Genomic DNA, 144179 nt, shown 5'->3' with positions numbered 1-144179 from the left:
ACCGGGCTCCCTCCTCCCTCTGGCTCCACCTTGGCTCTACATTCCCTTGACTCCACCGTGGTCTGTTTTCCCTCAGACTATACCGGGCTCCCTCCTCCCTCTGGCTCCACCTTGGCTCTACATTCCCTTGACTCCACCGTGGTCTGTTTTCCCTCAGACTATACCGGGCTCCCTCCTCCCTCTGGCTCCACCTTGGCTCTACATTCCCTTGACTCCACCGTGGTCCGTTTTCCCTCAGACTATACCGGGCTCCCTCATCCCTCTGGCTCCACCTTGGCTCTACACTCCCTTTACTCCACCGTGGTCCGTTTTCCCTCAGACTATACCGGGCTCCCTCCTCCCTCTGGCTCCACCTTGGCTCTACACTCCCTTGACTCCACCGTGGTCCGTTTTCCCTCAGACTATACCGAGCTCCCTCCTCCCTCTGGCTCCACTTTGGCTCTACACTCCCTTGACTCCACCGTGGTCCGTTTTCCCTCAGACTATACCGGGCTCCCTCCTCCCTCTGGCTCCACCTTGGCTCTACACTCCCTTGACTCCACCGTGGTCTGTTTTCCCTCAGACTACACCAGACTCCCTCCTCCCTCTGGCTCCACCTTGGCTCTACACTCCCTTGTCTCAACCATGGTCCTCCATCCCTCAGACTACACCGGGCTCCCTCATCCATCTGGCTCCACCTTGGCTCTACACTCCCTTGACTCCACCGTGGTCTGTCTTCCCTCAGACTACACCAGACTCCCTCCTCCCTCTGGCTACACCTTGGCTCTACACTCCCTTTACTCAACTATGGTCCTCCATCCCTCAGACTACACCGGGCTCCCTCATCCCTCTGGCTCCACCTTGGCTCTACACTCCCTTGACTCCACCGTGGTCTGTTTTCCCTCAGACTACACCAGACTCCCTCCTCCCTCTGGCTCCACCTTCGCTCTACATTCCCTTGACTCCACCGTGGTCTGTTTTCCCTCAGACTACACCAGACTCCCTCCTCCCTCTGGCTCCACCTTGGCTCTACATTCCCTTGACTCCACCGTGGTCCGTTTTCCCTCAGACTACACCAGACTCCCTCCTCCCTCTGGCTCCACCTTGGCTCTACATTCCCTTTACTCCAACGTGGTCTGTTTTCCCTCAGACTACACCAGACTCCCTCCTCCCTCTGGCTCCACCTTGGCTCTACATTCCCTTGACTCCACCGTGGTCTGTTTTCCCTCAGACTACACCAGACTCCCTCCTCCCTCTGGCTCCACCTTGGCTCTACATTCCCTTGACTCCACCGTGGTCTGTTTTCCCTCAGACTACACCAGACTATCTCCTCCCTCTGGCTCCACCTTGGCTCTACATTCCCTTGACTCCACCGTGGTCTGTTTTCCCTCAGACTACACCAGACTCCCTCCTCCCTCTGGCTCCACCTTGGCTCTACACTCCCTTGACTCAACTATGGTCCTCCATCCCTCAGACTACACCGGGCTCCCTAATACCTCTGGCTCCACCTTGGCTCTACACTCCCTTGACTCAACCATGGTCCTCCATCCCTCAGACTACACCGGGCTCCCTCATCCCTCTGGCTCCACCTTGGCTCTACACTCCCTTGACTCCACCATGGTCTGTCTTCCCTCAGACTACACCAGACTCCCTCCTCCCTCTGGCTCCACCTTGGCTATACACTCCCTTGACTCAACCATGGTCCTCCATTCCTCAGACTACACCTTCACATTATGTGTGAAACCTCTGAGTGTTTCATACTTTAAGTTGGTGTTTAATAAAACATTCTGCGGTTAGATCCTGGTCTTTTTCTTTGCTGCAATCACGCTGTGACAATAATGATTAGAGAATTTATGAAGATTAAGCACTTGACAGACAAATGTCTCCAATTATGTTTTCTCAACTTCACTTTGAAATAAAGGTCACATATATATGTTGAGTATTAGTGTATACAGTTACTTATTCTCTTTGCCATAAAATACAATTTATTGTGATACTTTTTTTTTTAAATGTTCAAACAGTTTGGCTGCTGTACAGCCAAAACAAACTTTGCTGCTTTATTTTCCTGTTATCACTGTAAAGCTGCTTTGAAACAATCTGCATTGTAAAAGTGCTATACATATAAACATAAAAAAAAACAACTTTAAATTAGTTTGTCAATACAAGCTCCAGTCCACCGTTACATTAGTGCTACTTGCCCTTTAAAGTCTTAAGCATATGCCCTAAATCACACGACTTGCTGGAAGAGACATAATTTCCTTGGGAGTAAAGCAACTCCAAGATAAAAGTATCTGTCATAAACTTTTCTCTTATTTCATAATTTTAAGAAGACTTATTTATCTGTGTAAAACATAAAATGTCCATCCTGTTGTGTAAATTTATACTGGACATGAAAATGTTTTATACATACAGTATAATTATTCCTTCCTTCTTAAAACATACACCCTGTTTCACATTGCATTGTAAAAATGGTGTAATGTAACAGGGTGGACAAATTTCCACATGTGAAATATTTGTTCAGGATTAATAGGTTATACTAGCCTGAGCTTGACCAGTGTGTTTTTTGTGATAAACAGAGTTTTTCTGTACCTGCTCAGTACAAAATCCAGCAAACTGTAGGAATGACCCATATACAGTCAATACAATGATAGAAGTCTGATTAAAATATCTTTGTATAAGAACCTTGTTTACATTATACCACAGGGGTGAATTTTCATATTTTACACTTTATTTCCATAGTCCACTTTAGACATTCTACTAACTACAAGTAACTTTGCAACTACATGTCAAGAAACTCTCATTAAAGAATAATTAGACTATGTTAGAATGAGCAGATATGTAGTTACAAAGTTACTTATCGTCTGATGAATGTCTGTTGAGGAGAATTAGAATAAAGAGTTATATTAAGCAGACAGTCTACTAATACTCTAATGAGAGTGAGCTGACATGTAGTTACTTGTTAGGAGAATGTCTTAAGTGGACCATCGAAATAAAATGTAACCAAACATATTTTTGTTATCTGGGACTCTAGAATGCAGATGTATACGTTAAAAACACAGTCTAGTTCTGTAGTTCAGCTTATCAGAAATGGCAGATAACGCTGAGACATGCAAGATATAGTGGTTCTATTTAACTAAAAACATTCAGAGCTTCACGTAAGTTAACTGAAATGCACAACATCTGTTTGTTCAATCCCTTGTTCAAGCACTTCAACATTTTAAAGATATTACGATGATCTGTAATCCACAGCATAAGTCAATTATTTCAGTAATGCAAGGCAAATGAAGGCTATTATATTGACCATTTATATACGTATAACTCAATGGACAGTTTAGTAATGTGTGCATCACTCAGGAGACGTCTCTGTCACAGTCAGAACAATTAAAGGTGGACAGGCCTGAGAACTTCATGAACTTTAAAACGAATCTGTTTTGCAGCTAAGAAGACTCTCCCTTCTGTCTCCTGTTTTCTCAGACGAACGAGACGCCCACTGCGGTCACTCATTGTTCTCTCTGTGACGAGCAAACACTTGTCGACACACACACACACACACACACACACACACACACACACACACACACACACACCTGGCTCAGACATGTTGGCGGAGAGAAGCTGAATGGAGAGATCCTCGGAAGTGGCGCTCCGGAGCGCAGTCAAAGCAAGAGCAGGCCTGAGGCGAATCTGACTTCAGGACAGGTCAGACCTGCAGAACAGCTGTGTGTCTGTGTGTGTGTGTGTGTGTGTACAGGTTTATATGACATTGACCAAATGTCCCCACAAGGAAAGTAAAGCCTGAGATCTCCTACATTGAGGAGTTCCCCACGAGGGAAATGGGTTAATAAACATACTAAATTATATTTTTTTGAAAATGTAAAAATGCAGAAAGTTGTGTGTGATGGGTAGGGTTAGGGTTAGTGTAGGTGTAACGGATGTGGATAGGGTATGAAGACAGACAACTCTAGCTGACGGGTTTTCCAAGATTTATTTGCTCTGCAGAAGACAATATCACATCGACTGGCTTCTGGTCTACTTTTTCCTTCTATCTGGACCTCTGCTCCTAAACACTGAATAACCGAATTTACACACTTCACATGGACTGCAGAGCCTCCGTTATTTACATTGCACCGAAAATGGCGAGTTGAACAAATCATCATTAAAACCTATATTTAACCTTAAAAATGGCACAAAAAAGCTAGTTAATATCGTATTAACTTTGAGGCAATAAATATTGAAGGGTCACAACAACACCATTTTCAAAGAAAACAATAAAATAGAGATAGATACAATAGGTACAATAGAGGCGCAGTGCAGACATCTCCACAGGAAACAATAGCAATATGATAAATAAATTAAACTCAATAAGATAAAATTCACAAATACCCAACAAATCATTGAATGATAATTAAAATATGTTTAAAAGTAAATTAAACATACATTGGAAATTAGAATTAACAAAGTGCATTTTCAACTCCGTTACATAAGGGAACAGAATATACAGTTCGTACAGTATAAAAACCATTACGTCTATGGAGAGTCCCCACAAAGATAGTGAACCAGACGCGCGCGCGCGCGCGTGTGTGTGTGTGTGTGTGCTGCAGGATATTTCCTCTTCATTAACACCACTCTTCCTCATGGTGCCTGAATCAGCTGGTGTTCTGCTGGTCTTCAGTGCATGTGTTTATCCTCTTTCATTCACACATAATACATACGCTCCTGTAATCAGGTCACATGAAGGGCTTCATCAGCAGAGGTGAATGAACTTGAAAAGTGAGCTGGCTTACAGTAAAGGCCTGATGAATGCGCTTTTAAGACGTGGAAAAGAAAACACTGCAGTCTTTCTCTCCGACCGCACCTAGTTCAGTGAAAGACCTCCCGTAGAGTCTGCGCTCAGCTCAATCCCATAATCCCTGCGTTTGCACTTCAACTAAATTATGAGCTGACTTGCCAAACTGAACACAGCAAACTTCTCGATCTGCTTTATGTGTCGACATCTCGGCTTATATAGTCATGCATGCGCGATTGTGTCAAACGGCCAACTGTTTAGATATGAGATATACACCTGCACCAAAGCAACATGTTTTTATTCCACACAAGTTTGACATGTTCATTTCAATCACCTTTCGAAACGGCAGAATAGCAAGTGTCTTTCACTTGATTGACAGCAATAAAAGAGGGATAAAAACAAGCCAAATGTTATATCAAATTGCATTTGTTATCCGGAGTGGAGCCAAGCCTGACTGTCCCGCAGGGATCTGGGATAAATATACATGAGAGGTGCAGCTCCAGCTTTCCATCTAATTTGCGAGTGAAGGTGTGGAGGCGTGGGTAAGATGAGCCGCGGGTCTGTAATGGGGGCCGTCGTTCTAACAAGCTGTTTCTGAAGCAATCCCACCGGCTCCTCTTTACCTGTTACTCTCATTTGTGTTTTACATGCTTTACTCGCCCTCAAACACGTCAAGTTGCTGTCAGACGTCGTCCAAATCTTTTGACATTCGCACATATTCTCATGCAGAAAGCCTGCGGTGTGTGTTTAGTGTAAATTGGGCGAGCGTGTCACGGTTTGGGGTTTTGTCGGTACTAAAGTAAACTCGTCTGCCGTCCTGTTCTGAGGGTTTCAGCTCTTTGTTTCAGGAGGATCTGAGAGCGTCTCACAGATTAAGATGATCATTAATCTCCACGTGAGATGACTTGAGTTGTTTGATGAGCTCCGATTCAAACGGTTCTCAATACAAAGGTGAGATTATGCTTTGCATAAACCGTTAAATCCAACGATACAAGCCTCTCTGCAGACGTCCATCTCAACACCCCTGCATGCGGGCGAGAGATCTATGGATAGACATCGAGGTGGAAACTGCTGAATAAAATCGCTAGGACACATTTCTCAATATTTAGGTCATTTTTTCAAAACTCTTCACACAGTTCTCCTAACCAACTTTCAGCTTCACATCAGTTCATTTCACATTCAAAATGCACTAAAATACTTAATTCGTGTCTCAAATGAAGCCATTCCTCCAGAACACTAGCAAACATTTCACTCAACAAACACACTTTATCACTCATAACACAATGCCTTACAAAACAGGAGCATAATACAATATTTTCCTAAGTCAAATTTCTTTACACACAAGATTGACACACTATAGTTTATAATTCACAGCAGTTTATGATCCATGATCCATGTTTAGAGCACAAAAAGACTAACACTCGAGTCGGTGTTCAGCTACATCTAATTCGATTTTTTAGATTCAGAATATATTTCAATTTGATATTACTACAGAAATGTTGCAGATTTCTGTCTCTTTCAGTTTTGTGTTATATTTGGTTTTGAACTGAAGTTTAACAGTTCTGAAAAGAGTCTACAAATGTGTAAATTGTCCTGTAAACGTGTCATCGAGTTCTGCTGGTGTTTGTTGTTCGAGTGTGAAAAGAATTGATGTCGTTTTAAAGATGTCGTCATTGAATGTATTCAGTGCCAAAGCACCGGTTTCTCCCACACAGATGATGCTCTGAATTGTGAAACTGGTCCTAGTGATTGTAAAGAACTGTAATCTCTCAGGTATAACATGCAAATGAGAAGCGACCTGCAGAACGTCAGCGCTAACGCAGAATAAGCCTCGGTCGGTTACGCATGAATGTCAAGTAGCAGAAAAGCCGCCAGGCACAAGTTTAGATTTACATGAGGCTAAAAACAAACACATTGTTTCATGGCAACAGTGTTTCCCATGTCTCCAGTCCAGTGCACATGCGTGTGGCTGGTGTTTGTTCGTCTGACTGGACAGGACAAACAGAAAGACACGCATATACAGACGCAATCACATTTATTTACACACAGACATAAAACACACATTTGTCAGCGGGAGGTTTGCTAGCATGAGAAAGTAAATGAAAGGGGAAGGGTTTTTGTTGAATGGGTGGGCATGTTCACACACAACACCAGAGCTCAGAGATCTTCTGTTCCTCGACACGTCTGAACACTGGCAGATCTTCATCTTCACTGACAGTCCAACACTAACACACGACTACAGGACGGAGAACTTCCAGCTCTCCAACTCATTACTGATCAGATTCACAAAATGAGGTTTTATTTAACAAAGTTCGGGAGGAGCAGGTTCAGATAATTAACCAAATTATGCATAGCTGGAGATTAATCAGTAATCAACTCAATGACAGAGTATAAATTCACAGCAGACCTATCTCTGTTCATTGAAAGTTTGTCAGCATCCCTCCTCCACCCCATCTCCTCACTTCCAGTTCCATCTACACTTACCAACTGGGGGGAGTACTCTGGGTTCGGGCCTAACTCCGAGCTCGGAGCCCTCCCCCCGGACAGCACGCCAAATACGCATAAACTTATTGTATTAATTATATGTAGATGTGAACTCGTGAAACTCTCATGGTCCCCAGAATATTAAGTTGTATCAAAAGAAAGAACAAACGAACAAAAACATTTTATTCTAGCTTCATGCATTCTTTTTTATCAACACTTGAATGTGGGAAAACAAACGACATTTCGTATATAACGCTGGGAAAATGGTAACGATGATCAAACACCGATGGAGTAGATCGAGTCCATCAACACCTTAAAGCTTCACAGTCCTGAAGCTCGTCCTGGGTCAACATTTCATTCAGGAACTTTAGGCCGTTTGATTTATATGCTGATTAATGTTGGTGATCGCGTTATTTTACATGCGCGTCAGCAATGCTTCTGTCGCTTGTTCAGGGCTGCGTCTCACTCCACTTTCAGACACACACTCGTGGACTTCCCTAAGCTCGTCCACCCGCCGATATTTTGAAGTGTGTTCAACTTCTGCAAGTAAGCGAGGGAAGATTGTTTGGGAAGACCCTCGCGAGTGAGCGAGTCTACTCAACATGCACACTTCAGGCAGATCCGTAGACCACAATGCAACACGGCTGTGACGTCACTGCAGCAACTCTCAAAGCAGAGGCAAGTGTTTAGTGCGTTTCATTTAAACACACTTCAAGGTTTCCGCCAGTAGAGGCGCTCGTGCAACGCAAGCATAGTACGGGGAAGTTAGCGAGGACTAAACGTGGACTTAAACACATGCTGCGTCTCAGTTCGCATACTTATACTACGCCCCAAAGGTATGTACTCTTTTTGTGAAGAAGAGGTGGATACTTTTGAGTGTGTGGCAAAAAGAAGACAGGCTTTGGGACATACTATCACATCATACAATTGCGTCTTCAACCCTTTGCTCTCTATCACATCCTGTCACAGTAAACTAGCCTGTCAATCATCTTTTCACAGTAGAATGACCTGTCAATCATCTTGGTCGCACATATCCGCCCGTGTTTGTAGTTCCTCCTCCAAAGCGCAGTGGATTGTGGGTAATATTAGCCGTTACAGTGAGAATGGATCCACACCTCCACACCTTCTGGCACACTCTCTTCAACATATACTATGTTTTGTGGCACACTTTAATCTCACGTGGATGGAGAGTGTGGACGTTGAGACGCAGGGCTGGTTTACGCAGATCTTCTCCTGTGTTTTGATCAGGAGATTCAGTAATCTTTCAGTAGATGAGTAACAGCGCCCCCTACCGTATAACAGAGAAAACATGGATAGACAGAAAAACTTGTCAATGGCGGGGAAAGAGTGTTTGTGGAAGTGAATCTCCACTTAATTAACTTAAAGGCGATTGGTGGATATTTAAATACACTGGCCATCTGCAGATGATTTCCCAAAAACCTGCAGACACAGAGTTGCTATCGAAACATTGTGTGTGTGTTTGAGCGTTCTGACAGCAGTGACTCGACCTTCACTTACTGATTTAGTTTTTGATTAATTCGAACAATTCATAGAATCGAATAAAAGCGTGATGCATTGCATGCCGCTCCTCCCGCACTCATTCAGCAGCGGTTGAGATCTCAGCGACGACAATACTGCGTTCACCAGACCGTGAGGTTTCAAAGCCCACACCTTAACCCAACACACAAAAAACAACATCCTACATCTTTGCAAATGTCATCAGCCTGAGACTTCAGCTTCAACAAAGTGTGATGAATGTAGTGTTTTTGTAGTGGTGAAAGGCACATGTTGAGTCAGGCTGTGATGCGCTGTGGATCTGTCCGTCACGTGTTTAGTTTACTACTGAATTAATATGAAGGATATCTGACAGGTAATGAGGCATGGCTGCTTTCAGGACCAGATCTTGTCAACAGCTATTGTAAGTCACAACCATTTAAAACACGAGTCTTCTGCCAGTGATCATTGCTTAATTTCATAAACTGTAAATGGCTACAAATTACAGAGAGAGGAAAAAATGCCAAAACAGCATTTTTGACAAGTTGAGCAAACAACACGGAAGAAACCCGTAGACCTTGAAGATATGCCGCATTTTTGTTCGTCTACAAAAAATAAGCTCCAATTATCTCACAGACATAGCAGTGAAAATAATGCAGTATATCTCCAGTTTACTTCTAATCATCATCATGAAACTTGATAAAACATCTGGGTCGTTCTCAGAAAACTGACATTTATGGTTGAACATCTGAATAAAGGAGTTATTATACTGTGGGTACAGGTGGGAACATGGTTTCTACAGCAGATTTAGGAATTAGACTTTCACATACCGAGCATTGGCTGAAAATCTGATTTAAAAAACAACAGCATTGAATAATAATTATGAATAACGCTATATAAATAAATTGGATTTCATAGATGGATTCATGAAAACTCATGAGTATGCATGCTTCCCTGCTATACAGTAGGCAAAACACATACGCGAAAAAAACAGTATGTCTGAATTGACAGCATTCATAAAACATTAAGTGAACTGAGATTCTGAAGTGCACATACCTGTCACATTCACCGTCTGTCATCGTCTTGTCATCACTACACTTCCCAGAATCCTCCTTGTCTCCACACCTGAACTCACTCCCTCAATTACCCACCTGTTCATCGTCATCATCACCTGCATCACTTGTCTTGTGTTCATCTGTGTGTGTATTTAGTTCCTGGTCTTCACTCGTCTTTTGTCGGTTATTGTTTGTGTACTTGCACACTGTTCCGTGTTCCCGCTATTTGTATCTTTGTAAATAAACTATTTGAGTTAAAATACCTTCGCTTGGGCTTCATCTTCCTCATTCTACCTGAGAGCGTTACAATACTAAGGACACTTTATTTATATTTATTTCATACTACACTATCCCACGAGGCCGCTGGTAGGTCACGTGACTATGACATCACTGATCAGACAGTTTGCCAAGTTTTTTTTGGCTTAAAGGAACACGCCGACTTTTTGGGACTTCAGCTTATTCCCCGTATCCCCCAGAGTTAGATAAGTCCATACATATCATTTTCATCTCCGTGCATGCCGTAACTCTGTCTGACGCACCCACCGCTAGCCTAGCTTAGCACAAAGACTGGAGGTAAACGGCTCCAGCTAGCATACTGCTTAGAGCCCTGCATGGGGCAAAACATCCAGCCCTAACCGAGACCTGGCCCGTGGTGTTCAAGCCCTAATCGGCCCCAGCCCGAAAACGTCTGCAATTTTCAGCTCGAACCCAACCCGAGACCAACATCAATATCACTTTGAGCTCTCTCTGACGCACGCTGTCTCTGCTAGACACACACACATACACACACGCTACTAGGTAAAATTTTATTATAGGCCTCAAACATAACTACCACCACCGACAATTATGCCCACAAACATTAATACAGACTGTCCATTACAGAGAAGCACAAGCATGCAGTAGAGAATATTATATAGCCAAATGTGATCCAGCAGTAAATAAAGATTTACGGCCTACCTTTCTTTGATGTCAAGTAACTTTACTGAAGAAAGGTTTCAAAGAACTCTTCGCCAACTGGCTAACGTTAAATAATAATAAAAATATAATAAAGAAAAAAAAATCTGTTGAACTGAGTAGCCTAGGTTCATTCACTGCTTATTCGTGATCGTTGTGAAGAAAAAGAATAGCATCCACTGTTGAAGGCTCAAATCAAAACTCTTTCAAAATGCATCTTTTCCTGAAGTATTGGGAACTTTTAGTAACTCCCCACGCTCCAACTTCTCCCTGATGCTCTGCATGGTCAACTGTCACCTAATGCATTGCACTCGCATGATCGCATATTGTGTTACATGTTTATAATATTATCAATATAACAATATTTCATACAGTAGCCTGCGCTCTGCACGCATATTATGGGCACGATGAAAGGAGAAAAGCTAAATGAGCCCGAGTCCGACCAAACCCCAATCTGTAAAAAAAAAAAAAAAAAAAATTGACCCGACTGCTCCCAATAAGTGACAAAATAACGCCAACATTTTCCTATTTACATGTTGTGATTTGTACAGTCACAGCGTGTACAAATAACATGGTCATATATTCTCATAAGGCGAAGCACTGCTACTCCTGCGGAGTGATTTGCTCGCAGCGCCTGAGAAGCCCCGCGGTGAGGAGCAGAGAGTTCGCTCAGAGTTGGAGTAAATCACTCCGCAGAAGTAGCAGTGCTTCGCCTTCTGAGAATATAGTTCCCAGTATGTATACGGTTAGAAGATGGTTGTGTCTCATGTGACCATGTTATTTGTACACGCTGTGACTATACAAATCACAACATGTAAATAGGAAAATGTAGGTGTTATTTTGTCACTTATTGGGAGCAGTATGCTAGCTGGAGCCGTTTACCTCCAGTCTTTGTGCTAAGCTAGGCTAGCGGTGGGTGCGTCAGACAGAGTTACAGCATGCACAGAGATGAAAAAGGTATGTATGGACTTATCTAACTCTGGGGGATACGGTGAATAAGCTGAAGTCCCAAAAGGTCGGCGTGTTCCTTTAAGGGTATTTTTAGATACACCACATTTTTTATCCGATTTGACCTGGCTATTTTTAGGAGGCCATTTGTCCTCATGCAAGAACACAAAATTCAGTCTCCATGCTTCAGTCTCCATGCTATAAACCGACACAGAAACAGCGGAGCGAATGAAAAGTCTCTGTCCTCCGGTCTTCAAGCACATCTGCATTTGGAAACCCTTGTTTTCCACTCAGGCTGAAGTGAATGAGACCGATGGTGTTTAAGATAGGTGGGAGGAAGGATCTGTGGCAGCTTTATGGAGATGGTTTGTGTGGAGATAACAGTAGCGCTTCCATGAGGAGCACAGAAGACTGGTACTGGTATGATAAAGTGTGTTTGCATAATGCTTGTGAACCGTACATCAATTTTGCAAATTGCAATTCAGAATGCAGAAAGATTTTATCTTGAACTCATTCATCTTGACACTCCTGCTTCTATTTTTGTCTCTCAAAAATAATTGCAACTGCGACTGGATCCTAGACACGCCCACTGACACACCCACTGACATGCCCACAGACACGCCCACAGACACGGCCACTGACATGCCCACAGACATGCCCACTGACACGCCCACAGACAAGCCCACTGACATGCCCACTGACACGCCCGCAGACAAGCCCACAGACACGGCCACTGACAAGCCCACTTACATGCCCACAGACACACCCACTGACATGCCCACAGACACGCCCACAGACAAGCCCACTGACACACCCGCAGACAAGCCCACAGACACGGCCACTGACAAGCCCACAGGCACACCCACAGACAAGCCCACTGACATGCCCACTGACACACCCACAGACAAGCCCACTGACATGCCCACAGACACACCCACAGACACGCCCACAGACACACCTACTGGTATGCCCACAGACACACCCACTGACATGCCCACAGACACCACCCACATACACACCCTTATACACGCCCACGCCCACAGACACGGCCACTGACATGCCCACAGACATGCCCACTGACACGCCCACAGACATGCCCACTGACATGCCCACAGACACACCCACTGACATGCCCACTGACACGCCCGCAGACAAGCCCACAGACACGGCCACTGACAAGCCCACTTACATGCCCACAGACACACCCACTGACATGCCCACAGACACACCCACAGACACGCCCACAGACAAGCCCACTGACATGCCCACTGACACACCCGCAGACAAGCCCACAGACACGGCCACTGACAAGCCCACAGGCACACCCACAGACAAGCCCACTGACATGCCCACAGACACACCCACAGACACGCCCACAGACACACCTACTGGTATACCCACAGACACACCCACTGACATGCCCACAGACACCACCCACATACACACCCTTATACACGCCCACGCCCACAGACACGGCCACTGACATGCCCACAGACATGCCCACTGACACGCCCACAGACATGCCCACTGACATGCCCACAGACACACCCACAGACACGCCCACATACACGCCCACAGACACACCCACTGATATGCCCACAGACACACCAACTGACATGCCCACAGACACACCCACATACACACCCTTATACACGCCCACGCCCACAGACACGCCCACTGACATGCCCACTGACACACCCGCAGACAAGTCCACAGACAAGCCCACAGACACACCCGCAGACAAGCCCACTGACATGCCCACAAACACGCCCACAGACACACCCACTGACATGCCCACAGACACACCAACAGACACGCCCATAGACACACCCTTATACACACCCACAGACACGCCCACACACACGCCCCATCACATGAGCACATATATCTTAATCCCAGGTGTGAACGGGACACCATTAATAATTAAACCATCGAGACCCTTCACTATTGCATCTTTAGATGTACTGTAATGACATGATATTCTTCTGATCGTACGGCTCGGTCAGCTGTTAGTTCTGATCTCCGTTTGCACTCAAATGTGTCTCTCCTTGCATGTGAAAACCATCTTGCTTTCCTTGACAAACCTGTCATGGCTTGCAGAGCTGAGATGCTCAGAGTAAGTGGAGAAACCTCAAACAGAATCGAAGAACCACAGATATGAGTCACGTTCAGTTTACAGAAACGTTTCTCTCATTCATACACAAACCTGCTGAACCTGCATGAGCTGCTGTGAAGTGGACTCAAGTTCAAGTATACTTAATGTAGCAACTATACTTATATCAATGTACTAGTAGTATATTTGTAGTGTACTATCTAAACTGGCTCACTTTTTAGTGTATAAAAGTATACTTTAAGTCTAAGTAGTAAGTAAGTAGTAAGAGTACACAACTAGTTTAAGTTTTTCATTTGTACTGCCACTATACTACAAGTGAACTCATAGATATACTGATAGTCTAACAGTCAAATACTTATAGCTCATTTATATACTATTTATATATTATTTTTGCACTTTAAGTATACTTCTATGTTCCTATTTAGGTATTAATTGTTATACTTAAAATGTACTTTTAATTGTAGGCTACTTTAACTTTTTGTTAAGTTGCCAGCCAGAGCCAGCACATTTGATCATTTCCAGAAAACTTTCATGGCCCCCAGAAAAAGAAAGAACACAGTCCCTGCTTTTAATCAAAACCAAGAACCCCTAAAATATGTATTCTAGCTTCATGAATTCTGTTTTATCAACGCTTGAATGTGGGTACGCTGCATTAAAAAAAGCAACGTTTTGAACAAAACGCTGTGAAAATTGCATTGTTTTCCAAAGACCACAACATGTGCGTCAGCAATGTGTATCGCTTGTTTCTGCTTCTTCTTCTCCTGTGTTTCGATCCGCATATTCTGTCCTCTTTCAGAAGATGTGTGACAGCCGAGGTTTATTAGGCTGCTGTCACTTTAAGAACAAATATGCAGATTTCATATTCTTACAAGCATTCCATTGCCTTCCCAACTCTTTATGTTCAAATGTAAAGACATAACTGACTGCGTTTGAGTGAAAACTCTCCAAGACGGGCATTTTGACATATTTTTGTGTGTATTTGTCCATTTAAGTGCTCGCCCGAAGCCTAAAGTAGCCTGTTCTTGTCCATGTGTCTCTCCGTCCCGGATCGCGCTGTCTGGGGAACATATCTGCAGACTGATAGACTGATCTTTAGAGGAAAAACAATGTGTTTTCATAATCGTTGGATGCCAAAATCAAAAACGAAAGAAAAATTCTGTTAATCGCACAGCCCTGGGCATTAAATCATCTTTGAGAATAAGACGCAAAATAATACAACAGACCTTCCAGTTAGCGGTTCAGTGTGTGTGTTTGCTTAGATCATGAAAGGGTCCGCAAGGAGACTTTAAAATCCAACAGAACGTGAGATTCTCAAAGCTTTATTCCAGCACAATCTGACACACACACACACACACACACACACACACACACACACACACACACACACACACACACACACACACACACACACACACACACACACACTTGACACTGCAACTGTTTCATTCTGTTAGGGTTAGAGCTGATTTTTACAGACTGGAATATAAGCATCACACACACACTCTTACTCAAACTAACCCGGTTTACCAGGAATCGTGTGCTTCTCAAGAGTGAAAGCTCTTGGCACTGGAGTATGGAGGACCAAACCTGCAGAAATTAAATATAGATATATATCATCATATCACCCAGCCCTAAAACTTGTTAAAGCATGAAGGCATTATAGACACAACATTATAACTTTCTGTAAAGCTGCTGTTTTGTACACTGGACATGATGTGCGAAGCGCTATGATGTGACGCTTGGTGGAACTTCAAGATTGTAGAAAACATCAATGGATATTCTGGTTGTTTGTTTCCATATGTTGTAGAAACTTTTAAAGTTATCTGGATCCCTGTCGGCTGTTACCATCAGAATTTATTGAAGAACTCATTTGTTCTCCTATTTATTCATCTATCTAAACTTGCGTTGTAAGGAAAACTGGTTTGCCTATCATTATCCAGACATCCCTCTGTGTTGAACAAAGGCTACAGTTACACAGAATATAAGATGGTAAAAATATTTGATTGACGAGTTGTTAATATAATATATGACCTAGGGTATGATTTTACCCCAAAATTCAACAAATCTGACACTAAACGGTATAACTGTTTTCTCCACGTTCGCTGCCTGGATTCTAGTTGTTTCTGTGAATCGCAGATCCGTTAGCTTCTCTGTTCTGTAGCTTTCGGCAGTCTGTGAAAATATACCTCAGATTTCTTGTTGAATCTATTTGTAGAGTCGATCGCAAAGCTCTTTCCCGTTTTAGATGTGTCTAAAACTGCCACTCAGTGGGTGTGGCCACAGTGACTCCGCCTCCTGTGACATCACACACACCAGCCAATCAATTCCCCACTGACACAATCAAGCCCCACCCACATTTGTTATTATTCCAGAAGTGTTTCACTCGGATAGAGAAGAAAAGACCAGCGCAACTTCGGTTTCACGATGACTTTAAAATATAACAAGTTAAACTGATCATTGTATTCCACATATAGAATATACTGCACATTTTCAGGCTACAGCTGTTTTCAATAATCGTAGTTTTATATTTTGCTTTGAACACTTCAGATTTGCCTGAAATGATATTTGTCCGTACAGTAATGGTCTGACCGAGTGTTTCAGTGCATTCATAAATATTTCCTATTTAAAACGTGCCATAAAACGCTCCTGATTGAATAATTAGAGGAATCGTCTAATCCCGGGTCTTTCCACAGAGCTTGACCTCTAACTGAACTGAGCCTGTTTTACACCTCCAGATTACACATAATGGATCTGCTACTTTGTCTAATTGACATTCAGGCATTAGTTAAATGACTGTTTGCGAAGGTAGACTGAACACATTTCTCTCTCAGTAGGTGTTAAGCCTTCCCTCCGCTTCAGAGCTGGAGTGAACGCCGGCGCGCAGTTAGCATGCTATTACAGGGAAGAAACAAGCCTGAAGATGGATGAAGGTGTAATCATTTAAGAGTCAACCACTGGAAAACACGTGGATCGATCACTAATCTGACTATTGGAGGAGATTTGCACTTTTTATTGGCCGATAGAGGCTTTAATTAGCGGAAGTTAGAGTAACTTCTTGAACTTGTTCACGAGTGTTCACTGAACATATACATATAAACCCATACACATCCTAAACACACAAGTCTTTACATATATTATTCTATGTCTGAGCCTGATTTATGACACAACCATCCGAAACAAGCTTCTCTCATTCTTAGGACATATCTGATGAAAACAATTATGATCAGATGGCAACAATGTTTTTGTACATTAACTCATCAAAATAACTGAACCCTCATGTTGTGCTCGTGTCATTTAGAGCCGGAGAGGATTTTCCCGAACCCGAGTTCATGTTATCGCATTGGACTAAAACGTACTGCCTTTACTCTCCTTACAACTTCCCTTAATATGTTGATACTCTTTGTAATGTTTGTGTTTTTTCCCATTATTGTAACACTTGTGTTGTGATGTTCCCGGCCTAAAATGACCAGCCTACAAAACTTGCTTATAAATCTCTGATTATGCTACATCATCACACCATCACTAAATATTGGATTATATTTTTTTGTCAGCTTGTTTTCTTTCAATTAGGAACAGTTTTATATTTCTTTCTGGAACTGATCGATCATAAGCCTTATTTATCCGAGCTTACATACCTCATGTTTTTGAGTGAAAAAAGTGAATTATTTGTGGATAATTTGGTCAATTTTACATAAAACATGGAAGAAATGCACTGTTTATTACACTAGGGTGCTTGTTTAACAACGACATTTATTTTGAAATGCTTTTATTTTGTACAAAATAGCACAAAGTCACACTTATGATACTACCACACTACCTACAAAGAAATAGCTTATAAATATCTTGTTATGCTATTTTATAAACAAACATTGGATTCAATCGTTTTGTCAACTTGTTTTCCTTGTTCTCAGATTTTGTATCTAATTTGGAAACTGATTGATCATAGGCCTTATTTTGTACAAAATAAAACCATTTCAAAACTAATTTCCTGGTTAAAAATTAAAGCACACTAGTGGGATAAACACTGCATTTTTTTGTATACATATTTTATGTACAATTGACAAAATTATCCACAAATAATGTTTTTTCACTCAAAAACTGAGATACGTAAACTCATAAGGCCTACGATCGATCAATTCCTAAATTAAACACAAAACCAGCCCTAATTGAAAGATAACAAGTTGACAAAAAGATTGAATCCAATATTTGGTGATGATGCAGCATAACAGATTTATAAGTCAGATTAATATATTTTTGTTGATTTGACTGAGCTTCAGTCTTTCTGAAATAGGGGCATTTTTACAGCGTACTTGTTGCATTTGTTTCTTTATTGTATTGCATGTGTTTATTTTTCCTTCATATAATCATTTATGTACAAAATAATAATTCTCTATGTTAACATTTTTTGTTTGTTTAATTACAGTACATTTGTGTTTGAATGCAACTAATTTTAAGCTATTTTTTATTTAAATGATTAAAGTTATACATGCAGTGCATAAACACACTGCTGTTGTGAAATATTAATGTTAATAGAGCAGTTTACAGACACATTTAAACTCATGAAATGATTCTCTCCTCTACATTTAATACTGAATATTCAAATATACAATAAAGTGTTGCATATATTTGTGTAGATTTTCTGTTTTACATTGGTATCTACTGGAAAGCCAATATAATATGCGATAGACTCTCACTAAACTCTGAGTGGTGTTTTCCTCCGTTTCTGTAGCCCACGCGTCTGGATCTCATTACACGACAAACGTCTGTGCCGGAAGAACAAAACTGGCTTGTTGGACCCTGAAATCTCTGATATTAATTCTAATGACCATGCATGTGTGTGTGTACATGTGCCAGTATTGTGTAAAAACATGACCAACTTCTTCTACTGCGTTTGCAACGACAGCGGTGAGCTGAACCACTGAGTTACTCATGAGTGAACACAAGACCAAACTTGAGTTCTGAAATAAACTTAACCAGTCATGTTCTCTTCATCGCTCCTCATCATCTGATCACCTGACCATTATATCCAGTCATCATCAGCTCTTTCACACTCGAGTCTGAACTCGATGAACTGCACAATCTGCTGATGTGATGACTGATCAATCAAAACTTTAGTGACTATTAATAAGAATCACAACAACAGTTAGTAGTAACAGATAACAGCCACAAGAAGAGCTGTTACAAAGGCCAATGATCACAATGATCATAGTCCATTAGTTAATGTGTTAGTAACACATTTATTATCTTTGCTCATGTTAGTTCAATCAAAATGTTCATTATTATGCATTTACTAATGTTAACAGATACAACTTTTAATAATTCATTTGTAAATGTTGAAATTCTCATTAAATTGAGATGAATAAATGTTCACTAACTGCGTTCACATGTGTGTGACTGAAGCTAACTCGTTCCTCTGGTTCTCCGAGCCTCGGCAGTTTCTCAGGAGCTGATCGCCGCTCTGCGATTATAATAAGACTCATAATCCCCGTGTGGATCTGACCTCTGCTCCTCTGTTTAAGGCTGTGTGGTGGGAGATATAAACGGGCCTGGATTAGCTGTGTTCGGGCCGAGGAAACACGGACACGGAGCTGGAAAACCAATCGCCTCTGTCCCAAACACACTGGGCTTTCCAATGTTCAGAGTCGCTTAGGAAAATAGAGGTGGCATTTTATTTTACAGTCCGGCTCTGCATATACACAGTACTTATTAACCCAACCTTAACATGTAAAAAGTGATCATATGACTTAACTTTAAAAAACTGAGGAAACCCCTTGCCTTAAAATTATTATGTAAAATAAACTTATGAATGCTTAATTGAAAAAATAAAGTTGTGTAAACTTGACAATTCCACATTTTTTTGATTAAGCATGACGTTTATTTACTTAATAATTTTAAGGCATGGGGTTTCCTCAATTTTTTAAGTTAAGTCAACTGATCACTTTTTTACAGTAAGAACGATGTAAGTGCAGATACTGTAAAATAAAGGGCAATCAAACTATCTGTAGTATTTTCTTGCTATTGTGTGGTTGACCTGAACAATGTCCAATGCACACACACTGATTCCATAAGCCCTTCATTCATTTATTCATGATTCAGGCCCTTTATGAATATGAACTGGACAGAGTTTCTGAGGAGAGAAGCAGCTGTCGCCCCCTGTTGGCCATCAGATTCACCGGCATCAAAACTGCAGAAACCAGATGCTAGAGTAAAGCGCTGATGCTGTTAAAGCAGAAAGTTGCCTCCTAACATACATATAAAACAGAATATTTCTAAAACTATAACAGCAGAAGCATGATGCTAAGAGAAGTCTGAGGCCGTCTCTCTCTCTCTGAGGTAAACATGCAGATGTGAGGCTCAGATGTTGATTCACAGATGTTGATTTACAGGCCCGGGGTCGAGGTCGATGCATTAGGGCCCAAACACACCAGCGCTGCAGAGGAGACGCGTCGGCCCTCGTAACACACACACTCCATCTCAGCGCTGACCTCTGGCTCCCGCGACACACACCATTCGTATTCGACATATTCAGGTCAAATATATCCACACTCGTACAGACATTCAGCTGGATATTTTCTAGGGGTGATAATGAGTCTCATTAAAAGGAAAAACACATTAAATATAGCATTGTGACAGGCTTTTATTATACACTCTTAGAGAAACGGTTCAGTGGTTCTCGACTCAACTTTAAAGAACTCTTTATGCCTGAAAGGTTCTTGAAATGGCTGGAATTTACTTTCAAGTTTCGCTTATTTCATTGAGATAAAGTATGAGCTGCTTAATTTATAAAATTTCATTAAAATGAAAAATTAATTAAAACTAAACACTAACACTTAAGGTTCCATCTCGAACCTTTTCTTCTAAGAATGTACTTTAAAATTGTTAACAATGCGGCCTCACTGATTATTAAATCATATTTAATATGTGTGTGTCAAACCGCATTCATGTGCATAAACAGGTAAAGATGTGCCAGAAACATCACGATAGAGTCCAGATCAACTAGTCTCTGAAATTATAGTAACGAGATAAAGCCTATTTACTTCCTCACTGGACTGTAATTAAGTAGCCTACATTTATCAAGTATCTGTAGTTGCTCAAGTATCAAGTAACTTTATCAGAGTATTTTTATTTTGGGAAGTTTTTTCTTTTACTTCACTACATTCCAAAGCATAAAATTGTTCTTTTTACTCCACTATATTTCATAAAACGTGACGTTCCTCGTTATTTTAGAACTGAAGAAATCATCACGTGCTCCGAGAACGAGACGCTCTTTTCGATGAACCGGAAATCGCTTCATTCTTGAATCGGACCGATCCGGTTCTCTGTTCTGATCGCAATGATACGGTCAGATCGAGTCTCCAGTTCACGATTCACTGGATTCACAAGTAAAAGACTCACAACGAGGGAACGGAAGATTCTCGGAGCGACTGATGGAGAAGTAAAGTTATACTAATGCCGAATTTTAGGATTAATTATTGGAAATGAAAATCATATTTAGGTCAGTTGTTTGTGAACTAAATCTGCTTTAAAAGTGCGAGCTGTTTAAACCAATTTATATGTTCGAATTAGGACTTGTCATGTGAACGAGGTCGAAACTAAACAACATTAAAATAACGCAAATTAATGCAGATTCAAATGATGTAAAACTATCAGTCTTATCTTATCTTATCACATTTTACCCCATGTTATAGCTATTTGTCAACACACTTACAAAATATTTTGTTTTCATACAATTTTATACAATATATGGTATATTTTGTTATTGAATTATCAGTATTATCAGTAGTAGTTATTAAGTTATGGTATTAAAATAAACGTTTCTTTGCTTGCAGATCAATACATTTTAAGTGTCTGCATAATCTTCCTTATAGTGCTGGCTATCTGACAATTCATAATAATTCATAATGATGTATTGTAACCTGTTTAAGCTCTGTGTGTCTAGTTATCATTCATAGATCTTTTACTTTTAATACTTAAGTACATTAAAAATCAAGTACTTTTGTACTTTTACTTTGAGTAAAATTAAAAATGAATACTTAATAATTTCACTCAATTCTACTCCTGTAGCCTAGTAGAAAAAAGTAAGGTTTAAAAGTAGCCTAGCGTTGCCATAATGTTTGTAGAACGATACAATGGAATGTTCTCTTAATGTTTGCATAACCAAGAAAAATGTTTTTAAAAACTGGACGTTTTGAACATCCAGAAATAACATTTTCACAACTTAATGGGAACATTACCAAAACATTCTCACAATGTCAGTCAGTTAAAACTTTCCTTATATAAAAGTTTTCAAAACCATGTGTTTTATTCTTTATCGAAAACACTCTTTTTTTTGTCATTGACCCTTTAATCAGCATTTGTTAAATATAAATCAGCATTTGTTTGTTAAAAGCTGAATGTGGAGTTAAGAAGCTTTTAGTGAGCGTAACGACGTGCGGCTCGACGCTGTTTATACGAGCTTCACGACTCTGGACATCGTCTGACGTCCCAGAAACATCTACAGATGAGGTGCACATCAAAGACCCCACACTTCACACACACACACACACACACACACACACACACACACACACACACACACACAGAGAGAGAGAGAGAGACAGAGAGAGAGAGTGAGAGACCACACATGTGTGTGACCCTTCAGCTTTTATACGATAGATCTCTTCTTCTGTATCTGTATAGTGAGGTGGAGGTCATTAGTATTGTTCCACTTGCATTAATACCTTTTAAATTTCTGAAAAAAAAAAACTCCTATAATAAATGTTCAGGAAGTGTCCCACTTTCCACATCTTCACGGGACTGGATCATCAATACGCTCGGATGGAAACAGAGCTGTACTGTTTTGAAGTGATCAGGCACTGAACATCTGTGAAGAAAACCTTTCCGTTTAAACTCTGCTTTTCCTCATTTGCTTCTGTAACCTTTTTTGATTTACACTCACATTTATTTATATTCGTTACATTTGATTAATATTCATTGGAACCTGGAGGCAAACAGGTTGTCATTTTTTCCAGCTCACATTATCTTCCAGAAAGCTTTATGACATTTAAAAGCTCCTTACAGGGTTTATATGGCTTTAATCAGTGATTGGCTTGTAAGAGCTATAAGCGAATAATTGCTTTAGTAATTACTATTCAATTTACATTTGTATTTCCTTTTCCTGTTTGAAGTTTATGTGCATTGTTAATGGAGTTTCTTTATTTCTTTTTTAAAACATTTTGTTTGTAAAATCACAGCAGGAATTCATGCAAATGCCCCTCTTGATTGAGTTTAAGTGCCCAGCGAACAGGGAACGTTGAGTCAAGGTCTTCAGGAACAAACGTTCCAACATTAACTGAACGTTCATTCAAAGTTATCTGGTCTTTAATAATGTTCTCAAAATATCAGCACAAAACATTATTTATACATTGTTTGTGGAACTTTTTTTTTTCTGAAACGTTTTAGTTGGATGTTCGTCTAACGTTTTTTAAAAAATGTTTCAGAATGTTCAGAGAACATTCAATAGTAACGTTCCCATAATGTTTGAAGAATTATAAAATTAAATGTTCCCTTAATGTTCACAAAACCAAGAAAAAACACGATATGCACGATTTATCGGCCACCATATCGGTCTCTGCCGATATTTGATCATTTTCAATGTTATCGATATCGGCCCGAAAAGAAAATTTGGCTGATATATTAAAGCCAATAGATAATGTATTATAATATATCAGCCAAATTTTCTTTTCAGGCCGATAACGATAACATTAAATATGATCAAATATCGGCAGATACCGATATATTTGGCCGATATGGTGATATAGTAAAGCTGATAAAAAATGTATTATTTGCTCCAGCTGAGACTCTTCAGAAGCGCACTGTTCAACGTGATGGTCTTCAATGGCTTGAAATATGATTGAAATCACTTCAAAAAAGGAAAATACAGTTCAGTGCAACACAAGTCAGTCATATAGCCCACATAAAATCATAATGAGGACATAATAAATGAGTTTGGGACATGGCTTTTAATGGTGAGACTTTAGTGTTTGTAATCAGGCTCTCAAAAATGATATACAAATTTGGATTCAGATTTATCAGCCAATATATCGGTTAACGGTCAAAATGTTCATATTGGTGCATCCCTAGAAAAAACATTTTATAACATTTAAAAAACTGGACATTTTGAATGTCAGAGAACATTGAGAAATAACATTTTCATAACTTGCTTAATACTAATAGCAGAACACTCTCAGAACATATTTCTGTTAGCTGGTTATGATCCTAAAAAGCAGATGTGATATAGATTTACTCTCTGTGCGAGTGAGAATATCGTTTATGATATGATTTTAACAGTGTTCCAAAAATAATCAATGCAAAACTGACACTGTATTAACAATCTAATGTTTGATCCTGCTATAGATTATATAATACTCCCCTAAAGGAGAACATTATTCTGTGTGGAAGATATTGCTCTTAAAAAGCTTTATAATTCGATCAGTCAGTATAAGTTAAACTGATGTTTTCCAGCGAGCGAGACGGGCCGGTCATGTCTTCGGTGAGCTAGCATGGCTTCGGCCCGGTCACATGACCTCCAGCACACATTATGAAAAGCTTTAGTTATCGGTGAATATGAAGGCCTCAGACACGTGTTCCTAATAGAAGCTTCCGGACCCAGACTCGTGAACGGTGTTGTGCATCTTGTGATTGCAGAGGTGGAGAATGACACAGATCTTTTACAGACGATCATTGAGAGGAATCAGCGTTAACTAGCGAACTCAAGACGCTACAATTCAGAGCAGCTGGACTCACTAATCCATTAACTACTGCGGATAACTGCAGGACATATCGAGTGAAATCGAGCATTAATCATACACAAGATCATTTTCAGCTAGACTCGCTGGTCCGTGATTGCGGCGTGATTCGATCGACTCGCGACCCTTTGTTTAATGCTCTTGATTAGCGAGCGCACATTTGTGTCTGATCATTGTTATTATAGTTAAGCCAATGAGACTGTGTGCAGTTTTACAGGCTTTACCGCGTCTGCTCTCCATTACCCATTCAATAAAGGTACAGAACTAACAGTAATAGCAGGACCACCTGAAAATGTACAGCTTAAAAAAAAACAGTTTGCTTTAACATTGTAACGATCGCTTCTGGATGAGACTGAAGACAGGCGTGTCTGAGATTATTGTTCACTTGTGTTGCAGAGACAGCAATCCATACTGGCCGTGTCCTAACAAGACTGATGAGATAAGATTCCAGCAACAAGCAGTTTGTCTGTCCACACCAATCAATCACAAACCACAGCCAATCAGAAGAGAGTGTGGGCGGAGTCTCTCTGTAAGTTCACTGCACTCACAACTAAATCAATCACAAACTACAGCCAATCAGAAGAGTGTGAGGGCGGAGTCTCTCTGTAAGTTCACTGCACTCGCAACTAAATCAATCAAAATATCACAGCCAATCAGAAGAGAGTGTGGGCGGAGTCTCTCTGTAAGTTCACTGCACTCACAACTAAATCAATCACAAACTACAGCCAATCAGAAGAGTGTGTGGGCGGAGTCTCTCTGCAAGTTCACTGCACTCGCAACTAAATCAATCAAAATATCACAGCCAATCAGAGGAGAGTGTGAGGGCGGAGTCTCTCTGTAAGTTCACTGCACTCACAACTAAATCAATCACAAACCACAGCCAATCAGAAGAGAGTGTGGGCGGAGTCTCTCTGTAAGTTCACTGCACTCACAACTAGATCAATCATAAACTACAGCCAATCAGAAGAGAGTGTGGGCGGAGTCTCTCTGTAAGTTCACTGCCAAATGGATAAAAACATAATCGATGAAATTGTTTCATTTTCATAACTTGGGAACGTTAGCAAAATGTTTTTAGATCGTATTTTTGTTAGCTGGGTTTACACTGAACAAATGTGAACACATACGTTTTGACATATTTTCTTTGTCTGTAACACTATATTGGATTCTGCTCATAATTCTAATAAACATTGCATTTATTTGTCTACTTAATACAGTTAGATGTGCAACAGTATTTAAACGGACAAACAACATTGCAAACAAATAGGATTTGACTATAAATGAACAAATGCCCTTCTAAATCGGCAGAGATCAGCTTATCTGGTCACGATTCAGCATATTTTTACAAGATCGGTTTGTGATTTCCAGAAAGAACATCCCACTCCAGACTGTCAACTTTGACTGCAATCTTTAGTTGTGTTGATCTGAATCCTGTCTTTATCCTCTAGTCTCCGTACTGAAGCTCGCTGGAGATTTATGCTGGAGAGAAGGGAGGATACGCTGAACTCAAGTATATGTGTTTGACCCCGTTCCCTCCTTGAGTGTTTCTCTCACACGCTGAACCTCCGTTTCTGTCTAATGCTGTTAGTGTGACTGTGGATTATTTACCTTGTGCATTTAGATGGACTGTATTGTAGTTTCAATTCATTATTGACTGAAAAACAAATATTGCCAGCATTTCAGTAGTAGAGTCATAAAGCAGGACATGGGTCAGTTACAGCAAACAGTCAAGGCCATGGCAGAAAGATATTTCATTAGAAAAGAAAGACTATTGCTGAGAGCTTAGGCCAAAAGAAGCCAAACTGCCTTTATTATGGAGTCCTAATGGCAGCGGGTGATGAATTCCATAATAATAAAATAAATAAATAAAGCACTACATGAATTCAACCTTTCATCTCACAATTCTGACTTATTTTTCTCGCAATTGTGAGTTTACATCTCAGAATTCTTAGTCAGTTCCAGTGCATATATGATGTTTTAATATGTTGTCTTATAATAACTACATAACAGTTCTCTTTTAAAAATGCATTGATTGCGAATGTTTTAGAGTTGAATGTTAATGTTAAGGTTGATGTTATGTGTTTTATTCCCTTGATGCTACTACCTAAAACAGGACGTCAGGAAAATCTAATGATTGTTAAAGAGGCAAATGACTGAACAGAACAGAACAGAACAGATTCATTCTGAAAGGCTCGGTTTGCTTAATTGTGTAGCCCAAAACATTTCAATAGTCCAAATCATCATTTCTTTCATAAAACAGCTCCAGTCTGAAATCTGCTCTGAATTACCAAGCAAAAAACAAACAGACAAGCAAAACCAGGAGCCAGAGAGAAACACTGGCTCCCTCCACTGTACTGTAGACCATGTTGATTACTATATTAAACACAATGTAATCCCCCTCTGTCTCAAGCTTTGAAATGGCATTAGCCAGATTAGCTTTGACTGATGAAATGCACAGGACACATCATTACAGACTCGCTCGCTCAATAAGAGAAAACATCTTTTAATAGCCCGGAAAGAAAACATACATGCAAAACCATTATATAGAAGAATCAGACAACTTGTATGCAGCACTGACTTGCACAGAAATACATATATGCACACACTATAAAGCCAGGTTCATTAGACAACTAGATTAGGAAGCAAGATGAGAAATGCAGAGAAGAAATTCATTTCTGATAACAAATAAATACTGTGAAGTTCCTCTAAAAGAGAAAATTATATGCTTTTTTGAAGTTGCATTTTTCCTCCAACAAACCGACAGCTTTAGGAGATTCTCTAATCTGCAAAACCAATGGGACTTGAACTCCACAGCTCGGTCCTAATAATACAAACTTAATCATTAGTCTCAATGAAAATCAACTATCTGTTCTTCTGTGTAACAAGAATGACTCCTACATGAAAAAGCAAAACCATAAACCAGGTATAGTTCAGAGTAAGGAGAAGAAGTGATCTGAAACATGTGATCTTAAACTGGACGGATCTCCACTAGACTCTGGACAAGACACTGTCAGAACATGGAAATGCCCTCCATTGCTGTTTCTTCTACACAAGACGAATGACGTTTAAGTTGGTCACATCTGCATTACGCCATCGCAGTGTTTGGAGAAGCTGCATCAGGGATCAGACGCCATTGTGACAGTAATCCGTGGAAGCCGAAGACAACCTGAGAACTGCAGCGTGGTCTCGGGTTTCAGATTGATTCTGCTGGATATCGCTGGGATTATAGGCGGTAGCCGCTCAGTCTAGACAACGTTTCAGTAGTGTTAGACACAGACAATGATTAGACAGGCTCACTGACTGTGGAAGACGTTTGAAGGCTGGAAAAGTGTGCATTACTGTTGTTTCATTTCTCCTTATGTTCCTGTACAGTGAAAGCGAAGTACTTTTTAAAGGAACTTGTTCATGTTTAGCAGTCAGTGTATATGAGCCATTATAAATAGGCATTAATCACCATAGACTTTCAGACTATATATACATTGCGCAGCTGCTTTTGACTCCATCCCTCAGATGACGATCTACAAGCTCATATTCTCCTAAGCTTTTAATTTCCCTCCATTGTTCCTGTGCGCTCTGAACACCCATGGCTCTGTTTCTGCATACCGTGTTCAAGATGAAGGCAGATTCCCAGTGCTTTAGCAATAGCTGAAGATCAGATAAGATGAACCTGTATATCTTACATTTAAACAACAGAAAAACCTGTTCAGCAATAGCCTCAAAATACATGAAAGAGGACCTGTTATAATTTTCTCCATGTTCATCTGTGTTTAGTGTGTAATGTTGCTGTTTGATCATGAAGAAGCTCCAGTTCTTCTCTATATCAGTGTCAGTGTTTCTGAACGCCTGAAACGCCTCCACTGTAGTCTTGAGTTTCTTCCGGGAACGAACACGTCACAATATTCCTCATTTAAATAACTCATGCGCAGAATAAAGGGGTGGGGCCTGGTTGAGTTAGTTAGTAGTATGTTGACCAATCGCTCGTCCAATCACAACACACTGCTCCAGCCGACCAATCAGAGCACAGTGTGGTTTTCAGAAGGAGGGGCTTCATAGAGACAGGAAGTAAACAGAGCGTTACTGACAGACTGTGAAGAGAGGAGCCGCAACACTGGAGAATATGAGGAGAATAATCAACATTCAAGCAGGAAAACCTGCTCTAGTAGAGCCTGAAAACAACAATAAGACTAGCAGAGCCAAAGGGCATAATATGGCTTCTTTCAGGCCTGGGTATACTTTGTTTTCCACTTTCTGTTCAAAGCCTTGCAAAGTATACTCCATTGGATTAATGTGTTTAGTGGATGCAAACTAGCTTGTGGAATCTTTCTATTTATCTGATCGAGCACAAGTGTGCACCGGCTGCAGACTGTGATGATGACGACAGTTACATCATGTGCACTATAGTTCGCACAGACAAAACAACAAGTCTTTGGTCTTCTTCCACACTTGAAGTTGGGGGACACATTTGCTCATTTCCTACTCACTTGTCTTTCTTTTCTTTGCAGTAACACATCCATTGAATATTATGCCATTACTGTTATTAATTTGGTTAAAATTTCATGCTTTTGTCCTCCAGGTCAACTGGGCAGGACATTCTGTTTTCCTTTTCCCTGGAGGATGGCACTCCGCTGGGAGTCCTTAGACTCGGGTAAACCCACTGTTCAAAAGACCAAGCCTCGATTCTAGTGCAGTTGATAAAACTACAGACTAAACACTTCTTTCAGATGTACAGTAGTTCAGTGGCTCCAGTCTTTCCTCATAGGCAAGTTTCGGATAGATGAGGGCTTAGCTAAACACTGGGGTGCCTCAAGGTTCAGTGCTTGGTCCTCTTCTCTTCTCCTTTTGCACTATCATTAAGGCATCATATGGCTTCTCATACTACACTGCTATGCAGATGACACTCAGCTCTGCGGTTTCAACCTGATGGTCCCACTGTCTCAGCTCGTATCTCTGCCTTTCAGACATCTTGGCCATCTTTAGCTCAATCATTCGTAGACAGACTTTTGTAAACCCAGCCAACTCATCAGTCGAACAGAACATGACTGTAAACTTCAGAACAGAACAGAAACCAGGACCGCGTTGTGTTGGTGGGCATTTGTTTTTCATCAACAGCCGGTTTTCAGGTTGAAAATAGCTCCTCTTCCAAGCTTTTCAAACAGTTTTGTTCTTCTTTTGCCTTGCACACTAAATTAAATGATCAAATAATGTGACTAAATTAAGTGTTCTACTAATAATTTCAGTTCTAATTATGGGTTGAGAATGTCACTATTTCCTGAGACAGACCAATATATATGTTGTTCTTTTGTTTACATCCCACGACGCTTGCTTTAGGTGTTTTTACTTAAACACCAGTCCTGAAAAACTGTTCAGCATAAACGCATGCTGCCACTTGTTATGTTGAATTCATTCTCAGCGTTATAAACAATCTTTCCTCCATGATGTCACTGCGTCATTCTATACACCATAAGATGATCTTCATTATCCTATTCCAGCGGTGTGGCCAATGATGAGCCTGATTTCCGGCACCAGTTCCAGCCCGGAGGAAGCAAAAGAAAGCATTCCTGCGAAACGCATGAGCTCAGAGGAGTCTGCTGCAAACACACACACACACACACACACACGGGTGGAGTCACACTAATGGATGAGCGCCTTGTTAGAGACAGAGCTTTTTATGTAGCAAATCCTGAAAGGTCCCCAGGCAAATGTACATACAGCCCTTTTGTTTGTCTAGCTGTGTGTGTGTGTGTGTGTGTGGGTGTGTCTGCTTGTATGTTTGACAGGACTGACGGGATAATGATAAGGGGGTCTGGTCCCATGAGTGTGTGTGAGGTTGATCTCGAGGTGTTGGGCCTCTTAATGAAGGACACCGACAGTCACACAATTACATTCAACACAATACTGTGGACTCTCCGGATTAGCCGAGGTCATCCTGATCCCGCAAATCCCTCGGCAGACGGGCGGCATCATGTGTGGCAAAGGCAAAGTGTCAAAGCTCAAAACCACAGAGAAGCAGATCTCATTATGACAGCTCATAAGAGTGATGGAATCTACTTTCACAGAATCTAGCTTTCAATCACCTGGTTTCTTTTCATCCTAAAAATAGTCCACATGACTTCAACGCCCTTGGCTCTGTGTGAGGAACAGGCCTAAATGAGATGTTTTCCATGGCAAATCTTCCCTCTGCTGCGGTTCTCAAATGTAAATCTGCGTGTTCAGACTTGCCGTGTGAAGATGCATCGCTTCCCCTGTTCTCTGAACAGTCAGTCGTGCTGTTTAACCATTTGCAGATAACCAGGAAAAGCTGACGGGCCTGGCTTTATCGGTGGATGTGACCTTTTGATCTGGCCTAGAGATTAACCCTGGACTGACAGACAGGCTCACCTCCAGACCCTCACAGCCCAATAAAAGCCCAGGACCAGCCATCGACTGCTCAAGATCCTGCGGCAGGGTAAAGGTCCACCGCATTCTGTCCGGATGAAGCGCCACAGGCGTGAAATATCACCATCACGCCACCATTCTGCAGGCGGAAATCTGTGTAATTGCGAGGCTGTTTTTTATGGCTTGCTTTTGATGCAAAATTCAGTTACAGTTGCATTCAGTGTGGGTGAATTTATACAAGTGTTTTACACACACATGAGCAAAATGCTATGATTTCTGTGATCTCCTGCAGTACAGCACAAAGGTTTGTGGAGATATAAGCCTTACAAACAAAAACCAAAAACATAGCATGAAAATTAATGGGGTCCAAAGACATGGGAAAAGGAAGACCATGACCACAACTGTGAAAATGTAAGAAAATGTCAAGCTCCTGTGAAATCAAAATGGGCAATTCTCATTTTTTATGGAATATTGCAGTGTTTATTGTAAATTATTTATGGGTGCACATCATTACTGCTTTAATAATGTTGAATCAGAATCAGTTCCTCTTGCAGCATCTTTTCTCTTCTCTGATGACGAGGGCGGGGCTATAACCTGTCACTCACATGAGATCAGCCAATAGCAAACCACGACCATCCAATCAATTCCCCACAGACACAATCAAGCTCCGCCCACATTTGTTCTTGTTCCAGAAGCGTTTCACTTGGAAATACGGCACAATAGGGAAGAGAAGACAATTGTTAGCCCTTGTGAAAATTAACCATGGTTTTACTAGGATTAAAACCAAAAAAACATGGTTCTTGTAGTTATTCCATGGTAACCACAAACTAACCATGGTTTTGCTTCAAAAAGCATAGTTTAACCATGTTTTTCTTTTTTTGTGGTTATAGAAATGGCAGTCAAAATGCCAAAAATCATGGTTTTACTACAATAAAACCATGGCTCATTTTCGTAAGGGAGTGGCCGGTAGTATGGAAAATTTAAGACATTTGGTGGTGTGTATCATCAAATTGTCCAAGTTTTGTGATGTTTGGACACTGCACTCACAATATACAGGCCAAAAAGTTATATATGCAGAATATATATATATTGGATCATATCTACCAATTAAACCACAACAAGACAAGCATGCTACACAAACATGGTTTCCAGCACATGCAAAATGGAAGATTAATTATATGCTGTTGAAAAAAGACAAATTGTGTTATGTCTAGATTCAGGCGTATACTCAGAGAAAACAGGTCCGATCGTAGCCTAAATTTAAGCAAAAGCGTCCAATTATTGCAATTTGGACATAGGTCCAACACAGCCCTATATATACTGGAGGAGGGTCAGGATCAGAGCAGAGTGTTTGTATAGAGACCATGTGTGTATGGGATCCCACAGGAGCCGAAAGCCCAAGCTCCCACCGGCTTAGTGAGAGAACCACAGGATCAAATCTGCTGGACACATTTGGACTCGGCGTAGAGAGCGAAGGTGTGAGGAGAGATGTGTGTCTCCTGGGCTTCAGCTGAACAGAACGAGCCCTAATAGGGATCTGCATTATTATTCAACCCCAGGAACCAGACAATCGGGGTCACCAGGATAAGCATATATTGGTTGATCAGTAAGGTTCTGTTCTACAACTGGTATTTTATAAACTGGGAACTTATAAACATGCACACTTTCCCGAGCGGCCAAAGTTTTGCCGAAAGGAGATCGAGAGTTATTAGGCATCCTACCTAACGTTCATGAGTACGGCCTCAGATTTAAAGCTTATACAAGTGAATATAGAAAGAAGAGCGTTCATAACACAAGAGGATTTCTCCTGTTTGTATTCGATTACTCACTAAGTCACATTTGAGCAGCTCTAAGTATATTGCGTCGACATTCTTCACGAGTACGAGTGATCAACGACCAGATTCACTACTGAGGCCGTGTGCATCCACTCCAAATGACAGATATATTACGCTCCTTTCATGTGCACTCGCATGATCTTTCAGGACTGGATATTTTCCCTCCCTGATCCCGCAGTTGTTTGTTTTAATTTCACGTAGCCCTCTTCCCCCGCCGGGCTTACTTTGTACATGCGAGGAATAAAGCATCATCTGCTGGAGCTCTGGGAAAGAGCAGTGCCTACAGATGCTTTGAGTTTACTGAGATTTCCCAGCGAGGAGTAGAGGAGAGAGCTGCCCGTATTTCCTGAGGATTAGTCCTCAGATGGTGCCCTTCGAGGAGGTCTGCGGATCCGCTGGGAAACTGACCCGGCACTGACTGCCAATGACCCCGGGATAAGAGCTCGCCGGAGAGCCAGAGCGCTGCTGGACACCACCCCGCATGAGAACTCACCAGGTATAAGGAAATAAACAAACCTTCATCACTTCCTTTGTCTGTATTATGAATGTAAGATGCTCTGAATACAACACTGGACAAAGGGCTCCCTCTGCTGGCAGCAGCCACACATTACACAATGTTCATATACAGCAGTCAACATTAGTGACCCTGTCACAAAACCAGTCACATGGGTCCATTTTTTTGAAATTGAGATTCATTCATCATCTGAAAGCTGAATAAATAAGCTTTCCATTGATGTATGGTTTGTAAGGATAGGACAATATTTGGCAACTATTTGTAAATCTGGAATCGAAACATTGAGAAAATCTCCTTTAAAGTTGTGCATTTGTGTTCACGATTGTACAGCATTCACTCACAAAAATACACGTTTTATACATTTACGGTAGGAAATTTACAAAATATCTCTATTGAACATGATCTTTACTTAATATCCTAATGAGTTTTGGCATAAAAGAAAAATCGATAATTTTGACCCATACACTGTATTGTTGGCTATTGCCACAGATATACCCGTGCGACTCGTGACTGGGTTTCTGATGCAGGGTCACATCTGAAGTGGATCAAAAAAGTTCATCATAGTTGTCCTAAGACAAGAACGGATATTGTTCAAAATACATGTATAACTTTGATGAAAGGTTTTGATCCACTTCAAATGTTGACTAGTGTAATTCAGTTATTCAGTTTTTATATATTAATTCAGTTCATATATAGATCATTTTTCAATTATTTCATATACACTTTATGCATATTAACATTTGTGATACACATGATACAACGAGAGGCAAAATGAAGCTGCAAGTCAGTGCAACAAACCCTCTGTTAAAAATTAAGAGTAAATCAAAGACTTCCAAACACCTGGAATGCAACAACTGTATGTTTATGATAAAGTACCAAAACATATTTTATCACCACCACCCAAATGAATTATCCCTCTATAGAAATTTTAATCACCAGAAACTTCTACTTCAATTGGCGTCTAGTTTGGCCATTTCCTGCACGTAGATGCCGATGCTCTCGCTGTCGAACAGCACGAAGAACACGGTCTTGATGGAGGAGGACATGGTGGAGACGAAGTAGCTGGAGATGGCCTTCAGGATGAGCTGAGCCGCCGTCTGCTTCGGGAACCCGTTCCTACACACAAACACACCAATGACGGAACGCCATTCAGGAAACGACATGCAGCATTTAGCAATTAGTAATGAATGCCATCTCAAATGGATCAGAAAACCAATCAGTCCCTTAGAGAACTGAAAATGATCTGTATCTTTTCTCTGAACAAATATCTCTCTGTAAAACATTTTGAAATATCTATTATTACTGTTGTTATAAAAGATACAAGATATATTTATATTTATCATATGCAAGTCTCCCTTACACAGAAGTATACTGTATAAATATAAACAGTGAAAAAAGTGTAAATGTGCACTGTGCAACAATCAAGTTATTTCAGGTTTGCATAGTGGGCTCACTTTCTTACACAATTACAGTCTTAAAGACACAATAAGATCTTTTATATTGTGACATACATCCGAGAAAAGGTGATTATGACACACAGGTTTGGTTCAGTAGCGGATCAGGGATGGAGGCGGATCTGAACGTGAGCTTGGATTGGACTGAAGGAAAGGGGCGGAGCTTAAGCACACTGTGTGATTGGAGAACACCAGCATACATAATCAGTGTCATCAGAAGATCCAGTTATGACATTCTGATTAAACAATACCAGATCAAATTAAGAAAAACACGCATGGATTGGATTTCAGGCTGACCCGTTTAATCCCAAATTTTTCCCAGACATGAAAATATCCAAATGAGGTGTCATTAGTTGCCCCTTGAAATAATCAATAATTATTTTTTGAAATTTTTTATGGAAAAGTGTGGTTAAAAATCTTATATATAGCCTATATCCCCCCAGTTATTTAACACATTTGTGGAGCACATAAATGTGTCATTTTAGGGTTACTATTAAACATAAAAAACCTTTATACAACACTTAGGAATAGGAATACTGAGATAAAAGACAAAAAATTATATTTTCCCACCGGTCACTATTGTTGCCATCAACATCTTTACTCAATCTATGACCACACTCAACAAAACTGAATAATTGTGAATTCATATATTAATACTAGACTCCTTAAAGATAATGTGTACCGTCTTTATGTTAACATACTTTACTAACCTTTTGTGTTGCAGCGTCATCTACTGAATTAAACTGCTCTGGTCATGTGACCATGTGAAACAACACAAATTTAATTGAGACCCTTTATTCTCTCCATATTTGCTGGAAATGCACTAAAAGAGCAGTCAATACAATTTTTAGAGCTTAATAAATGAACTCTATTGTGACCGGTGGCATTGAATGTGTTAATTGAAGATTGGTGCAGATTTCAGTGTGTGTTCAGGGCTGAAGCTGTACCTGCCGCTGCCGATAGAAGGGAAGGCCACAGACTTGAGCTTCTTCTCATCAGCGAGAGCCAGGCAGTTCTTCACAGTCTTATCCAGCATCTCCTCACACTTATCCGAGCCCCAGCCGGGACTGTTACAGTGGATGACAAACTTTGCAGGAAGACCGAATCCCGAGGTCACGGCCGCTGAGGAGAGCCAAGATTCACAGATCATACACTGCAATCTATACACAGTTACATCGTTTGAGTGCTCTGAATAAAAGAGGGAATTCATCAAAACGTAGCTCTTCATAGCTATAACAACTCAGATTTACTCAACCAGAAATTCATCAAACGTATCCTTCCTTCCAGATGATTTCTGATGGTGGAAACTGAGCATGAATGTGTTTATAACTTCAGAAAGTTCATGGTTCAGTGTAAGTTATGGTTCATCAGCATCTGTGGCATATATGGATGACCTTGTAATTTATCCATTAACCTATTTATTTGTTTTGTTTTGGGAATATCCTCTACAAGTGAGCCTGTTTGTCAGATTGTTTTCTCTGAATGTGTTGTTCAGTGTAAACTGCAGTACCTCCTGCCACCTCCAGAGGGCCGTTCTTCTTGCGCAGCTCCAGAACCGCCTCTCCAAACTCCTTTCCCCCGATCTTCTCCAGAGCATTCCCTGCGGGAGACACGCCACTGTGAGTCTCTGACCGGCACTCGTTTAAATCGAAGGTGTGAGTCTCTGACCGGCACTCGTTTAAAGCGACGGTGTGGGTCTCTGACCGGCACTCGTTTAAATCGAAGGTGTGAGTCTCTGACCAGCACTCGTTTAAAGCGACGGTGTGAGTCTCTGACCGGCACTCGTTTAAATCGAAGGTGTGAGTCTCTGACCGGCACTCGTTTAAAGCGACGGTGTGGGTCTCTGACCGGCACTCGTTTAAAGAGACGGTGTGGGTCTCTGACCGGCACTCGTTTAAAGAGACGGTGTGGGTCTCTGACCGGCACTCGTTTAAAGAGACGGTGTGGGTCTCTGACCGGCACTCGTTTAAAGAGACGGTGTGGGTCTCTGACCGGCACTCGTTTAAAGAGACGGTGTGAGTCTCTGACCGGCACTCGTTTAAAGCGACAGCGTGGGTCTCCGACCGGCACTCGATTAAAGCGACGGTGTGAGTCTCTGACCGGCACTCGTTTAAAGCGACGGTGTGAGTCTCTGACCGGCACTCGTTTAAAGCGACAGCGTGGGTCTCCGACCGGCACTCGATTAAAGCGACGGTGTGAGTCTCTGACCGGCACTCGTTTAAAGAGACGGTGTGGGTCTCTGACCGGCACTCGTTTAAAGAGACGGTGTGGGTCTCTGACCGGCACTCGTTTAAAGAGACGGTGTGAGTCTCTGACCGGCACTCGTTTAAAGCGACGGCGTGGGTCTCCGACCGGCACTCATTTAAAGAGACGGTGTGAGTCTCTGACCGGCACTCGTTTAAAGCGACGGTGTGAGTCTCTGACCGGCACTCGTTTAAAGCGACGGTGTGAGTCTCTGACCGGCACTCGTTTAAAGAGACGGTGTGGGTCTCTGACCGGCACTCGTTTAAAGAGACGGTGTGAGTCTCTGACCGGCACTCGTTTAAAGCGACGGTGTGAGTCTCTGACCGGCACTCGTTTAAAGCGACGGTGTGGGTCTCTGACCGGCACTCGTTAAAAGAGACGGCGTGAGTCTCTGACCGGCACTCGTTTAAAGAGACGGTGTGGGTCTCTGACCGGCACTCGTTTAAAGAGACGGTGTGGGTCTCTGACCGGCACTCGTTTAAAGCGACGGTGTGAGTCTCTGACCAGCACTCGTTTAAAGAGACGGTGTGAGTCTCTGACCGGCACTCGTTTAAAGCGACGGCGTGGGTCTCCGACCGGCACTCGTTTAAAGAGACGGTGTGAGTCTCTGACCGGCACTCGTTTAAAGAGACGGTGTGAGTCTCCGACCGGCACTCGTTTAAAGAGACGGTGTGGGTCTCTGACCGGCACTCGTTTAAAGAGACGGTGTGGGTCTCTGACCGGCACTCGTTTAAAGCGACGGTGTGAGTCTCTGACCGGCACTCGTTTAAAGAGACGGTGTGGGTCTCTGACCGGCACTAGTTTAAAGCGACGGTGTGAGTCTCTGACCAGCACTCGTTTAAAGAGACGGCACTCGTTTAAAGAGAGGCCGTGAGTCTCTGACCGGCACTCGTTTAAAGCGACGGTGTGAGTCTCCGACCAGCACTCGTTTAAAGAGACGGCGTGGGTCTCCGACCGGCACTCGTATAAAGAGACGTTGTGAGTCTCAGACCGGCACTCTCTGACCGGCACTCGTTTAAAAAGACGGCGTGAGTCTCTGACCGGCACTCGTTTAAAGAGACGGTGTGGGTCTCTGACCGGCACTCGTTTAAAGAGACGGTGTGGGTCTCCGATCGGCACTCGATTAAAGAGACGGCGTGAGTCTCTGACCGGCACTCGTTTAAAACGACGGTGTAAGTCTCCGACCGGCACTCTCTGACCGGCACTCGTTTAAAGAGACGGTGTGAGTCTCCGACCGGCACTCGTTTAAAGAGACGGTGTGAGTCTCTGACCGGCACTAGTTTAAAGAGACGGCGTGGGTCTCCGACCGGCACTCGTTTAAAGAGACGACGTGAGTCTCTGACCGGCACTCGTTTAAAGTGACGGTGTAAGTCTCCGACCAGCACTCGATTAAAGCGACGGTGTGAGTCTCCGACCAGCACTCGTTTAAAGAGACGGCGTGAGTCTCCGACCGGCACTCGTTTAAAGAGACGGTGTAAGTCTCCGACCGGCACTCGATTAAAGCGACGGTGTGAGTCTCCGACCGGCACTCGTTTAAAGAGACGTTGTGAGTCTCTGACCGGCACTCGTATAAAGAGACGTTGTGAGTCTCTGACCGGCACTCGTTTAAAGCGACGGTGTAAGTCTCCGACCTGCACTCGGTTAAAGAGACGGCGTGAGTCTCTGACCGGCACTCGTTTAAAGAGACGGTGTGGGTCTCTGACCGGCACTCGTTTAAAGAGACGGTGTGGGTCTCCGATCGGCACTCGTTTAAAGAGACGGCGTGAGTCTCTGACCGGCACTCTCTGACCGGCACTCGTTTAAAGAGACGGTTTGAGTCTCCGACCGGCACTCGTTTAAAGAGACGGTGTGAGTCTCCGACCGGCACTCGTATAAAGAGACGGTGTGAGTCTCTGACCGGCACTCGTTTAAAGAGACGGTGTGATTCTCCGACCGGCACTCGTATAAAGAGACGGTGTAAGTCTCCGACCGGCACTCTCTGACCGGCACTCGTTTAAAGAGACGGTGTGAGTCTCCGACCGGCACTCGTTTAAAGAGACGGTGTGAGTCTCTGACCGGCACTCGTTTAAAGAGACGGCGTGGGTCTCCGACCGGCACTCGTTTAAAGAGACGGCGTGAGTCTCTGACCGGCACTCGTTTAAAGAGACGGTGTAAGTCTCCGACCGGCACTTGATTAAAGCGACGGTGTGAGTCTCCGACCAGCACTCGTTTAAAGAGACGGCGTGGGTCTCCGACCAGCACTCGTTTAAAGAGACGGCGTGAGTCTCCGACCGGCACTCGTTTAAAGAGACGGTGTAAGTCTCCGACCGGCACTCGATTAAAGCGACGGTGTGAGTCTCCGACCGGCACTCGTTTAAAGAGATGTTGTGAGTCTCTGACCGGCACTCGTTTAAAGCGACGGTGTAAGTCTCCGACCGGCACTCTCTGACCGGCACTCGTTTAAAGAGACGGTGTGAGTCTCCGACCGGCACTCGTTTAAAGAGACGGTGTGAGTCTCTGACCGGCACTCGTTTAAAGAGAGGCCGTGAGTCTCTGACGGCACTCGTTTAAAGCGACGGTGTGAGTCTCCGACCAGCACTCGTTTAAAGAGACGGCGTGGGTCTCCGACCGGCACTCGTTTAAAGAGAGGCCGTGAGTCTCTGACCGGCACTCGTTTAAAGAGACGGTGCGGGTCTCTGACCGGCACTCGTTTAAAGAGACGGTGTAGGTCTCCGATCGGCACTCGATTAAAGAGACGGCGTTAGTCTCTGACCGGCACTCGTTTAAAGAGACGGCGTGAGTCTCTGACCGGCACTCTCTGACCGGCACTCGTTTAAAGAGACGGTTTGAGTCTCCGACCGGCACTCGTTTAAAGAGACGGTGTGAGTCTCTGACCGGCACTCGTTTAAAGAGACGGCGTGGGTCTCCGACCGGCACTCGTATAAAGAGACGGTGTGAGTCTCTGACCGGCACTCGTTTAAAGAGACGGTGTGAGTCTCCGACCGGCACTCGTTTAAAGAGACGGTGTGAGTCTCTGACCGGCACTCGTTTAAAGAGACGGCGTGGGTCTCCGACCGGCACTCGTTTAAAGGACGGCGTGAGTCTCTGACCGGCACTCGTTTAAAGAGACGGTGTAAGTCTCCGACCGGCACTCGATTAAAGCGACGGTGTGAGTCTCCGACCGGCACTCGTTTAAAGAGACGGCGTGAGTCTCCGACCGGCACTCGTTTAAAGAGACGGTGTGAGTCTCTGACCGGCACTCGTTTAAAGCGACGGTGTGAGTCTCTGACCGGCACTCGTTTAAAGAGACGGCGTGAGTCTCCGACCGGCACTCGTTTAAAGAGACGGTGTGGAGTTTAAAGAGACGGTGTGAGTCTCTGACCGGCACTCGTTTAAAGCGACGGTGTAAGTCTCCGACCGGCACTCTCTGACCGGCACTCGTTTAAAGAGACGGTGTGAGTCTCCGACTGGCACTCGTTTAAAGAGACGGCGTGAGTCTCTGACCGGCACTCGTTTAAAGAGACGGCGTGAGTCTCCGACCGGCACTCGTTTAAAGAGTTGGGGCGTGGGTCTCCAACCGGCACTCGTTTAAAGAGATGGTGTGAGTCTCCGACCGGCACTCGTATAAAGAGACGGTGTGAGTCTCTGACCCGCACTCGTTTAAAGAGACGGTGTAAGTCTCCGACCGGCACTCTCTGACCGGCACTCGTTTAAAGAGGCGGTGTGAGTGTCCGACCGGCACTCGTTTAAAGAGACGGTGTGAGTCTCTGACCGGCACTCGTTTAAAGAGACGGCGTGGGTCTCCGACCGGCACTCGTTTAAAGAGACGGCGTGAGTCTCTGACCGGCACTCGTTTAAAGAGACGGTGTGAGTCTCCGACCGGCACTCGTATAAAGAGACGTTGTGAGTCTCTGACCGGCACTCGTTTAAAGCGACGGTGTAAGTCTCCGACCGGCACTCTCTGACCGGCACTCGTTTAAAGAGACGGCGTGAGTCTCCGACCGGCACTCGTTTAAAGAGTTGGGGCGTGGGTCTCCGACCGGCACTCGTTTAAAGAGATGGCGTGAGTCTCTGACCGGCACTCGTTTAAAGAGATGGCGTGAGTCTCCGACCGGCACTCGTTTAAAGAGACGGCGTGGGTCTCCGACCGGCACTCGTTTAAAGCGACGGTGTGAGTTTCTGACCGGCACTCGTTTAAAGAGACGGTGTGAGTCTCTGACCGGCACTCGTTTAAAGCGACGGTGTGAGTCTCCGACCGGCACTCGTTTAAAGAGACGGCATGAGTCTCTGACCGGCACTCGTTTAAAGAGACGGTGTGAGTCTCTGACCGGCACTAGTTTAAAGAGACGGCGTGAGTCTCCGACCAGCACTCGATTAAAGCGACGGTGTGAGTCTCCGACCAGCACTCGTTTAAAGAGACGGCGTGAGTCTCCGACCGGCACTCGTTTAAAGAGACGGTGTAAGTCTCCGACCGGCACTCGATTAAAGCGACGGTGTGAGTCTCCGACCGGCACTCGTTTAAAGAGACGTTGTGAGTCTCTGACCGGCACTCGTATAAAGAGACGTTGTGAGTCTCTGACCGGCACTCGTTTAAAGCGACGGTGTAAGTCTCCGACCGGCACTCGTTTAAAGAGACGGTGTGAGTCTCCGACCGGCACTCGTTTAAAGAGACGGTGTGAGTCTCTGACCGGCACTCGTTTAAAGAGAGGCCGTGAGTCTCTGACCGGCACTCGTTTAAAGCGACGGTGTGAGTCTCCGACCAGCACTCGTTTAAAGAGACGGCGTGGGTCTCCGACCGGCACTCGTTTAAAGAGAGGCCGTGAGTCTCTGACCGGCACTCGTTTAAAGAGACGGTGTAAGTCTCCGACCGGCATTCGATTAAAGCGACGGTGTGAGTCTCCGACCTGCACTCGGTTAAAGAGACGGCGTGAGTCTCTGACCGGCACTCGTTTAAAGAGACGGTGTGGGTCTCTGACCGGCACTCGTTTAAAGAGACGGTGTGGGTCTCCGATCGGCACTCGTTTAAAGAGACGGCGTGAGTCTCTGACCGGCACTCTCTGACCGGCACTCGTTTAAAGAGACGGTTTGAGTCTCCGACCGGCACTCGTTTAAAGAGACGGTGTGAGTCTCCGACCGGCACTCGTATAAAGAGACGGTGTGAGTCTCTGACCGGCACTCGTTTAAAGAGACGGTGTGATTCTCCGACCGGCACTCGTATAAAGAGACGGTGTAAGTCTCCGACCGGCACTCTCTGAGCGGCACTCGTTTAAAGAGACGGTGTGAGTCTCCGACCGGCACTCGTTTAAAGAGACGGTGTGAGTCTCTGACCGGCACTCGTTTAAAGAGACGGCGTGGGTCTCCGACCGGCACTCGTTTAAAGAGACGGCGTGAGTCTCTGACCGGCACTCGTTTAAAGAGACGGTGTAAGTCTCCGACCGGCACTTGATTAAAGCGACGGTGTGAGTCTCCGACCAGCACTCGTTTAAAGAGACGGCGTGGGTCTCCGACCGGCACTCGTTTAAAGAGACGGCGTGAGTCTCCGACCGGCACTCGTTTAAAGAGACGGTGTAAGTCTCCGACCGGCACTCGATTAAAGCGACGGTGTGAGTCTCCGACCGGCACTCGTTTAAAGAGACGTTGTGAGTCTCTGACCGGCACTCGTTTAAAGCGACGGTGTAAGTCTCCGACCGGCACTCTCTGACCGGCACTCGTTTAAAGAGACGGTGTGAGTCTCCGACCGGCACTCGTTTAAAGAGACGGTGTGAGTCTCTGACCGGCACTCGTTTAAAGAGAGGCCGTGAGTCTCTGACGGCACTCGTTTAAAGCGACGGTGTGAGTCTCCGACCAGCACTCGTTTAAAGAGACGGTGTGGGTCTCTGACCGGCACTCGTTTAAAGAGACGGTGTGGGTCTCCGATCGGCACTCGATTAAAGAGACGGCGTTAGTCTCTGACCGGCACTCGTTTAAAGAGACGGCGTGAGTCTCTGACCGGCACTCTCTGACCGGCACTCGTTTAAAGAGACGGTTTGAGTCTCCGACCGGCACTCGTTTAAAGAGACGGTGTGAGTCTCTGACCGGCACTCGTTTAAAGAGACGGCGTGGGTCTCTGACCGGCACTCGTATAAAGAGACGGTGTGAGTCTCTGACCGGCACTCGTTTAAAGAGACGGTGTGAGTCTCCGACCGGCACTCGTTTAAAGAGACGGCGTGGGTCTCCGACCGAGACGGTGTAAGTCTCCGACCGGCACTCGATTAAAGCGACGGTGTGAGTCTCCGACCGGCACTCGTTTAAAGAGACGGTGTGAGTCTCTGACCGGCACTCGTTTAAAGAGACGGCGTGGGTCTCCGACCGGCACTCGTCTAAAGGACGGCGTGAGTCTCTGACCGGCACTCGTTTAAAGAGACGGTGTAAGTCTCCGACCGGCACTCGATTAAAGCGACGGTGTGAGTCTCCGACCGGCACTCGTTTAAAGAGACGGCGTGAGTCTCCGACCGGCACTCGTTTAAAGAGACGGTGTGAGTCTCTGACCGGCACTCGTTTAAAGCGACGGTGTGAGTCTCTGACCGGCACTCGTTTAAAGAGACGGCGTGAGTCTCCGACCGGCACTCGTTTAAAGAGACGGCGTGGAGTTTAAAGAGACGGTGTGAGTCTCTGACCGGCACTCGTTTAAAGCGACGGTGTAAGTCTCCGACCGGCACTCTCTGACCGGCACTCGTTTAAAGAGACGGTGTGAGTCTCCGACTGGCACTCGTTTAAAGAGACGGCGTGAGTCTCTGACCGGCACTCGTTTAAAGAGACGGCGTGAGTCTCCGACCGGCACTCGTTTAAAGAGTTGGGGCGTGGGTCTCCAACCGGCACTCGTTTAAAGAGATGGTGTGAGTCTCCGACCGGCACTCGTATAAAGAGACGGTGTGAGTCTCTGACCCGCACTCGTTTAAAGAGACGGTGTAAGTCTCCGACCGGCACTCTCTGACCGGCACTCGTTTAAAGAGGCGGTGTGAGTGTCCGACCGGCACTCGTTTAAAGAGACGGTGTGAGTCTCTGACCGGCACTCGTTTAAAGAGACGGCGTGGGTCTCCGACCGGCACTCGTTTAAAGAGACGGCGTGAGTCTCTGACCGGCACTCGTTTAAAGAGACGGTGTGAGTCTCCGACCGGCACTCGTATAAAGAGACGTTGTGAGTCTCTGACCGGCACTCGTTTAAAGCGACGGTGTAAGTCTCCGACCGGCACTCTCTGACCGGCACTCGTTTAAAGAGACGGTGTGAATCTCCGACCGGCACTCTCTGACCGGCACTCGTTTAAAGAGACGGTGTGAGTTTCTGACCGGCACTCGTTTAAAGAGACGGTGTGAGTCTCTGACCGGCACTCGTTTAAAGAGACGGTGTGAGTCTCCGACCAGCACTCGTTTAAAGCGACGGTGTGAGTTTCTGACCAGCACTCGTTTAAAGCGACGGTGTGAGTTTCTGACCAGCACTCGTTTAAGAGACGGTGTGAATCTCCGACCGGCACTCTCTGACCGGCACTCGTTTAAAGAGACGGTGTGAGTTTCTGACCGGCACTCGTTTAAAGAGACGGTGTGAGTCTCCGACCAGCACTCGTTTAAAGAGAAAGCGACGGTGTGAGTTTCTGACCGGCACTCGTTTAAAGAGACGGTGTGAGTCTCTGACCGGCACTCGTTTAAAGAGACGGTGTGAGTCTCCGACCAGCACTCGTTTAAAGCGACGGTGTGAGTCTCCGACCGGCACTCGTTTAAAGAGACGGCGTGGGTCTCCGACCGGCACTCGTTTAAAGAGACGGTGTGGGTCTCTGACCGGCACTCGTTTAAAGAGACGGCGTGAGTCTCTGACCGGCACTAGTTTAAAGAGACGGCGTGAGTCTCTGACCGGCACTCGTTTAAAGAGACGGCGTGAGTCTCCGACCGGCACTCGTTTAAAGAGTTGGGGCGTGGGTCTCCGACCGGCACTCGTTTAAAGAGATGGCGTGAGTCTCTGACCGGCACTCGTTTAAAGAGATGTCGTGAGTCTCCGACCGGCACTCGTTTAAAGAGACGGCGTGGGTCTCCGACCGGCACTCGTTTAAAGCGACGGTGTGAGTTTCTGACCGGCACTCGTTTAAAGAGACGGTGTGAGTCTCTGACCGGCACTCGTTTAAAGCGACGGTGTGAGTCTCCGACCGGCACTCGTTTAAAGAGACGGCATGAGTCTCTGACCGGCACTCATTTAAAGAGACGGCGTGAGTCTCCGACCGGCACTCGTTTAAAGAGACGGCGTGGGTCTCTGACCGGCACTCGTTTAAAGAGACGGTGTGGGTCTCTGACCGGCACTCGTTTAAAGAGACGCCGTGAGTCTCCGACCGGCACTCGTTTAAAGACACGGTGTGGGTCTCCGACCGGCACTCGTTTAAAGAGACCGTGTGAGTCTCCGACCGGCACTCGTTTAAAGAGACGGCATGAGTCTCTGACCGGCACTCGTTTAAAGAGACGGCGTGAGTCTCCGACCGGCACTCGTTTAAAGAGTTGGGGCGTGGGTCTCCGACCGGCACTCGTTTAAAGAGACGGTGTGAGTCTCCGACCGGCACTCGTTTAAAGAGACGGTGTGAGTTTCTGACCGGCACTCATTTAAAGAGACGGTGTGAGTCTCTGACCGGCACTCATTTAAAGAGACGGTGTGAGTCTCTGACTGGCAATCGTTTAAAGAGACGGTGTGAGTCTCTGACTGGCAATCGTTTAAAGAGACGGCGTGAGTCTCCGACCGGCACTCGTTTAAAGACACGGCGTGGGTCTCCGACCGGCACTCGTTTAAAGAGACGGTGTGGGTCTCTGACCGGCACTCGTTTAAAGAGACGGCGTGAGTCTCCGACTGGCAATCGTTTAAAGAGACGGTGTGAGTCTCCGACCAGCAATCGTTTAAAGAGACGGTGTGAGTCTCCGACCAGCAATCGTTTAAAGAGACGGTGTGAGTCTCCGACCAGCAATCGTTTAAAGAGACGGCGTGAGTCTCCGACCGGCACTCGTTTAAAGACACGGCGTGGGTCTCCGACCGGCACTCGTTTAAAGAGACGGTGTGGGTCTCTGACCGGCACTCATTTAAAGAGACGGTGTGAGTCTCTGACTGGCAATCGTTTAAAGAGACGGTGTGAGTCTCCGACCAGCAATCGTTTAAAGAGACGGTGTGAGTCTCTGACTGGCAATCGTTTAAAGAGACGGTGTGAGTCTCCGACCGGCACTCGTTTAAAGACACGGCGTGGGTCTCCGACCGGCACTCGTTTAAAGAGACGGTGTGGGTCTCTGACCGGCACTCGTTTAAAGAGACGGCGTGAGTCTCTGACCGGCACTCGTTTAAAGAGACGGTGTGAGTCTCTGACCGGCACTCGTTTAAAGAGACGGCGTGAGTCTCCGACCGGCACTCGTTTAAAGAGACGGTGTGGGTCTCCGACCGGCACTCGTTTAAAGAGACCGTGTGAGTTTCTGACCGGCACTCGTTTAAAGAGACGGTGTGGGTCTCCGACCGCCACTCGTTTAAAGAGACGGTGTGAGTCTCTGACCGGCACTCGTTTAAAGAGACGGTGTGAGTTTCTGACCGGCACTCGTTTAAAGAGACGGTGTGGGTCTCTGACTGGCAATCGTTTAAAGAGACGGCGTGGGTCTCCGACCGGCACTCATTTAAAGAGACGGTGTGAGTCTCTGACCGGCACTCGTTTAAAGAGACGGTGTGAGTTTCTGACCGGCACTCGTTTAAAGAGACGGTGTGGGTCTCTGACTGGCAATCGTTTAAAGCGACGGCGTGAGTCTCCGACCGGCACTCGTTTAAAGACACGGCGTGAGTCTCCGACCGGCACTCGTTTAAAGACACGGCGTGGGTCTCCGACCGGCACTCGTTTAAAGAGACGGTGTGGGTCTCCGACCGCCACTCGTTTAAAGAGACGGTGTGGGTCTCCGACCGGCACTCGTTTAAAGAGACCGTGTGAGTTTCTGACCGGCACTCGTTTAAAGAGACGGTGTGGGTCTCCGACCGCCACTCGTTTAAAGAGACGGTGTGAGTCTCTGACCGGCACTCGTTTAAAGAGACGGTGTGAGTTTCTGACCGGCACTCGTTTAAAGAGACGGTGTGGGTCTCTGACTGGCAATCGTTTAAAGAGACGGCGTGGGTCTCCGACCGGCACTCATTTAAAGAGACGGTGTGAGTCTCTGACCGGCACTCGTTTAAAGAGACGGTGTGAGTTTCTGACCGGCACTCGTTTAAAGAGACGGTGTGGGTCTCTGACTGGCAATCGTTTAAAGCGACGGCGTGAGTCTCCGACCGGCACTCGTTTAAAGACACGGCGTGAGTCTCCGACCGGCACTCGTTTAAAGACACGGCGTGGGTCTCCGACCGGCACTCGTTTAAAGAGACGGTGTGGGTCTCCGACCGCCACTCGTTTAAAGAGACGGTGTGAGTCTCTGACCGGCACTCGTTTAAAGAGACGGTGTGAGTTTCTGACCGGCACTCGTTTAAAGAGACGGTGTGGGTCTCTGACTGGCAATCGTTTAAAGCGACGGCGTGAGTCTCCGACCGGCACTCGTTTAAAGACACGGCGTGAGTCTCCGACCGGCACTCGTTTAAAGACACGGCGTGGGTCTCCGACCGGCACTCGTTTAAAGAGACGGTGTGGGTCTCCGACCGGCACTCGTTTAAAGAGACGGTGTGAGTCTCTGACCGGCACTCGTTTAAAGAGACGGTGTGAGTTTCTGACCGGCACTCGTTTAAAGAGACGGTGTGAGTCTCTGACCGGCACTTGTTTAAAGAGACGGCGTGAGTCTCCGACCGGCACTCGTTTAAAGAGACGGTGTGGGTCTCCGACCGGCACTCGTTTAAAGAGACCGTGTGAGTTTCTGACCGGCACTCGTTTAAAGAGACGGTGTGAGTTTCTGACCGGCACTCGTTTAAAGAGACGGTGTGGGTCTCTGACCGGCACTCGTTTAAAGAGACGGCGTGAGTCTCCGACCGGCACTCGTTTAAAGAGACGGCGTGAGTCTCCGACCGGCACTCGTTTAAAGAGACGGCGTGAGTCTCTGACCGGCACTCGTTTAAAGAGACGGCGTGAGTCTCTGACCGGCACTCGTTTAAAGAGACGGCGTGAGTCTCCGACCGGCACTCGTTTAAAGAGACGGCGTGAGTCTCTGACCGGCACTCGTTTAAAGAGACGGCGTGAGTCTCCGACCGGCACTCGTTTAAAGAGACGGTGTGAGTCTCCGACCGGCACTCGTTTAAAGAGTTGGGGCGTGGGTCTCCGACCGGCACTCGTTTAAAGAGACGGCGTGAGTCTCTGACCGGCACTCGTTTAAAGAGACGGCGTGAGTCTCCGACTGGCACTCGTTTAAAGAGTTGGGGCGTGGGTCTCTGACCGGCACTCGTTTAAAGAGACGGTGTGAGTCTCCGACCGGCACTCGTTTAAAGAGACGGTGTGAGTTTCTGACCGGCACTCGTTAAAGAGACGGTTGTGAATGTTTTCAAAACCGATGATATTTGCCAGACCTGCTGTGACATGCCTCGAGGAGCTTTATTTGAGTTTATGCGAGTGTATTTCATCATATGGGTTTGGAAGGAGATGCGGGTGAGTAAATGATGACAGAACGGTGAACATGCTGCTTCTTCTGATTCCTTACCCAGCAAACGTTCTCTCAACGTTATGAACAACCATTCTTCCAGTAACATTAATAGAACATTCGTTCAGAGCCATCTGGTGTCTAATAATGTTCTCAAAACATCAGCACAAAAATATATATATTTTTTAAACATTTTAGTTGGACTAAAAAAAAAATATATATATATATATATTTTTAAAAACGGGATGTTTTTTATGTTCAGAAAACATTCAGAAATACGTTTTCAATAAAACATGACTATTAATATTAAAAAGTTGGGTTACAAATGAAACTGGATTGAGTTTGTTTGGGCACAGGAATCAGTGAAGACATGGGAAAACAAGTATATGAAAAAAGAGAATTCAAAGTTTAGACACAAAAAGCAAGTTGACAGAACTCACAATATTAACATGAAATAATTGCCACAGCAATCCAAATAGAAAGTAAAGCATTACCCAAATGTACTCAACCACAGCCATGAAACTCCAGCACTAGATCCATTAACTCAGGCCAGATCCAAGCATGAACACAGTGTGCCGTTTTAGACACCTTCTGCATTCATTGTCACTCAGCAAATATTGTTCTAAGAAAGTGCTTTTGTTATTAGTATGTGTGTGCGGTCAGTGTCAGAGCTGTGGTTTCGACTGTGGATCTGCTACGGGAGACAACGGCTCCTTTACCTACTTCACCACCCATGTAGAAGGTGGAGTTGGTCGGGTGAACAACGGCTTCACTTTCGATGGTGGCAATGTCAGCTTGCACAACTTGCAGCTAAAACAACAGGCAAACAAATATAGTGAGAGACAAATGCTGTGGACAATGTGGTGAAACCATGACGAGGAGACAAAAACTGCTCGGAATATAGAAGAGAAAAGTAAAGAGGGAGACACTGCCATCTACTGAGAAGCTGGATGGAGGCGAGCACCACACACACACACACACACACACACACACACACACACACACACACACAGGACTGATGGAAAGGCTGACCGAATCCTGACACATCTGACATGTGGCTCGATCTACAGCGTTTGAATGAACATGAGCCTCCATGGCAGCTTGACTAACAGCTCACCTAAGTCATCTTTAAGGTCAGAGGTCAGCATTGGTCGGGTTGAAGGCAGCCAGGTTAGTAATCTGACAGTGAATGAGATTGAGCTGGAGAGAGATCATGCAGCAGGGTTGAAGAGTAAAGCAGAAGTTAACAACAGCCGGCCGTACTCTACACACTGAGCTCAGGAAAACTAAACCTCAGTGCAGATCGCAGGAGAGAGGCATGGAAGAAAACTGGAAGGATGAGGACACTGTTTTCTCCAGAGCCGCTTTTAGCTGATTCGACTGTTTCATAATTGACAAATTTTGCTTAATTGATGAATTGATCTGAATAATAACTCTATTATCTTCAGTAGAGCAGCTGTACAGCTGAATTGAACTTGTTTCAAACTTGATGAAATTTTACACTTTTATTGAACTGAACTGAATTATGACTACAGTTTTTTAGAACTGCTTTCTAGAAGAATTTGTCTCGTTTTTGATGAATTTTGCATAATTGATTCTGTTATTTTCCTGTTTATCGTCTTGCAGGAAGGTTTCTTCAATCATCTCGGAGACGTTCCCGCAGTTCTTCTGGATTTAGTCTGTCTCAGTGTTTTCTGTTTCTTCATGTAATCACAGACGGACTCGATGATGGTGAGATCAGATCATACCGGCTGTTGTCAGACTCCTTGTGCATACACAAATCTCACTGGATTATTACAATTAATGGCAAAAAAATGTTTGGAAATGTAAACTGATATTTGATATTGACACACTACAGCAAAAGATATAAATAAATGACTTAAAACCTTTTTTTTGGGGGGGGGGGGTATTAACATGCCTAAGACTTTTGCACAGTACTGTATATTAAAATAATTGTCACTCCCGAAGCTCAACAGGCTTGTCTGTGATTGGCTACAATTCTCTGTAATGCTGCTGTAAATAGAAACCTTTGACACTCTTCACTAATGCACACAGGAGCACATCACAAAGTGCCACGTGGATCTTCAGACAGAGGAATCTGGGCAAGCCTTGAAAGATGAGATACCAAGAAAACCTCAACTAGTTCTTCTCATCTCATCATCTCATCTGTTTAAAACAACAGCCGTTGACCAATTACCTGTACAGTTTATAAATCACAAGACATGAGAAATACACAATACAAAACAAAACCTGCAAGGTTGGTTAACTGCCTGAAAAAGGAAGCATGATTTTAGCTTACATTTAAAATCAATAGTTGTTGGTGTGATTCTAATATAAATAGGAAACTGTTCCACAGTTTCAGGGGTGCAACAGCAAAAGCACAATCACGTCGAGTCTTTAGTTTAGATCTGTAAACAGGCCATCTATAGATTTAACATTTACATTTATGCATTTGGCAGATGCTTTTATCCAAAGCGACTTACATTGCATTTCAAGGTACACATTTACATTCTTATCAGTTCTTGCTTTCCCTGGGAATCGAACTCATGACCTTGGCGTTGCAAACGCCAACGCTCTACTGTTTGAGCTACAGGAAAGACCATTTAAAAACAAAAAGTAAAATGAGCCAATGAAGAGAGGAAAATCTGCGTCATGTGTTCTCGTTTACCTGTACCTGAACCAACTGCAACCTTACCACTGAAGAATGGTTCATACATATATACAGAGAATTACAGTAATCTACTCAATTGGAAATAAATACATGAATAACCTTCTCCAGCTCCTTGCCAGACTTGATATTCAATAAAAACAAAACAATAAACTCAGTTTTAGTTTCATTTATAAGCTTAAAAATGTAAAAACATCCACACTTTTAGATCCTCTAGAGATTTGACTGCATTTCCCTGATTCTTTTTTAATAGTAAATAAATCTGGGTATCATCAGCATAACAATGAAAGGATATCCCATGCTTCTCCTAAAGTACACTACCTAACGGAAGCATACACAAGGAAAACAGTAGAGGAGCCAATATAGATCCCTGGGGAACGCCACGGTCAAAATCGGCTGAATCAACGCAGATGAGAACTCGCAAACAGCGAAATTTAACTTCCATCGATACCTGAAAACTGCTGAAGGCATTTTTGGAAGGAGTCCTGTTGTCAGATCAGCTTGAGTGAGTCTGACCTCTTGATTCCGCACGCAGTCCGAGCGAGGCGACCAGGATTTGGAGCAGATTCACAGCTGTCTGGCTTCCAACGATCCCGCCTCCTGGAGCCAGCAGCTCACCTGGGCAGACTACGCCCACAATACACTCCCCTTTCCAGTGTTCTGTTGGTTACCAGCCATCTCTTTTTACTGCACAGGAACCTGATGCCGCTGTTCCCACTGCCCTGACCTTTATCCAGTGGTGCAGATGCACATGGGAAAGAGCAAGCGAGGCGCTCATCCTAGGCTAGACCAGCTGTGCGCAAGTTACAGCTTAGCCTAGTTTCGACATAAATAAACATTAAGTTTCAACTTACTCACAATTAAATATTTTTGCATTGCAAAGTGGCAATGATTCGCCTGTGTCTATTAAAGCTTTGACAAAATCGCAACGGAACATTCAGATCTACGTTGGCGCTGCCGCTGACCAAAGAAAGCAGTTGAATCACGTATAGATATGAAACAGCTTTTCAACCACACAGTATCGTTGTTTCTGTGAAACAAATATTCTTATTATCACAGTGCTGCGATAAAAGTTTATAGTTCAGATATAATCACTGATGTCTACAGAAGTGATTCAAATAGAGAAAATCACCTTTTGAAAGTAATTTGCCGCTTTAAATAACGATTATATCAATTACATCGTTACACCAGTAGGTGGCGACACGTGACTGTTAAAAATGAATTTGTCATTGAATCATTCATGCAAATGAAAAAAATTATTTTTAAAAATAATTCAGATTAAACATTTTATATAGACTGCAGCAATTAGCAATTTTATCAGAAAATTTGTAAATTATATAATTTTGCATCCTGGGAGAATTGTAATCTCTATTTGAAAAAAATGTGATTATCAATTTATCCAGAATTGGTATCTATTTCAGTTGTTATCAGTATCTATTTATTGATGCATTTTAATTTCTGAATGATATTTAAACATAAAAATACCTATTGTGTTAAGTACTGTCGTATTTTGATGGAAACTTATTTTTTCCATTAGTTATGCAAGGCAAAAGAAGGTAGAATGAAGGATAAACTGAAATTCATGCATTTTAACACAACTTTTGCTCACATATGTGAAGGCCTCTATTGGATCATTGAAGGTAGATTACTTTATGGAGAGTTTATGACCCACTAGCTGTGTTCTGCCTTAAGAACAAATGGTGCAACCGAATAGAGTTAGTTACAAACTAGCTAGTAGTGACTACACCTCTAGTGTGGACTTTACGTTCCAGTTTAGAAAGATATTATAATTGGCTGATGCGGTCCTTCCCTGCCTCTTACGGTACCGGGGCACAAGCTGCCACCCAGGTTCTGTGGACTCTTCCTTAATCAAGGACTTCCACTGGCGCCCCCTACCTCGCTGGGATCCTTCCCGACTGTGGCCTCACCACTGCCTGCCTGACATTCTCCTGTCGCTATACAAATAGCAATGGGAGAAGATTTTGTAAATGTACACTTTCTCGACAGGCCTGGTGAAGGAAGAGATCACTAGAACCGGGAGAGAGAGATCACTCCGGAACAATGTGTCGAATCCATGGGGAGAGCCAGCTGAAACCGTTCTTCATGACGATTCAACCCTCGCCACTGTCTGCTCCTCTGAGGAAGGGCAGAAGGAAAGCAGCCTTTCCAGTTCAGGCATCAGTAATTACCAAAGTTCGAAACAGTATGATGATTAAACTTCAAAATTCTGTGTTTACTGCTAGATGGCGTTATCTGGAGAACACATGAATAAAAGTCTGATGGTTTTAACTGATCGGGGGTCAGTTTCATAATGTAGGTGTAACGTGAATGCTGTGTTTAGTTGTTTTTGGTTCTCCCCTGTGACCTAGCTTTGCTACGGTGTCTAATTAGTCATTATGTTCACCTGTTCTGTCAATCATCTGGTTAGTTCTCCTGATTATTTAAACCCTGTGTTCTCCCTCGTTCTCCGTCCGTTCTCGTCAATGTTTGTGTTAATCTCAGTGCTGTTTCTCCTGAATATCTCCTGCATGTTCTCATTAAAGGTTATTCTGTGTATTCATCGTCTTCGTGAGCTTTGATACCACGTTACGTGACAGTAGGTTATTTTTTCATTAAATTTATGAAAATTAATGCTAAAGCGTGTAGATTTAATAGATTACACTTTAATGAAAATATGTGAAATTGGTTTGAGTTTCGACTAGCATGTGCCACCAGCGTGGTGTGTAGAGCGCTTTGAAACAGTGAATCCTTTTATGAAGAAATTGGTGAAACTGACTCAGAGCATCATTTCTCCTATCAATAGTAGACATAGACAGGCTCTACATAATATTAGTTAATATTATTATTATTGGGTCAGAAAGCAGAGAGGGGCTCTTCACATTGTGAGGGTCATTTGAGAGGGTGTGGTTACAGGGTTGTATGACAATTGTAATTTTGTACATTCACAGTCCGTTAATAGAATTGGACAGTAATGTGTGCACTATTTATTGAAGTGCCATTTGTCACCCCCTACTTTCCTGTCTCCCTGCACTACACTGTCCTATAAAAATAAAGGCAAATAGTCCACCTCCCTAAACAGGGTCTGATAACAGCAACATCTACTCATTAACATTTAAAATCACTTCATTGTGATAATGTGAAAAGAATGTTTAAATTGCGAGTATAAGACTTCTATATATATATATATATATATATATATATATATATATATATATATATATATATATATATATATATATATATATATATGATAGATACATAACAGTTGTAACTGAAATAAAATAGGATCCCGTTACAGTATGAGGATTATGTTTCTATGATAGCGTCTAACGAGGCCTGAGCAGCTCTGGAGTAAAAATGCATGTGCAATAGGCAGGAATCAGCATCTCATATAGTGTGTGTAAAGCTTTCTGGAGTATTCATGCATTCATGCGAGCCAATCTGTAGCCTGTAGGGGTGTGAATCGATTCAAGATTCAGAATTGATTTAATTAATTATTGTTTTGATTCTGAGTGTTTTTTTATGTATATGAATGCATTTAAAATTTTAATTTTAATGCGAACGTCAAAACAAATGACTCATTTCAATTCATATATCAAGGTCGATGTGTGCGAGGAAACAAGTGAACCATTGCACCCCTAATAATAGCTAGAGATGTTTCAGCAAGTTGGATTTGGGTTTTAGCAGCTAGTCTCAGCAGAACAACAGGAGGAGAAAAGCAAATAATGTAGAGGAAACGAGCATCTGAACAGTTCCTATAGCAGTCAGTCACTGTCCTGTGGAGTTCAGCTCAACCCCAGTTAAACACTCCTGGACCAGCTAAACAAGGCTAACTAGGCAAACTAGAAGCTGGAGCTGAACTCTGAGTTTGGACAGCACTACAGTAAGAGAAGAGTTTAATAAAGGCTGTTGTACCTTCTGTCCGAGGAATAAACTTTTGGAAGAGAGGACGGTGAATCCATCAGCCGGTCCGCCGTCCGCATCAGCAGCCCGTCTCTGTCACAACAACAGCAAACTGGTGCTAGATTTACAACATCAGACTGAACTGCCTTAAAGGATTAGTTCACTGCAGAATTAACATTTCCTTATAATTTACCATCGGCCATTTTCTAAAACAAATAAAAATGTATATACTTTTTAACCACAAATGCTCAATTGGAAAGGTCATGCGTGACTTAGGTGGAAGTACTGACCCAGTGTTTACAAACCGAATGTGCAAAGACTAAGGAGCTGTTTACATGACACCTTTTTTAACTAGAACCGTTAAACTTTTTATGAGTTCTGGCTGCTCATTTGCACGACAACAACGTTTTTGGGTACATAAAAATGCAGACTTTTGAAAACGGGTTTCAAAGTGCAAGTTTTTAAAAGCGGTCTCCGTGTAAACAACAGAAACGCGAATCTCTGAAGATGATGACATCATGCTCATGCTCATGCGTATTGCATGTTCAGTCAATAGCGTTTCATCGTCATCTAATGGCCTGGCAGCAAAGTACAGGGTTTTTAGTCGTTTTCACGAATACGTGTGAATGGGGATCGTTTTTGACACTGGTGTCGTCTGTACGCGGAAAACTCAAAGGAAAAACTTTTGTTTTAAGCATATCGCTGTCATGTAAACGTACCCGTAGTCAAACGATTCAAGATTCAGAATTGATTTAATTAATTATTGTTTTGATTCTGTGTGTTTTTTTATGTATATGAATACATTTATATACATCTTAAAAAAGCTAGTTAGTTGGAGAAAATGAGATGGTTTTTCGCTCTACTCTTCCTTTTTGAACCGGAACACGCATGACCTTTTACTGTGATTATGTAATGTGTGGCGCATCACAGCTACTTTTTTTTTTTTAAATGTCCGCTGGTTTGTTTAGATAAGACTCTTATTCCTCGGCTGGATTGTGTCGAGACTTTGAAGCTGCACTGAAACTGAAAATTGGACCTTCAACCCATTGGACCCCATTGAAGTCACTATATGGAGAAAAATCCTGGAATGTTTTCCTCAAAAACCTTCATGTCTGTGCGACTGAAGAAAGAAAAACATGAACTATCAGGAAATTTTTATTCTGGAGTGAACTAATCCTTTAAAGCAGCCAGTAATAAGATAACTGGAGAGTCGTCTGACGTCTTATGCTGACTGTAAGGATATTAAACACAGCTTTTGCACCAGGTTAATGATTTAATGATGAAAGTGCACATCGGGTTATAATGCTCATCATTTGATCATCATCGGCTGGCATGATCACTAAAAGTGCACACAAACATTCCTTTTATACAGATGTTCAGTTTCCAGCCAAACTGGATCTGTATCGAGCCTAGTTGACAGATAAAGGAGGCACGTCTGCATGGACATGAATGACAGTGCTGATTTCGCCTGCTTAAACTAGTTAGTGGGTGTTTAGTGAATAAAAGGATTGGCCAGTGTGCAGTGAGTACCTTTACTCGTGTGGACTTTTTGGTGGCCAGTTTCTTGACAACTGCTTTTTTGGCGGTCTTGGTCTTGGTCTCAGTTGGCGGGGGAGTGATGACGGCCTCCAGCTTTCCTTTGGAGCCCCTCTTCTTGGAGAGCAGCTCTGGGTGGATGTTGGGTAAGACTCCGCCGGCAGCGACTGTCACACCCTTCAGCAGCTGCATACACACATCCAAAAACACATCCCAGGGATCAACACTGAGGACTTTATTCCACTGGTCCGTCGGGAAAGTGGTCAAAATGGTTCTTACCTTGCCAGTGCCAATAATTAAATAAATGAGTTATTGTTTTCTCAGTTCACATTATATTACAGCATATGTTTTACCATGGAGTGTGAAACAGGCTTGTGTTTTTGCATGTTTGTCGTTGTCTGATATGACCATTGAAGTGCCACTGGCGACCAAAAGAAGCCATCTAGAATAGATGTGATATACCTGATGAAGCTCCTCGTCGTTGGCGATGGCCAGTAAGATGTGTCTGGGCGTCACACGGCCCTTCTTGTTGTCTCTGGCTGCATTTCCCGCCAGCTCCAGGATTTCAGCTGAAAGAACGACGCAGAAAGAGCTTCACTATGGGAAATACTCTGGCATTGTATTTCCCCTAATGCACTTTGATCCACAAGACCCAGAATGTTCTGTACAAGCCCGTGTTTGAAATAATAATTGCTCACGTGAAGCCAGCGGGAAGTAGGGCAGCTACTTTGTGTTAATTTATATTTCCTGTCACTGTTCAGGCTCTTTTACTGTATATGGCAGTGTAAACAGATGTCCCGTAGACCGTCACGCACACGTGATATTGCAGTTCTTCATCATCATGAAAGTTTATTATCTGCATGCGTTTTAAAGCCATATCAGCCTAAACTACTGATGTATGATTTTCTGAGCGCACACACCCGAATCATGCGCACAGAAAGCTGTCTGTCAGACGGAGGGTCATGTGAGTATTAAACTAAGTTCTCTTTCACGTCTTATTGAGCTTAAACTGTCAAATACACACAAGGTTAAGTCAAAAACACACAAAGTTCACATAAACACAGTCGGTTATGTCTGTGAATGTAAACAGCAAGGAAATAAATCGCATGTCTATAGGAAAAATTCCATTCATTCTTTCAATTGCTTTCAATGAAAAATGCGGAACAGGTAGTTCATGTGTTCATGACCTCAAGGCTAGATTATTGTAATGCTCTACTGGGTGGTTGCCCTGCACGCTTAATAGACAAACTACAGCTGGTCCAAAACGCAGCAGCTCGAGTTCTTACCAGAACCAGGAAGTATGACCATATTAGCCCAGTTCTGTCAACACTGCACTGGCTCCCTATTAAACATCGCATACATTTTAAAATATTGCTGATTACTTACAAAGCACTAAATGGTTTAGCTCCGCAGTGCTTGAGCGAGCTCTTAACGCATTATAGTCCTTCACGTCTATTGCGATCTCAAAACTCCGGCCAGTTGATAATACCTAGAATATCAAAATCGACTGCTGGCAGTAGATCCTTTTCCTATTTAGCACCAAAACTCTGGAACAGTCTTCCTACCATTGTACAGGAAGCAGACACACCTGATGTACTCGTTACATCATAAGAAGAATGGCATCTACACTAATGTTAGTCTTTCTGTCAAGCGCTTCTTGCATCAGCCCTAAGTCTGGTGTTGAGTATGGTAGTAAGTGTGCTCTTTCGAGCTCTTATGGGTACAGGACTCCATTTGTGAATGTCGTATAGGCCATCGCTCTATGGGAAGCAGGTTGAGCACTGTAGGTCTCCTCCCGTTATGAGAGTTTTTAGTAAGGTTGAACAGTAGACCACGTTTAGGTAGGGTTTTTATAGGATGGTGAAATTAGGGCCCTAAAGTTCCCATATATAGGTAGACTATGCATACCCTTCCCTGAGGCCTCCTCTTATGTTAGTCGGCAGGCTTATGTAGTGGGTAGTGCCAATCTTTAGTAGTGAACAGGTGGGCTTTATTATATGGAGCATTCTCTAGTGAGGCCACCTTTCATCTGAGCACCTTATACTAGAGCAGTAGTTCTCCTCTCTTGAGATTATAGCTCTGAATTTCAGTCATATAATATTTGTGTGTCAGCCTTCACTGGGCCACCTCAATATCTGGCTTAGGCTTAGTAACTAGGAAAATGGTGGCATTCTGCTAAGCATTCTCACCTTGAGCCTCTCAGTAGAGCCCATCAGGAGATTTTATTCCTGTAAATATAGGTTTTCCAAGTACTGGCCTCCTCTTACTAAACGTGTCGTCTAGCCAAGGCCCGCCTTTTGCACTAGGTGTAAAATTGCTACTAGTGTTACAGGGTAGATAGCAGGCTATCTTTAAAAAGCCTTCCATGCAGATATCTCATGGACGTTGTCAAGCCTTTCTCTCTAGAAAGTAAGAAGCAGTGTGCTCAGGCCTCCACCCTTTAGAGCTGAGTATTGTAGCTAGTTTATCCAACTAGGCCTTAAAATTGAAAAATATTTTTTTTCTGCAGAGCCCCTTGAATAAAAGCATTAAAGGCATAAGGTTGAATGTTGTTGGCCACTTACTGTGGCCTCCATTTACTTTAGGTTTAGTAGAGAATGTAAAATCTGTCTAAAATAATAGGGCTTGACCCTAATACATTCCTCAGGGTCATGCTGATAGTACTCCCCTTGTTAGGGTCATTATTTAGAGTACTTTGCTACCCATAGCTCGTATGATATCACCCTTCACCACATAGGCTCAGGTAGAGGCAGATTAGTTACTCCCTCTCATTTGGGATGGTTGAGTATGCTCCCTTAGAGCCGAAGCACTGCCTCCGTTAACGCCCGTGACAGTCAAAGCTGTAGGCCTTACAGTAGGCCTCCCGATAGTCTGGTAGCGTAAGATTGTGCTCCCCTTGCTTTAAAGGGTCGATAGCACTTCTGCTGAGTACACTGCCTGTTGGCAATGTAAACCCTAGAGCTGGAGGCGCTCCCCTTATTAGGGCCCCTTTAGAGTGCCCAGCCTCCACAGGGCTCCACTGTGTAGATCCAGGATCGAGTAGAGTTACTCCTCTCATTTGCAAGGGTTAGAAGCACTATGCTGAGTTCTACTCTCCAGGATGCCCGTCTCTATGATCCGGTCTGTGAGAGATCACTGCCACTATCTGCAGTCCTCCCTATCGGATGCCTCCACAAGTGAGGCGAAATATGTCAGAGACTCTGTTTTCGGAAACAGACGGGTTGTTGGCAAGACTAGGTCCGTAAATTAGACCAGGTCAGCCTCCCTGGTGGCATACGGGGTTGACTTCATGTTCCCTTCAGAAAGTGACTGGACTCCTTTGGACCCCCTGGCCATATTCCCTTAAAGGAACCCCTTCCATGAAAGCTATTGGTTTCCAAGCCTTTGAGCGGCCTTGGTAGGCCTTCAACGTCTCAGGTTACGACTGTAACATTTGTTCCCTGAGAACAGGGAACGACACACTGCGTCTTTCGCCATGCCGTGGGATGCCTGCTGAACAGTCCCTTCAGACGATAAGTTGTTGACATGTTCTCCAGGCTCCCCTTATATATATTGTTTATATATATAAACAAAGGTTACAGTCGTAACCTGAGACGTTTTCTCCAGAGCAGCTATATATATATATATATATATACTTTATATACAGGTGCTGGTCATAAAATTAGAATAATTTTATTATGCCCTCTGGCAACAAGTGAAACTGCAACACTGCAACTGAACACGCATGACGTCACGCCCAGTCTCAAATTCTGTCCTGAATCCCTCTTATTTATTTTACTGTACAGGATTATAGAGGCAATCGCAGTGATCAGAGAAGGGCTCATTCAGCCCATCAGGCAATTGTTTAAGCATGTATGGGTTAGAAAAACGGGTATTTTTAACATGAAATGTTGCTTAATGCACCTTTAACAGGTGAAACTAATATATTATATAGACTCATTACATGCAAAGTGAGATATTTCAAGCCTTTATTTGTTATAATTTTGATGATTATGGCTTACAGCATATGAAACCCACGAAATCAAAATCCCAGAAATTTAGAATATTACATGAAATCACACAGTAATTACACAGTGATACCATGGTCATTGAAGCAGGTTCTGGTTCTGTTGGCAGTGTGGGCCGGTGCAAATTTTTTTAAAACGTTTTTTTCTTGTTTATACAAATGTTAAAGGAACATTCCATTGCATCATTCTTCAAACATTATGGGAACATTACATTTGACAGGAGTAAGGCCATGAAACACTGATGAGAATAAGAGACTCGTCCTACCGGTCAGGTATTCCAGTACCGCAGCCATGTAAACCGGAGCTCCGACACCAATCCTGTATTTGGGAAGCCCTTTCTTGATGTAGCGCAGCATCCGGCCGACAGGGAAGATCACTCCAGCCCTGGCGGAGCGCGACGACCGGCTGATCTTCTTCTTCCCAGCCCGGCTGGACATGATGCTACACACACACACACACACACACACACACACACAGCAGTCGAGGCGGCTTTACTTCTATATACAGATCGTTTCAAAACAAACAGGAAAATAACAGAATCAATGATGCAAACTATCAGACAAAATCAAATTCTGCTGTAAAAAAGACAATAGTCTTTTGTTGATTTTGCATTATAACCACCATAGTGTGCTGGAACTGAATATTAATTCAGGAATAAAACAAGCCTCCAAAGATCTTTATGTGCAAAAAAAAAAGTAATCTGCTAATCTAATTATAATTAGTTTAAGGGATAGTTCACCCAAAAATGAAAATTCTGTCATCATTTACAAAGGAAGATATTTTGAAGAATTACGAGTAACCGAATAGTTGAACACATGGGTCCATTAACTTCCATAGTATGAAAAAAAAAAAAAAATTATATATATATATATATATATACACTATGGAAGTCAATGGTGATCCAAATCTGTTTGGTTACCCATATTCTTCAAAATATCTTCCTCTGTGTTCAGCAGAAGAAAGATATACAGGTTTGGGACAACTTGAGAGTGAGGAAATAATAACATCATTTTTGAGTGAACTGTCCCTTTAAGATTCAAACAATTATAGATTAGAAGCTGTCGCATATGCATTTTTATTCTGTATTGAAAAGCTGAATACATCTAGGTGTTTTTGCATAACAACAACTAAAACGAGTTTGATACAATACAGCATTAACATTAAGATATTTAAGCATCGGGTTTCGTTTAAAAACAGAACTGACGACACTGTAAATGAACGCGCTGTTTTGAGTTTATGTGATCAGATTAGAAATATAATCACTGTGACTGTGTTTACATCATAACGCGCGTCTCATTCGGCGAAACATAAGGCTAGAGCGATGTTTTGGTTTGTTCCAATGATTATTTGACAGCTGGAACTTCCTGAGTCGCGGCCGCGGATCTGCGTCCGTCAGTGAGCGCGCAGCGCGCGACAGTCTCCTGAAAGTGTGTTAAAGCAGCACATGCACTGATGACACTTGATGTCTTACAGTAGAGAGTGTGTCCGAGTTCAGTCCACCACTGTCTGCTACAGCAAGACCAGCTCAAACAGCGTCCGACACACACAATCCACAGCGCGATCCACACACACCCGATCAGCACAGAGTGCGCGCAGGAGACGAGCACGCGCCTGACCGATGCCTAGCGGCGCGCGCCCACAAGTCACATGACATCTGCTATAAAAGTGTTGGGTAAAACAGTTGATAAATATGCGTTACATTTCCATTTGATACATTGATTATGCGTTACAGTTACATTTGATGCGATAGCAATCAGGGGCGTCGGACTGGGGGTAAAACCATTACCAGCGCCCCAAGGGGAGAGAGGGCCCTTGAAAAGTCTGGAATATATTTTATTTTACCTGGATATTTTCATTTCCTAATTAAATTTCACAATGAATGTCAGATGAAATGTAAAGTTGGTGTACTATTCGCTGAATAACTTGGTTGATTGACTGACTGGTCCCACCCCTTGCCAATGAGCCAAATGGTTTAGTCCATCTGCACGCATTTCGTTTATATATAATATCTAAAATTAGCAATGTTATAGTCTACATTGGGAGTTATATATACAAATTGAGGAACATTGGGGCCCATCAGGACTGCCGCATAGGGCCTTGTGCTACGCCTTCATAAACCAGTCTTTTGGTTTTGATCTAGAGAAAATCTTTGCATTGTTCAAAACCTTTAGGTCCAGATAAAAACCAAGATAATCCAATTTCAAACTATTTTTCTTTCTTTTAAACAGCCAATTTTCAAGGTTTCATCCAATATGACCTTTGAACATATGTGCGCTGCATCAGATTACATGATCCGGATTACATGTAACAGTTACTTCTTTATTATGCTAGGCCCAGGTCTGACACTTTAAGCTTGTGTAATAAATAGTGATTTAAAAAAAATTGTTTACTACAAGAATAATTGCTTATATACAGTAGCTATACATTCAGACATCAAGTCTGCAAATTTATTACTTATCTGAACCATATTAAGCTTTATATTCATCAAATTTGCTCGCAAACTAAAGGAGTTCAAGTTCTGTAACAGAGAGTAACAGATTACAGACATCGAGAAATGGCCTGCAAGAAATAACCTGTTTTTAAAAATATTATCAAGCTAATTCATCATAAATAAAGACCCGGACTTTAAAGGCACAATATGTAATATTTTGGATTAAAATATCCAAAAACCACTAGAACATTGTTATATATTTTGTTGACTTGTGTACTTACTTGCCCAGATGTTTCCAAGAATGTTTAAATACAGTCATACATGCGTTACCCTCGATTTTTTTTTTATTTAGTAGAAATTATGGATACACCAAAGACGCTTTAAATATGTTTTATTAGACAAGGGAACAACTGTTTGGATTATTAGTGATTTATAGACAGAAAATGAATAATTATTATATATCTCAACACTGTTAGTATTATTGTTCAAATAACTTTAAATAAGTTTTCTTGATTTTCTGTGAGTACCATGTTTTTACCGTGCCTCTCAGAAAAACACTAGTTTGTCAAGTGACTAACATGGTATAAGCTTTATTCAGATGCAGCTTTATTTTTACCATCATACAATGTTTTATAATTATTTGCATGCCATTTAGCAACACAAGCCATCCAGCATTTATTAAAATGATATTCTAATATCACTTATATGCAGTGTGCAACAAGTGTCTCATAGCAGCCGCTGAGCGAACACACAGAGTAATGTTATAAAACCATTTTTAACAGACAAATGTAAATGATAAAACAGCGCTGTATTACTCCACATACACTTAATAATACCTAACGTACACTTAATATACAACATAATAACCGTTGGTCAGAGGACCTGGGGCCTCATGTACAAAGACTTGCGTTGAATTCATACTAAAACATTGCGTAAGGACAAAGCTGTAAATGTGCGTACGCACAAAAAAATCCAGATGTATGAATCTCTGCGTACGAAGGATCCCACGCATATTCTCTTTGTACATCCCAATTAACGTAAATTTGAGCGCACATGCACGAGCACAACGCCCCACCCAGTCTCCTCCCTTAATTAAACCAATTTAAATATGGTAATGAGTCCACTTTGGCAAAAGAAAACAGTAAGAAAATGACAGCAAGAAATGAAACTTTACAGAAAGTGAATTGGAAGTGCTACTATCGGAGGTAGAAACGAAAAAAAAAAAAATTGGAAAAGTTTGGAACTTTGTCCTCCGGAATTAATAACAAAAGGAAAAAAATATGAGTGGGAGAGTTTGGCTGATGCCGTCAATGCGGTGGGATCGTCGTACTGTAGAGTAGACTGAGTACAGTTGAGACACTTTTTGCGTTTTGATTTTTCACACAAAAATAGACATTGAAAAGAAGTGAATTTCCACATGACACGCCACATGATTACATTAGCTTGTAGACTAAGATGTTATCAATCAATAATACCCACAAGTAGTTTTTATTTTAAATATAAGGTGCTTTTTGTCTCAACTTTGTCTCAACTGTACCCATGTAGTACACTTGAGACAGTGCATGGTACAGTTGAGAGACCCATTTCTAATGTCGTGAAGGTAACTAACCATTCATGGTAAATGTAAATATAAAAAATAAAGACAAATAGAAAAGAAAATAACAACTGGGCAACATTTTTGTTTATTCATCCATTTATATGCATTCATTTTATTTAAATTAGCACTGGTTAAAATGTATAAAGCAGGAACAAGATATGTAGAATCACACATATCAAATTGTATTTTCATTTGCGTCCTATGCTGGCTACATGATTGCTGGCTGAACAACTAAACAGTGTGTTTCCTAATAGAACTCTATCGGGGGTACAGTTGGTACATGTGTATCTCAACTATACCCCGCTGGCCACCTCGCACATTTCTCTAGATTTTGCAATTACCTTGCATGACACAATACCATGAAATATGCCCGTTTTTAGGGCACAGAATAACGTTTGTGGTGATACCAGTTACGTTTAACAGTCACATAAGGATAATAAGCTAGTCATTGTGGAGAGTGCATGGTGAAGTGAACATCATATCTTAGAAAAAAAAAGTTTTTCCGATTTCTTCGGATCGGAGATGTGTCCGTTGTTCAAATTTCCCACGATCAAAGAGGACACTAATACGCACGTGCACAGCAAAAATATAACTTGTTATTTAAGCAAGTTATTTAAGGTGTCTCAACTGTACACAGTCTACTCTAAATTACCTTAAAAAGAAATGGTCTGATATAAAGGTGGACATTAAAACCAAAGCTGCCATAGAATAAGGGCTGTATCATTTTGCATAATATGCTTTTATATGTTCTTACTTAATTGCATAATTGATAGAATATTTTCATAAGGCTCGTGTGACAATATATGTCATTTATTTTATAAATTGCAAATTAATAGCAATGTTTCCCACAGGTGGTGGTGCGATAGACTTGTAGAACAATTCGTTGTGTAATGTTTGCAACTTCACTTCATTGCCTGTAAGAGTCGCCAACGGACAAAAACAGTGAGAAATATACGTACGCCAGACATGAAATTGGCGTGGAGGAACGCACATTCTCGCGTTAATTTCACTGTTAGTACATACGACCGTGAGCGTGAAAGCTGCCGTACGCAAAGTTTTTGTGCGTACGCAAGATTGATACATGAGGCCCCAGGAGAGTAGGGAATAATAAGATCACTGATGTACTGGGGGGCAAGGCCTGATAGGGCCTTGTAGACAAATAAGAGAACTTTAAAATCAATCCTGAATTTAACAAGAAGCCAATGTAAGGATTGCAGTACAGGGGTAACATGGTCTATCTTTCTCACCCCCATTAAAAGCCTTGCTGCTGCATTTTGCACTAATTGTAAGCGGACTAGCAGTCACGAGATGCACACAAAAAAGGTAAGATCCATGTGCAGTTTAATGGGGTAATCCGTAATCATAAACAAGCCAGCAACGGGTCAAAATCCATACAAAGACAGTCCAGAAACAAGAAACGAAACAAAACAAGAATGGAACTCAGAAGTGCAATCAAACATCAAACAAGGACTCCATGACAATAACTGAAACAGACAGAGTATAAATAGACAGATACAAACAATGTGAGTGGGAACAGCTGTGTGCAATGATCAGTGATGAGTTCAGACAAAGGATTATGGGAAATGCAGTTCATGATGTGGTGGTGACGGTATGGGGAAGAGACCTCTAGTGGACACCCAGGGTACACACACCAGACACTGTGACAAGCATAGTCTGGGGGAGACCAATATATAGAGAATTACAATAATCAACCTTTGATGAGATAAAAGAGTGAACCACAATTTCCAAATCCTTACTGGATAGAAAATGCTTTACTTTAGCAATTGATCTCAGGTTAAAAAAGCTACCTTTAAGAACGGCACCAATCTGTTTCTTAAAATGTAGTGATGAGTCCATAATTACCCCTAAACTATTTACATGATCTTCAATCTTTATGGACAAGGGACCTAAATGATCAGGAAAGGTAGGTGAGATGGGAGAACCTACAATCAAAACCTCAGTTTTACTCTCATTTAAGAGAAAGTTCATAGAAAGCCAAAGTTTAATGTCACTGTTACATTCCTGTACTCTGTCTAGCGAGCAGGTTTTATCTAAAACTGGAGATCGTCGGCATAACAGTGGTATGCAATACCATACTTCCGAAAAATAGAGCTTAGAGGAAGCATATACAGAGAACAGCAACGGTCCCAAAATGGACCCCTGAGGAACACCACAAACTAAAAGGGCCAATGTGGAAGAGAAGTCTCCCAGATTCACAGCAACTGTCCTGTCTTTTAAATATGAGGAAAACCACTGAAGAGCTGTACCCTGGACACCAATCCAACACTCCAGACGGTTGAGAAGAATCTCATGGTCAATCGTGTCGAAGGCAGCGCTTAGATCTAATAAAACTAGAACAACATGTGATCCTGAGTCCAACGATAATAATATATCATTAGTGACCTTGAGCAATGCAGATTCTGTGATATGACAAAGCCTAAAGCCCAACTGGAATGTGTCTAAAATATCCAAAGTAATCAAATGAGAATATAGCTGTGAATAGACCACTTGCTCTAGAATCTTGGAGATGAAAGGCAGTTTAGAAATAGGTCTATAGTTGTTATAAACTGATCCAAATTAGTTTTTTTTAACAAGGGATGAAGAATTGCATGTTTGAAACTATTTGGTACTACTCCATTCATCAAGGAGCTGTTAATTATAGCTGCTAGGCTAGAACTCACAGTATGAAAAACATCTTTATGTGACCCCTAGAGGGCGCTCCAATGCACAATTGGGATATTTAGAATAGAAACCCCAAAAACCCACGCTCCCCTTTTTGATAATTGTGTCCAATGAAGGAACAGAAATGGGACTGATGTACTCAATTTTGAATTTATTAAACACTCACAAATATAAGGATTGGCCATCAGAGCAGACAAATATTCCCTATAGGTAACAGTAAACAACTCTACAATAAATAGGTCACAGTGAATAAAAGCCTCATAGTAAATGAGTTACAGGGTATAAAGTCTAACAATATCAAAACTACAGTGCATAAAGTCGAATAAATAGGTACTGTTCACAAAACACTGCAGAAACACTTCAAACCAATTCGGCCGTGCAAACATACATTAACACAGCATTTCACACTTCACTAGTGAACATTTCATCACAAAATAGACGCTGTTCCTAAAGGAGATATTGCTCGATGCCCATAGGCCGAATGTTGGAAGCTATAGACCTTATGTAGCTCCGCCCCTTTTCAGCGCTGCGCTCATTGTCTTTTGACTTCCGGTCTGTATTTTCACAGCGTTTTGCGTGTTTATTAATGAACGGCTCGTTTTAAAATCTTCCCGGTCGATTTACATTTGTTAAGTCATCTGCTTTAAACATTACAGTCCTCATGATAACTTTCGTTAACTTTACATTAAGTAAATCCACTTAAAAAGCTAATTACTCCTGGACAGAAATGCCATATAAATATACAGAGCGACCGCAAAACGGAAGTTAAAAGACAATTTTCCAAAGATGGCGGCGCCCTTGTTTCTCTGGTGCATAAGGTCTATAACTGCCAAACAGAAAATTAACAAAAAAAATGAAGCAAACACAACATTTAAATGAACAGGCTACCACAAGCAGGGCTCCATCTTAAAGGGATACTTCACCTCTGGGAAGATGAATGTGTATTTAAAATAGGTCATTTAAGTAGAAGAAATGTGGAGACATTTTTGAATTTGGAGCTTTCTAGACTGAGAAAAGCCAGAAAATGTATTTTTGGCTTATGTGGATGAAAGACAACAACTCCCAGAATGCACTTGCTTCGCTGCCTTAGGAGGCCACGCCTACCGGTTAGAGAGCACAGTTGAAAACAACAAGGCTAGCCTAAGTAAGTGATAAGTTTGCCAGGGATTTAGAGACCCAAAATGTCCGGGATTCGGCTTTTGCGTTCTACAGTCGCCATTCATCATGTTTACTGTGGCGAGCAGGACAAGGCTGACGGCCGCGGGAGAACGGCGCGAGGCCGGTGGCGTCATTACTGAGACGCGCCGGGTCTCGCATCTCTCACGGAGGAGCGGGAATTTTCTTAGCAATGTTAAAACGCACATCAACCGATCACTTGTTTAGCGTTCATGTAAACACTACAGTCAGATTCACCGATCGGAATTAATTCAGTTAGATTGAAACGAGAGGTGTGCATGTAAACAATGAATGGCGACCGCAGAACGCAAAAGCCGAATCCCGGACATTTTTAACAGTCTCGCCCGCCGGACAAGTCCGGGAAAAGGAAGATGGTTACCCCTTACTACTTACTCAGCTTTCTCCTATTATTCAGCTTTCTCCACAGAACAAGAGCATGCTAGCTTAGCTTCCAAAGAAAGACGGCTGATACTGTGTACATTCTGTGAGTGAGATCCCACCCTGTATGGGCGGGTTGAAAACATGCGGAACAACGCCATCTACTGGCTGTAGTCTTTAGCCTCTGGACAGAAAATCCTCCGATGACGCAAAATGACGATTTTTGCGTCATCGGAGGATTTTTTCCAGACAAAAAATACATAAATCTCTCCTCTCAGGGGGATATGAGGGGGGAAAGCATGGTAATTCGAAAATACTACAGGTTTTCTACTAATACAAAGCTTAATGCTAAATCCTGAAGTAACCCTTTAAGCCCAACTAGGTCCGGGCCATCCAGGGGGGTAGCCACGCACGCACGCACGCACGCACACACGCACACACACAAAGAGATATGTTTTTCTTTGAACCAACACCATATGCCCCGTAGCAATACAATTAAGTGGTGTGGATGACTAATAACTGTGCACACTCGCATCAGTGTTGTTTCTATTCATAGGTGAAATTAACAAGAGAATAATCAGCACTAAACCTTACACACTATATCTAAAAGAAACAGAGTCAGTGAACTTACATTACTGCAACTCTTATAGGATTACAACTCGCTATTATGAAAGCAAGTTTCTGTAAGCTCGTCACTGCCGGTACCATTTACTGGACACCATAAGCGCAGACACCAGACCGAGCTACAAACAAACACACAATGAGCCGTGTTAAGCGGTTCAATGAATTTACTATCAACAACAACTAGGCATGAACCTCCAAAAAGACCTGCGTTACTTACGTTGCCGCAAAACCTGTGTTGGATCACTACTCACTATTATGAAAGCAAGTTTCTATAAGCTCGTCACTGCTGGTACCATTTACTGGACACCATAAACGCAGACGCCCAACTGAGCTACAAACAAACAAAGAGCCATGATGAGCGGTTCAATATTAACAACAAATAGACATAACCTCCCAAAAAGACTCACATTCTCCCCTTCGCACAGCCGATACATCAAGAGACCCACTCTTCACTCACGCCGCACCATTTTCCTGTTCCTCTCAACACCTTTAAAGGGATGCGTCGCTTACGCCACCTGAGCCAAATAATCAGCCGGCCTTAAAGGTACACTTCCCAACTACCCACCTGAGTAGGGAGAATATCCAGTCTGCAGCTACCTCCATTCATTTTCAAGACAATATCTGCCACCTGTGCTGATGAAACTGGTTCAAAGTCAGTGAAAAAGTTAGACGGCACAGCATTAATTGATGAACGGGAATGTAAAGGTACAATTTCACTTCTGATCTTAATTTTTTGAGTAAAAAATAATAAAAACTCTTCACAAGTCTCTTGTGTGGCATCTCTCATAGCATTCCTTGAGGGGTTTAAAATAGAATAAATTATGTCAAACATTACTTTTGGCCGATTTGCATTATCTGAGTTTACCTTAGAGAAAATGTTAATTTTTTCCTCCTTTACTACCTTCTGATAGTTAGCCAGGGACTCTTTAACATCTCAGACGAAATCTGAAGTTTATCTCTCTTCCACTTCCGTTCAGCCTTTCTGCACTCTTGTCTAAGAGAGCGGGTAACATTGCTTAGCCAAGGTTGAGATGTTCCCTTGTTTCTTTAATTTAAGAGGGGCAACACAATCTAAGGCAAGAATACACCTCAACCAGCAATTCAGTGTCCTCTCTACTTAAGACTTTGTCTGTAACGTGATAAATAAAATTCAGAAAAAAGGTTTGCAGTTGAAGAATTAATGGACCTAGCATAATGTAAAGGCTGAGAAGACGTTGGATGGATATAAGAACAAACAGCATCGAGTACCACTAAATAATGGTCGGAAATACCTACGTCTGAAACCACCAAATTAGATACAAAGATACCAAATGATAACACAAGATCTAGTGTATGACCTTTCTTATGAGTAGAACCAGTAACAATGTTGTGTGAAATTAAAAGACTCAATAATAGAAAGAAATTCATTAAGCAATGGCTTTGATGGGCAGCATAAATGAACATTAAAATCCCCTAGGACCAAAAGTTTATAGTTTATCACAGCGAGACACCAATGTAGAGAGAAAATCAGAAAAATCCTGGATGAAATCCTTATTCAGTTTAGGGGGTCTATATACCAAAAGCACAGAAAAAAAGAATCAAGAGTATCAATCTTTAGTAACTGTACCTCAAAGCTCGAATAGGTTTCTGTGGATAGTAATCTGCATTTAAAAGTGTCTCGGAAAACATTGGCAACACCACCTCCTCGTCCTGCGGTCCGAAGGGAATTCAAAGCAGAATTCAAGCAGAAGCGGCAGGGGTGCTATGTTGGGATGAAATCTATTTTAATGTAAACAGAAGATACACAGATTCTCACAAACAACTAGAAATATTATCCTGTAAAATGGGGCACCAGTATAAATGTCAGTTCTGAAGAAGAAACCAAAGTGTTCCATGTTTGACTCTGGATGAAGGATTGGATCATTCTGGAAAGTTACACAAACACATGTGTGTGTGTGATGATCACTATGGGTTTGTGTGTGTTGATTCTGTTGAATGTGATGTGTCTGTAGCGGCTCTTTATTCTCCATCAGCTGATCCAGAGAAGGTCAGAATCATTCACCAAGCAACCCTGTCAGTAAAACACAGACAGTCAAATTATCCACTGTAGAACAACTAAAACAAACTATTTGCACTATTAGTCAGAGATAATAAAATAACCCTGTGATGTACAATTTTTTAAATATCTTTTAACCATTCATATTTTGATTTTGCATCTAAACCACCATGAATGATGACCCTTGACTCTTATCCATAATCCTGTATGACTGTCCTCTTTCTGTCATTGGGTCAGTTTTATTTATGCCAACAAATAAAAAGTAATAAATATTTGCTAGTATCTTCTATTGCAAATGATATTCAAAATAATGCAGTTTTCATCATTCTGATTATCCGGTATAAGAAGTATGGTTATTTTTACCACCATTATTCTCATACCCCAATGCACAGCACAAATGATGAACTCACATAGAGTAGGAGTGTTACTGGCCACTGTTTTAATCTACTTAAGTCAAATGCAAAACACAGTTCTATGGATGTATTGGATGGTTATTCTGCGCTGTGATGAACATCAAACTGTGATAGCAATGCCGCTTCAGACGGGGTTTCCTACACTGCCATTGTGTTCTTCACACTGTCTCTGGATGAAGATAAGCAGCAGACACTGGTGGCAGCAAGTTCAGCGATTCAGAGTGGAGCGAAAACTTCAGAATAATGTCACGGACCTCATTCATGGAGTTGTGTGAACAACATACGTCATATCCGTGTACGTACCAGCATGTGGATTTTGGTCAGAGCGGAATAGTTTAAAGGGAGAGTTCATCCAAAAATGAAAATTAAGAATAATGAAGTCAGTAAATGATGACTTAATTAAAATTTTTGGGTGAACTATCCCTTAAGGTGTTTACATGCCTGTTTTTTGCAATTAAAATCAACACACGGCACATAATTTACTAAGATTATGGTTACTTCAATTATGAGCTTAATTGAATCCATTTGATTGAAGTATTATGTTTACATGACTAAATCTCATTACAATCGCATTATGAGAGTTCATGTAAACGTAGTCAATAATACAAGTGATATATTGCATTGTTCTGACATAAAAAGAAACATTAAAGTCCAACTGAAATCAAAATTGACCCTATTTACTTTGTTAGCGCATATTACTAGTCTTGTGTTGAAAAATTAATCCGTGCAAGTTAATACACAGAAAAAAATTGTTTGCCGTCGTAATCTTTAATCAAAGTCTGAAAAGTTACTTCCGGTCTGGAATGGCGTTCCTTCTCTGATGATGTAGGTTTGACGGCTTGGGTTGGGAAACGCTTAACCACTCCCCTCAAACCGTTAGTCCGCTATGAGCAGAGATGGAGAGGAGGAGCACTAGAGTAAAACCCTGCCCTCTGTTCAATATTCCTTTTCACTGGGAAATACGTCACAACACTGGAGAAAAGTCGTTTGCAACTTCCGGTTCACGCAGACTTTAATATACTTAATTTTAACTTTAAATGGAATCAAATTCTTATTAAACATGTTTATAGTGCGTAAATATTACCAAAAAAGTAACCTCAGAAGAAGAAACTATATTATTTTACAATTAAAATTCAAACATTTTTAGTCATCACTACTCACCGAAGCGTGGACAGTTTGCAGTGATGATCCTTCAATCGATCAGAGAGCTCCGTCACATCTGATGCTCTTAGTTCATTTCGAGACAGAATCAGTTCTCTCAGGTGTGAGGGGTTTGATCTCAGAGCTGAAGCCAGATCAGCACAACCTTCATCTGTCACACCACAATCATGCAACCTATAGAGAACAATGACAGTCTTCAGTCTCTCAGTTCAGGATCTACAGATCAGATAAGCAGGAATATTCACAATCAGAAACAGAGACTTAATCCAAGGCATGATTGACAGGTTCAGTCGTGCTTCTACATGCTGCTTCAGGGGGTTCATTTTAATAGCTTAAAAAATGTCACAATCATTTAAAGGGGTGGTATAATGCCCCTTTTTACAAGATGTAAAATAAGTCTCTGATGTCCTTAGAGTGTGTATGTTTTTTTTTAGCTTAAAATACCCCACAAATCATTTTTATAGCATGTTTACATTGTCCCTTTTTGAGGGTGAGCTAAAATGCATTGTTATGTGTATGTCCCTTTAAATGTAAATGAGCTGCCGCTCCTAGCACACAGGGTGGAGCTTCAACAGCTTGTGTATAAGCATAGATATAAACACTAGATGTCGCCTTGGGATTCTAAACATGCGTCAAAACCGCCGCCATCTTTGAACAGGGGTCTTGCCATATGAAGTAGCTAGGTAACGCTGCTATCTCCGCCTATACTTCGATTTTATGGATGATACCGGACTTTTGTGCTGCGTATGGATGTTCACACGAACGAAATCTAAACCAGACAGCATGGGATTACATTTACTCTGTGGATGGTAGTAGTCAAGTTGTTTTTTTATAAGTTCAGTGTACATTTCTCTGCTTGGAGGAAGAAAATGAACTGTGATTCTCGCACAGCTAATGAACTGTGAATATTCTTTAGATATTATTTGAAATAACTCTTGTGTTTAAAATGTACAATATGCAGGAGTTGATCCTCAATACCCATTTTTGGCTGCATGTGCTGTGTTGTTCCTAACTTTTGATTTTTTACCGATTGTACTCAAACCTTTTAATAAAAAAAAAAAAAAAAAAAAAACCTGTAAGTACAGTCCTAATAGTATGCTGGTCCTCTCCCTGTCAATCTTCAAACAGTACATCCATGATTATTATACATAGAATTCCGCAAATCTTATGTATGTGTGCGTTTTGCACAAGGACAAATTGCTTGTTGATATAATCATGGAGGCGTCCGCGCGGTAACTTACTTATTGCACGTTAACTGGAGCGCATCTCATCCTAACTTAACGAAACTCAGCCTATGCCTCACACAGACATGAGAAATACATCAAATACACAAAGCTTAAATAGTCTTTAAACGAAATAATTTAAAACGAAAGAAAAAAGCTAGGCTACTCTCTGATTATGTAATCCATTATGTGCATTTCTCTCTCTAGGCGCGTTCACTACGAATATGGCGATCGTCAACTTCATCTCTGCAGCCGAGCCGACACTGTCAGAAGTTTATTAACAAAAATCAATGCACGCGTCACCGGATTTACAAATGCACTTCTTGCTTGTTGCACGCACACATATTATGTCGAAATAACGAGATATTATGTTGAAATAACATTATTCTTAATAAAACATCTTTTAGAATATTTGATTGAATGCTGAATGTTGCGCTTGTTCAATTTAATAAAATTAAAAATTTAATTGTGATCATTAAAATAATTGAATATTAAATATTTAGTGGCCAAGTTTTGCTCATTTATATATGTATTATATAGCAATAGTTTATTCTAAGTTTACTCAAGTGGAAGAATGTGACTAATAAACGTAGGCCTACTAGCACTATGCATTATATTTTGAAAAAGAAGTAATTATCTTAATATCAAAACCTTAAATTTCCTCTGGACTCAATGATAAATACATGACTGACCGTTGGAACGAACCATAAAAACTAGAAAATCGCATTTCATGACGATTTATGGTGATTTTATTTCCGTTAGACCTTTGCCTACATTGACGCTGATGCATTAAAGAGGAGGGGCTCCCCTGTTCCAAGATGGCGGCTCTATTGACGCATTCGTTCCAATGAACTGCCGTATACAAGGCGACATCTAGTGTTTATATCTATGGTGTATAAGCAGCTCTGATTACCTCACACAGAAACACACTGAAAATTTCAAAAACTTATAGCTTTTATGTTCAAACCGAAGTCGGACAGAGATGGAAAGACTCAAGAAGAATTGAGAAAATGTAGAATGCAACAGGACATTTCTGAATGATTAGTTGGTGAATTTATGTAGCTGATGTGGAGTTAACTGTCTTCTAGTCATTGATTAGCATATTCTGTGATGATAATCTATAAATCACTCGTGTGGGAACTGTTCTAAGATGCCTACAGAGTGGCATGCTATTGCTTTGTGTTACGTACTGTATTGCAATAAATGTGAAAAGACGGATCCAACAGCTTGAGCAGACTTCCAAATGTGCTCTACTTCAACAACTCTTACTCTTCTAATGGCGTTGCGTGTTCCCGGGGGTGGGGTTTGTGTAACTTTTAGGGTGTGTGATGTCACTAACCCGGGGAGGAAGCTCGAGTATTCCCCATCAGTCTTTTGTTGTAGTCCTTAATAAAGCGATTCCTTTAAAAGAAAATATCTCGCTTTGCTATGAACTTTGTTCAACTTTGCAAATTTGCAGATGTTTTTAGAAAAGTGAAATCATAATCAACCACCCCTTTAACTCATGTTTGAAGTTAAAATATGTCACTTTTAAAAGAATTTAACCGACAGGCTCGTTTTTTTCCGTATGAGTGCAAAAAAAAAAATATATATATATTAATTTTTATCTTATATGCTTGTGTTATACATCAATCGATCCTGTTTAGTGTGTATTTTTTTTGTGTATGCTCATAATAAAAACAAAGTGTTGTGCTTTTTGCCAAATAAAGAAAAATAAACATGATGCGAGTTCTGCCTACTCTCCGTCAGTGAAGTCAATTCTGAAACGCGTCCGAAAATGAACTGTAACTCAGCGAATACTCAGTCAAACAGGCATACAGTCACACAGGCATGAAGCTTGAATTTTCTTCTTTTAAATGAAGTAATTTTTATAAAAAACAAATATTCACAGTTTATGTAATATGTATGCAAAGAGAGAGATGTCAGTCGTTCTCATCTCAGCTAATTAAGTTTTAATGTGCTCCGCCCACGGAGAGCGCGCGCTATTCAAACGCAAATGTGAGGCGATCCAGATGTGACCGAATGCTCTCTTTTCCATGTTGCCCACTTATGCAAATTAAGCTAGAGGTTCCCGCCGTCAATTTCCCTTTAAGTATTGGGACACGTCATTTCCGATTGGCCATAAATAACCTCTTTCAGCCGGTTAGGATACGCTGCTTCCTGTTGACTCGGGGGTTCCCTTTTCGCTCCCACGTGCGGGCATTTCGAGTGTGGTGTTACGCTAGCGGTTGCGTGCTTTTTACAATGGCGATTGTCTACGGTAAGCTTGTAATGCAGTGTCTTATGACAATTGTGGTTGGGTATTAATCTGACTTGTGGGTATGACGTTTAGTTTGTTGCAGGCATGTGTGAACTTATTTATGCGACACTGCGGAATCAAAGTGAGATCAAATAATCTGGTGGGCGGTTCGGTGCTTGACTGATTTCATCATCGGGTAAGTCTGGGTCGAGGGAGGTGATGGGCGCTGCGTGTTTGAGCATTTATTTTAAAAGGAGGTGCTTTATAGCTTGTTTCAGAGATATCCAGACCAGTTTATGTGACAGGATCAAAGCGAAACCAAACCATCTAAAAGTGGTTCGTTACGAGCGATTGACTGACTTCATTGTCTGGTAAGCTTTTTCCTGATTGGGTCGAGACATTAAGCATTTTCGTGGGTATTAACCATTGTGTTTCCCCTTTTAAGGTGTTTGAGATCTGTTGTGCAAATCTTTTGCCCTCGATTCAGAAGGCCTATTTAATGCGAGGAATCGCCGTTGTCCTACAGTCTATTTCTCCCTTGCCTGTTCACTTTGATTAATAGTTATGGTTTGTGTCTTATGATTGGAATGATGATGTTATAATTTGTTTTTTTGTTTTGTTTCTTTCTTTATTTGGAAATCATTTGTTAGTGGGAGCTATTGTTCCCAGGCGAGTGTTTGGGTTTATTAGTAATTTATTGTTTATATTAATTTCGAAATTATTTCTTTATTGTGGAAGTGTGTGTGTGTGTGCGTGCGTGTGTTTGAGTGTGTTTCTTTTGCTAGATGCTGGGGGCTCCAGCCAGGAATCCTCCTCCTTTTCTGTGGATTGGTGATGGTTTGAACACAGGGTGTGGTGTGCAGTGAGACGCACGGATTTTGTGTGCAGTGGTGTGAGTTGCCCCAGAGTGTGTGCGTGTGTAGCCAGGTATTACCTGCTCTTGAGTCCTCAGCCAAAGCTTCTGAATGTAGTGTCATTGTATGTCCTTGTGAGTGTTTGTTAAAACGACCATGTTTCCTTCCCTGATCACATAAATGATCAGTTGTTGTGGCATGCCTTGCCTGGCACGTCCAGTTGATTTTAAATGAGATTTTTATTGTTAATAAAGAATTATTGTGCATGATATTCACGTCTCTGCTCCTTCCTAATGCAACCAACTTGCGTGCCTTAAGATAAAGTGTATCAATTAGTCTCTGCGTGATGTCAGAGTGGCGTAGTCGGTTTTCTTAAAGCTGCCTGTTATTCTATTATAAAAAGCTGCAGCCTAACTCTTGCCACACAAACAAACCTGTGAAACGCCCACATCAGCTGGATAACACACACCGCGAGTTCACTTTCAGACTTATGTACTTTACGATGCTGTGAGGAATACTACTATCTTGATAATAATCCTGCAAAAATTTACCTCAGAAGTTCTGGAAGTATCATTTCGAGGAGCAAACGGATCCCGCTGAGGAATTAGGTCAGTTCTGTTTGCTTTGTTCTAATCTGGATGAATGAACGCACAGATGCGTGCTGTTGTGGAGCTACAGCTGGCAAAAATACTGTTTAAATATTGATCGCGTTTCTGTGTATGAATGAATGAACGAACGCACAGATGCGTGCTGTTGTGGAGCTACTACAGCTGGCAAAAATACTGTTTAAATATTGATCGCGTTTCTGTGTATGAATGAATGAACGAACGCACAGATGCGTGCTGTTGTGGAGCTACTACAGCTGGCAAAAATACTGTTTAAATATTGATCGCGTTTCTGTGTATGAATGAATGAACGAACGCACAGATGCGTGCTGTTGTGGAGCTACTACAGCTGGCAAAAATACTGTTTAAATATGAATTGCGTTTCTGTGTATGAATGAATGAATGAACGAACGAACGCACAGATGCGTGCTGTTGTGGAGCTACTACAGCTGGCAAAAATACTGTTTAAATAATATGAATCGCGTTTGAATGAATGAACGCAAAGATGCGTGCTGTTGTGGAGCTACTACAGCTGGCAAAAATACTGTTTAAATATGAATTGCGTTTCTGTGTATGAATGAATGAACGAACGAACGCAAAGATGCGCGCTGTTGTGGAGCTACTACAGCTGGCAAAAATACTGTTTTAATATGAATCGCGAATACAAAGAAAGATTACACTGGAAATATTGTTACAATTTTAAATGTTGTTGTAATTGTATAACCTTAATTGTATAATATATATATATAAGGATAGATGTAAACAAAATCTTAAAAGGTCATTATAAGCCTTCTCTTTAAATAATTTTATTATGCTTTATTAGTGACACATTTGGGAAGAGAATATATTCCAAATCTGAAAATACAGTATGAGAACAATTAACTGCACAATTACAAGAAATGTTTACCTTGGATATTGTACAATTTGCAAGCAAAATTTGTGGAAAAAAACAACAAACCAGTTATATATTGTCCTTGCATTTTTGTGGCTGAGTCACACACCTGAATGAAAGGCTCATTACGTATGCAGCCTCATTATGCAGGCCCCATTGACTCCACAGGTGTGAATCACGCCCACCCGCATATGGCCTTTCCAAACAAAAAGTGTTTTACAAGATTTAAATCAATGTATTGTGTTATGTGAATGATTAGGCAGGATGATTTTCACATAATTTTGAAGAAAAAATTCTAGGCAATATCATCCATTAGTCAAAAGTCTTATTTACATATATTTAGAATGTGTTTTATGGCCTTATTTCAGAAACTTTAGTTTTTTGTTTTTGAAAAAACCATGCATAAACATTATTCTATCAAAAATACAAACATGTACATGCAAGTTGTTCACATATTATGGTAGCCCTGTTTGTGCTAAATAGAGTGAATTTACACCTTTGCCATTAATATGTTTATAAGCAACTGAAAAAAGCACAAATGTCAGGGCATGTCAGAACATCTCAAGGACCCCAAAAACCCCTCAGACCCCAGAGGGTTAATGAAGTTTTCTTACAGCACACATTGTCAGTCTTTTACGCTTTTGTGTTAATTTTGTTTTACTGTTTTGTAATTTTCAATATTCACATTGAGAGGAATATGGAGGATGTTGATAGTTGTGTAACGGTACATGTATTCTTCCGGAACCGTATGGTACGGACGTCACGGTTCAGTGCATGCAGTCGAACAACAAATACATTCAGTCTGTCACGTTTAGTGTCTGTGTTCATGTTGTGTTTGCCTGTGGCAATGTGACAGAATGACAGACATCTTATGGATCTAGCAGCAGTAAAAATGGACTTTCCTGGCCATGACCTGACTGATCAGGTCATCAGGGTCCTCAGCATCACCTCCGCATCACCATCACCCCAGTGATGGCTCCAGCCCCTGACCAGCGTCCCGCCGAAACCACCACGGCAGAGAGATTGTCTCTGGCCAAGATGGCCGCCGCCACACCGGAGAGATCGTCTCGGGGAAAGATGGCCGCCACCACGCCTGAGAGTTCGTCTCCGGCCAAGATGGCCGCCCCCACGCTTGAGAGTTTGTCTCCGGTCAAGATGGTCTCCGCCACGCCTAAGAGATCGTCTCCAGCAAAGATGGCCGTCCCCACGCTTGAGAGTTCGTCTCCGGCCAAGATGGCCGCCGCCACGCCTGAGAGTTCGTCTCTGGCTAAGATGGCCAATGCTACGCATGATAGTTCGTCTCAGATCAAGATGGCCGCCGCCACGCCGGCAGAGCCCTCGGACAAAATGCCCACCGCCACGCCACCAGAACCATCTGACAACATGCCTGCCGCTGAGCCAGAGACTGTTCACGTTAGTCCTGCCGAGCCTGAGCTTCACATCAGTCCTGTCGAGCCTGAGTCTGTTCCTGAGTCTGAGCCGAAACCTGTTTCTGAGTCTAAGCCGTAACCTGTTCCTGAGTCTTCTCCTGTCCTTAAACCCATAGCACCACCCAATAACTTTTATTGGGTGGTGGAATCCGTTCTGGCCCCCTGAACGGGGGAATCCACCCTGGCCCCCTGAACGGTGGAATCTGCTCTGGCCCCCTGAACGGGGGAATCCACCCTGGCCCCCTGAACGGTGGAATCCACCCTGGCCCCCTGAACGGTGGAATCCGCTCTGGCCCCCTGAACGGGGGAATCCACCCTGGCCCCCTGAACGGTGGAATCCGCTCTGGCCCCCTGAACGGTGGAATCCACCCTGGCCCCCTGAACGGTGGAATCCGTTCTGGCCCCCTGAACGGGGGAATCCACCCTGGCCCCCTGAACGGTGGAATCTGCTCTGGCCCCCTGAACGGGGGAATCCACCCTGGCCCCCTGAACGGTGGAATCCACCCTGGCCCTCTGAACAGGGGAATCAGCTCTGGCCCCCTGAACGGGGGAATCCACCCTGGCCCCCTGAACGGGGGAATCCACCCTGGCCCCCTGAACGGTGGAATCCGCTCTGGCCCCCTGAACGGTGGAATCCGCTCTGGTCCCCTGAACTGTCGGCGTTTCCCTGGCCCCCTGAATTGTCAGCGCCTCCCTGGCTTCCTTAACTGTCGCCGCCTCCCTGGCTCCCTTAACTGTCGCCGCCTCCCTGGCACCCTGAACTGTGAAGTGTGAAGTCCTTGCGACGGGAGGACACACCTTCCGGGAGGGGGGCACACCCTTTGCCTGTTTGCCTGTAGCACACCCAGTTTGTTCATGTGTTTCATTGATGCTATCCCTGTCACCTGTTGTCTTGTTAATTAGTCATTATGAGTTCATTTGTCCCAGCTGTGTCTCATTTCCCTGATCTGTTCTGTGTATTTAACCCTCTGAGGTCGACAAACGCGCCGGCGCGTTTTGCTGGATTTTCTCCACATTGTAGCGCTATAAACTTAAATTTCTCCGTCATTTATGGTCATACAGAAAAAAGAAATATAAAAAAAGAATCTGTGATATTTCTACTTTTGTATGTGTCCACTTACAATCAAATCAAAACATTGTGCTTTTGTAAAATAAAGAAAATAAACAGGGTGTGCGTTCTGCCTCTCTGTCGCGGTGAACTTTTTTTTCTTGAGCACGTCTATAAACTGAAACAAAACTCAGCGAATACTTGTCACACATTTATGAGCCATACACCTTTATAAAAATATAAGTGTGTACTTTTAAATTATCGGATTCAAAACGAAAACAAATATTCTCTGTTTAAGTAATTTGTATAAAACCAACAAGATGTCCAGCTTCTCAAACGCTTCCTAATTATTTTTTAATTTACCACGCCCACTCGCGCAAAAGATATTCACATGCAAATCTCCACATGGAACGCGATCGCCCTCATTACCTCAACAACAAAAACCTTCACTTCACTTTTCGTCGAGTTTGAAAGACGTGCCTGAGCTTACATTGGATTTACATCAGAAGAAGAAGAACGCGATTTGAAGACAAGAAAGATAAGGTAAGAAATTCTTACATATTAGTTTGCTATTGTTGCATAAATTTCACATTGCAGTTGAACTGTTGCTAGATGGTGAATATTATAATATTTAGACCCGTGTTTACTGTTACTGTGTTTGTGGATATCTGCTCAAACGTAGATATGTATATGGTAACCATAATGTTTTATATTTGAGCGCGATCGCGTTTGAATGTATCTTATTTTGGATCGTGATCACGTTTGAATGTATCATATTTTGGATCGTGATCGCATTTGAATGTATCATATTTTGGATCGTGATCGCATTTGAATGTATCATATTTTGGATCGCGATCGTGTTTGAAAAGCAAACAGCTTCATGTTTTTACTATTATCTCATTTCATATGGAACACGAATGGAAACATTTGAAGTAACATGATAATCAATATATTTTTCTCTAGCTTAGTTGTTACTGAAATCTTTTGGAAGATTTATACTGTTATAGGTTAGGCTATTATTATTTTATCCAGCACTGCGCATAGCTTATGCCTACAAGGCACAACAAACCTGGTGTTCACTGTTCATTATTTCTTGTTGGAAACATTTGTGTGTGTGTGTGTGTGTGTGTGTGTATTCTGTGAATTTTAAAAAGCAATTTTAACCAGAAAAATCTAAAATTTATTCCCAAAATCGTGCAGGCCTTTCTCTTGATATCAGTATGTTCACTTTTTTTTTCAGGGCCCAGATGACACTGAGGACTGCTGAATTCAACATTCACATGAGTCTCTGTACATGGTAAAGTGAAAATCAAACACCTTGGAAATTAAAGGTATGTACAATGTTTTTAGGAATGGCACAAAGGTCTCTGTTTTTGGATCATTGTTTTCAATAAGAGCTTTTTGGCACTTGTTGTGTATCTTTGGACGATGCTGTGTTGTAAATAAATCCAAACAATTTAAAAGCCATTATTTTTTAAATCTCCTCATTTACAGTATTGTGCAAGGTTGCTCAGAATGATAGGGGCCTCCATCCATCCATCCATCTTCTACCGCTTATCCGGGGCCGGGTCGCGGGGGCAGCAGTCTAAGCAGGGATGCCCAGACTTCCCTCTCCCTCGACACTTCCTCCAGCTCTTCCGGGGGGACACCGAGGCGTTCCCAGGCCAGCCGGGAGACATAGTCTCTCCAGCGTGTCTTAGGTCTTCCCCGGGGTCTCCTCCCGGTGGGACATGCCCGGAACACCTTCCCAGGAAGGCGTCCAGGAGGCATCCGGAAAAGATGCCCGAGCCACCTCAACTGACCCCTCTCAATGTGGAGGAGCAGCGGCTCTACTCTGAGCTCCTCCCGAGTGACCGAGCTTCTCACCCTATCTCTAAGGTAGCGCCCAGCCACCCTGCGGAGAAAGCTCATTTCGGCCGCTTGTATCCGGGATCTTGTCCTTTCGGTCATGACCCAAAGCTCATGACCATAGGTGAGAGTAGGAACATAGATTGACTGGTAAATCGAGAGCTTCGCCTTGCGGCTCAGCTCCTTCTTCACCACGACAGACCGGTACAGCAACCGCATTACTGCAGAAGCTGCACCGATCCGTCTGTCAATCTCCCGTTCCATCCTTCCCTCACTCGTGAACAAGACCCCGAGATACTTGAACTCCTCCACTTGAGGCAGGAACTCTCCACCAACCTGAAGCGGGCAAGCCACCCTTTTCCGACTGAGGACCATGGCCTCGGATTTGGAGGTGCTGATTCTCATCCCAGCCGCTTCACACTCGGCTGCAAACCGTCCCAGTGCATGCTGGAGGTCCTGGTTTGATGAGACCAACACGACCACATCATCCGCAAAGAGCAGAGATGAAATCGTGTGGTCCCCAAACCTGACCCCCTCCGGCCCCTGGCTGCGCCTAGAAATTCTGTCCATAAAAATTATGAACAGAACCGGCGACAAAGGGCAGCCCTGCACGCACCGGGAACAAGTCTGACTTACTGCTGGCAATATGAACCAAGCTCCTACTCCGGTCGTACAGGGACCGGATAGCCCTTAGCAAAGGGCCCCGGACCCCATACTCCCAGAGCACCCTCCACAAGATGCCACGAGGGACACAGTCGAATGCCTTCTCCAAATCCACAAAACACATGTGGATTGGTTGGGCAAACTCCCATGAGCCCTCCAGCACCCTGTAGAGGGTATAGAGCTGGTCCAGTGTTCCACGACCGGGACGAAAACCACACTGTTCCTCCTGAATCCGAGATTCTACTATCGGCCGGATTCTCCTCTCCAGTACCCTGGCATAGACTTTCCCAGGGAGGCTGAGATAGGGGCCTGATAGCTCCTAATAGGGCCGTTAGGGGAGGTTCTTTGTCTTTCTCAGGTGAGAAAAGCTTACATATTAATGAGCTCTCGCATAGAGCTTTCTCACACAAAACACGTCGTAAAATTTTTAAATCAATATATTGTCTTATCTGAATGAGCAGTCAGGGTGATTTTCACATAGTTTTAGAGCAAATATTCTAGGCTAAGTGATACAATTTTCAAAAGTCTTGTGAAGAAATAATCAGTATGGGTTTCATGGCCTTATTTCAGTGAGAATTTTTTTTTGTATTTTCACAAACCACGCATAAATGTCATTATCTCAAAACTACAAACTTTTACATACATGCTGTTGATATATTATTGTAGCAGAGTTTGTGCTGAATACAGTGTAATTAGACTTTAGCCATGAAAATGTCACAAGAAACAGAAATAACCAGAAATGTCAGAGCATGTCAGAACACCTCCAGAGCCCAGAAAACAGCTCAGACCTCAGAGGGTTAAGCCCTGTGTTTCAGTCTGTTCATTGTCTGTCGTTGTTGTGTTATGTTTGGTTGTTCTGTTCCCGAGTCCTGTTCCCTAGTCTGAGTCTGTCTTTGTCAAGTTTTGAGTTTGTTTAAATAAAAGCTGCTGCAGGTAGATCCTGCATCCTTCCCTGCTTCAACCTGCAATGTGACACAAGCTGTGTCCCAATGTAAAGGCTGCATCCTCCGAAGGCCATATTTTAATGGCCGATTGGCCTTATTTGAACGCCGATTGCGTCACAGCGGCGCAACGAAGGATGTCCCAATTCAATTCTGCATCCTCCGAAGGCCGTATTTGAAGGCCGGTTGCGTCATCGCGGTGCGACGAAGGCTAAAGCGACGCCAAATGCACCCTTTGTTTCCCTGTGAAAGGAAGGATACATAAAAGGATCCTTGCGGCCTGATCCTACCCCATAAGTCCTCGCGCCAGTGACGACAGCATTTCGTAAAAAAAAATAATTATAATTGACGGCCGACAGTTCGGTGGTGGACGGAAAATTCACATTTAAATGTAAGTATTTTGTTTTCATTTACTCAAATAGCTAGTGAAACCTGAGTTAAAAGCCACAAGTTTTTCTTTCTTATAAACTTCATCTTAACTCCGTCACCATTGCGTGGCTTCATTTGTCAGGTGGCCTGAGGCAAAACTTGTGCTAATATTAGTTTAATAATTGTTTCAGGGAGCAAGGAGCAGACAGCTCATTTATTAAATTGCAATTAAAAAAATAAATAAACTAAATAAATTAAATTTTATTGTAATATTTGCACTAGTCTGTCTAACTTGTATAAATAAGAAATATCACTCACCCTATAAAGCCCACAACAATAAGAAAAGCAGTAGATGAGGCAATGGGGATTCACTTTTATATGTTTTTGTAGTGCTGTCATGCAAGCTATGTCTACAAAGGTTTTAACCAAATTTGAGTATTCATAAATATGATTTCTGAATATGAATATGATTTAAAAAATACTAAGTAAGAGAGTTGAGATCACATCCTTGCTGAAATGTATTGTGCTGTTGTTGTTAACAAGCCATGGTTAATTTGCTCTGCCTTAGGATTGCAAGTGTCCTGGGAGAGGTGAGGGTGTGAGTGGGAAACCCACTGTTGAAACTTAGCCCGGGTTTGTCCTCATGGATGAGGTCTTGGCCTGTTGACCTCAACTGGGGATGTCGTCGGACGGTGGAAGGAATACTTCGAGGATCTCCTCAATCCCACCGACACGTCTTCCATTGAGGAAGCAGAGGCTGAGGGCTCGGAGGTGGACTCATCCATCACCAAAGCTGAAGTCACTGAGGTAGTCAAGAAGCTCCTCGGTAGCAAGGCACCGGGGGTGGATGAGATCCGCCCTGAGTACCTCAAGTCTCTGGATGTTGTGGGGCTTTCTTGGCTGACACGCCTCTGCAACATCGCGTGGCAGTCGGGGACAGTACCTCTGGGCTGGCAGACCGGGGTGGTGGTCCCTCTTTTTAAGAAGGGGGACCGGAGGGTGTGTTCCAACTACTGGGGGATCACACTTCTCAGCCTCCCCGGGAAAGTCTATGCCAGGGTACTGGAGAGGAGAATACGGCTGATAGTAGAACCTCAGATTCAGGAAGAACAGTGTGGTTTCCGTCCCGGTCGTAGAACACTGGACCAGCTCTATACCCTCTCCAGGGTGCTGGAGGGTTCATGGGAGTTTGCCCAACCAATCCACATGTGCTTTGTGGATTTGGAGAAGACATTCGACTGTGTCCCTCGCGGAGTCCTGCAGAGGGTGCTGTGGGACTATGGGGTCCGGGGCCCTTTGCTAAGGGCTGTCCGGTCCCTGTACGACCAGAGCAGGAGCTTGGTTCGCATTGTCGGCAGTAAGTCAGACTTGTTCCCAGTGCATGTTGGACTCCGGCAGGGCTGCCCTTTGTCGCCGGTTCTGTTCATAATTTTTATGGACAGAATTTCTAGGCGCAGCCAGGGGCCGGAGGGTGTCAGGTTTGGGGACCACACGATTTCATCTCTGCTTTTTGCGGATGATGTTGTCGTGCTGACCCCATCAGACCAGGACATTCAGCATGCACTGGGACGGTTTGCAGCCGAGTGTGAAGCGGCTGGGATGAGAATCAGAACCTCCAAATCCGAGGCCATGGTTCTCAGTCGGAAAAGGGTGGTTTGCCCTCTTCAGTTTGGTGGAGAGTTCCTGCCTCAAGTGGAGGAGTTCAAGTATCTTGGGGTTTTGTTCACGAGTGAGGGAGGGATGGAACGGGAGATTGACAGATGGATCGGTGCAGCTTCTGCAGTAATGCGGTCAATGTACCGGTCTGTCATGGAGAAGAAAGAGCTGAGCCGCAAGGCGAAGCTCTCGATTTACCGGTCAATCTACGTTCCTACTCTCACGTATGGTCATGAGCTGTGGGTCATGACCGAAAGAACAAGATCCTGGATGGATACAGGCTGCCGAAATGAGCTTTCTCCGCAGGTTGGCTGGGCGATCCCTTAGAGATAGGGTGAGAAGCCCGGTCACTAGGGAGGAGCTCAGAGTAGAGCCGTTGCTCCTCCACATCGAGAGGGGCCAGCTGAGGTGGCTCGGGCATCTGTTCTGGATGCCTTCTGGAAGCCTTCCCGGGAAGGTGTTCCGGGCGCGTCCCACCGGAAGGAAACCCCGGGGAAGACCTAGGACACGCTGGAGGGACTATGTCTCCCGACTGGCCTGGGAACGCCTCGGTGTCCCCCTGGAAGAGCTGGAGGAAGTGTCTAGGGAGAGGGTAGTCTGGGTATCTCTGCTTAGACTGCTTCCCCCGCGACCCGGCCCCGGATAAGAAGAAGAAGATGGAAGGATGGATAAAATAAATTTTTAACATGTACTGTATTGTATAGTACATTTAAGTGCTCTAAGTGAAATCTGTTTTTTGAAAGAAAAAAAAAATTGTTCATGTGATGTCACCCTATCAATATTTCTTATCAGCGATTTTATAAAAGCTCTCTTTTATGGACATGGTTGATAAATGTCTGGGGAACACAATGAAGCTATTAATGTACCTTTTTCCCTAGGTTCTCCGCACCACCGACAGTATACAAGTATGTACCACTTGCAAAAAAACGCAACGCAATACATACCATTTGAGATACAGTAAGTGCATGGCTTTGAAGTGTCACATTTGTTATGTGCGGCTCAAGTTCGCAAAGATAAGATATTCCTTCCGCGGAAAATCTGTTTCTTTCATACAAGTATCATACAAGTAAGGGCATTTTGTCTGTCCCTAAAAACTCTTTCTCTAGGAAGTACGTGTCTAACAATTTGCGCTGAGATGTCCACAAGATTTGGAAAAAAAGGTGAAGCCATTGCAATTAAAGTGAGCTATTTTCATAGTACCTAAAACCCAGGGTTGGCACAAACTAATCTTAAACTTATCTGGCTAGCCACCTAAACCGGCTTCATTGTACAGGCCCCAGATCTGGACATTTAAGCTGTGTTTTATCTATGTATGGGCAGCAGTCGGCTATGAAGCACCTGCCGTTTTCTTTCGTTTTATTTATTTTAAAATTTCCGTTTACAGTTCACTGTTTCCCCCTTCTTCCCTTTGACTTGAACTTTGTTATATTTATATTAAAAAGCATTTTATATAGCAAATTAAAATAAAATACTTTTCTCCCCCCTGCTCTACCGAATCGTGACTTCAATACCGAGGTACGTACCGAACCATCATGTTTGTGTAACGTTGCATCCCTAATGTTGACACATTTATACAATCTTACCACAGTATCTCCAGTTTACAGTGAGGTGAGCAGAGTCCAGCAGAGAGCAGCTTCACTCCTTTGTCTCCTAGTTTATTGTCAGACAGACTCAGTTCTCTCAGGTGTGAGGAGTTTGATCTCAGCGCTGAAGCCAGAGCAGCACAACCTTCATCTGTCACACCACAATCATGCAACCTATAGAGAACAATGACAGTCTTCAGTCTCTTAGTTCAGGATCTACAGCTCAGAAAAGCAGAAACTTCACAATCAGAAAGATAAACTTAATCCACAGCATGAATGACAGGTCAAGTTTAAAGCATGATCTTTTTTTAAGTCTTTATAATTTCTCCAAGCATTGCACCGCTACTGTCCTCTGACTTCCACACACATAGAGATGTTTATTGTTCACCCGCTTTTCAGCATACTATTTTTTGAAATGGTATGGTTTGGGGTAAATTGTCAGTTATGCTCTGTTAAAATTGCCTGCCTTTTGGATTGTTTGCTTGTATGGATTTTTAAAGCCTTTTTTTTTAACATGATCTTCATCTTCCTATGCTTCCTACAACCTAAACATGACAAAAATATTAGTGATGGTAAACAAATAAAACTCATGAATAGAGGAAGTAAATAAATTCAGGTGCATACACACAACGACACACACACACTCACTTTCACACAATTATAGTAAATCTGTAGCCTACTACAGACCAACACTGTACTGTAGCCCAGATGGACAAGGCTTATAGTGGCAACACCAGGTAAGTGTTGCACAGCAAACCCAGACCCACTGCGAACCGCCTTGAAGAGATAGCCCCCACGGCTGGGTCCCTGAGTTCCACCTCGCTGCCCCACTGCGGGTACGCCTGCGGTCCCTTTGGTCCGGCTTACACGGCCTCTCAGAGCCTGGTTAGCACTCCCCAGCCTGTCTCGCTGACTCCTTCGGACCATCAGGCTCGGCTATGCGATTCACTTCGCCCGGCGTTCAGTTCAGAGGTGTCCAGTTCACTTCAGTGAAAGCTGTCGATGCTCATGTCTTGCGGGCGGAAATCACAGTCCTACTGGCACAATTTATTTTCTTTACGAAGATAAATATAAAGTTCCCACCTCAATAAAAAGCTGTGAGCGAGCACATACAGGCTTGTCTGCCTCATAATACAACATTAAAAAGCTATCTTTGTGAACAAACGTGTTGTCCTCGCCTTGTAGTGGCTTGGAATTCAAAGGGGAATCGGATATGCGTGTTTAGACGTAGGATATGTATCTGATTTAAAACCACATTTGAAAGTGGCTCAAATCGGATACGAAAAAAATCGGATCTCATGCGGATTTTTGTGTTTACACGTGGGCAACCAATTCCGATCTGTGTCAGATGTGAGTAAAAGATCGGATTTGTTGTGCCAGTGTAAACACAGCCTTAGTGAACACTGTACATTGTTCGGTACTAGCTTTAGAGCCCGTGCAGCAGGGCAACTGGGTGACCGTGAGACGCTATAGTCGCGGTACAAAACACAGCTCTTCCGTTCCGATTAAAACATCAAACAGGTTCTACCAGAAAGACTAGGGAGCAAAATGACGTAACAAAGCATAAATCTATTAACGGCCCAGCAAGCAAGTATTGTGATATAGGGCCCTATTTGAACCCTCTGGAGTCTGAGCGGTTTTCTGGGCCCTGGAGGTGTTCTGACATGCTCTGACATTTGTGCTTTTTTCAGTTATTTATAAACATGTTAATGGCAAAGATGTAAATTCACTCTATATAGCACAAACAGGGCTACCAAAATATGTGATCACCATGCATGTATATTTTTTAATTTTTAAGAGAATAATGTTTATGCGTGGTTATTGAAAAAAATAAAAATGAAAGTTGCTGAAATAAGACCACAAAACTCATAATAAATATGTGTCAATAAGACTTTTGACTAATGGACTTTTGACAGAATTCATTCGAGTTCTGGCTTCAAAATTGTGTGAAAATAGTCTTGCTTTATCGTTCACATAAAACAATACATTGATTTAAATTGATGTAAAACAGGTTTTGCTTGGAAAGCCAATATGCGAGGGGGCCTGAACGAGGAGTGGTTTACACCTTAGAATACAATGTCCCACCCACTCTGCATAATGACTCTGCATAATAAGCCATTCATTCAGGTGTGACACTGACTGAGCCACAATGCAAGGACAAAAGATATATTTAGAAGAAGACTTATATTGACCATTTAAGATTTTGCTTACATCTATCTTGTAAATATGTTTTGCTATGTTATTAAAAAGGTTACAATTACAACAATAATTACAATTTCAACAATATTTCAAGTGTACTCTTTCTTTGTAAAAAAAAAAAAAAAAGATTATAGGCCTACATTTTATCTATGTATTCATTAGTTTGAATATAGCCAACATTGGAACAGCTAACATCTTAGTTGATGACTTTATTTTTGACAAAAATAGTATTTTATATACCTATATAGAAATTGCTAAACAAAAGCTTATTTGATGTGGCAGTATATTCTACAGTAAAAACTGTACTCAAATCTAGTCAACAAAATGTTGTCTTTCATATTTCGCCTGACTGTAACGTTGTTTTTATGAAATATTAGGGCATATTAATGTTAATTTGCAGTTTAATACGTTGCTTATACAAATAGCCTACATTTTATTTCAACATATTTCAGTCGATTTTACTCATCTCAGTATAGTAATACAGTTTTCTAAAACATCATCATTCATTCACACACGGGATTTAAATTTAAACTGTCTTTTTGCGAGCTGTGGTAAACAGCGCGCATCTCTGCCGTTCATTCATTCATAAACAGAAACCCGATTCACGTGAGAAGGAAAAAAACTTACTAGCCTACTGTATTCCTCAGCTCGCTCCTCGATATACCCGCACTTCTGAGGTACATTTTCCATTATTATTATTCCTCACAGCGCTGCGAGACGGTGTAAACAAGTAATGATCTGAATAAACTTGTGTTTTCTCGAGCTGATATGGGGGCGTTCACAGGATTGCGCGGATTGCCTCAGACATTTGCGTTTGAATAGCGTGCGCTCTCCGTGGGCGGAGTCACATTTCATTTGAATTAGCTGAAATGAGCTTGACTGGAATCGCTCTCTTTTAATACAGATTTCACAAGATGAGAATATTTGTTTTTTATATAAATTACTTCATTTAAAAGAAGAGAATTCAAGCTTCATGCCTGTGTGTCTGTATGCCTGTTTGACTGAGTATTCGCTGAGTTATTGTTCATTTTCGGACGCGTTTCAGAATGGACTACACTGACAGAGAGAAGGCAGAACTCACTTCGTGTTTATTTTTCTTTATTTGGAAAAAAGCACAACACTTTGTTTTTATTGTGAGTATACACAAAAATAATACACATTTAACAGAATCGATTGATGTATGAAACTCCTATGGAAAATCAAAGTCAACAGAGTATTTATGAGTTTCTTTTACACTGATAAAAAAAAGCGAGCTGGTATCGCCGGCGATACCGTCGACCTCAGGGGGTTAACGATCTGAAACTCAAGTATCAAGCGCGAAACGCAAGTAACTTTGTGGGCGGATCTTGGGCGCTGTTGCTATTATACCGGCGGGATAAATGACTCTTGCGCCCGACGCAAATCTAAAATGGGTTGGTCTGAAGTGGCTTCATTATTCATAGGTGTGGTTTGGGCGTAACGTGAAATAAACCAATCAGAGCGACATCTCACATTCCCTTTAAGAGCAGGCTAGCTTGTTCCATGGCGGGTTACTATTATAACGGCGGATTTGCCAGGCGCACGCCAGGACTCAGGAGCGGTTCACAGCTGAGGAGACTGACGTTCTCGTCAGGGCCGTAAAACACAGAGAAGTGACATTGTATGGGGATGGGAGAAACCCACCCAAATTAGCTTCGGTTAAACAGCCGTATAAAAATTTGGGTAAATGTGTAAGCTAGATTTCTGCCTTTTTCACATCTTCATGGACACAACAATTATTTCCCTCGTGTGTTAATATTTTTCCTTGTAATAAAGTATGGTTTTCTAAAAATGAGAACTGCTGCGTCTGTGTGTAGATGAGATAAGCAAAGTGCATGCGCGTTGTGCACACACTACATTGATTATGGCCAAGCATGCGCCCTCCATAGGCCATGTCTATAACTCGCAATCTGAGGGTAACGAATTCTGCATTTCCTGCCTGAAGACGAAGGCGGGGTGCAGGCGACACCCTGGGAGGTATGGGAAGGGACCATCCTGGTGGTGGTGCAACCCTAGGACTGTGCTGCACGAGCCAGGGATGACCGAGGACCAGTGTTGGGCAAGTTACTTTTAAAAAGTAATTAGTTACAGTTACTAGTTACTTCTTCCAAAAAGTAACTAAATTAGTTACTCAGTTACAAATTTTAAAAGTAACTAGTTACTTAAGAAAGTAACTATTGCGTTACTTTCAAGTAAAATTAAATTTTAAATGCTCAAATGTTACCCCACCTCTACCCCTCTTTAACGGAACTTAAAATACATGTGCATGTTCAATTATTTATGATAAATCTGAATATTATAATGAAATGGACACTTAATACAGTACATTATTAACAGAAACATGAAACATTGTACACACGTCTAAAAAAAAATGTTGCTGTGGGACAAAGTGAGACTAGCCTCCAATCAAATGCCATGTATGTAGATATTATGTTTATATAGTGGATCAATGCAAATAACACAATAGATGTTTTGGAACTTTTGATATTTATTGCCCCTCAGCAGGCCACAACTGGGCAAAATTAGGAGTTTATTGAAGCAAAGGTCATTCACTGTTCAAACCCTAACGCTCAAAATAATTAATTGGTTGAGTAGGGCCAACTTAAATTATACAAATTAGTCCAATCAAATGAACTTTTATGAGTATTTAGAACTTTCTTTTCTTTTGAGTTAACAAAACTTACACCTTTTAAGTATGTTGAATTGTTGAATTGTTTTGAGTTCTATGAACTTGTTTCTTTTAATTTAGACAAACTTAAATTTAACTGAAACTGGGGTGGGATCTCTATTCCCCAGCATGCTTTGCCATGACACTTAAAAGGGAGAGTAAATGCTAAAATTGTTTTGTACCAGATTAATGTTAAGTGGCAACATCACAAAAATGTTGCTATGGGACAAAGTGAGACTAGCCTCCAATCAAATGCCATGTATGTAGATATTATGTTTATATAGTGGATCAATGCAAATAACACAATAGATGTTTTGGAACTTTTGATATTTATTGCCCCTCAACAGGCCACAACTGGGCAAAATTAAATTAAGCTTGTTAAGCAATATACCAAAAATAAATAACAAATATATACACTCTTTGTAGTGCAAATAAAACAAATAAAATGTCTGTAGGCTACTTTTAGAGAAGGCTACTTTTGGATTATTTGGGCTCGTCGCCATACCTGTCTCTCATTGACTGACTGGCTTGTGTTGTTCCTTGTGTGTCCTGTCCTGTCCTGTCCTGTCCTGTCCGACTATGCGTTATGATGGGTCGTTCGCAATTCATTTTTTTATTTATTTTTTTATTATTGCAAGTTAAAACATTGTAGCTTATACAAGGTAAAAGATCAATGTCATATATACACATACAGAAGAGAGAGGAACATACATAACACCCAAAAAAAGGAGAGAGAAAAGAAAAAAAAAAGAAAGAAAAGAAAAAAAAGAAGAAAAAAAAGAAAGAAAAAAAGAAAAAGAAAAGAAAACAACTAAATATAAATATCAATATAGTGTATTGCAGGTACATTGGTAAGTTTAAGCAATGAGATATTTTAGTGATATAGATAGAGGCAATTTAAGAGAATCATAATAATTGTGACAGAGTTGTAGTAAAAGTAGTATTCATACTATTAATAATAATAATAATCATTAGAACAAAAATAATAATAGTAGTAGCAATAGTAGTGGTAGTAGTGGTAACACTCACATTCATGATAATAATAGTAGGGGTAGTAGTAGTGGCAGTACTGTAATTACAATAATAATACTAATACCATATTTTAGGCCAGTCAATACAATCATTGTAGATACACATTATTCTCTAGGCCTGGGGGCCACTCTACTACTGCCAGTGAGCACAACCAACAGACCCCCCCAACAAAGACACCTCCCTCAGATTCACCTGGCCCCTCCCACCACCACCATCAGTGACACCCAACCCCACCAGTTAAGCTTCTATGTTTCGCTGAGTCTTCCTCTGCAGAATATGCTATGGCACCATTACAGGCACCTCCAGACCCAGCTCACCTAGTCTGGTTGTGACCTGACAGGACCAAAGTCCCAATTTATTTTTTTATTTTTTTTTTATTTTTTTTTTATTTTTTTTTGGTGATCTATGGCTTGGACCCTAGCGTGTACTGGTTAGCCCCCTAGCCAGAGACACCACATCCAGCCCAGATATCCGTCCAACACATTTATTTTGCATATCAGAAGCCTGGAATTGGGGCAAAGGCGGTAAAAATGAGAGGCCAGTAAATCCATGAACCGAGTTACTAATGAATATGCCGACAGGACGTGCTAGTCATACCCACCGATAGCACCCAGAATAGTCGCCTGACCCAGATTAAAAAGAGAATACAAATGGTTTTATAATATCAATACCAATACCACCATCCCTACTACCACCCCTACCAACAACAACAATAAATAATAAAAATATGCAGCTTTTACAAGTAAAACGAAAAGTATAGCTTATAGAATACAATATAAACCCACACATCTATATGTATACACGACTGATGTATTTAATAATACTCAGAGATTATTTATTATAAAAATAATTTGTAATTATGCATATTGCGCTTCCTTATTATTAATCCATTTAGTATACCAAAGATTTGAGTTGAGGCATCGACTACCTAGCTAGTTTTAATCAATATTTAAGGATGAAAGGAGTGGACTGAAAATGTTATAAAATTTGTATAGATGATTTTTATTTGCTAACGTTTGTTTCTCTTTAATAATATGGTCCCTTAATAGATGTAGCCATTGTGTCGTTGATATTTGGTATTTATTTTTCCAATTGAGTAGTATTGTTTTTTTGGCGATAGCTAGAGATATGAGCAGAGGTTTTGAATGTTCAAAGGGAGGGTTAATTTGAGATGTGTCACCTAAAAGACATAATAATGGGAGTGCATTAATTGTAATTTTAAAGAAATTCGATAATTTATTAGCGACATCTATCCAGAACTGATGAACTGGTGGGCATAGCCAGAATGCATGAAGGAAAGTGTCTGGTGTATTTACACTGCAGTTGGTACATCTATCGGAAGTTACTAGTCCCATTTTAAACATCTTACGCTGTGTTATGTGTGTTCTGTGTATAATTTTATACTGAATTAACTGGATGTTTATGTTTGTACTTATGATAAAAGTGTTTCTGCAAATTGTTTTCCAAAATTCGTCATTTGTATTAATATTGAGATCTTTTTCCCATTGTTTAACTGGTGCTACTATTGTTTTAGAGTCTATAGATGATATTAGGGTGTATAATTTACTAAGTATTTTTGATGAATTACTAATTGTGGTGATATGTTTTAGAATTGGGGGAGGTTGTGCAATGTCTTTGTTTCCAATTGTGGTTTTAATAGAATTCCTGATTTGTAAGTAATACTAATACTGTTCTTTTCCTAAGTTAAATTTCTGTGTTAGTTCTACAAATGTAGCGAAGGTGTTGCCAGTAAACAGGTGATGTAATTCATGCAATTCATGAGCGTTAGTGATGATGGGTTGTTCGCGAATGAGCGTTAGTGATGATGGATCGACTCGTTCGCGAATGAGCTTTTGATGGGTCGTTCGCGATTCGCGAATGAGCTGACTCTAAGAGCCGGCTCTTTTAGGTGAACGTCGGGAGCTGGCTCGCATATCTGAAGAGCCGACTCTATTTTTTTTTTTACAAATTTAGCCTATAGAAATTAAATAATTATGTAATAAAAATTTAAATATTATAGTCAAAGTCATTTAAAGAGCCGTTTGTGAGCCAAAAGAGCCGGCTATTTTCAGTGAGCTGAGTCAAAAGAGCCGAATGCCCATCACTACTATGCGTGCTTTCGAACACCCGCAACTCTAACTCTGATTAGCTTACAATGAAATTTTACTCTACCTCAGCCAATCGTCAGCATTTATGCGCTTGTCTCGTGCTCTGCCCACTAACCAAGGAAGAGCAGTAAAAAAAAGTATTTGCCTCTCGCTCAGAGATCTAGTTGGTCTGATGAAAAAAAAAACAGCTTCATCAGTTATAGTAACGCGCCGCATTTTTTGTCAGTAACGGTAACGGCGTTATTAAGATGAGAAGAGTAATCAATTAGATTACTCGTTACTGGAAAAAGTAATGCCGTTAGTAACGGCATTATTTATAACGCCGTTATTCCCATAACTGCCGAGGACTATGGGAACCAGAGGAGAGTCCAGAAGAAGAAATGAGAGCGCCTCAGTATGATCATCTGATGTGATGAGTGTCAACTGGCCGGTAGTGAGAGATATGGTGGGAAGTTCTTGACCATTAAGTGCGTTAACAGAAATCCTGTTCATGAGTGATGTGATGGGAATCTGGAGTTTACGAGCAAAAGTTAAGTCCATAAAATTACCTTCGGCTAAGTTCAGTAAGGCTTGAGGACTTTCGAAACTCCTGGGAACCAAGGTCGTACGTGTTTGCTGCTCCAGGCGATGTAGACGAGAGTCCACCCGTAGAGCCAGCTCAATAAATCCATCCAGGTTCTTGGGAAGATCCAGGGTGTATATCTCCCTCTGGATATGGTCAGCCAATCCATGCAGGAACATGTCCCACTGCGCTTCCTCGTTCCAATGGCACTCAGCAGCTAGAGTACAAAACTCAATTGAGTAATCGGAGACAGGTCTGTTACCTTGGCGAAGATACGCGAGTTGTCGAGCTGCCTCTCGACCCGCGACCGCCCGATCAAACACCCTCTTCATCTCCTCAGAGAGTGCCTGGAACAAAGAACAGCAATGATGTTGATTCTCCCACACCGCCGTTCCCCACAGAGCCACACGCCCCGACAACAGCATCAGCACGAACGCCACCTTAGACTGTTCAGTACTGAATGTTTGTGGCTGAGGAGAGAAAAACATCAAGCACTTGGTCAAAAATGCTCTGCAAAAATTAGGCTCACCCGAATAAGACTCTGGAGTAGGCAAACGTGGCTCCATTTGACGGCTGGGTGTTGGAAGAGTGAGAGAAACAGGCGGCGGGGGAGGCGCAGTGGGACCCGCTAGTTGTTGAAGCTGCTGGGTGAGCTCGGACACCTGCGCTACCAAGGCTTGCACTGCACGACCAGTAACGGCCATGTTCTCCTCCTGTTGATCCATCCGAGCTATGCCTCGGTAAAGGAACCCAAATCAGGTGTAATCGCTAAATCCATGATTGGTCAGATTGTTCTGTGATGCTCAGTAAAACGGCGGATTCAATTGCAAGTAAAATTATGTTTATTGAGAACTGAATGGTAATATCGCAGTGAATAGTCTGGTGAAGCAAGTGCCCGGAAACAGTCTCTCTTGGTAGCGCAGGGACGCTGATGAGCAACCCGAACCTCCGTGGTAGATGAAGGAGCGAAGGCAATCCAAACTCGAACTCAGAACAGACTCAGGAACTCGAAGATAAATATCCTCCGTAGAAGAAGGCAGAGCGACTGGACTGGACTAAATCCACCGCAAAATACAGGGAACTCGGAAGCAGGCAGGAGACAAGAACAACACCGGGAAAACATCCACAATGATCTGACAAACACAAGACGAAAACTGTGAGTATAAATAGGCGCTGATGATCAGAGCGGTGATCAGCGACCACACCCACACACACAACAACACAGAGCGAGAAAGAGTCAGTGAATTCATGAACCGTGACCATATATATATATACCGTGACCGTATATGTAACCGTATATATATATATGCATCCAAAATACAATATAGATTGTTTCGCAGCAGCTTCACAACAGGAATAAATTCAAAGTCTGCTGTAAAGCAGCTCTAACAAGCCAATAGTGTCAATATTCAGCTCAAGACAGTTCAGTATTGATTCAGATCAGTTCCATAACTGTGTAAAATTCATCAGTTGAGCAAACATACTGTGTATACAGTGTATTTGTGCACATACATGTACGTGTGACAAACCCCTATACACTCCACTACAGACAGTTTGGTGTGTATGTGGCTAATCATTTGATGTTTGAGTGTAGAGTTACTATTTGAGTAAATAGTGAATCTCACTATTAGAGTTTACTATTACTTGTTTTTTTGCAAGAGATGTTGTGTGTTTGTTTTGTGGTTTTCTGAGAGTTCCCTTTCAAGGGAACTCGCGCTGCGTCGAACTGATGCTAAGGGAACGCTTTGTGTGATGATGTCTTGAAGCACATGTAAAATCAGTCCAATGGTGTGGCGGAACGTCAGAGGCGGGAACCAGGAAACTATAAAGCCTGTCCAAAACAAAGCAGTGCTAGCTTCTGTGTCTTCACAAGCGCTCTGTGTATACTGTATCTGTCTATTTAACCCTCTGAGGTCGACAAACGCGCCGGCGCGTTTTGCTGGATTTTCTCCACATTGTAGCACTATAAACTTAAATTTCTCCGTCATTTATGGTCATACAGAAAAAATAAATATAAAAAAAGAATCTGTGGTATTTCTACTTTTGTATGTGTCCACTTCCAATCAAATCAAAACATTGTGCTTTTGTAAAATAAAGAAAATAAACAGTGTGTGCGTTCTGCCTCTCCGTCGCGGTGAACTTTTTTTTCTTGAGCACGTCTATAAACTGAAACAAAACTCAGCGAATACTTGTCACACATTTATGAGCCATACACCTTTATAAACATTTAAGTGTGTACTTTTAAATGATCGGATTCAAAACGAAAACAAATATTCTCTGTTTAAGTAATTTGTATAAAACCAACAAGATTTCCAGCTTCTCAAACGCTTCCTAATTATTTTTAATTCGGCCACGCCCACTCGCGCAAAAGATATTCACATGCAAATCTCCACATGGAACGCGATCGCCCTCATTACCTCAACAACAAAACACTTCACTTCACTTTTCGTCGAGTTTGAAAGACGTGCCTGAGCTTACATTGGATTTACATCAGAAGAAGAAGAAGAACGATATTTGAAGACAAGAAAGATAAGGTAAGTAATTCTTACATATTAGTTTGCTATTGTTGCATAAATTTCACATTGCAGTTGAACTGTTGCTAGATATATGGTGAATATTATAATATTTAGACCCGTGTTTACTGTTACTGTGTTTGTGGATATCTGCTCAAACGTAGATAGGCTATGTATATGGTAGGCCTAACCATAATGTTTTATATTTGATCGCAATCGCGTTTTAATGTATCATATTTTTGATCGCGATCGCGTTTTAATGTATCATATTTTTGATCGCGATCGCGTTTGAATGTATCATATTTTGGAAAAGCAAAACGCTCCAAACGGCTTCATGTTTTTACTATTATATCATTTCATATCATCATAACGAATGGAAACATTTGAAGTAACATGATAATCAATATATTTTTCTCTAGCTTAGTTGTTACTGAAATCTTTTTGAAAATATATATAGGCTGCTTTATTGTTATTATTTTATGCAGCACTGCGCATAGCCTATACCTACAAGGCACAACAAACCTGGTGTTCATTATATATTGTTGGAAACATTTGTGTGAGTGTGTATTCTGTGAATTTTAAAAAGCAATTTTAACAAGAAAAATCTAAAATGTATTCCCAAAATCGTGCAGGCCTTTCTCTTGATATCAGTATGTTCACTTTTTTTTTTTCAGGGCCCAGATGCCACTGAGTCCTGCTGACTTCAACATTCACAGTACATGTCTCTGTACATGAACATGGTAAAGTGAAAATCAAACACCTTAGAAAATGAAAGGTATGTACAATGTTTTTAGGAATGGCACAAAGGTCTCTTTCTTCAATAAGTGCTTTTTTGTTGTGTATCTTTGGATTATGTTGTGTTGTAAATAAATCCAAACAATTTTAAAAGCCATTATTTTTTTAATCTCCTCATTCTTTGTGCAAGGTTGGTCAGAATGATGGGCCCTGATAAGCTCCTAATAGGGCCATTAGGGAGGTTCTTTGTCTTTCTCAGGTGTGGAAAGCTTTCATATTAATGAGGTGATCCGCCTCTTCGCATATTGCTTTCTAACACAAAACACGTCGTAAAATTTTTAAATCAATATATTGTCTTCTCTGAATGAGCAGTCAGGGTGATTCTCACATAGTTTTAGAGCAAATATTCTAGGCTACGTGATAAAATTTTCAAAAGTCTTGTGAAGAAATAATCAGTATGGGTTTCATGACCTTATTTCAGTGAGAATTTATTTTTGTATTTTCACAAACCACGCATAAATGTCATTATCTCAAAACTACAAACTTTTACATACATTCTGCTGATATATTATTGTAGCAGAGTTTGTGCTGGATACAGTGTAATTAGACTTTAGCCATGAAAATGTCACAAGTAACAGAAATAACCACAAATGTCAGAGCATGTCAGAACACCTCCAGGGCCCAGAAAACAGCTCAGACCTCAGAGGGTTAATGTTGTCTGTTACAATACATCATGGCGAGAAAGCAACAGTTCAGAACGGGTGGGGACACGCATGTTTTGTGCATTGTTTGTTTGGGTGAGGAGCATGCGAAGTGCTTCCATTGCGGACACTCCGATCCCGCCTGGCATTCTTTAGCGAGGACGCTCAGGCTCGCGGCCCCCAAGGCTCAGGTCCCACTGCTGCTGAGGCACAGTGAAGGCTTCAGACTTGGGGTTTGCAAATGTATCTGTCAGCGGGCTTAGAGACGGGCCCAGCCTTATCGCTGCCTTCACCTGACAGATCTAGTGCCTTCTCTCGGGGTTCGGAAGCACGCGTTGCAGTTTCTTCCGTCCCGATTGAGGCACAGACACTACAGCTATCTAGTTCCGAGGAATTAGATGTTGTTAGTGTCGATGCACGAGATACTGAGGATTCGCCACCTCAGTCTCATGCATTTGAGGAGCTTGTTAAGGTTGTAACGAGAGCGGTCGAAAGATTACACATCGACTAGCCGGCAGATAAGCAGGACGTTCACTCTAGAAGCAAACTGGACGAATGTTTCCTGCCCTCTCGTTCACAACCTCAATGCCGGGGCCTTCCGTTTTCCCCCGTTCTCCACACTGAGGTGTCGAGATCGTGGGAGAAACCATTTTCATATAGAGTCTACAGTGCACAAACATCTCACTATTCCTCTATATCGAATTATAAAGAGCACAGTTATGGGGAGATGCCAAAGGTGGAAAAGACGCTTGCGAGCTATCTCTCCCCTGAATCAGCATCTTCCCTTAAGGCTCCGGTATTACCCACCAAGCCCGTTAGAGTTACGTCAGCTTTGGTGGGTAAGGCTTATGTGTCGGCTGGTCAGGCTGCAGCATGCCTTCACACTGTGTCGCTGCTGCAGGCTTACCATGCAGAACTGTTAGGAGACCTGGATGAGGGCGGAGGTATCGGCCCAGACGTGGTTTGCGAACTGCGTCGGGCCACAGATTTGTCTCTCATGGCCGCCAAGGAGATGGCTAAAACTATCGGCCGGTCTCTGGTTGTCACTGAGAGACATCTCTGTTTGAATTTGAGCAACATTAAAGAGAAATATAAGAATTTTTTGATGGACGCCTATTCTCCCACTGGCCTCTTCGGTGATTCCGTGAACTCGGTCGTCGAGAGGTTTCAGGAATCAGCCAGGAATCAGAGCGGTTCACTGCAGGTCTATCCCCGTCCACTTTAAAGGTTTATGTGGCGGCCATTGGTGCTTACGACATTCCTTTGGGTGGAATGTTTTTGGGTAAAGACCTCTTGGTATCTCATTTCTTCAATGGCACTTTGAGGCTGAGGCCTGCTACTCGCACCAGGGTTCCGACATGGGACCTGGCAATTGTCCTCCAAGGCCTTTCCCAGGCTCCCTTCGAGCCTTTGGAGAAGGTTCCAGCCAGGTTTCTTACTTTGAAAGCTCTGTTCCTCCTCGCTATCTCATCTCTTAAAAGAATCTCCAGGCTTTGTCGGTGGCACCCTCGTGCTTGGAATTTGCTCCTTGCATGGTGAAAGCGTTCCTCCATCCCAGACCAGGTTATGTTCCTAAGGTCCCCACTAACGTGGCCAGATCCATAGTACTGCAGGCCTTCTATCCTCCTCCTTTTCGAAATCTGGACCAGGAAAAGAACAATCTGCTATGGCGAGTTAGGGCACTTGATGCTTATGTCCACAGAGCTGCCCTGTGGTGTAAAACCAAACAACTATTTGTATGTTTTGGACCCCCTAATAAAGGGTCCCCAGCATCCAAGCAGAGAATGAGCAAGTGGGTGGTTGAGGCCATCTCACTTGCTTATGAGTCGACCGGACAGCCTTCTCCTATGGCCTTCTCCTAAAATAATAATAATATTAAGCCTATGTGTTTATTAGTAAGGATAACTGCATAATTTTAATGCAATATATTTAAATGGTACCTCAAGTATACTAGCAATAGTTCCATTTTAGCACAATCAAATATACTTAAGTTTATCTTTAGTTGAACCTCAGCTCTATTTCCAGATAACTAAATTGCAGGGTATTTATATTAAGTACATAAATATGTAATGTATTTGTAGTATACTTAACATAAAATAAATGTATTTCACATACATTTTAGTATATTTATTTTTCACTATGGGAGACAGGATTAAAACAGGGCTTTGAGAGAGTGAGGAGAGCGTGTTGGTGCCACCCACCATATAACGAAGAAGAAGAAGAAGAAGAAGAAGTAGTAGTGAGGAGAGCGGCATGGGGAGTGCTGTGCCCAGAAGAAACAATTATTGGTTTGAAACTTTTTTTTTTTTATTGCTGAAAAGCAATCATGTCATGATCCTGCCATATAGTCCTTGTGTTTTTATTAGTCTTGAGGCAGGATCATGACAGACCCATGTTTTATGTGCAAACACATGGCCTTTTGTTGGGCCATGTGCTTGTGTTGTCTCGTCATCTAGCCCCGCCCTCCTTGTTATCCTCGTTTAGTCATTATTGCTTCCCCATTATCACCTGTTTCCTTCATTAATTTCTCTCTATTTAATCCCCTCGTGTTTGCTGTCCGGTGTCGGTTCATTGTCAAACTTTGTCTAGCACATCTGTGAGTATCCTATCAAGAGTTGTCGTCTTGTTGAGCTATTTCTTGTATTAGTTGTTTGTTTTCTTCTAGTTACAGTATTTGTCAAAGTCATAGTTTAGTTAGTAACCATTGTCCTGTCTTGTTTTGCCCCCTCGTGGGTGTGTTTTCTCTATTATTTGTATATAATAAACCGTGTGCTGTGACTACTGGCTGCGATTGGGTTCATTCCAAAAAATGAACACTTAGTGCAGTTCGTGCACTTAGTTCGTTCAAAAAAACGTGAACACATCACTCCGTCCTTGGTCCGTTTACATTGGCTCCCTGTACAATACAGAATTGATTTTAAACTCCTTTTATTAGTGTATAAATCTCTTCACGGCCTTGCACCGACTTATTTATCAGATTTGTTAATAGGGTACAAGACAGGTAGAACCTTGAGATCATCAACTCAAAACTTGTTAAAAGTTCCGAGGACCAAGTTAAGCCAGAAAGGGGATCGTGCCTTTGGGGTAGTTGCTCCAAAACTTTGGAATAGCTTACCATCACATGTTAGGGACGCTGATTCTGTACATGTTTTTAAAGTACAACTTAAGACACACTTGTTTGAAATGGCCTATTCATCTATTTAATGATAATGATTATTACTATATATATATTTCTTTTTTTAATCAGCTTGTTTAAATATTGTTGTATTGTTTTATTGAGATGGTGTAAAGCACATTGGTCAACGTGTTGTTTGAATGGTGCTATACAAATAAAAGTGACATTGACATTCCCTTCATCACCCTTCCAACATCATAACAAATCATCCTTACTCTTTCTTTGTGTTTATAAATTAGTGTGTTAAAGAGACAAACTCTGTAGCACAGCCGCTCTCAGACTCTGCATCCCTCATTCCCAGACCGGGAAGACAAAAGTTTGTCACATACTGTAATGTTGTCCTGTTTGTCTTTTTGCCAGAAGTTTTGTTTTTTACAATGTAATGCAGGGGTGTCCAAACCTGTTCCTGGAGGGTCACTGTCCTGAAGAGTTTAGTTTCAACCCTAATTAAACACACCTGAACAAATTAATCAAGCTCTTCAGATGGACTAGAAACTTCCAGGCAAATGTGTTATATTTGTATGCCCTTCCCTCACTAACTTCCCTCCATCTCATTGACTCAGGTATATGTAATTGATTACGTTGCACAAGTGCCCACTACTGGCGTAAACTTTGCAATGGGCTGAACTGGAACATCTTAGGCCCTTGATCAGTGATCTATGGAGTTAATTATTATTTAAAATTTCCCATACAAATTTGTTTGACATAGCATTCAATATGTATTTAAAGGGTAACTAAACCCTAAACCAACTTTTTTTTAGTAAATGATCTGTAAGAATGGGGCTTTATTAGTGCTTTATTAGTATTCAAGTAATTTTTTGACATTTGGGTTTAAAGTGTTTTAATTTTACAAAATATGGTGTAAAAACATCTGAGTGCTGCCCTCTTCAGGTTGAACAGTGGCTACTGCAGTTGAATTTTCCTATTGGAAGTTGTGGTGGCGGGTGACGTCAGAGGGTACCAGCTAACCACGCCCTTGCCTACAGAGAGATATGTCTCAGATGCACACCCCCTCTCCACTGGGCTCTGCCTACTTTTCCAGCATTTTTCAAATATTGCCAGTGGGTGGAGTCAGGCTCTGACCAAGGGTTTAGTTACCCTTTAAGTATGGTTGGGGCTGTTTTAAATATTTAAAAAATAATTAACATTAGTTGTTGCGGGTAGGGGTAAATTAAAAGCAATCGTGTTGCACTGTGGTATAAGGAGCTGCCTGAAGTCTACATATGAAGTAGACTCGCTCCCTCAGTCAAAATCAAGGGGTCAAGAGTCTGTCCATATAGACATCACTTGTCCACTTTATGAAGTGTAACACACTTCAAAATGGCAGCAGGGATTCCCCCGAGTGAAAGTGCTTAGGGAAGTTCACGTGTGTGTGTCTAAAAGTGTATCGCAGCCCTGGTTAGAGCTAAACTCTGCAGGACGTCGCCCTCCAGGAGCAGGACTGAACACTTCTGCTGTAATAGATTATAATGCACATTTAAGATTTTGAAACAGCTTCAACTCAAATTAATATTTCATATCCACAAATTATTCAATTAGTGAAAAGCCGTGTATTAAGTGTTATGACTGTATATTATCCCTTAAATGGTCGTCTTGTTTGAGCTTGTTTGTTCATCTGGGTTCAAATCTGCTTCCTAGGTAAATTTTTACTTTGCGGAAGCATTAAGTTTCCTAATAATATAATATTTAAACTCAAATTCATATTTTGTGTCCAATTATTTACTTATGTGGCAATTAGTGTTATAATAAGCAGGATAATATACAATCAGATGGTTCTCATCACAGAATAAACCTGACAGGGTAATCAGGACTGAAACAGAAGGGTCTTGTATCACCCTGAATGCACAGCTAGCCACGGTTTATCCATTACCTTAGTAACAAAAACTCTTTGAACATTTTTGGAAAGAATCTAATAAAGATTACACAATCAGATTTTTAGTCTTGTTTCTGTTTATTTTGTTCATTATTGACCTTATGAGGAAAATGGAGGAGGATGTTGACACATTTATACAATCTTACCACAGTATCTCCAGTTTACAGGGATCCTTCAGTTTATCAGAGAGCAGCTTCACTCCTCTGTCTCCTAGTTTATTCTCAGACAGATCCAGTTTTCTCAAGTGTGAGGGGTTTGATCTCAGTGCTGAAGCCAGAGCAGCACAACCTTCATCTGTAACACCACAATTCCTCAAACTGTAGAGATTAAAGATACATGGTGAACTGATACCAGCTGCAAACATAAACTATACAAAGAATAAAAAGTGTAAACTACAAATATGATTTCTAGAGGCAGTAAAACATTCACATAAACATCATTAGAGGACAAAAAGCATCAATGTATAGAAAAAGACACTGTTAAATACACTGTTGCTGTTTGCTGTCAGTTTTGATCCCCGTCACATTCAATCCTTCATCAGTCTCACACACTGACCTCTACAATCATCCAGCCCCCTCTCTCTCTCTCACACACACACACACACACACACACACACACACACACACACACACACACACACACACACACACACACACACACACACACACACCTCCTTATCTGCTTTAGTAAGTGTCTCACATGTACCAGAAAATGAACCACTTTTGTTGCTTTAGTTAGAAAGCACCTGCTAGAATCATAAATGTGATCATGTTTTATCAGTGTAATGACTGTTGTCAGAGTGACTTACTTAATTGATCTGAATTCTTTAATCACAGGCAGCATCTTCTGAAGAACTTCATCTGCTGTATTTTGTGCTCCAATAAACTGTTTTACATCAAAAAAAATCCATCTTCTGCTCTGATGTCAGCAATACATAAACTAGAGCTGACCACTGTGAAGAGGAGAGTTTGGTTCCTCTTATTTTTCCAGATGTCAGATAATGTTGGATCTCCTTCATCAGTGAATCATCACCCAGTTCATTGAGACAGTGGAACAGATTGATGGATCTCTCTGGAGAGCGATTCTTCCTGATCTTCTGTTTGATGTACTGAACTGTTTTCCCTTTGTTGTAGGAGCATCTTCCAGTCTGTGTCAGTAGATCTTGTAAGAGAGTCTGATTGGACAACAATGAGAGACCCAGAAGGAAACGCAGGAAAAGGTCCAGATGTCCATTCTTACTCTGTAAAGCCTCATCCACAGCTCTCTGATGCAGGCCAGGCAATGAATGATATTTAAACCAGTCAAAAACCTTAGACAACAGACTTTGTTTGGTTTGTTCAAACACATTCCTGTTCTTGTTTGTTAAGTAAATGTGAGCATATAGAGCTGCTAGATGTTCCTGGATGCTCAGATGAACAAAGCAGAAGACTTTCCCCTGATACAAGCCCAACTCCTCTCTGAAGATCTGAGTGCACAATCCTGAGTACATTGATGCTTCTGTCACATCAATGCCACACTCTCTCAGGTCTTCTTCATAGAAGATAAGGTTGCCTTTCACAAGCTGCTGGAAAGCCAGTTTCCCCAGTTTGAGAATCATGGCTTCATCTTTCACTCTCTTCTCATAGTCCTTCTCATGTTTGATGTTGGTCTGGATGATCAGGAAGTGTGTGTACATTTGAGTGAGAGTCTTGGGAATCTCTCCTCTCTCTGCTTCACTCAACATCTCCTCTAGAACAGTGGCTGAGATCCAGCAGAACACTGGGATGTGGCACATGATGTGGAGGCTCCTTGAGGACTTCAGGTGTGTGATGATTGTATTGGCCAGACTCTGATCACTGATTCTCTTCCTGAAGTATTCCTCCTTCTGTGTGTCACTGAAGCCTCGTACCTCTGTCACTCGATGGACACACTCAGAGAGGACGAGATCCGCTGCTGCTGGTCTGGAGGTGATCCAGATGAGAGCAGAGGGAAGCAGATTCCCCACAATGAGGTTCATCAGCAGCTCGTTCACTGAGGCTGATTCAGATATATTACACAGTTTCACTTTGCTCTTAAAGTTCAGAGACAGACGACACTCATCCAGACCATCAAAGATGAACAACACTTTATATTCTTCACTGGATATTTCCATTTCTGTTGTTTCAGGGAAGAAGACATGAAGAAGATCTGAAAGACTGAGTGTTTTGTCCTTCATCAAGTTGAGCTCTCTGAAAGCAAGTGGAAATATGAGCTGGATGTCCTGATTCTCTTTCCCTTCAGCCCAGTCCACAATGAACTTCTGCACAGAGACTGTTTTCCCAATGCCAGCGACTCCCTTTGTCAGCACAGTTCTGATGGGTTTGTCTTGTCCAGGTAAAGGTCTAAAGATGTCATTGCATTTGATCGGTGTGTCCTCTGTTGCTGCTCTCCTGGACTGTGTCTCGATCTGTCTCACCTCATGCTCATTATTGATCTCTCCACTTGCACTGTCTGTGATGTAGAGCTCTGTGTAGATCTCATTCAGGAGTGTTGGGTTTCCCTGCTTTACTGTTCCTTCATACAGACACTGAAACTTCTTCAGCAGGTTTGATTTGAATCTGTTTTGGACCAGTTGAGAGTCATGACTGAAAGATTTAAAATAATAGATTACAACATGAATTAAAACTGTGAAACTGATAGTAAAATAAACACGGTGTTCAATTTATAGTAATTTGTTCATTTGGCTAGTGTGACAACAGTGAGTTGGTATAAGTGGTCCAAAGCATGGATGTAAACAAATGCCTTGTTTCCACTGAGCAGTACGGTACGGTACGGGACAGTACGGTACGGTTCGGGTCTGTTAACCATGATCTGGCTAGCGTTTCCACTGCCAACAGTACCCTTACTCCCTTTAGGGAAGTCATTTTGAAGGGGGTCCAGGGCGCTCGGCAAATGACCCAGATCGGGACGCACTTCGTGGACGCTGCGCAGCGCCCCCTGGGCGATTTTTGCGGGGCCCCCTGACGCCCCTTCCCGATAGGGGCCGTCCCCATGGTCCCCTGAGAGGTGGCCCCAAGACTCTAGACCCCCCAGGGGCCGTATGGGAGGGGCCAGAAGTTAACTCCCCAAAACCGCAGTTCGGGCATCGGCCACCAGGTGGCACACCGACGTCCCACCCGCTTGCAATTCGACGGGCGTCGAACGAGTAGGGGGTGGGCGTCCAAGGAGTGCATCGGCGTCCCCCTTACAGCCTATTCACCCTTACCGGCTCCGCGCCATTGGCCGAAGTCATGGGGTGGGCGGGGCTGTCCACGGAGAGCCCTTTTGTCCCCACACAGCATATACAAAGCCAGGGGGCGGGGATCAATCCCGAAAACGCCCTCTGACCACGGACAGCGTAAAAGTCCCCCTTACAGCCCATCTCCCTCCCACCCACCGCACGCCATTGGCCGAAGTCACGGGATGGGCGGGGCCGTCCACGGAGAGCCCTTTTGTCCCCTTACAGCATAAACGAAGCAAGGGGGCGGGGATCGATCCCGAAAACGCCCTCTGTCCACGGAGAGCCCAAACATCCCCCTTACAGCCTAAAAATTGCATTTTGCGTCCAAATTGGACATTGCATTAAAAGGACATTTATCATAAATAAAGTGGTTAGGGGTGGTCAAACCTACTGGACAGCCCTCAGGGGACACAGCACAACACACTAATGTACATTTCACCCATTAATTTGTGCAAAATTAGCATAAAATATCACTGTCCACGGGGAGCGCACAGGGGCTCCGTCGAATAACTTGCAGGCGGGATGTTTTGAAGTCCCATCTGTAACTAAATAGGTTGCAGGTGGGATGCTGTTTTTGACCGGGCATAACTCCAAAACCAAGCCGACTTGGGGCTCCATACTCTGGGGTCATGGGGGGCCCATGGGTCCCTCCCCACGCCCGGAGTTTGGAGCTCAAAGTCGGCGTGCTTTCCGAGATACACCCGGTCAAAGTCCCACAGGAAGTGGCCATATCTCGGGAACGGAGCCGACTTGGGGCTCCATACTCTGGGGTCATGGGGGGCCCTTGGGTCCCTCCCCACGCCCGGAGTTTGGAGCTCAAACTCGGCTTGGTTCCCAAGATACACCCGGTCAAAGTCCCACAGGAAGTGGCCGTATCTCAGGAAAGAAGCCGACTTGGGGCTCCATACTCTGGGGTCGTGGGGGGCCCTTGGGTCCCTCCCCACGCCCGGAGTTTGGAGCTCAAACTCGGCTTGGTTCCCAAGATACACCCGGTCAAAGCTGGACCGGAAGTGGCCGTATCTCGGAACAGGAAGGTCCCAGGAGCTGGGGACGGTGGGGTCAGAAGGGGCCCTAAGGGCCCTCCCCGTGCCCGGAGTTTGGAGCTCCAATTCGGCTTAACTCCCAAGATACACCCGGTTATACATAAGGGACTTTTAGACAAAATGGTCAATATCTCGAAAAGGGCGTGTCCCAGCGGATCGTCCTTTGGGGTGGTGAGGGGCCCCTAGGGGCCCTCTCAGACCCAAGAGTCCCGGGCCACTGGGACCCTTCCTTCTCAAGTGCACCCTTTCCTGTTGGGCCCCGTATCTCGGACCGTGGGGGCGCTAGAGACTCGGGCTAGGGCCCGTTTGAGAGGGCCCCTCGGGACCCTACTTTGACCCGAGTTTGGTGTCGCTAGCCGGCCGGGTCCCCGAGATATGGCCCTTCAAAGTTCGGAGCCCACCTGCAACTTATTCGACGGAGGCCATTTGCGCTGTCCGTGGACATTGCATTAAAAGGTCATATTTCATAAAAAAAAGTGGTTGCTTGGGGTCAAACCTACTGTACACCAGTCAGGGGACACTGTACAACACACTAATGTACATTTCAGCCATTAATTGTGCAAAATTAGCATAAAATATCACTGTCCACGGGGAGCGCAAAGGGCCTCCGTCGAATAAGTTGCAGGTGGGATGCTGGGTTTAGACTTAGACATTTTCAAATCCCTGTAAGGAATTTTGTCCTTCAGCAGATATGCTGAAATCCCCAATTGGTTACGGGGATTCAACTGCTGAAAATGTCTAAGTCGAAACCCAGCATCCCACATGCAAGTTATTCGACGGAGCCCCATGTGCGCTGTCCGTGGACATTGCATTAAAAGGTCATATTTCATAAATAAAGTGGTTGCTTTGGGGTCAAACCTACTGTACACCAGTCAGGGGACACTGTACAACACACTAATGTACATTTCACCCATTAATTGTGCAAAATTTGCATAAAATATCACTGTCCACGGGGAGCGCACAGGGGCTCCGTCGAATAACTTGCAGGTGGGATGCTGGGTTTAGACTTAGACATTTTCAAATCCCTGTAAGGAATTCTGTCCTTCAGCAGATATGCTGAAATCCCCAATTGGTTACGGGGATTCAACTGCTGAAAATGTCTAAGTCGAAACCCAGCATCCCACCTGCAAGTTATTCGACGGAGCCCCATGTGCGCTGTCCGTGGACATTGCATTAAAAGGTCATATTTCATAAATAAAGTGGTTGCTTTGGGGTCAAACCTACTGTACACCAGTCAGGGGACACTGTACAACACACTAATGTACATTTCACCCATTAATTGTGCAAAATTTGCATAAAATATCACTGTCCACGGGGAGCGCACAGGGGCTCCGTCGAATAACTTGCAGGTGGGATGTTTTGAAGTCCCATCTGTAACTAAATAGGTTGCAGGTGGGATGCTGTTTTTGACCGGGCATAACTCCAAAACCAAGCCGACTTGGGGCTCCATACTCTGGGGTCATGGGGGTCCCTTGGGTCCCTCCCCACGCCCGGAGTTTGGAGCTCAAACTCGGCTTGGTTCCCAAGATACACCCGGTCAAAGTCCCACAGGAAGTGGCCGTATCTCAGGAAAGAAGCCGACTTGGGGCTCCATACTCTGGGGTCATGGGGGGCCCATGGGTACCTCCCCACACCCGGAGTTTGGAGCTCCAAATCGGCCTGCTTCCAGAGAAACACCCGGTCAAAGTCCCATCTTTGACTGGGCAGAACTCAAAATCCTAGCCGACTTGGGGCTCCATACTCTGGTGTCATGGGGGGCCCTTGGGTCCCTCCCCACGCCCGGAGTTTGGAGCTCAACCTCCCCCGTCCCACAGACCCACTATTTGTCCAATAACTCACTATGTTTGTAAGAGGATTTACATGAAAATATGCTGAAAATGGACACAATCCCACCTGCCATCGATTGAATGGGGATTCAGACTGCTCCTTTGATAGACATTTTAATTAAAGATCCTGTCTTGATGAAAACCACTTTACTGCACTCTGGGGCCTCCCCTGAGTCCATAGCACCAAGTCCCATCCCATAATTCCACTGTCCACGAACCGACTATTTGGCACCATAGAATAAATCCTACGTGGGACCTCCATATCTCACCTCTGGAATGATCAAATGTTCCAATCGTGATAAAAACCATTTTACTGCACTCAGGGCTCTCCCCTGAGTCCATAGCACCAAGCCCCGTCCCATAATTCCACTGTCCACGAACCGACTATTTGGTACCATAGAATAGATCCTACGTGGGACCTCCATATCTCGGCTCTGGGATGATCTAGAACCTCCATTTTTGCACTCCTGTCTAAGTCTCACCCCCCTCTGACAGAATCCAGAGTTTCGAGAAGATCGGAGAAACTTTTTGGGCCTGAAAAAAAAAGTTTCTCCGATCTTCTCGAAACTCTGGATTCTGTCAGAGGAGGGTGAGACTTAGACAGGAGTGCAAAAATGGAGGTTCTAGATCGTTCCAGAGCCGAGATATGGAGATCCCACGTAGGATTTATTCTATGGGGAAAAAATAAGCGGTTCGTGGACAGTGGAATTTTGCCACAAATTTGGGGTCCACGGACTCAGGGGAGGCCCCCGAGTGCAGTAAAATAGTTTTTATCAAAAAAAATTGAATGGTGAGCTTTAAAACCACGTGTCCAAGAAGCCACTATTTGTCCAATTAACCACTATATTTGTAAGAGGATTTCCATGAAAATATGCTGAAAATGGACACAATCCCACCTGCCATCGATTGAATGGGGATTCAGACTGCTCCTTTGATAGACATTTTAATTAAAGATCCTGTCTTGATGAAAACCACTTTACTGCACTCGGGGGCCTCCCCTGAGTCCATAGCACCAAGTCCCATCCCATAATTCCACTGTCCACGAACCGACTATTTGGCACCATAGAATAAATCCTACGTGGGACCTACATATCTCACCTCTGGAATGATCAAATGTTCCAATCGTGATAAAAACCATTTTACTGCACTCAGGGGCCTCCCCTGAGTCCATAGCACCAAGCCCCGTCCCATAATTCCACTGTCCACGAACCGACTATTTGGTACCATAGAATAGATCCTACGTGGGACCTCCATATCTCGGCTCTGGGACGATCTAGAACCTCCATTTTTGCACTCCTGTCTAAGTCTCACCCCCCTCTGACAGAATCCAGAGTTTCGAGAAGATCGGAGAAACTTTTTTTTCAGGCCCAAAAAAACTATAAGGGGTATCCCTGTCAGTTTTTTTGGGCCTGAAAAAAAAGTTTCTCCGATCTTCTCGAAACTCTGGATTCTGTCAGAGGAGGGTGAGACTTAGACAGGAGTGCAAAAATGGAGGTTCTAGATCGTTCCAGAGCCGAGATATGGAGATCCCACGTAGGATTTATTCTATGGGGAAAAAATAAGCGGTTCGTGGACAGTGGAATTTTGCCACAAATTTGGGGTCCACGGACTCAGGGGAGGCCCCCGAGTGCAGTAAAATAGTTTTTATCAAAAAAAATTGAATGGTGAGCTTAAAAACCACGTGTCCAAGAAGCCACTATTTGTCCAATTAACCACTATATTTGTAAGAGGATTTCCATGAAAATATGCTGAAAATGGACACAATCCCACCTGCCATCGATTGAATGGGGATTCAGACTGCTCCTTTGATAGACATTTTAATTAAAGATCCTGTCTTGATGAAAACCACTTTACTACACTCTGGGGCATCCCCTGAGTCCATAGCACCAAGTCCCATCCCATAATTCCACTGTCCACGAACCGACTATTTGGCACCATAGAATAAATCCTACGTGGGACCTCCATATCTCACCTCTGGAATGATCAAATGTTCCAATCGTGATAAAAACCATTTTACTGCACTCAGGGGCCTCCCCTGAGTCCATAGCACCAAGCCCCGTCCCATAATTCCACTGTCCACGAACCGACTATTTGGTACCATAGAATAGATCCTACGTGGGACCTCCATATCTCGGCTCTGGGATGATCTAGAACCTCCATTTTTGCACTCCTGTCTAAGTCTCACCCCCCTCTGACAGAATCCAGAGTTTCGAGAAGATCGGAGAAACTTTTTTTTCAGGCCCAAAAAAACTATAAGGGGTATCCCTGTCAGTTTTTTTGGGCCTGAAAAAAAAGTTTCTCCGATCTTCTCGAAACTCTGGATTCTGTCAGAGGAGGGTGAGACTTAGACAGGAGTGCAAAAATGGAGGTTCTAGATCGTTCCAGAGCCGAGATATGGAGATCCCACGTAGGATTTATTCTATGGGGAAAAAATAAGCGGTTCGTGGACAGTGGAATTTTGCCACAAATTTGGGGTCCACGGACTCAGGGGAGGCCCCCGAGTGCAGTAAAATAGTTTTTATCAAAAAAAATTGAATGGTGAGCTTAAAAACCACGTGTCCAAGAAGCCACTATTTGTCCAATTAACCACTATATTTGTAAGAGGATTTCCATGAAAATATGCTGAAAATGGACACAATCCCACCTGCCATCGATTGAATGGGGATTCAGACTGCTCCTTTGATAGACATTTTAATTAAAGATCCTGTCTTGATGAAAACCACTTTACTACACTCTGGGGCATCCCCTGAGTCCATAGCACCAAGTCCCATCCCATAATTCCACTGTCCACGAACCGACTATTTGGCACCATAGAATAAATCCTACGTGGGACCTCCATATCTCACCTCTGGAATGATCAAATGTTCCAATCGTGATAAAAACCATTTTACTGCACTCAGGGGCCTCCCCTGAGTCCATAGCACCAAGCCCCGTCCCATAATTCCACTGTCCACGAACCGACTATTTGGTACCATAGAATAGATCCTACGTGGGACCTCCATATCTCGGCTCTGGGACGATCTAGAACCTCCATTTTTGCACTCCTGTCTAAGTCTCACCCCCCTCTGACAGAATCCAGAGTTTCGAGAAGATCGGAGAAACTTTTTTTTTCGCCCCAAAAAAACTATAAGGGGGTATCCCTGTCAGTTTTTTTGGGCCTGAAAAAAAAGTTTCTCCGATCTTCTCGAAACTCTGGATTCTGTCAGAGGAGGGTGGGACTTAGACAGGAGTGCAAAAACGGAGGTTCTAGATCGTTCCAGAGCCGAGATATGGAGATCCCACGTAGGATTTATTCTATGGGGAAAAAATAAGCGGTTCGTGGACAGTGGAATTTTGCCACAAATTTGGGGTCCACGGACTCAGGGGAGGCCCCCGAGTGCAGTAAAATAGTTTTTATCAAAAAAATTTGAATGGTGAGCTTAAAAACCACGTGTCCACGAAGCCACTATTTGTCCAATTAACCACTATATTTGTAAGAGGATTTACATGAAAATATGCTGAAAATGGACACAATCCCACCTGCCATCGATTGAATGGGGATTCAGACAAGGGCCCCGTCGAATAACTTGCAGGTGGGATGTTTTGAGGTCCCATCTGTAACTAAATAAGTTACTGGTGGGATGCTGTTTTTGACCGGGCATAACTCCAAAACCAAGCCGACTTGGGGCTCCATACTCTGGGGTCATGGGGGGCCCATGAGTCCATCCTCACACCCGGAGTTTGGAGCTCAAAGTCGGCGTGCTTTCCGAGATACACCCGGTCAAAGTCCCACAGGAAGTGGACATATCTCGGGAACGGAGCCGACTTGGGGCTCCATACTCTGGGGTCATGGGGGGCCCATGGGTACCTCCCCACACCCGGAGCTTGGAGCTCCAAATCGGCGTGCTTCCCGAGATACACCCGGTCAAAGTCCCATATTTGACTGGGCATAACTCAAAATCCTAGCCGACTTGGGGCTCCATACTCTGGGGTCATGGGGGGCCCTTGAGTCCCTCCCCACGCCCGGAGTTTGGAGCTCAAACTCGGCTTGGTTCCCAAGATACACCCGGTCAAAGTCCCACAGGAAGTGGCCGTATCTCAGGAAAGAAGCCGACTTGGGGCTCCATACTCTGGGGTCATGGGGGGCCCTTGGGTCCCTCCCCACGCCCGGAGTTTGGAGCTCAAACTCGGCTTGGTTCCCAAGATACACCCGGTCAAAGTCCCACAGGAAGTGGCCGTATCTCAGGAAAGAAGCCGACTTGGGGCCCCATACTCTGGGGTCATGGGGGTCCCTTGGGTCCCTCCCCAAGCCCGGAGTTTGGAGCACAAACTCGGCTTGGTTCCCAAGATACACCCGGTCAAAGCTGGACCGGAAGTGGCCGTATCTCGGAACAGGAAGGTCCCAGGAGCTGGGGACGGTGGGGTCAGAAGGGGCCCTAAGGGCCCTCCTCTTGCCCGGAGTTTGGAGCTCCAATTCGGCTTAACTCCCAAGATACACCCGGTTATACATAAGGGACTTTTAGACAAAATGGTCAATATCTCGAAAAGGGCGTGTCCCAGCGGATCGTCCTTTGGGGTGGTGAGGGGCCCCTAGGGGCCCTCTCAGACACCAGAGTCCCGGGCCACTGGGACCCTTCCTTCTCAAGTGCACCCTTTCCTGTTGGGCCCCGTATCTCGGACCGTGGGGGCGCTAGAGACTCGGGCTAGGGCCCGTTGGAGAGGGCCCCTCGGGACCCTACTTTGACCCGAGTTTGGTGTCGCTAGGCGGCCGGGTCCCCGAGATATGGCCCTTCAAAGTTCGGAGCCCACCTGCAACTTATTCGACGGAGGCCCTTTGCGTTGTCCGTGGACATTGCATTAAAAGGTCAAATTTCATAAAAAAAAGTGGTTGCTTGGGGTCAAACCTACTGTACACCAGTCAGGGGACACTGTACAACACACTAATGTACATTTCACCCATTAATTGTGCAAAATTTGCATCAAATATCACTGTCCACGGGGAGCGCACAGGGGCTCAGTCGAATAAGTTGCAGGTGGGATGCTGGGTTTAGACTTAGACATTTTCAAATCCCTGTAAGGAATTTTGTCCTTCAGCAGATATGCTGAAATCCCCAATTGGTTACGGGGATTCAACTGCTGAAAATGTCTAAGTCGAAACCCAGCATCCCACATGCAAGTTATTCGACGGAGCCCCATGTGCGCTGTCCGTGGACATTGCATTAAAAGGTCATATTTCATAAATAAAGTGGTTGCTTTGGGGTCAAACCTACTGTACACCAGTCAGGGGACACTGTACAACACACTAATGTACATTTCACCCATTAATTGTGCAAAATTTGCATAAAATATCACTGTCCACGGGGAGCGCACAGGTGCCCTGTCAAATAGGTTGCAGGTGGGATGTTGGGTTTAGACTTTGACATTTTCTAACTCTAACCCCTCCAGGTAAGGACCCCCCACCCTGGTCCACCCTCTGCCCGACTTGGAGAACCAGAGCTCCGGACAGGGACCCCCACCCTGGTCCACCCTCTGCCCGACTCAGAGAACCAGAGCTCTGGACAGGGACCCCCACCCTGGTCCACCCTCTGCCCGACTTGGAGAACCAGAGCTCCGGACAGGGACCCCCACCCTGGTCCACCCTCTGCCCGACTCAGAGAACCAGAGCTCTGGACAGGACCCCCACCCTGGTCCACCCTCTGCCCGACATGGAGAACCAGAGCTCCGGACAGGGACCCCCACCCTGGTCCACCCTCTGCCCGACTCAGAGAACCAGAGCTCTGGACAGGACCCCCACCCTGGTCCACCCTCTGCCCGACTCAGAGAACCAGAGCTCTGGGCATGGATCCCCCCACCCTGGTCCACCCTCTGCCCGACTTGGAGAACCAGAGCTCTGGACAGGGACCCCCACCCTGGTCCACCCTCTGCCCGACTCAGAGAACCAGAGCTCTGGACAGGGACCCCCACCCTGGTCAACCCTCTGCCCGACTTGGAGAACCAGAGCTCCGGGCAGGGACCCCCCACCCTGGTCCACCCTCTGCCTGACTTGGAGAACCAGAGCTCCAGACAGGGACCCCCCACCCTGGTCCACCCTCTACCCGACTTGGAGAACCAGAGCTCCAGACAGGGACCCCCACCCTGGTCCACCCTCTACCCGACTTGGAGAACCAGAGCTCCGGGCAGGGACCCCCCACCCTGGTCCACCCTCTACCCGACTTGGAGAACCAGAGCTCCGGGCATGGACCCCCACCCTGGTACACCCTCTACCCGACACAGAGAACCAGAGAAACCCCTCAGCCCCGGCCTCCACCATCACCCGAGCACCAGGCGAACCCGGGGGTCCCAAACTTAAGCCCGGGTATTATTGACCTAGCCACCCCGCGCCGCCAGAGAACCGGGCCACTGGTAACCCAAAATCGACTTAGGTTTTGGCGGCCGCTCTGGTTCTCTGGTTCCCTCCGGCCGAGGTTCTCCGGCTTCAGCCGCCTCGGAGAACCAGAGCCCCGGGCATGGACCCCCACCTAGGTCCACCCTACGCCCGACTCGGAGAACCAGAGCCCCGGGCATGGACCCCCACCTAGGTCCACCCTACGCCCGACTCGGAGAACCAGAGCCACCCCTCAACCACGGCCTCCACCCTCACCCGCGCACCATGCGAACCCGGGGGTCCCAAACTTAAGCCCGGGCATTAGTGACCTAGCCACCCCGCGCCGCCAGAGAACCAAGCCACTGGTAACCCAAAATCGACTTAGGTTTTGGCGGTCGCTCTGGTTCTCTGGTTCCCTCCGGCCGAGGTTCTCCGGCTTCAGCCGCCTCGGAGAACCAGAGCCCCGGGCATGGACCCCCACCTAGGTCCACCCTACGCCCGACTCGGAGAACCAGAGCCTCAGGCACGGACCCCCACCTAGGTCCACCCTACGCCCGACTCAGAGAACCAGAGCTCCGGGCAGAGAACCCAACGAAGATCCGCCACCTGCCAGACTCAGAGAACCAGAGCTCCTGCACAGCTCGGGCCTGTCTTTTCCTGGAGATATAATGTTTTTCAGAGCTCCACCATGGCAGAGATTGAACTCTGCCCCCAGCCTGAATGAACCCTCTCTGGCTTGGGTCACTACCTTGATTGCCCTGGCGCTTAAGAATCCAGTGATAATTTTCAACCTTCTTCCCCAGCCAGAGTGCCTCCTGGCTGGGCTTGGATTCTTCCTGGAGGCCCTCTCCCTCCAGGACTTCCAGAGCTCCATGACATGGCCCAGTTTAGATTTTATCCCCAGACAGAGTGACTTTGAGTGGGAGACTCAAGCCAGTGTGTTGAGGGTGGTGTGTCCCTCCACCACAGTTCCTCTCCTCCATGAAACCCCGAAGGCCAGTTTTAGGACCGTCTTAGCTCCAGATGGACCTCCAATGGTGGCGGTTAAATCTGCCTTTGACCCAGGACGGGCCGCCCTCCCCGGGGAAGGCCGAGGAGTCCCGAGCGCCTGGAGCCCCACGGGTACCGCAACATTTTGGCTTGCTCCTGGAGGCCCTCTCCCTCCAGGATTTATCCCCAGACACAGTGCCCTCTGGCTGGGCTTGGATTGGATTGGATTGGATTGCTCCTGGAGGCCCTCTCCCTCCAGGATTTAACCAGACACAGTGCCCTCTGGCTGGGCTTGGTTTCTACCTGGAGGCCCTCTCCCTCCAGGACTTCCAGAGCTCCATGGCACGGCCCAGTTTAGATTTTTTTCCCCAGACTGAGTGACTTTGAGTGGGGGACTCAAGCCAGTGTGTTGAGGGTGGTGTGTCCCTCCACCACAGTTCCTCTCCTCCATAGAGCCCCGGAGGCCAGTTTTAGGACCATCTTAGCACCAGATGGACCTCCAATGGTGGCGGTTAAATCTGCCTTTGACCCAGGACGGGCCGCCCTCCCCGGGGAAGGCCGAGGAGTCCCGAGCGCCTGGAGCCCCACGGGTAGCGCAACATTTTGGCTTGCTCCTGGAGGCCCTCTCCCTCCAGGATTTATCCCCAGACACAGTGCCCTCTGGCTGGGCTTGGGTTGCTCATGGAGGCCCTCTCCCTCCAGGATTTATAACCAGACACAGTGCCCTCTGGCTGGGCTTGGTTTCTACCTGGAGGCCCTCTCCCTCCAGGACTTCCAGAGCTCCATGGCACGGCACGGTTTAGATTTTTTCCCCAGACTGAGTGACTTTGAGTGGGGGACTCAAGCCAGTGTGTTGAGGGTGGTGTGTCCCTCCACCACAGTTCCTCTCCTCCATAAAGCCCCGGAGGCCAGTTTTAGGACCATCTTAGCACCAGATGGACCTCCAATGGTGGCGGTTAAATCTGCCTTTGACCCAGGACGGGCCGCCCTCCCCGGGGAAGACCGAGGAGTCCCGAGCGCCTGGAGCACCACGGGTACCGCAACATTTTGGCTTGCTCCCGGAGGCCCTCTCCCTCCAGGGTTTATCCCCAGACACAGTGCCCTCTAGCTGGGCTTGGGTTCTTCCTGGAGGCCCTCTCCCTCCAGGACTTCCAGAGCTCCATGGCACGGCCCAGTTTAGATTTTTTTCCCCAGACTGAGTGACTTTGAGTGGGGGACTCAAGCCAGTGTGTTGAGGGTGGTGTGTCCCTCCACCACAGTTCCTCTCCTCCATAGAGCCCCGGAGGCCAGTTTTAGGACCATCTTAGCACCAGATGGACCTCCAATGGTGGCGGTTAAATCTGCCTTTGACCCAGGACGGGCCGCCCTCCCCGGGGAAGGCCGAGGAGTCCCGAGCGCCTGGAGCCCCACGGGTAGCGCAACATTTTGGCTTGCTCCTGGAGGCCCTCTCCCTCCAGGATTTATCCCCAGACACAGTGCCCGCTGGCTGGGCTTGGGTTGCTCATGGAGGCCCTCTCCCTCCAGGATTTATAACCAGACACAGTGCCCTCTGGCTGGGCTTGGTTTCTACCTGGAGGCCCTCTCCCTCCAGGACTTCCAGAGCTCCATGGCACGGCACGGTTTAGATTTTTTCCCCAGACTGAGTGACTTTGAGTGGGGGACTCAAGCCAGTGTGTTGAGGGTGGTGTGTCCCTCCACCACAGTTCCTCTCCTCCATAAAGCCCCGGAGGCCAGTTTTAGGACCATCTTAGCACCAGATGGACCTCCAATGGTGGCGGTTAAATCTGCCTTTGACCCAGGACGGGCCGCCCTCCCCGGGGAAGACCGAGGAGTCCCGAGCGCCTGGAGCACCACGGGTACCGCAACATTTTGGCTTGCTCCCGGAGGCCCTCTCCCTCCAGGGTTTATCCCCAGACACAGTGCCCTCTAGCTGGGCTTGGGTTCTTCCTGGAGGCCCTCTCCCTCCAGGACTTCCAGAGCTCCATGGCACGGCCCAGTTTAGATTTTTTTCCCCAGACTGAGTGACTTTGAGTGGGGGACTCAAGCCAGTGTGTTGAGGGTGGTGTGTCCCTCCACCACAGTTCCTCTCCTCCATAGAGCCCCGGAGGCCAGTTTTAGGACCATCTTAGCACCAGATGGACCTCCAATGGTGGCGGTTAAATCTGCCTTTGACCCAGGACGGGCCGCCCTCCCCGGGGAAGGCCGAGGAGTCCCGAGCGCCTGGAGCCCCACGGGTAGCGCAACATTTTGGCTTGCTCCTGGAGGCCCTCTCCCTCCAGGATTTATCCCCAGACACAGTGCCCGCTGGCTGGGCTTGGGTTGCTCATGGAGGCCCTCTCCCTCCAGGATTTATAACCAGACACAGTGCCCTCTGGCTGGGCTTGGTTTCTACCTGGAGGCCCTCTCCCTCCAGGACTTCCAGAGCTCCATGGCACGGCACGGTTTAGATTTTTTCCCCAGACTGAGTGACTTTGAGTGGGGGACTCAAGCCAGTGTGTTGAGGGTGGTGTGTCCCTCCACCACAGTTCCTCTCCTCCATAAAGCCCCGGAGGCCAGTTTTAGGACCATCTTAGCACCAGATGGACCTCCAATGGTGGCGGTTAAATCTGCCTTTGACCCAGGACGGGCCGCCCTCCCCGGGGAAGACCGAGGAGTCCCGAGCGCCTGGAGCACCACGGGTACCGCAACATTTTGGCTTGCTCCCGGAGGCCCTCTCCCTCCAGGGTTTATCCCCAGACACAGTGCCCTCTAGCTGGGCTTGGGTTCTTCCTGGAGGCCCTCTCCCTCCAGGACTTCCAGAGCTCCGGACACCCAGCTCGCTCTGTTGTCCGTCCCCAGCCAGAGTGGCCCCTGGCTGGGCTTGGCCTGGTCCTGGAGGCCCTCTCCCTCCAGGACTTCCAGAGCTCCGGGCACCCAGCTCGCTCTGTTGTCCGTCCCCAGCCAGAGTGGCCCCTGGCTGGGCTTGGCCTGGTCCTGGAGGCCCTCTCCCTCCAGGACTTCCAGAGCTCCGGGCACCCAGCTCGCTCTGTTATCCGTCCCCAGCCAGAGTGGCCCCTGGCTGGGCTTGGCCTGGTCCTGGAGGCCCTCTCCCTCCAGGACTTCCAGAGCTCCGGGCACCCAGCTCGGCCTGGACTTCATCCCCAGCCAGAGTGGCCCCTGGCTGGGCTTGGACTGGTCCTGGAGGCCCTCTCCCTCCAGGACTTCCAGAGCTCCGGGCACCCAGCTCGCTCTGTTGTCCGTCCCCAGCCAGAGTGGCCCCTGGCTGGGCTTGGCCTGGTCCTGGAGGCCCTCTCCCTCCAGGACTTCCAGAGCTCCGGGCACCCAGCTCGCTCTGTTGTCCGTCCCCAGCCAGAGTGGCCCCTGGCTGGGCTTGGCCTGGTCCTGGAGGCCCTCTCCCTCCAGGACTTCCAGAGCTCCGGGCACCCAGCTCGGCCTGGACTTCATCCCCAGCCAGAGTGGCCCCTGGCTGGGCTTGGACTGGTCCTGGAGGCCCTCTCCCTCCAGGACTTCCAGAGCTCCGGGCACCCAGCCCACCACCACCACCACTCTCCTCTTCCACATAGGCCAGATGGTCCGTTTTAGGACCGTCTCGGCTCCAGGCAGAGCTCCAGGGGTGGGGGGCTGAGCAGCATCTGACCGAGAACAAAGCACCCTCCCTGGGTTGGCCGAAGAGCTCCCGGGTGCCTGGAGCTCAGGGTGCACTGCAAACTTTGGGACTTAGGTTTTGCAGCACACCCTTTGCACCACCAGGACCGCGGGGCTAGGCGCTCCAAGCCGGGTATGGAGCGCCCTGGCCGGCCTGGATGCCCACCTTAGAGGGCACACACTTTTGATGGACGGTAACCCAGTGAAAACGGATTCAAACGGCCGTAACTCGGCCTAGGTGGGTCCTATCGACGCCAAATTTTTATCACTTATAGAACGGGACGAGGCCTTTCCAAAGAGCCCGGCCACGGCCTCAGGGGCCCCCGGGGGCCCGAGATACAGCGCCCCGAAGGCGAAAAACGCAAATATCTCGGCCAAATCTCAACGGATCCGGCGGGCACCGGGCTCTTTGGAACCGTCTCGTCGGGACGGAAAGAACGGTACCGGTTTGGTCGTTTTTGGTGCTGGTTTCGCGGAGTTATTAGCCGAAAACCACCGGGATCGCTCCAAAATGGCGGCCGCCGATGACGTCACGGCCGCGGGAGAAAATCGCCCGTATCTCGGCAACGCGAAGGCCCAGAGAGCTCAAATTCGGGTGAGGAGGTCCCACGGGGGGCCTTGCCCGAAGGGGAGAGTGGCGGGCCCCGGGGACGCCCCCTGGCGATTCGCCGGTCGCGGGGACCCCCGACTTTGAACGGTTATATCTCCGGGGCCCTGGCGAGTTGGGGCTCGTGGGTGGGCTCATTCGAAAGGCCTCGTCCAGCCCTACCACCTATTAGAGTTTGGGGCCAGTGGACCCAGGGGTTCCCGAGATATGAGCCAAAACAGCTGCGACTTTGACCGGCCGTAGCTCCCCGACCCAACCGCCCTCGGGGACGGGGGTGGGCCCGTTGGATAGGCCCCCTCGAGACCTACCATAGACCCGAGTTTGAGATTTTTTCGCCGGGTACTTTTCGAGATATTCGCGAAAAAGTAAACTTTTTCAGAAAAAGGGGCCGCCGGCTTTGAACGGTTTAGTGGTGGTCAAACCTACTGGACCTACTGTACACCAGTCAGGGGACACTGTACAACACACTAATGTACATTTCACCCATTGATTGTGCAAAATTTGCATAAAATACTACTGTCCACGGGGAGCGCACATGGGCTCCGTCCAATAACTTGCAGGTGGGATGCTGGGTTTCGACTTAGACATTTTCAAATCCCTGTAAGGAATTTTGTCCTTCAGCAGATATGCTGAAATCCCCAATTGGTTACAGGGATTCAACCGCTGAAAATGTCTAAGTCGAAACCCAGCATCCCACCTGCAAGTTATTCGACGGTGGCCCTGTGCGCTGTCCGTGGACATTGCATTAAAAGGTCATATTTCATAAAAAAAGTGGTTGCTTCGGGTCAAACCTACTGTACACCAGTCAGTGGACACTGTACAACACACTAATGTACATTTCACCCATTATTTGTGCAAAATTTGCATCAAATATCACTGTCCACGGGGAGCGCACAGGGGCTCCGTCCAATAACTTGGAGGTGGGATGTTTTGAAGTCCCATCTGTAACTAAATAGGTTGCTGGTGGGATGCTGTTTTTGACCGGGCATAACTCCAAAACCAAGCCGACTTGGGGCTCCATACTCTGGGGTCATGGGGAGCCCATGGGGACCTCCTCACACCCGGAGTTTGGAGCTCAAAGTCGGCGTGCTTTCCGAGATACACCCGGTCAAAGTCCCACAGGAAGTGGACATATCTCGGGAACGGAGCCGACTTGGGGCTCCATACTCTGGGGTCATGGGGGGCCCTTGGGTCCCTCCCCACGCCCGGAGTTTGGAGCTCAAACTCGGCTTGGTTCCCAAGATACACCCGGTCAAAGTCCCACAGGAAGTGGCCATATCTCAGGAAAGAAGCCGACTTGGGGCTCCATACTCTGGGGTCATGGGGGGCCCATGGGTCCCTCCCCACGCCCGGAGTTTGGAGCTCAAACTCGGCTTGGTTCCCAAGATACACCCGGTCAAAGCTGGACCGGAAGTGGCCGTATCTCGGAACTGGAAGGTCCCAGGAGCTGGGGACGGTGGGGTCAGAAGGGGCCCTAAGGGCCCTCCTCGTGCCCGGAGTTTGGAGCTCCAATTCGGCTTAACTCCCAAGATACACCCGGTTATACATAAGGGACTTTTAGACAAAATGGTCAATATCTCGAAAAGGGCGTGTCCGAGCGGATCGTCCTTTGGGGTGGTGAGGGGCCCCTAGGGGCCCTCTCAGACACCAGAGTCCCGGGCCACTGGGACCCTTCCTTCTCAAGTGCACCCTTTCCTGTTGGGCCCCGTATCTCGGACCGTGGGGGCGCTAGAGACTCGGGCTAGGGCCCATTGGAGAGGGCCCCTCGGGACCCTACTTTGACCCGAGTTTGGTGTCGCTAGCCGGCCGGGTCCCCGAGATATGGCCGTTCAAAGTTCGGAGCCCACCTGCAACTTATTCGACGGAGGCCATTTGCGCTGTCCGTGGACATTGCATTAAAAGGTCATATTTCATAAAAAAAAGTGTTTGCTTGGGGTCAAACCTACTGTACACCAGTCAGGGGACACTGTACAACACACTAATGTACATTTCACCCATTAATTGTGCAAAATTAGCATAAAATATCACTGTCCACGGGGAGCGCACAGGGGCTCCATCGAATAAGTTGCAGGTGGGATGCTGGGTTTAGACTTAGACATTTTCAAATTCCTGTAAGGAATTTTGTCCTTCAGCAGATATGCTGAAATCCCCAATTGGTTACGGGGATTCAACAGCTTAAAATGTCTAAGTCGAAACCCAGCATCCCACCTGCAACTTATTCGACGGAGCCCATGTGCGCTGTCCGTGGACATTGCATTAAAAGGTCATATTTCATAAAAAAGTGTTTGCTTGGGGTCAAACCTACTGTACAACAGTCAGGGGACACTGTACAACACACTAATGTACATTTCAGCTATTAATTGTGCAAAATTAGCATAAAATATCACTGTCCACGGGGAGCGCACAGGGCCTCCGTCGAATAAGTTGCAGGTGGGATGTTTTGAGGTCCCATCTGTAACTATATAGGTTGCAGGTGGGATGCTGTTTTTGACCGGGCTTAACTCCAAAACCAAGCCGACTTGGGGCTCCATACTCTGGGGTCATGGGGGGCCCATGGGTCCCTCCCCACGCCCGGAGTTTGGAGCTCAAACTCGGCTTGGTTCCCAAGATACACCCGGTCAAAGTCCCATCTTTGACTGGGCATAACTCAAAATCCTAGCCGACTTGGGGCTCCATACTCTGGGGTCATGGGGGGCCCATGGGTACCTCCCCACACCCGGAGTTTGGAGCTCAAACTCGGCTTGGTTCCCAAGATACACCCGGTCAAAGTCCCATCTTTGACTGGGCATAACTCAAAATCCTAGCCGACTTGGGGCTCCATACTCTGGGGTCATGGGGGGCCCAGGGGTACCTCCTCACACCCGGAGTTTGGAGCTCAAAGTCGGCGTGCTTTCCGAGATACACCCGGTCAAAGTCCCACAGGAAGTGGACATATCTCGGGAACGGAGCCGACTTGGGGCTCCATACTCTGGGGTCATGGGGGGACCTTGGGTCCCTCCCCAAGCCCGGAGTTTGGAGCTCAAACTCGGCTTGGTTCCCAAGATACACCCGGTCAAAGTCCCACAGGAAGTGGCCATATCTCAGGAAAGAAGCCGACTTGGGGCTCCATACTCTGGGGTCATGGGGGGCCCATGGGTACCTACCCACGCCCGGAGTTTGGAGCTCAAACTCGGCTTGGTTCCCAAGATACACCCGGTCAAAGCTGGACCGGAAGTGGCCGTATCTCGGAACTGGAAGGTCCCAGGAGCTGGGGGCGGTGGGGTCAGAAGGGGCCCTAAGGGCCCTCCTCATGCCCGGAGTTTGGAGCTCCAATTCGGCTTAACTCCCAAGATACACCCGGTTATACATAAGGGACTTTTAGACAAAATGGTCAATATCTCGAAAAGGGCGTGTCCGAGCGGATCGTCCTTTGGGGTGGTGAGGGGCCCCTAGGGGCCCTCTCAGACCCCAGAGTCCCGGGCCACTGGGACCCTTCCTTCTCAAGTGCACCCTTTCCTGTTGGGCCCCGTATCTCGGACCGTGGGGGCGCTAGAGACTCGGGCTAGGGCCCGTTGGAGAGGGCCCCTCGGGCCCCTACTTTGACCCGAGTTTGGTGTCGCTAGCCGGCCGGGTCCCCGAGATATGGCCGTTCAAAGTTCGGAGCCCAACGGCAACTTATTCGACGGAGGCCATTTGCGCTGTCCGTGGACATTGCATTAAAAGGTCATATTTCATAAAAAAGTGTTTGCTTGGGGTCAAACCTACTGTACAACAGTCAGGGGACACTGTACAACACACTAATGTACATTTCACCCATTAATTGTGCAAAATTAGCATAAAATTTCACTGTCCACGGGGAGCGCAAAGGGCCTCCGTCGAATAACTTGCAGGTGGGATGCTGGGTTTAGACTTAGACATTTTCAAATTCCTGTAAGGAATTTTGTCCTTCAGCAGATATGCTGAAATCCCCAATTGGTTACAGGGATTCAACAGCTGAAAATGTCTAAGTCGAAACCCAGCATCCCACCTGCAACTTATTCGACGGAGCCCCATTTGCGCTGTCCGTGGACATTGCATTAAAAGGTCATATTTCATAAAAAAGTGTTTGCTTGGGGTCAAACCTACTGTACAACAGTCAGGGGACACTGTACAACACACTAATGTACATTTCACCCATTAATTGTGCAAAATTAGCATAAAATATCACTGTCCACGGGGAGCGCAAAGGGCCTCCGTCGAATAACTTGCAGGTGGGATGCTGGGTTTAGACTTAGACATTTTCAAATTCCTGTAAGGAATTTTGTCCTTCAGCAGATATGCTGAAATCCCCAATTGGTTACAGGGATTCAACAGCTGAAAATGTCTAAGTCGAAACCCAGCATCCCACCTGCAACTTATTCGACGGAGCCCCATTTGCGCTGTCCGTGGACATTGCATTAAAAGGTCATATTTCATAAAAAAGTGTTTGCTTGGGGTCAAACCTACTGTACAACAGTCAGGGGACACTGTACAACACACTAATGTACATTTCACCCATTAATTGTGCAAAATTAGCATAAAATATCACTGTCCACGGGGAGCGCAAAGGGCCTCCGTCGAATAACTTGCAGGTGGGATGTTTTGAGGTCCCATCTGTAACTAAATAGGTTGCAGGTGGGATGCTGTTTTTGACCGGGCATAACTCCAAAACCAAGCCGACTTGGGGCTCCATACTCTGGGGTCGTGGGGAGCCCATGGGTCCCTCCCCACACCCGGAGTTTGGAGCTCAAACTCGGCGTGCTTTCCGAGATACACCCGGTCAAAGTCCCACAGGAAGTGGCCATATCTCGGGAATGGAGCCGACTTGGGGCTCCATACTCTGGGGTCATGGGGGGCCCTTGGGTCCCTCACCACACCCGGAGTTTGGAGCTCAAACTCGGCTTGGTTCCCAAGATACACCCGGTCAAAGTCCCACAGGAAGTGGCCATATCTCAGCAAAGAAGCCGACTTGGGGCTCCATACTCTGGGGTCATGGGGGGCCCTTGGGTCCCTCCCCACGCCCGGAGTTTGGAGCTCAAACTCGGCTTGGTTCCCAAGATACACCCGGTCAAAGCTGGACCGGAAGTGGCCGTATCTCGGAACAGGAAGGTCCCAGGAGCTGGGGACGGTGGGGTCAGAAGGGGCCCTAAGGGCCCTCCTCGTGCCCGGAGTTTGGAGCTCCAATTCGGCTTAACTCCCAAGATACACCCGGTTATACATAAGGGACTTTTAGACAAAATGGTCAATATCTCGAAAAGGGCGTGTCCCAGCGGATCGTCCTTTGGGGTGGTGCGGGGCCCCTAGGGGCCCTCTCAGACACCAGAGTCCCGGGCCACTGGGACCCTTCCTTTTCAAGTGCACCCTTTCCTGTTGGGCCCCGTATCTCGGACCGTGGGGGCGCTAGAGACTCGGGCTAGGGCCCGTTGGAGAGGGCCCCTCGGGCCCCTACTTTGACCCGAGTTTGGTGTCGCTAGCCGGCCGGGTCCCCGAGATATGGCCCTTCAAAGTTCGGAGCCCACCTGCAACTTATTCGACGGAGGCCATTTGCGTTGTCCGTGGACATTGCATTAAAAGGTCATATTTAATAAAAAAAAGTGTTTGCTTGGGGTCAAACCTACTGTACACCAGTCAGGGGACACTGTACAACACACTAATGTACATTTCACCCATTAATTGTGCAAAATTAGCATAAAATATCACTGTCCACGGGGAGCGCACAAGGGCCCCGTCGAATAACTTGCAGGTGGGATGTTTTGAGGTCCCATCTGTAACTAAATAGGTTGCAGGTGGGATGCTGTTTTTGACCGGGCATAACTCAAAATCCTAGCCGACTTGGGGCTCCATACTCTGGGGTCATGGGGGGCCCATGGGTACCTCCCCACACCCGGAGTTTGGAACTCAAACTCGGCTTGGTTCCCAAGATACACCCGGTCAAAGTCCCATCTTTGACTGGGCATAACTCAAAATCCTAGCCGACTTGGGGCTCCATACTCTGGGGTCATGGGGGGCCCACTGGCACCCCCCATGCCCAGAGTATGGAGCTCAAAGTCGGCTTCGTTCTCAAGATACACCCGGTCAAAGTTCCACTGGAAGTGGCCATATCTCAGGTACGAAGCCGACTTGGGGCTCCATACTCTGGGGTAACTGGTGGCCCCACACCCGGAGCATGGAGCTCTATATGGGCATTAAGGGGGACTTTTAGGCTGTCCGTGGTCAGAGGGCGTTTTCGGGATTGATCCCCGCCCCCTGGCTTTGTATATGCTGTAAGGGGACAAAAAGGCTCTCCGTGGACAGCCCCGCCCATCCCATGACTTCGGCCAATGGCGTGGGGCGGGTGGGCGGGTTGATAGGCTGTAAGGGGGACTTTTAGGCTGTCCGTGGTCAGAGGGCGTTTTCGGGATTGATCCCCGCCCCCTGGCTGTGTATAATCTGGAAGGGGACAAAAAGGCTCTCTGTGGATAGCCCCGCCCATCCCATGACGGCCAATGGCGTGGGGCGGGTGGGGGGAGGGGTGGCGGGCTGTAAGGGGGATGATAAGGGCAGTTTTAGGACATATGTCAAAGTGGACATCGTTGACCCTCTGGAGAAACCACCGTGGAGCGAGATCGCCCTCTACAGGTGTCCACCCAGGGCCCCAGGGTCAATGCCCCGCATTATCACGCATTACCCCTCGATAACGCAAAGTGTCCAGTTGACCGTTAACTCTAGCGGCAAGTGGGCGTCCTTTTGGAGCCGAGATCCCTCCGATTGCTAGTGCTGACAATGGCAACTTAAATGAATGGGAACATTTCCACGAACAGCCTAAGTTCCCTTACTTGATAGGCGTGGTGTTTCGATCTACGTCATTTTCGCACGAAGAAGAACATAGTAAACTACAATGGATGACATGCAGCAGATCTTATTCTTGCTCCTCGACATGTTTGTCACAAGAAGACAAGCGCCGACATTAGGCTTTTCTCAATATCAAGTACGCAAAGTTTGTACTTGCCATGTGCGACTCCTACATGCAAATAGTACAGCGCGTTCTTAAAAGCGTCACTCAGCTCGCTCTGCTACTCTGGTTATCTCTGTTAACTTACTCTGTATGTACATTTTAAGCAACAATAAAACGAAATATGTTATAAAACACCACTCTGCCTCTTTTCGTTTTCATTTAAATAAATTAAACATTATAGGGACACAAATATGGTTCATGCGCAACGCATAGGCTATTGATTAATATTCACTGCACTTTATACGTTATTCTATTTATAACAAAACGAAATTTAAACGTTACCTCTTTTCGTTTAAATAAAAAAAATTAAACATATTCCAGGCAATATATGCATTTGTACAAATGTTGCAATAAACATCCGTGATAATCTTGTAATAAAAAAATGACAAGAAACCATATTTCTTTTTGTAAAATTTCAGTTTTATCAATAATAGCCTATATAAAAGTTTAAGTAAAAGGTACAAGAAGCTATACAATAAGAAATAAAGCAAACAATTCAGTCAAATATCCAAATGCAGCGCTCTAGTCTAACATTACAAGTAAAGTTAAATACAAATAGCCTATAACGTTAATATGAAACTAAACTTAGCCCTCAGCCAAAACGATTGACAGGGAACTCATTATATATTCACGAGACCAAAGATCGCCCGTTAGGTCTACACAAGATGAATTATATCTCATGTTTAACCACTAACGTTACCGTCGGAGTCAGAATAACTAACCGAGGAAAGATTCTTCCAGCCGGGAAACATGAGCGCCGAGCGCCCGCTGAACGCATGGATCTCACAGCCGGGGAAAAAAAAAAATCTTTATAAATAAACCACAGATTTGAGCTTTAAACAACTACATTCTCGCCTGAAAAACTCTTAAAATTACATTTCGTGATACAGTAACAGTAGTATTATATTAAACTGTAGATTAAAAAATGGCGCTTCTTATGTTGTCATTCCTCTTGTAGCACGCGCAAGTGACGATTCTCTGTCAACCAATCAACGTCCTGCAGTGAGTCTAGCTCCACCTTTTAGTACCGTTCCACTGTGCTAGGAACCCCAATGGAAGGGTACCTAAAAAGTGGTACGGTACGGTTCGGCATTTTGGTACCATTCACAACTTTTGATAGTGGAAACGCAAATAAATGCGTACCGTTCCGTACCGTACCGTACCGTACCGCTCAGTGGAAACGAGCCATAATATGATGATCTGATGCTCAAGAAACATTTATGATTATTGTCAGTGTTGAAAACAATTAAATACAATTTTGTTTTCAGGATTATTTGATGAATAGAAAGTTCAAAACAACAGCATTTATCTGAAATTTGCCAGCACAGAAATTAATTGCATATTAAAATATATTCAAATAGAATAGTTTGAATTGTATAAATTATGAAACAGTTTAATTGTATAAATATTTCACAATATTACTGTTTTTGCTGTATTTTGAATCATATAAATTAAGCCTTGGTGAGCAGAAGAGACTTCTTTTAAAATCATTTAAAAATCTTACTGTTCAAAAACTGGTAGTGTAAATATATTGGCTGTTACATTAGTGTGTAAAAAAATGTTTTGAACATCAAATGCATTATTTTTTACTAGCCCTTAGAGCCCATGCACATTTATTTCTTTTTGCCTTGTTTTCTAGTGATCTCGCCTTAATTCTCTTTAAGTCATTCAACATTTTCTTCAACATTTAATGACGTGGAGAACCAGGTATTCTGAGCAAACATGCTTAGTTTCTTATTTTTTATTAATTTATTGTTTTAAAATTTTAGTTTTTTTTTGTATTCGTTACAACAAATATCATGTTTGTTACTGAATACCGAATAACATGGTAACTTCTGACCAAAAAGAAGGGCAATTATAATAGACGTATGAATCTCTGATGCTCAGGAGGGGTCGTCAGCTCTGGTCCTCAAGGTCCACTTTCCTGCAGAGTTTAGCTCCAACCCTGATCAGTTCAGAACCCTTGGTTTAGAATTTGCTCTTCTCCTCCCAAGCATCAGAAATTCATACATATATTATAATAGAATGTTTGGTATTATAACCCCTGCTCGAAACCATCAGCCATTTCAACTAAAAGATGAAGGCTGTTATATTAACGTTGTCCACTAGAGGGCGCCATAGGATAAGGAATCGTTTAAGTCTACTGTTATTAATTTGGTTTCTCTCCCTTTGAATGGAAATAAATGCATTTATCTATTTCACTATTGTGCACTGACAGTAAAGTTTTATATAATTAATTTACATATAAATGTGTGAAATGTTAATCGCTAATATTTGATCGTGGAAAAATATTTACATCATATTTTATGGTTCAGCTGCAGGTTGGGAATCAGAGCAGACTGTGGATAAAATATATATTTTTAAAATATCAAAACATGTTTAATGTTAATATTGTACTGACATAATTTATGCATTTTAAGTGACTGTTGTTGCTAGCTGCTAAGGCGATGAGATGTGTTAACTTACCTGCATTCATCTATATTTTTGTCATTTAAAAAAAAGTTTATTTCTATTTATTTATTTTTAATTTCATAATGTTTATAATAATAGCGTTAAATGTTCATAATAGCAATAAGTAGGCTATTGCATTGAAAATAGCAATAAAATAAAATCCATCACTCCCTTCTGTTCCTTCTAATCACATCCTGCACATTAATAGATTTCTGTACACTAATATTTTCTTCCACTATTATGCATGTCCGACCTGAACTGCCATTTCTTCATCATTTTTGATTTTTGATAATTGTCTTAATAACTTGTTTACCAAAGGAAATGTTCATAAGATCCAGGATATTTCCCACCAGCACTGCACATTTGATATGTCTTCCTCATAAACACTCCTGACTCCACTCATCAGCTCATTAGACTGCAGAAGCGGTGTGTGTCAGATAAGGAGAGATACAGAATGTGCAGACTGTAAAACATGAAATGGGAACATGGTTGGGAACCCCTGCTCTACTGCAGTGTGTAGAAGTAGTACCCAGAAAGATCATGAGATTTGTATATAGACAAGGGGTCTCCATCCCTGCTCATGCATTTAATGCATCTTGCATCATACATTTAGTAGCTTGGAAAAAATGGGGAAACATGAGACAGGAGGCGAACATTGTATACATAAAAAAAATGTCTTATAGAGCCTGATGAGTGTAAAATAAGTTATTTCTTTCAAATACAGTACCACCAACCAAAAACTAATAAATGTGTTTGCAACTAATTAAAAAAAGTCGAAATTAACGTTCTTTCTTTTTTTCCGCAATTGTGAGTTTAGGCTATATCACGCAATTCTGACTTCGTAACTCTCAACTGTGAGATTAAATCTCGCAATTCTGAGAAAAGAGTAAGAATTGTGAGATGTAGGCTAAATTCGCAATTGCGAGGAAAAACTCGCTATTACCTATTTTATTAGATTTTTTAGTGGCGGAAACAAACTCACTTAATGGGTAAGCGACTGTTCTCTTAAACATTTTCAAAGTTATCCACCATTTTCCTAAGTTATACTTTTATTTCATGCTTTTGTATAGCCAGCAGATCTACTGGGCCAGATTTCAGATGCGCTGCACATATTGGCAGCTGAACTTCAAAAGCCGCGAGCTGAGACTGATCGTGTTCTCGTAGGCTTAGAGAGCATCTTCAGTATCTTGGCAGTTTTAGCTGCTACTGGAGGATTACCCAATGAAGAACGACTGTTTGCTCTCTTGAAAATGATAATTGAGGAGGTTGAGGGAAGCAACTCCATGACAGTGATGTCAAGAGAACAGCTGCTATTCCTCCTGGAAAACCACTTCAGAGTTCCTGATATAGACAGGATTTTTGGTGTGAGCGTCAGAACTATTCGCAGGAGAATGACTGAATATGGCCTGTCATCTTCATTTATATAGCTTTTAACAATGTAGATTGTTCCGACAGACTTATTATGACATTACAGATAAACAACTTGGGCACGTGGTCTCTGCCATCACTGTCAATTTTCCAAACGCTGGTATAAGGAGTTTTACTGGACATCTCAATTAGGGCTGCCACCTTCTTTTAAATTATCTGTCCCGGGAAATGTATCCACTCTCCCGGGACACTGAATGTCCCGGTTTTCGAAAGGCTACGTGAATGTGTATGTTCAATTTACTATTTTCTCTCCACTTGAAATAGCCTATGCGTTGCGCATAGAGTGGTCGGTGTCTCCTGTGTGTAGAATGCGCTATCATCGGCTCTTTAGGGAGTAGGGACGTGTGACGTAGGCTAGGTCACGTAGCCTATCTAGTGCGTCTGTCTTGGCAGCTACTACAGGCGGCAATTAGAGAAGCAGTTAAGAAGATTGTACACGTTTGTTAGCGTTAACATGGGTGGCGAGACGGAGGACGAAGATGACAGTGTGTACACAAAGACTGACAGGCTAGAAAAAAGAAAATGAAGCGTTCGACATACTTTAATAATGACTGGATGAAAAATTACAATTCCTCCACATGGCTAAAGCCAACACCAGGCGACCCACTTTATGCTCCCTGCTCCGTATGCTCAGCTAAAATTCTGGTTAAACATGAAGGCAAAACTGCTTTGGATGACCATGCTAAAACAAAGAAACATCAGAGTCGCGTTCAAGTAACCAGACAACCCAGGTGAAAAAAAAGGTATACTAAAATACATTTTATTTAAGTGCACTTAGTACACTTAATTAGTACACTTCCATAATGTACTTAAAGTGCTCTATTTTCGCGCTCTTATTTTGTACTTAATATACTAAAAGCTTATCTTTAGTACTTCTTAAGATAAACTTAAGATCATCTTAGTGTACTCAACTGTGCTATTTTGAGAAACACTGAAGATGAACTAAAGTGTATTTTTAATATACTATTTTAGATTTTAAAAAATGTTTTTTTTACCACTTTTAGTAAAACTGAAACCATCTTTAATGCGTTTTAAATACAATAATAAATGATTTAAAACATAATATATAATAAATATATACAAATTATACGTATAATGTATTCCTAGGTTTAAACAAGTGCACTAAAATACACTTAATTAGTACACTTCCATAATGTACTTAAAGTGCTCTATTTTCACGCACTTATTTTGTACTTAATATACTAAAAGCTTATCTTTAGTACTTCTTAATATAAACTTAAGATCATCTTAGTGTACTCAACTGTGCTATTTTGAGACACACTGAAGATGAACTAAAATATGCTTTTAACATACTATTTCAGCTTTAATTTATTTAATTTTGTTACCCCTTTTAGTACAATTGAACCCATCTTTAATGCATTTTTAAATACACTTATAAATTATTTAAAATTTAAGAATATTTAATATATACAAATCATATTTATGTATTGCTCACATATTTTTTATATAGTAAATCATTTCAAATATGTTTTAACTATGTTAACAGTACCTTTATAAAACATAATTAAATATGTTAATGGTGTATTAAAACACACAGTAAAAAATATATTTGTATTAAACACTCACACTTTGAAAGCTAGTAAACTTTAATGTATTACCCAGTGTACATCAGTACAGCAGCATATGTAAACTGTAAAAAAAAAATACATCAACATAAAATACAGTGTTATAAACAACAACAAAAAAACTAACTTCAATAAACCTAACTAGTCAATAAAGTGCAGTCATTGTTGCATTTCCCAGTGCTCGCACCTCAGACGTGTTGGAAATTGTTTGATCACAGTGTCTGAAAGGGGAAAAAGAGGAGTTTATTTTTATATTAAAGCAAAATTAACCTCTGTTAAAAAAGTAACTGTTCCCTATCAAAAGGGAACTTGCACTGCTTCGATGATGCTATTGGGGAACGATGTTCTCTAGACGCCTCTTTAATACTTCTGAGTCGCACTAGTCGTGTCATAGGCTGTCGCCAGTCAAATTCTATTGCTGTGATTGTACAGCTTTTCAAACACCGGTTCACATGGAGGGTGTTCCTCATAGCGTCATCAATGCAGTGTCTCATTCCCTGTTCTCAGGGAACAGAGGTCGTAACCTAGACGTTTTTTTATTACAAACACAGTATGATGTTTTGACATTTCCCTCTGTTGTACATACAAGGTGAAAAAGACATACTGTTAAATGTATTATAAATGCATTAAAGTATATTAAAAACATACTTAAGTACATATTTAATACATTTAATAGTAAGTCTTTTTCACCTGGTAAATGGAATTCTTTAACATGGCATGTAATGCTTAGTTCATATTTTAACAGTATAAATCTAAAATGTTAATGTAATTCAGAAAAGGAGTTAATAAAATATCTCTTGAACAACTGTGAAGTCTACATGGTATGTCACTGTATCACAGCAAAAAAGGGCAATTTAGGCTAACCGTTTAACTGAAAAAGTATACCCAGCCAACAAGAATAATTATAAATGTACAACAAATGCTAGTCTTGTTTTAGTCAGCCCCCTTTGACTTTGAGAGCAAAAAAAAAAAAAGTTGTACAGAATGTACAGAAACACATACACTCTTCAAAGGGTTAAGGAAATTAGCAGTGCAAAATATTGTAAGCCAGGACAAGTGACTTGCAGCTGTCCCAAAAAAACAATTAAATAAACAGATTTTTACATGAATGAACACAAATTAGGCTAGACTAGGAAACTAGGAAAAAATGTTGGAAAAAACTAGGACAAAAACTAAACAGTGAGCTATTCATTTATGCAAACAGCAACTAAAACTTACCAGTAACTTCTGATAGCAGTATCTTCATCTCTTCGAGATTCGACTTGTAAAGCTTGGCTCTGATTGGTCAAATTGAATGTAGCTGAACAGAAAAAGACGTGCTGTTACACAGAGTCAAAAATACGACTGGCAAAGTAAACGTAAATGTAATACAAATCTTACCTAGAATCACAACATAATGAGGTTCCAAATGTCACACGTCATGCAAACTTGAAGATGGGGGAAAAATAAAAACAGCACTAACAGTTACGTTTTCTATTAACGTTAGAAAAATAATAATAATCTAAATACTGTCATGATCACTCATTAAGTAGTTGCAAAACATTTAAAGGGGTGGTATAATGCCCTTTTCACAAGATGTAAATTAAGTCTCTGATGTCCCCAGAGTGTGTATGTTAAGTTTTAGCTCAAAATTCCCTACAGATATTTATATATAGCATGTTAAAATTGTCACTTTTTGAGGGTGAGCAAAAACGCACCGTTTTTGTGTGTCCCTTTAAATGCAAATTAGCTGCTGCTCTCAGCACAGGGGGCGGAGCTTCAAGAGCTCCCTGTCCTTTTACCTCACACAGACATGCACTGGAAATGTCAATGTTTATGTTCAAACTGGAGCCAGACAAAGATGGAGAGACTCAAGAAGAAGTGACAACATGTAGAAGCAACAGGACATTTCTGAATGGTTAGTTGATGAATTTATGTAGCTGATGTGTAGTTATCTTCTAGTCATTGATTAGCATATTCTGTCATGACAATCTATAAATCGTGTTCCCAGGGGCGGGGTTTATGTAAATTCTAGGGTTGGTGATGTCACTAACCCGGGAGGAATGTGGTGTAGTCTCTACCAGCCGTTTGTTGTAGTCCTTAAAAAATGATTTCTGTAAAAGCAAATATCTCCCTTTGCTTTGAACTTTGAGCGTTGTAACATTGCAGATGTTGTTTATTCTCAAACAGCAACATTACACACTAACTAAAGCCAGAAAAGTGAAATCATAATCAAACACCCCTTTAAGAATTCCGTTAATCTTCGAAAGAAAAACTGAGATATCGTAGGCTAATGAAACCTGAGAGATTTAACTTATCCCTCTGATGAACGATTCACCCAAACTGTTCACGTTTGAAAAAGTTAATCGCAAAAAACATCACCTAATCCATATGAATCGCGTGGTTTCCTCCAAGTCCTCTAAAGAAACACGATCGCTCCAGTTTAAATTCAGACTTCTAATCTCTGAATTATTAGAAATATAATCACATTCAAGGAACGCACAGCAAGCTCTGAGTGAGTGAGGTGTGAGCTCATAAATCATAATTATCACAAGAACCAATCACAGACGTTCAACAGCTGGAACCAATCAGGATTAGTCACGTGTGTTATTCGTGTTTTTCAAATTTAAACAAGTACAACATATTGGACAACATTTAAACATCTTTGGAAAATGTATCTATGATGCATTTAAAATAATATGATGTTGATATCCTTTTGGGAATTTCAGTAGTAAAAACATATCATGTAATGGACAACAGCCCTTTACAAGTAGCCTACAAACAAGCAAAAGTGAACAACATTCATTTTAAGTGCAATGCTTAATAATAGTTGACAAATGTTTATAATACATTAGAAGTTGGTACATTATACAAAAAATCTAAAATATTAAAATGGTAAAATCATAAATATTACAAATATATTGCAGTAGGCCTAAGTGTTTAAAGTACTTTAAACACACTAAAAGCTTAATCATTTAGCTATGTTCTTACACAAGTTACACAAATGTACTTTAATTAAGAGCAACATAAGTATGTTTTCTTTAAATACACTAAAACTTCACACAAATGGTATGATTGTGTTAGCATATTTCTTAAAAATTTAACTAAGCATATATTTATTACCAATGTACTTGTAGTGCTTTTGTTAGAAATATATTAAAAGTATGCTTGTGTTTAGCATATTTATTGAAAGTATAATTAATCATATATTTATTACCAATGTACTTGTAGTGCATTTGTTAGAAATATATTTAAATTATGCTTGTGTTTAGCATATTTATTTAAAGTATAATTATGACCGCCCCTAGCGTAGCTAGCGAAAGCGGTCATATAGGGATTGTCAAAGTTTTTTTTTTTTTTCGTCAACGATACCAGGGACACCGAAGCACCGGGGAACATGAAATTTGGTGGGCATGTAGCCCCACTAGACTTTTACGGAAAAATTTCGTTTGGTCCCCGGGGGCCACTCCCCCCCCGCGCTGGGCCCCCCCAAACCCAAAAAATGCAGTTTTTCCTAAATAACTACCTGAACCGTGGCACCGAGGATGAAGAAATTTTTATGGTATGTTGCTCTTAAGGGCCCACATCAACCTAGCCCATAATCACTCATTTGTGATTTGCGCCCCTCCCATAAAAAATGAAAATGCAATATTATTCTGCTTTAATCTCCCCTATCTTCAGTGGAGATGTTCAGAACTGCACCATATTTCATGTGTATGAATAACTTGACATCCTCTGGGGGTATCCTCTGCTAAGTTTCGTAGAATCTCATCCATGGGGGGGGTATAAAATAAATTCATTTATGTGCACATTTAGTGACTGTACACTCATCGGCCTGTAGATGGTGGTGTTGAGCGAAGGGTTTCTGGTTTAGGATGATACTGTCACGAAGGTTGCCAACTGTCCCGAATTAGGCGGGACGTCCCGCATTTTGGGCCTAATTTATTTGTCCCGTGCGTGACCTCCCGTGTCCCGTTTTTTGACAAGCTGATAAACCACTGACTGATACAACAGCAACAGCAGCAGTGCTGACTACGACACTTGAGAGTGATCACCGACACCTGTCATCATCCAATCACAGCTTTTTTTAATCACTGTTTTGAGACAAATCATTGTTTGATTTGCGAACATCCTCTGCCGTCTGGTCGCTTCCGCTTCAAGCCGGACTCGTCTCACGCTAACGGTAATTTCCTTTCACTGTCCACGTTTTGATTTCGGCTAATCAATTTTGGCGAATGCAAACAACGTGATTATTGTTCATGAGTCTAACATCCAGCCACGCAAGAAAACATGTAATCTACCTGAGGGAATAATATGCTCAAAAAACATTTCTGATTATTATTAATGTTTTAAAGCTTTTAGAAAGTACATAGAAAGCTTTTGTAACATTATCTTAACTGTCACTTTTGATTAATGTAATGCATCCTAGCTGAATAAAAGTAGGCAATTACTTTCTTTATTTTTTTCCCCAAAAAATAATCTTACTAACACCAAACTTTTGAACTGTAAGCCTAGTGTATAATGTTAAAAAAGCTTTCTATTTTAAGTCAAGTCAAGTCAAGTTTATTTATATAGCGCTTTTCACAACACAGGTTGTATCAAAGCAGCTTCACAGTAATAAATTAGAACAATACATCAATGTTTGTTTCTAGTGGAACGTCTACGTTTGGTAATGCTGATCAATAGTATCGTTGATTGATTAATTAAATTAAATATCCCCAAATATCCCCAACTGAGCAAGCCAAAGGCAACAGTGGCAAGGAACCGAAAAACTCCATCAGGTGACCTAATGGAGAAAAAAAAACCTTGGGAGAACCCAGGCTCAGTCGGGGGCCAGTTCTCCTCTGGCGTTTATGAACTAGAGGCCGGATTTAACTGTAAGATTAAAAGTATTATATGAATGCCTGGCTGAAGAGATGCGTCTTTAATCTAGTTTTAAACTGGGAGAGCGAGTCTGAGCAACGAACAGTATCCGGAAGGCTATTCCAGAGTTTTGGTGCTAAATGTGAAAATGCTCTCCCTCCTTTGGTGGATCTGGATATCCTAGGTATGACCAAAAGCCTCGAATTTAGTGACCTTAAAGAGTGCGATGGATTATAGGGCGATAGAAGATCCGTTAAATAAACTGGAGCTAAGCCGTTTAGGGCTTTATAAGTCAGTAGCAATACCTTGTAATTAATACGGGACTTTATAGGTAACCAATGTAGGGATGATAAAATCGGTGTTATATGATCATATTTTCTTGATCTAGTTAGAACTCTAGCGGCGGCATTTTGGACTAACTGTAGCTTGTTTATTGAGGTTGCAGGACAACCAGCTAATAAAGCATTACAGTAATCTAGTCTCGAGGTCATGAATGCATGAACTAGCTTTTCTGCCTCAGAAACTGATAGCATATTACGTAGCTTAGCAATGTTTCTAAGGTGGAAAAAGGCTGTTCTTGTAACATATGAAATATGATTTTCAAAAGACAGGTTGCAGTCTAATGTAACACCCAGGTCTTTTACTGTAGAGGATGAAGTAACAGGACATCCTACTATGTTAGTTGTATTGTGAGAGGTTTTGTGGGTGGTTTTTTGAACCGATAAGTATTACCTCTGTCTTGTCTGGATTTAATAAAAGAAAATTATGCGTCATCCAATCTTTTATATCTTTAACACACTCTGTCAATTTGGATAATTTAGCGTTTTCATCTGGTCGTGATGAAATATAGATTTGAGTGTCATCAGCATAACAATGGAAACTAATTCCATGTTTCCTTATAATATTTCCAAGTGGCAGCATATATATTGAGAATAATAGAGGGCCTAACACAGATCCCTGCGGCACTCCATAGTTTACTGGAGTTATGATAGATTTTTCTCCATTTAAATAAACAAAATGGTAGCGGTCAGATAAATACGATCTAAACCAGCTTAATGCTTGTCCTTGAACACCAGTATAATTTTGTAGTCGATCTAAGAGTATTGTATGATCTATAGTATCGAACGCAGCACTAAGATCAAGTAAAACTAATATTGAGATACAGCCTTGGTCAGAAGCTAAAAGTAAATCATTTGTGATTTTAACGAGTGCAGTTTCAGTGCTATGATGCGGCCTGAACCCAGACTGAAACTTTTCATAGGTGTCATTTTCTTGTAAGAAAGAGCCCAGTTGAGCGGACACAACTTTTTCTAGTATTTTAGACATAAAAGGTAGATTTGAAATGGGTCTATAATTTACTAGATTATTCGGATCTAATTGTGGTTTCTTAATGAGAGGTTTTATAACTGCCAATTTAAATGTTTTTGGAACATAACCTAAAGATAAAGACGAGTTAATAATATTGAGGAGAGGCTCTTCCACTACAGGTAACACTTCTTTCAATAGTTTAGTTGGTATAGGATCTAGTAAACATGTTGTTGTTTTAGATGAAGTAAAAAGTTTATTTAACTCTTTTTGTTCTGTAGTTGTGAAGCACTGTAATTGTTCTTGCGGGGTGATAATTGAGGCTGGATTATAAGGCGCGATTGAAGATTGAACGTTTACAATTGTGGGTCTGATGTTTTCTATTTTCTCAGTGAAGAACTTCATGAAATCATTACTACTAAACTGTAATGGAATATTTTGTTCAGGAGACATCTGTTTATTTGTTAGTCTCGCCACGGTGTTAAATAAGAACTTAGGATTGTTATGGTTGTTTTCTATTAGATTGCGTAGATGCTCAGCCCTGGCCGCTTTTAGGGCCTTTTTATAACGTGACATACTGTCTTTCCATGCGATTCTAAAGACCTCTAAGTTGGTTTGTTTCCATTTACGCTCTAAGTTACGGGTTTCTCTCTTTAGAACACACGTAGTATTGTTGTACCATGGTGCTTTACTTTTCTCTCTGACCTTTTTTAATCTAATGGGCGCAACAATATCCAATGATCCAGAGAGAATGGTGCTCATAGTGCTGGTTAGTTCGTCTAGTTCATCTGTTTGTTTAGGTTCAGGCAGCAGCTGAGACAGATCCGATAAGCATTTAGATAAATGCTGTTATTTTGAACTATGGTTTGTTTGTAATGTGACTTTTTTCAAGTATGACATTAAAATTATTTTTAGAATTAAATACATAAATAGGTTAAGCAATACAAATGTGTTTATGTCTGATAACTTTTTAAACACAAACTTAACTGCAGACACTGAAATGACGTACACTGTGTGATACAGTACAAATATTTTGAGTGTCCCTCATTTTCCTATAAATAACCACGATTGTCCCGCATTTTCCTTTTCTGAAGTTGGCAACCTTAACTGTCACACACACACATGCAGGAATACAAACAAACGCAAGCATGCACACACACTGACATCCACACGCACAGACACACACACATACAAATCCACATGCACAGACACACACGCGCACACACATGTACGCATGCATACATACACGCACAGACACACACACACACAGACACACACATACACAAACACACACACATACAGACATGCACATACTACTACTTTTTTTAGGTATATACATAAACACGCAATACAGCCAAATTGCTCCACGTCATTTATTTTTGTGGAAAGCCAGTGCAGGCCTGAGCGGCGGTCATATTTTGTACCGCCATGCAGTACATCTAGTTAAGCATATATTTATTACCAATGTATTTCTAGTATACTTTTTAGAAATATATTAAAATACAATTCAATGTTGCATGTTGGTAATACAAATGTATTATACTATTTGTATTTCAAGTATATTTTTAATACATTTAATACTACGTCTTTTTCACCTGGGAGTACCTTATCTGAATACACTTAAAATCAATTTAAGAATTAGTAATATTTAGTTTATTTTTATAAAGTGTACTTAAATAGCACTTTTGGGAAAATTTTATTTTTGACTATTACATTTTGAATATATTTTAAGTAAAATCAATTTAATTTAAACT

General features: G+C 43.6%; 1 protein-coding gene and 1 pseudogene across 6 annotated transcripts; both read right to left on the bottom strand.

Annotated features, from left to right (window-relative positions):
* Positions 1-31435: 31435 nt before the first annotated feature.
* Positions 31436-70102, bottom strand: macroh2a1 (macroH2A.1 histone). 5 transcript variants are annotated; one of them, XM_081391016.1, is made up of 11 exons: positions 69994-70048; positions 62170-62355; positions 60964-61139; positions 57154-57260; positions 56686-56877; positions 55168-55248; positions 49304-49394; positions 36286-36375; positions 35723-35897; positions 34258-34437; positions 31436-31674 (listed from the first exon to the last, which is right to left on the bottom strand). In XM_081391016.1, exons 3-10 carry the CDS (start codon positions 61133-61135, stop codon positions 34272-34274), a joined length of 1074 nt encoding a protein of 357 aa, XP_081247142.1. In that variant the 5' UTR covers positions 61136-61139; positions 62170-62355; positions 69994-70048; the 3' UTR covers positions 31436-31674; positions 34258-34271. The 5 variants fall into 5 exon arrangements, with proteins under 5 accessions (XP_081247142.1, XP_081247144.1, XP_081247143.1 ...); XM_081391018.1 differs by lacking the exon at positions 62170-62355 and having other exon boundaries at positions 69994-70051; XM_081391017.1 differs by lacking the exons at positions 31436-31674; positions 62170-62355 and adding an exon at positions 32871-33269 and having other exon boundaries at positions 69994-70051.
* Positions 70103-71052: 950 nt separating this feature from the next.
* Positions 71053-109141, bottom strand: LOC308706122 (NACHT, LRR and PYD domains-containing protein 3-like; annotated as a pseudogene). The gene is made up of 6 exons: positions 109062-109141; positions 106939-108733; positions 106277-106447; positions 88547-88720; positions 73196-73369; positions 71053-71134 (listed from the first exon to the last, which is right to left on the bottom strand). The product of its transcript is annotated as an NACHT, LRR and PYD domains-containing protein 3-like (transcript).
* Positions 109142-144179: the final 35038 nt, after the last annotated feature.

This window comes from Scardinius erythrophthalmus, assembly GCF_964197995.2.
Source record: "Scardinius erythrophthalmus genome assembly, chromosome: 17".
Lineage (NCBI taxonomy): Eukaryota > Metazoa > Chordata > Actinopteri > Cypriniformes > Leuciscidae > Scardinius > Scardinius erythrophthalmus.
The sequence above is the reverse complement of the archived record's forward strand: the minus strand, read 5'-3'. Positions and strand labels throughout refer to the sequence as shown.

Bases quoted from the DNA above. Each gene is read 5' to 3' on its own strand.
- macroh2a1 (XM_081391015.1), bottom strand. From the start codon at position 61,135: ATGTCCAGCCGGGCTGGGAAGAAGAAGATCAGCCGGTCGTCGCGCTCC. The intron at 56,878-57,153 runs GTATATCACATC...GTGTGTATGCAG, and splicing joins ACGACGAGGAGCTTCATCAG to CTGCTGAAGGGTGTGACAGT. The intron at 35,898-36,285 runs GTACTGCAGTTT...GGCTCTCCTCAG, and splicing joins CCCTCTGGAGGTGGCAGGAG to CGGCCGTGACCTCGGGATTC.